General features: G+C 42.3%; 3 protein-coding genes across 11 annotated transcripts; 2 read left to right on the forward strand and 1 right to left on the reverse strand.

Moving 5' to 3' along the window:
* The first annotated feature begins 210 nt into the window (after positions 1–210).
* Positions 211–42,771, forward strand: PPARA (peroxisome proliferator activated receptor alpha). Of its 6 annotated transcripts, XM_068658121.1 has the most exons (9): positions 211–349; positions 3,558–3,681; positions 20,231–20,308; positions 23,338–23,582; positions 26,178–26,338; positions 27,759–27,897; positions 30,640–30,842; positions 33,892–34,339; positions 34,930–42,771. In XM_068658121.1, the coding sequence occupies exons 4-9, from the start codon at positions 23,375–23,377 to the stop codon at positions 35,175–35,177; spliced, it is 1,407 nt and encodes a 468-aa protein (XP_068514222.1). In that variant the 5' UTR covers positions 211–349; positions 3,558–3,681; positions 20,231–20,308; positions 23,338–23,374; the 3' UTR covers positions 35,178–42,771. The 6 variants fall into 6 exon arrangements, with proteins under 6 accessions (XP_068514222.1, XP_068514203.1, XP_068514213.1 ...); XM_068658102.1 differs by lacking the exon at positions 20,231–20,308; XM_068658112.1 differs by lacking the exons at positions 211–349; positions 20,231–20,308 and adding an exon at positions 725–873.
* Positions 42,772–45,602: 2,831 nt separating this feature from the next.
* On the reverse strand, positions 45,603–65,639 carry CDPF1 (cysteine rich DPF motif domain containing 1). Of its 4 annotated transcripts, none has more exons than XM_068658173.1 (5): positions 65,391–65,622; positions 64,300–64,506; positions 53,676–53,799; positions 51,599–51,710; positions 45,603–46,040 (listed from the first exon to the last, which is right to left on the reverse strand). In XM_068658173.1, exons 3-5 carry the CDS (start codon positions 53,786–53,788, stop codon positions 45,891–45,893), a joined length of 375 nt encoding a protein of 124 aa, XP_068514274.1. In that variant the 5' UTR covers positions 53,789–53,799; positions 64,300–64,506; positions 65,391–65,622; the 3' UTR covers positions 45,603–45,890. The 4 variants fall into 4 exon arrangements, 3 of the variants coding, with proteins under 3 accessions (XP_068514274.1, XP_068514284.1, XP_068514265.1); XR_011089399.1 differs by adding an exon at positions 46,295–46,446 and having other exon boundaries at positions 45,902–46,040; positions 64,300–65,639; XM_068658183.1 differs by lacking the exon at positions 64,300–64,506 and having other exon boundaries at positions 65,391–65,639.
* Positions 65,640–86,696: 21,057 nt separating this feature from the next.
* Positions 86,697–94,405, forward strand: LOC137843270 (polycystin family receptor for egg jelly-like). The gene has a single exon (XM_068658333.1). The coding sequence runs from the start codon at positions 87,542–87,544 to the stop codon at positions 94,403–94,405; it is 6,864 nt and encodes a 2,287-aa protein (XP_068514434.1). The 5' UTR covers positions 86,697–87,541.
* The last annotated feature ends 21,903 nt before the right edge of the window (positions 94,406–116,308 follow it).

Below are 116,308 nucleotides of genomic sequence, written 5' to 3' on the forward strand. Positions count from 1 at the left end.
CCCTCCCCGGCCCCCACACGGCCGCCGGGGGGAGGGGGGGGGCACCCTGAGCCGCCCGCCCGCGCCGCTCTCCCCTCCCCGCGCCCAGCCAATGGCGCGCGGCCGCGGCGGGAGGTGTGTGCCGCGACCTCACTTCCGGTACCTGTCACCTCGCCGCCGCCGCCGCTGTTGGGGCTCAGGACGCGGCGCCGCCGCCCCCCCGCCCTCAGCCCCCCGCCCTCCCCCGGGCAGCGGCCGTTGGGAGGCGCCGCCATCGCGGCCGGGCCCCGCCCCCCGCGCCCATGGGCGCCCGGCGGCCGCGGGCGGTGGCAGCGCCTCCACGGGCGGCTGCGGGCAGGGCCTGAGCACGGTACGGGGCGGCGGGGGGCGCCCGGCCGGGGCCGGAGCCGGAGCCGGAGGGTGGGACTGGGCTGGTGTGAGTTGGGCTGGTTTGGGTTGGTCGGGTTTAAGTTGGCTTGGTTCAGTTCGCTGGGGTTGGTTTAACTTGTGTTGGGTTAGTTTGGGATGGGTTGGGTTGGGCTGGGATGGGTTGGGTTAGTTTGGGATAGTTTTGGTTGGGTTGGTTTGCTTTAGTTTGGGATTGTGTGTTTGGTTTAGTTTGGATTGGTTTGGTTCAATTTGGTTTGTTTTTTTTTTTTTTTGGGGGGGGGAGGATTTGGGTTGGTTTGGTTTACTTTGGCTTGTTTTGGGGGGAGTTGGCTTGGGTTGGTTTGATCAGTTTGCTTTAGTTTGGATTGGTTTAGTGTGGAGATGAGGGGACACCTCTTCACAGTGAGGGTGACAGAGCACAGGCTGCCCAAGGAGGCTGTGCAGTCACCTTCTCTGGAGACATTCAGAACTCACCTGGCTGCCATCCTGCACAGTGTGCTCCAGGTGATCCTGCTTAGTGGGGGGTTGGACTGAGTGATCTCCAGAGGTCCCTTCCAACCCCAGCCATTCTGGGACACAGTGATTTTGTGGATGGGTTGGATTTGGATTGGTTGGGTTTGGTTTAGTTTGGTTTTACTTCATGTTACTGCCATGTTCTGCTGCTGGGCTGTATCCTGGGGGTCCAAGGGCAAGCGGGGGCATCCCTGGTGTTTGAGGCTCGTGTTTCTAGACCAAAAACCAATTCTGGAAACTTGAGGGAGGCATCAGGGTGCTGGGACTCAGGGAATAGAGAGATAGAAGGTGATGTCCTGTCACACAAGGTGCCAGCTTGCTGCTGTCCTGTCGCCTTGATGTGGCCCATTTGAATTGTCTGTCCCGTTTGGGAACCAGATGGAGGATTTGTACTTGGAGGTTGCTGTGGCTTGGCTGGTCAAGGTGTGCTTTTTTCATGATCAGTTGGCTGGATGAGAGCAGGATACCTGTGGAGCAAGGAGTGGGTCTGTGGGAGCTCCCCCTGTATCAACTATTGTTGGTTTGACAAGCAAATTGTGTTTCCTGATGGTCCCTCCCAGGCTGTCTGCTTGTGGTCTGAAAGGCAGGTGGAAAAGATAACGTTCAAACAGAAATGGAAAGAAGTGTTACAAGGTCTCGCCTTGTGTATTCATATTAAGATTAGCACAGTCTCACTGGCATGAGTAGCTGCTCCTAAGCTCTCAGATAAAAGCCATATGAGTACAGGCATCGTCAGCCAGGATTATCTGGACTAACAATGTTTGGCACTACAGTGGCATTGGATGCCTTAGTAGTACTTCACAAATAAAGACGTTGCATAAGTTTTGCTGGGACAGAAAGGTTTAATCAAACTGTACTTGTGTTATAGAACGTGCACTGACTTCCCTAATAGCATTGAACACAGATTGTAGGGTTGTGATTCACGTGGTCTTTGCAGGTAGCAAAACTGAAAAGCGTTTCACTTAAAAGCTCTGAAGTGCTGCCCTAACACTGAGTATACCTAGTCTCATGCTGAAACTGATGGCAGCGGTGGTTCATGTGATGTGGTCACAAGCCTACGCTAAGCTAAACCAGTATCATAACCTTTGTTAGTTGGCATTAGCTGTCCATCCAGCAGCCCTTGGCTCTCAGTTACCTTTTGTGGCAACTTGTTGGATTTTAAGTAGTGCAAGGTATTGTTTCAGAAGGATGAGTGTGTGCCCAGACCTTATCAGAGGTTTGTACAACTGCGTGGCCAGCATGCTCTCTTGCTTTTCCCATGTTTGGAAGGAGCACTTGACATAGTCCAAAAAAAAGTTCTTATCAATCTGCTGATGCCTTGTATTGACTCTCATCCTGTACATTCACATGGCATAGAGAGTCTTGCTTGCCTGTGATAATCTTGTACATCTTGAAAGCCTTTTTCTCTTTTGCAGTTCAGTTTTGTTGTTGTTGCTTTTTTAATGTCTTAATTTTCTGTTCATGCCCTTCAAAATAGTCCTCTCACAGGGAATTATGAAATCTAAAGCAAAGAATAGGGGTTGCACTTCTGTTGAGATTTTTGTGTCATTATGTTTTTAATATTTTGCGTTCAGTGTTACAAAAGCATTAGAGAAGATAGTGTCCTACAGCACAGTAGGATAAGTGGCCTAGGATATTCATCTTGTTCTAGAAATTGGATTACAGTGTTCACTGTTTACCTGAAGTGGTCAAGGAGGGCAAAGAATTTTTTATTTTTATTTTTTTTAATTCTCGGCTTTTAGAAGAAGTGCTTTCTTCAAAATTGCAAATAGGGCTTTTTTCTTGTTTACGTTGCCTTGGCTTACCTGCTGTGATTTCAGTTCCTAGTTGTCTCTCTTGCAACTGGAATATTTATTATGAGACAAGGAAGAGAATGCCTTACTTGTCTGGGAAAATAAACAACGTTGAATTTGTATCTATTATAAATACAAACATGTTCTTACAGCATTCATGAATTTTAACATTTTTAATTTAATCTGTCTGCTCTTGCAAAATCTCCCTAAATTTAACTTGTTTTTTTTTGAGTTGAGTGGACAGGGGAGTCAACTTAATCAAAACAGTATTTATTTTTATATAGCTATGTATGTGCCTTTTTTTCTTTTTTTTCTTTTTTTTTTTTTCAATATGGGCCTTGTAAAGTATGTAACAATAAATCTCTCCCTTTGCAATTGGCCTTTCAAGTACCAACCACACCCCAAAGACATCTTGTGGGACGTGTGTGTACCTCAGGATCCATAACAGTCTGTCTGCATAAAGACTTAGACTTCTGTGAGAACGCTTCTTAGGAGTAAAAGTATTTTGTTTTATAACAGATAATTAAAATACCACAGGGCTTTCACTGAAGTGGTCTTAACTGAGGGATTTTTGTTTTGTTTTGTTTTATTATTTTATTTTATTTTTAGCATGAAGAAAAAAGCTTGGAATGATATTGGCATGATATAGAACCTAGTTAGCTGAATGTCAGTGTAGTTCTTCTGTAAAACTAAGTGTTGTATTTACAACCTCAGCCATTTAAAAAAAAACAAAACAAAACAGGTTTAGCTCAAGTGAAGTGACAGTGTTGTTTTTTCTGAAGAGATGTGAATACAAAAAAGCAGTACGTTATACGATATCAGTATAAAGTCAGATTAGTAAGCTATGGGAAATCTTGTCGACTTCTTTTTTTTATTTTAAAGAAAGAATTTTGGCACTTTTTTATTAATGAAGAGACCCTTGTTATCGCCAATGTGCACGTGAAATGGAAAGGGAACATATGGAAAATGGCTTCTGTTTCAACCTTGCAAGATGCTGCATGAAGTGGTGAGTAAATACATGGACTGAGAATTACCTTGGCAATATTTTTGAACAACTAGAGAAGAAAAAAATCTGCAGTACAGTTTCTGTAGAGTGATTAATGTGTAGCCAACTGACAAGCAAAGAAATCTGAGCAAGATGTACAAACAAATAGTTGACAAACGAAAGGTGGCACAATCAGGAGAACAGTGTAAGTAATATTTCCTTATGTTGTAGTGTCTGTTGCTGTGTTGGACTTTTACATAGAAGGAAGTTGCGTATAGGCGCTACCCAGTAGATTTCTTAATTAGATGAATTCTTAATATTTTATAAGTTTTTAAAAGTGTTTAAGAGTATTCAGCATCTCACAGGACCAGGTCTGTAAAATGCTGAATAGACACTGAGTGAAAAAGTAGTTATCCTGTAAGATAAAGCTCTAAATCATCTCTATGCTCAAAATAAAAGTGATTGTTAGAAACTAAAATCTCTCTCTTAAAAGCATAATATCTGGCATGTTTTGAAAACACTAAATAGGTATTTAGCAGATTGTTGTGTGACCAGATTGTATGTTGCATTGAGATGTTGCCAAATGTGATTCTGCTTCCTCATACCAGTTCTAATGGTTTCTGCTTATGAAACAGTATTTATTTATAAGTGCATTGCATGTGTCTTTTAAATATCTAGGAAGTATAATTTCTGTGTCCAGCAAAGGGCTTCTTCTGCACAGATTAATACAAATTGTAAAATACAATTCACTGGTAATTCTAATCCTGATACAGGTTTAAGTTGTTACGTCACTGGTTTATGTGGTTGCTTGCTGTGTTTTAAAGTGCGGTAAGCATGATTTTTTTTTGTACATTGCAGATTGAAAGATGAGAACAAGCAAACAGGATAGTTTGTTGCAGTATTACATTCATTAAATTTATTGTTTTAGTTCAAGTTCAATGATACATATGGGAACACTAACAATATGAAAAGTATTTGCAAGCATTTGGAAAATTACCTATCCCTCTCTAGAAATGTTGATATACAATCATATGGTTTTATTTATTTATGTATTTATAAACTAAAAAAAATATTCACTTAAAGTTCCCAAATGGTGAAAGAAACACGGTTAAAGATGCATCTGCCCTGAGTAGCAACTCAGTGTTGCTACTTGGCACTTAGCAGCTAATGAAGTTGTAAGGTTTTTTTTCGCATTTGGTTCCAGCCAGCTGACATGCATGTGAAAGCAAGTTAGTCCACTGTTTTCAGGTTTCAGTAGTCCAGTTTGTTGGTAAGTAAGTAAAAGGAAACCAGAGCTGATGTTCAGCGTGCAACTAAATTGCTGGCTGGGTAAATTGTTGTTCATCCAAATATGTATGAAATCCTGGAGCTGAGAGCATTTACTATTGTGAGTAGCTTGGAGTATGATGTATTTTGCATGGAAAAACGTTATCACGGTCTGTCCTAATGTTATTTAGATTTAACCAAAAAAAAAAAAAAAAGAATCAATTCAAACTCTTCTGTCAAGGTTTTGATGCAGGGCTTACTGTCTTAATGGTTATATCTACACATCCAGCACAGTTCTACTGTCTGAAAAATTTCTAATATCTGCATGTAGACTTGTATTGCAGTTTTGGTTTTGTTACATAAATAAGACTGTACATGCCTGTTTCATTTTAATTATTTATTAGAAATTACTGATACAGCAATTCACAGAAGAAACTGTTGAATTTAAACTATAACGAGAGTGTTCACGTGGTAAGAACTTTTGTCTATTAGCAAAATCTCTTTGAAAGTGAAGACTTCAATTACTGTTGATGCTTCCTATTTGCCTGTTAGTGTTGCTGCTTCAGCAAGAATGTTATTAAGTGCATGACATTAGAGTCACAGTACAGGCTCATACAAAAGATAACATAGCCTCCTTGTGTATTTATTCAACATGTACGGAAAATATTCCCTGGAGTAGTTAAATTGAAAAATATAGTATGAAACAACTTAGATTTGAGGGTGGAAAGAGGGAGAAGATGAGAGTTTTGTCAAGAAGGGCTGGTTTCAGGACTCCTGTTTTTATTGCCAGGCAGTGCTTGCTGGTATTCTTTGCAATGGGGCCGAGGAATGCTCTATTACAGCAGTCCACAAATCCACCCACTCTTATGTGTTGCAGTGCACGGGTCATAGTGAATATTGTGGGCTTGTGGGCAGTTTTCAGGGGAAGACAACAGGAGCTACACATTGCCAGCTTAAAAGTGTTTCTCATGGAGGCTAGAATTATATTCACGATGAATGTTAGTAGTCCTACAAAAAAATTGAAAAAATAACCAGCATAGGTATGCACAGAATACCGGACAGTGATGTTTAGTCGGCAAAGTTGGAAATGGTTAAATGTGACTTTTTAAATCTTTTTCTTAGCCAGTAGGTAAACATCCAGTTTGGAGTATGTTTGCTGTATTACTGGGTTTTCCCAGGCAAATTTGTTTTAAATGGAAGATGCTGTATGAATGCAGTTTCACTAGAAAAGAGCTATGTAAACAGGAGAACATTCTGTCTGTGGTAGTTTCTGACATGGTGGTTATTGGAAATTTTGCTCAGTAGCATAAAGTGTAGTTATACTGTTAAGCTGTATGTACCTGAAACTTAAAAATGGTGCAGTGTGTGTACTCATATTGCACGTAGCTGCCCACAGAGAAGAGCATGTAAGAATTTTGAACTGTTTCTTACCTCTGAAAATATTTTTAATATTTTATTTATTATTATTCTTATCCACTGTGGAATAAAAGACTGCTGCGTGGAGTTACACAGGCCAGACTGACTAGAAACAAGTCAGGTAGCAGCTTTCGAAAACATATAGGTAAGGGACAAAAATAGTTTGCAGCTCAGAATACTGCTTTTGAAAAAAAGCAGCAGCTGTACTTTTTGTGTACTGTGCTTCCATAGAGATGTGGCTGTACATAAACAGGCCAATGTTTTCAAGCAGCTGCCAAATTCTCAGCTTTTAAATGTATGTTTTGAGCACCTGATTTTCAGTGTACTGAGCTGCCATAATTCTAACTGTTACAGGGAATTGCATTTTCTCAAGATTATAAATCCTGTTGAAGTTCAATAGTGATTATCCTTGAAGAAGATAGAAGTGTTCAGTTTGCAGCTATCAGTCATTTTATTTCTCTTCTACCTGATATGTGGGTATGAAAAAAACAGAATCAGCTGTCCCCTCGCTGTGTTGTTGCTGATAGCCCTGCAGATACGAAGCTTGTAGTGAGAGGTGTGGTTGCACATCACGGCCTGATCTGATCCAGCAACTGTTGTTAAAGATCAGACATGCTCTCTCTTCATGCTTCTTTCCTTTGCTGCCAGCCACGTGGATGCCAACCTTCCTTCCTTTCTGCTGCCCTTCAGTGAGTCCGTTCAGCTATCTCAACCTATTCACATTTTTCCTGCGTTATGTTTCTACCAGTTTAATGAGCCAGGTTTTTTCACTGAGGCTGTGTCTATGCTAGGTAATAAAATATGTTGGGGATTGTTCTCTGGACCCAGAGCGAAGTGGCAATACCGCACACACCTAACAGCCTTCTTCCCAGAACAGATAGCTGTTTCCTTAACCAGGCCTGGGCATTTGGCTGGGAGAATGCCAAGCTGCTGTGGGCCAAAATGGTGTCAGAGAGAACGCTAACATGTATGGCTCAAGCCTGAGCTCTGACCCTGGTTTATTTACTCTTATAGATGTGACCAGAGAGGTCAGACAGTGCGGGAGCCAGCCCAAAGGTAGGCTGGAGCTACATGGCTGGAAATGAAGAGGGGAGAGTAAAGGCACAAGACTGACAATGTCAGAGCTACGGCAGGGATATCCTTTTGATGTCATGGAGCTATTAGTTACTTAAGCTGGCTGTACCCTTAATGCAACTTTATTTTGCAACCCGAAACTTCTGTGTGGCTCTGCAGAGGGCTGTGAGTGCTGTCCCCCTTGTAACTGCTTTCTCAAAGTTCTATTCTGTCAGCTAAAATGTCTTACAAATTAAATTCAAACTAATATATGAAAGTATATGTGGGATTCTGTAAACAAAATTTATTGTCTTGACTGTTTCGTTGGTCTGTTGGTTGTTTCTGTCTTTTTTTTTTTTCCACCTTGCTGTAATTCAGTTTCTTCCTTGGTTTAAAAAAAAAAAAAGGTGGGGAAGTGAGGTGGAGTAGCAGGCAGGCAGCAGTGGTGATACTATTGTTAATATGGTGCTGTGAAACCAGTAAGTAGATACCCTTTACATCATGTGAAGGATGAGCAGAGAACTTAGATGTCAGGAAAATAATTGGTTATATTTTGATGTTTTTGATCATGCAGGAGTGTGAGGCTTGTGATCTCTATACTGTAGCAAGTGACCTGATTTAGAACTGTGAAGTCATGTGAACCAAGTATATCCTCTGACATGTCAGTAGTTTGGAAGCACAAGTACTTGATGTCCGTTTGCCAAAAGATGTAGATTCATTGCATTCATACCTGTTGCTAGGACTTCAGTCCGCAATGTTAATTCAATGGAAACTTTGTTTCTGGGTGATATATTTGTCATGCAGAAAAGCTTCTTATGGTAGGAATTTGTAAATTATTGGAACAAAACTGAAGACTTCTTTCACTCTTTTTTGTTGTTGTCAAAAAAAAAAAATAAAAAATTTTTGATTCACATTCCACTCTGGGTACTCAGAGTTGTGGCACGCCATTAAATCAAACTTAGTTTATTTTTAGTAGTTTTTTTTTTATTATTTAAATGTAATCACTGAGCAATGGGAGCGTGTAAAAACTACTCTGAAGGAATGAGTAAAATTGTAATACACTGAAGAATAAGTAAACCAAGCAACTCCAGGTGCTGTTTATAGAAGGCATTAGTCTACTGGTAGAAGAGTACAAAAGCTAGCTCATTGGGATTACTCAATTAATTTCCAGAAGAAAGGGCCTTAATCTGTAATATCTTTTCTGAAGGTCAGTCTCTTTTATTGGATGTAAATCTTACTAAGCTGAATTTAGGTTATCAAATATACTTTGCTAGTATGTCTGGGCAGGGGAATGAAGTTTATCAGTGAAATAAAACCACAGAAAATACACAGTAGTGTTCTTCTCCACTAAGAAGGCGAATTCAGGCTTCTTGAATCTCTTCCAGAAACAGATGTAAATTCCACTGTAGCTTTTCAAATAGTGAATAATCATGGTCTGTTACATTTGATGATGAATCACGCAAGGGGTTGCAGATGGTGAGAAGAGTGCAGCTGTGCAGATACTAGAGGAGCTGAGATGGAAGACTAGAGGACCCGAGGGAATGAAGGAGGTGATTTGAGGGTGGGTTGATAGAGCTTATGAAAGAGAAGGATAAGACAGCTGAAAGACTATTGAAGCTGAGCATGCTGGGGTAAAGCCAAAAACTGAAACCTGAGATTTGGGGATGGGGAGAGTGCTGGAAACTGAAAAGGATGTATACTTGAGGTAAAAAAGATTTTTCTTGTTGCTGATCTCTGAATCAGAAGTTGCAGCATTAGATATCAAAGTAACTTTGCTTTTGTCCCAGGCCAAAGTAAGGAGACAACCCTAGATGGAAGTTTAAGCAGTAGATGAAAAGAGGAAACTGAAGGGCTTCATGTACCTTGTAAAGGAATGATGGTTCTAAGTAGGAGAGCTACTGTAGTTATACATACAGATGCAAAGTTGTGTTTTTTTTTTTTTTGTTTTGATTGTTGAGGATGGGGCTTGTGCAATTAAATCAGAATTGCAAAATTTGGGAATTCACCAGGTAGAGAAGTTTTATCTGACTAGGTGCTCCTAAATAAGGGGGATTGCATGTCCCAGGTTGTGGTTGAAGGGCTGTGAAGATTCAAGTGAACCTTTGCGTAATCTCAGTGATAAAAGGAATGATCTTAAACCAACATCCTAGAAAATCCAAACCATCTTTCACCTGTTTGCATTGGGTAATTTTAATTGAATCCATCTTTCTCCCTTGATTAAAAAGTATTGTTCCAAGACAACAGCTCTTTTCTTTATTCAGGAAAGATGTTGCCATTAGAATCTCTGTAAGAACTACTATTTTTGCCTACAGGTCAGAAGTCCGCAGCCAAAGTGAATATTTAACCACTATTTCAAGGACAGCCAATTGTCTTTTTCTTAATAAAGTAAGCAATTAGGAGACAAAGTGAGGGATCCTGGAAAACGAGAAGAATACTTCAAGTACTAACGTAGCTTAAGGCATCCATTTGTGTATTCTACAAACCTTAGTAAGTGCAAAAGAAGAGTTATGCTCATAAACTGCTGTACTGATAACTGTCTTCAGAATTACTTTCTTATCTCTTTTAGTCTTACTACTTCAAAAAGTCAGGTATATGCAGTATGGTCTGCCTTCCTCTTCCAATAACTCTGAACCTGCAAGTCTTGCTAAATTTGACAGAGGAGTGGTGGTTGCAAAGGTATTGGAGTCACATAATTTTTGGGGGAGTTGTAACTGGACAGAAGGAGGGAAAACACATTATTGACCCAGCTGAGGAAATGACGCAATAAGAATTCAACAATTCTCTGTTCTATTTGGCCAGTTAATTGCCAATCAGCAATCAGCACAGGATCACTGGTTGCAACATACAGCTCTGAGCCAGCTTACAGTGTGTGCTCACTGTTTGCCCGGTCAGTTCAGGGACATTGTGTGGGGAGAGGGAAGTATTGTGAAGAAGGGAAAGATCAGGGAGTCATGATAGGATGACATTGGGGTTACAATGGTATGAAAATGTTATGTCTTGGGAAGCAAATCGATAGAAATTGAAGTGTTTTATTTCTTCTAACAGCAGTTACTCCTTTTCCAGTGTTTTAATGTTACTAGCAGTGAATACCAACATGAATTCTACCTTCCACATTTAGTTACTGTCACAACATAATGCTGTCACGTTTTTATCACGTTGCTTAAACTCAATTATATACAACTTCAAAAATGTCTTTATGAGGTAACAAAACTACTTGGTATCCTTAAAGTATTGTAAATTGTGTTGCAGAATTTGAGGCCTAGTGTTTGTGTTCAGTTGAAGTTGTAGGAACATTGCTTTGCTTTGTTGAAGAATAAACAAGGATTAAATCGTACAGGAATAATAAGTATGCTCACAAAACAAATGATAAGTTAACTATTTCTCAGTCTTCATTTTACTATGAATTTATACTTACGGCAGGTATTTCTATTTACAAGACACCAAGAATTCATAGTTTTAAGAGTATGTTATTACCAGTCCTGCCAGGAAGAAGTTATTGACAATACATACCAATTGCTACCACACATAAGGGTCTGAGGAGATAAAACAAATGCAATTCTTTTATCCTAGTTAATAAGGACACATTTTAAGACATCCGTGCATATACATGAACCCTAAAGATTGTTGAAATGTTATTGGAGGTTTAGAAATTGCTTCTCACTAAATCATCTAAGTCTTTGCTTGATTCCATAAGTTAATGGCAATTGATTTTTTTATTTCTTTATATAAATAAATGTAGTCTGTCTAAAGTCTCACATTTGTTAGTAAGAGCTGCTAGACGTCTTTGCTTGTAAAAGTTATGATGTCCTTTTGAATAGGACAGTGTTTTTTTATTTTTTTTATTTTTTTTTTTAATCTAGCAAAGGAACAAGTAAAATTTCTGAGTTAGAGGTTTATGTAACAGCATTATCAATATGTTTAATGGAAAATGACCAAAAAACCTGCCTGGCACTTCTATATGTATCAGATTATAGTTTTAATGGACAGTTTTATTTGCACAGATGTCTTTAATGTTTCACCCTCTGAAGTTTATTTTTACCATATGTAGTAAAAACATACTCTGCAGGAAACTTAGTAATAGACTTATATTTTATTTACTCAAAATTTGATTATATTGGAGATAATCGTTTAGTCACCACATTAAAATGCAATTTGTATTTGCCTTTTACCCTCAGATATCTTTATCCTTCAACAAAGGAAATCTCTGTAGAATGTCAGGGTATGGTTAGAAAATTGTTGAGAAGTCACTTTGCATAATCTGAGATGCATTACTCACACATATAAGGGAACAAATGCAACATTTCAATTTAGTCTCAATGATGTTTCTCAGTGAGCAGCATGTTAAGACAGATGTGTAGGCAGTTTGTAAATGCTGTACACATAGGAACCAACTTTAACTTAACCACTAAAACTTCCTTTTACATAGTATTTTTAGAAAAGAGCATTGATAATGGTTTTATGACATCTAATATGTTCATGCAGTTCATAAGACTTTTTCTTTTTTTTTTAACTTCTCTTAATTTTGCACATACTAGGCAAGTAGGTTTACCCTCAGTTTGAGCACACTGACTTGGGAAGTCCAGGTGTTCCTAGCTGTTAATTGATTCAACATACTGGCTTAGGTAGTTTGCTTGTCAGATGTTTGGACAGTAACGCAAAACTTAAAAAGCCAGATGACTTCCAAAAATGAATAAGGAGTTTGGGGACAGATGGGGAAAGTAAAAGAACTTTGAGTTCATTAACGTGGTAATAAAAATATAGTAAGTACTCAGATGACACATTTGTATGAACGTGACCTTGGTCTTGGATCAAATAGCAAATACATAAATGTCATGTTTGTCTGAATGTGACCTTGCATTGGTTCAGATATCAATCATAAATCTAATCCTAGATTTTAATGTACGTGTACAAAAAATGGCCTCTTAAATGATGCATCGGATCTTTGGTTCTCAGGAGTCACGGTCTTCACATGTAAGTGTTCAGCAAACACAAAAAGCACGTTTGTGCAAAACACTAAATTATTTTAGCTGCATTGCCTACAAGATGCTGTCAATGAATGATTTAGAATCTGTTAAAGCTTGAAGCGCAAATTGCTATGACTGCTATGATTAACATGTATAATCATTTGAATCTTGTTCAAGTATGGAATAATTTGAGTAGAATATAACAGGGACCTGAAGAGCCATGGACACTGAAACAGCATTGAATAAAGAGCAAAGCCGGTGATTGTCTGGAGAGAGGAAAAGAAAAAAAGGTAGTGTGCTGCAAGCATAGATGTATATACATGTACATGTATAACAGTGAATTGGGGGTTTTATTAGAAACTGTGATGAGGTGTAAGAAGTAGTTGTGGGGACTTGAAAGAGAGCATGTATCAGAGAATGCCATGTCCTCTGTAACATAATGATTAGTAAGATGTTGCAGTGGGTTTCTTGAAGCACATTCCTATTGTTTTTTTGATTCTTGTATTAATAAAATATACTTATGTCTGTATTGATGCCTTAAAAATATGGGAAGTTATTAATTCCAATCTGAATAATTACTTTCATGGTAAATTGAATGAACTTCCCACATATTGTTGTCTAGGCTGTTGTTTTTTTTTAATGTCATATTAATTATAGTATGCCTATTCTATAATTTTAAGCATGTAGTCAATTCTCAACTACATGTCAGTGCTCGTTATTTTATGTAAAAGTGGAACCAGAACCAAGATTAATGGAGAAAGGCAAAAAATCACAAATTGCCATTTTTTCAGGATTTCTGTGCATCCCAACAGCAAAAGTCAAAGGAAAACAAAAGATTTTTCCACAAAGATTTTTTCCCCTTATGACTTTGCTGATACTTACCTGTTTTAGAGTCAGGAATCATCTATAGATCAGACTGGATTGTACTGTAATTAAAAACTAAAGCAAAGACCCCATCAAAGCACTTTTTGAAGAAAATAGTAAAGTGAAGGTTAACAGTCTTGCTTACCAATAGTCCTAATATAATCTGTAGTTTGTTGGCTTATACTGAATTCCTGACTAATCAAGTCTTAGAAGAATTTAAAGGATTCAGCAGACATAGACTTAAAAGAGAGATTTAAATGCTTTACTTTGGCATATAGCTACTTCTGATACAAGTTTCTGCTTAGCCTTCACTAGGGATGAAAAGTAAAGTCTGATCTTTCTATTTCTATATGTATCTTTCAGTTACAGAAATGAGTGAGGTATTCACCTTTTGGATATGAAAATTCTCATTTAGAGGAGGAAAAAACAAAGCAAAATCTGTGAATGTCATATTTGTATTCCATATAGAAATACAGATGTAAATCTGTTTGAGCTTTGTGTCAGTTCAAGCAACGCCATCTCCATTCTTTAAAGAAATGAACTAAGAAAAATGGACTTTTGTTTTATCAGAAGGACCTTGGTGCAAATTTGTGTACTATCATATTTGATATATCTGATGTCCATTTATGTGGAAGAAAGCAAGTATGGCTTCAGATAAATGTAAACTTGAGGTGATAGACCTGTAAGTCTTGTCTCTGGTGCCTGAAGACAAGGTTGCACAACCTTTATGTCCTGTTGCTGACAAAGTCAAATCTGGTTCCAGTTGGGTTAGCAGTGGCTAATTTAAAGACAGGCTTCAGATCTCATTATACTGATAACTTGGAGCTGTGGTATTTCTGTACATTAAGTCAAGATGTGTCTGCTAGAGGTTGACTAGGCTAATGTTGTGGATCAAATACAAAATTCAGATGAAATGTATTTCCTGGCCTAATATTTGGGCAGTGTAGATGTCATATGTAAAAGTAAAGTGTTCTTAACTGAGTTCCTATTTCCCCTATTCTGGAGGGGCTTGTTGAATTTAAAATTTCCCACTAGGAAGCCATTTGATAAGGTGTTGTTTTATCTGTTCTTTGAGCTAGATTACATCTTTCAGAGTTTCTAGCACTGGAACTATTCTTTTTTTTTTTTTTTTTTTTTTTTTTCTTCAGGAGTGGGAAGCCTGGAGTGTTGTTGTTTCAGCTCAGAGTAAATGCCTGTATCTTCCATTTACTGGATTTCTAAGAGATTTTTACTGTTGGAAGAATGATGAATAACTGGGATGTGCAAGAGCTTCCCAGCCTATAGGGAAGTCCTGTGGCCATATTAGAAGATGATACTGCTTAGTCCAACACAGAGGCTGTCTGACCTATAGAGCAATTGTATGCTCTCAACAGCCACTGAAGTGGCAGGGCTGCTTTACTTCAGGCAATGCAAAAGCCTAATTTAGAAGCCTAGACTGTTGATACAGTCACTGGATTCTTCTGAGAGGATTCAGTCTGCACATCCACAAATACATTTGTTGGCTGTGCAGCACATCTGTCCCTCTCCCCAACTGCTTTTTCTGCGCCCCGTATGGAGCCAGCAAAAATATTTGTACGGCTTTGCAGTGAACTGGATTGGAGAAGTGATCTGGTTGAAAAATCCTGCTTTGTAATTGTCATTGTGGTCTCAAAGACCAGTCACAGTCGGGAAAGTCCATTGAGTTCTGCATTACCTCAGATGTGTAAGTGAGGTGAGATCCCTGTTTGCTGAAAATTAATTCCTGCTTTGTATTTTTTCTTCGCCCTAATTGCTTCTGTCCTGTGAAAAGGAATTCAATTTGGAAGAAATAGTTTAATTACCTCCTGGACAGTGCTGTTGCTGTTCTGTTACTAGTCACTTCTTGAACAGCAATCTTGACAAAACCAAAAAATTGTTACAACTACTTTATATAAAATGAATGTGTGACATAATTTAAAAAATCTGAGGAAATAATATATAAACATGAAGTTATAGAAAGCTGCTAAATGTTTTTAAAGCAGAAACGTTGCTTTTAAAAGGGGGATGAATTGCCCTGTTCAAAGACATTTATCCTTCTCTAGTATATTCTAGGCAATGAGATTCCACTTCAGAGAGTCAGGACCCATGAAGTAGCTTCTGCACTCTGCCACTAAATGTAGGAAAGAAGCTACAGGGAGATGCCAACAGGGATTGAAGCTGGCTCAGTAAATGCAAAGTTGTGATATAGGGACCACTAGCAATGCATTATTTTTTTTAATCTGCCTTCCCTCCCTGCCTCCCCCCCCCCCCCCCCCCCCCCCGCTGATCAGTCACTTTTTTCTAGTCTCTTTCTGTGTAGGGTATGCCCAAATTTTAATAGCTGAGCAGTGTTAAGGAATTATTTCCATAGGTATTTTAGGCTTTTTGGTCTTCAAAGGTTATGATATTGCTGCAAATGCTAAATTTTGAACAGTGCCTCTGTATATACTGCAGTTATAAGTGATTCAAAGTTCTCTTTTATAAGGATATATGATAGTATTTTATTTAGTGGTGCAGGAGGACTTTGAATGTTTTGCCTTTTACTGAGTTTTTTTATAATCATACAGGTTGAGGTTTTATTATTTTTTTCTTGGGAGGGACATAAATGTTAATCAGAGGGACATAAATGTTAAACAGATGTTCCTAGAGCCTTGAACTTCTATTAATATTCTGCATTGTGGCTCCTATGTACTTGAATATTAAGTAAGGAATCTTTTATGTTTAGTATGGTTACCTGTTTGACAACCCTTGTTAGTTTTCTTTACAGAGTTTGTATCCTGTTATGTTTTACTCTTGGTAATACTCTTTTTGCCAAATATCAGGTGTTGCTTGTTTTAATATCTCCTTAAATATATTCTTATTTTTAAAATTGTTTGTACCAGGAAAAGTGTGGATTTGTAGCACTGTTATGTAAATGATGTTTTATAGTTTTATTAAGACATTTCCTTACTTTTTCAAAGTAAAAATAACTGAATAACAATATGGTTACATATTAAGAACTGAGGATTTTTATTTATTTATTTTTAACTGGTGGGAACCTTCATCTGCATGCGAAATACCATGTATGTTGCATGATAAGAGATTCTGGCAACATTGTTGTACCTTGCTACAGAGCTGGAAAACTTCTGCTCTGCGTATGTCACAAAACAGATTTAATTTTAAAATCTCATCGCTTTCCCTAAATATCATGTTGGCTTTATCAGTAAATTTCTGCCAGTTGTGGTGGGCTAATAGCTAGTGCTGCACCATGGAAGTATTGTGTATTTCTAGTTGAGTACATCTAGTTGAAGAATGCTCCTGCTTAATGTAATGTGCAGTCAGTTGCTCGTGTGGTTTTGTTCACACCTAACCTGTCATTAATCAGCACTGCTCGTGTGCATCTTCTTACTGTTGACTTGCTTGTGCAGCATGTTAATTCATCTGTTTTTGTCCTGTCTTTACAAGTGTTTGCTTTTGGTGTTGGCAAATTACATGTATGGAAAAGTTGATAAAGATTGTTAATTTTCAATAAGAAAGTCTTGCCTTTCCTCTCTCTTTTTGGATCACGTCTTTTAAAATTCAGCAGGACAGAAAATCCTGGGACCAAAGAAACGCTGCTGCCTGGCTCAGTAAGTTCTGCTCAGGTTTGGCTGAGTAATATAAAAACAAACAAATACTCTCATATTGTTTTTACTACTTTTAGTATCAATCAACAAAATATTTGAAGTGTGTCAGAGCTTTAACAACGCTTCCCGTGTAGTTTTAGAAGTGTTATCTCTGCATCTCCTGATGCAATTACAGAAGTGTTTTCAAGGGAGAAAAGTACATGTAAAACTCATCATGCTCCCCACTTCTGTAAGCCAGTAGGCTTGTCTCCGTGGCCTCTACTCCTCCTTCAAGAACTCTCTACTGTTTCTTCAATTCTACAGGTATACTTACGGATCAGAGATATTAAAATCAGAAAAGAGAAAGTGGGAGAAAAGAAAATCCTCTTTTCCTAAGCAAACAATATTTTTCCCTTTTGATTGACCAATAAATAAACATCTTTTCTTTTTTTAATGCTGCAGACTAGTATAGACTGCGTTGTCCTATGAGCTGTGTAGTTACATTTCTGTTTAATACATTGCCACTTGTAAGGGGAATAATTTGGGGAAAGAACACTGCAGTATATAAGTACATTCTGTTATTGTGCCTAAAAAAAAAAAAAAAATGTGGTTGCGTAGACGTTTTTATTTTGTAACTTTTAAGAGTTTAACTTTGCAATTTTAGTATTATTTTTGAAAGTTAAATATGTGAATTTTGGTTTAATTTAAAGGCAAGGATGCTTACAAGTTGTGTATGATATCTTGAAGTACAACTGTATAAAAGGGAAAAAGCAAAGTTTGTGTACACGTGTGTGTGCAACTGGCAGCCATGATGAAGAGGTGGCACATGAAAAAGATTCATTTGTTGTAAATTGTTTTATGTTCTTAATGCTATGGAAAATACAAAATATTACTGGTGTGGATGGTTACAAAGTATCAAAATATTAAATGTCAGAGGATAAAGGAGAAAACATGCATCCTTTCCCAGATAGGAGGTAGGACTTCATACTTTCAGGTGCCAAATTTTATTTTCTCTTGATGATTTTTATGTGTTGAAGCAGGATGTTGGAAATATCCTTCAGCTTATTTATTTGTTGAGGGTCTTCCTATTCACCTAAGTTTTCTAAAAGTATCTGCTGTACTTTCTATTTCTAAATGTTCTGTATTCAGCTACAATATTCTCAGTGACCTGAAGGTAATGATTGTTTCAACTTTAACCTTGATATTTGCAAGCAAGCCCTTTAAACGATCAATTTGTTTATGCAGTAAATCCAGACTTTGTTACTGTTTCTCAGAGACCTTTCAAAGAGATCTCTCTCAGAGATCTCTCAAAGATCTGTCTCCTTACAGGGATTATCCTTAGTGTGGCAAGTATTAAATGTGGAACAGCCAGGGGTTTAGTCTTCCACCAACCCTTTCCAAAATGTAGCAAATTACTGATTGCTACATGAATAGGCATTTTTCTTTGATTATCTGTCTGTGATTTCTTTAAAACCTGCCTCAAGTTTATAGGTAAGTTACTCATTGGTTATTTGCAATGTGGTGGTGGGAGAGGGGGACTTACTCAAAAAGCAGGCATATTGCGGAGATAATAGACTGTGAGAGAGCTCCAGTAAAATCTGTTTATCTTTAAAACAATAATTATATGAAACTGTGTTCTCATTTTTCTATATCAGTCTTGTTATCAGTTTCCTTTGTGTGTTTGCATGTGGGTGTAGGAAAGGTGGCATGGAGACTAGAATATTGTGTGGGACACTGAGAAAATCCTCTGACAGTGTCCCAAGCATAGGATTTTCCTAAAGTCTTCAGAATAAGAAGAAATGTTGATTTATACAGGCATGTGAGTGGATACTGCAGCTACCTCCAACTACTCTTGCAACATGTAAAGCTTTTCTTGTAAAGCAAATTACTCTCTGATAATGTTATTTAAATAAACTTTGTACTGGTTACTCTTTTTACTGCGGAGGTTTTATTTTCATATGACCTGTATCGATGCATATTAAGTGAAAGCTGCCAATGAAAGCATGTGCATGTATAAACATGCACAATTACAGAGAAGACAAAATGCAAGGAGTTCATTGTATGAATACTAGGTGGTTTACATTAATGTTTTGTTTCTGTGCTTCTGAAAAAAAGATAAAAATATATTTTTTTCAGCAATGGAAAGGTTAGTATGTTTTGTCTTCAGAGATGGTTATGTAAGAGCTGTGCTCACTAAAGTAGCTAGTTAACCATTGACATGATCCATAATGATTAAGCAGCTGTAATTTACTGGTAGTGTTTGAAAGTACAAAAGGGTATGTCATTTAATAGTTAAAAACAAAAACTACTTCATTTATATTTCACTAGCTGTTGAGCTGTTACATAAATTTAGCTAAACAGTCTGGTGAATTTTAAATATTTACTGCAAATGTGGAGAAGTATGACTCAATTTGGACAAAACTGTGCTGTTGAAAAAGCTGTTGCCATGTTTAGAGTTCAGCTATCAAGTCTTTTAATTGTTTTCTTGTCAAATAAGGCCTACTTTATTAAAAGTTGAACTTTGGTGTTCACTTAGTCCAGCACAAGTATTTTTAAAAGATTAAGGGGTTGCAGGTACAGAGGCGGGTGTGATTCAGCAGGTAGCTTCAAGTAACACTGGGCTGGCTACCCAGAGCCTGGTGCTTCCTGAAACTTCCCCAGCGATAATGGGATATTCTTGCTACACGTCCACAGGGGAACATCCTGTTTCTGTGCCATGAGCAATGCTGTTACAATCAGCACGCTGGAGGAGCAGTTCTGATCATAATCTCTGCCATTCCTTTCTTCCTTTTTCTGTTGATGGCTCCTTAGGGAGACAAATTTGGTAGTCCACTTGGATTGCCAGAGAACAGTTGATATTATTCTCAGTTACCATTATCAAAATGATATACATCAAGGTTTTTTTTACTCCTTTCCCTCAAAACAATTTACAGCAATAGTAATTTAACTTTGGTTTCACAAATAAATGCATAAGTGATTTCTTGTTTCTCCACTGAAGTCTGACATCTTCCAGTTAAATCTGGGGAGAGTAAGATGTGTAATAAATGCTGGTGGCACCAGATTTGGACAGGGCTAGATAACTAACAGCAAACTGCAGAGTTAGTTCCAGGTTTTATGGAGATGGTTCATGCTGCCTCAAGAGAGAATTTGTACAAATATATTCCCAGTTAAAGGTACTAGCAGAGAATAACAAACAATGTTAACCAGAAATGTTTGCTGTTGCTTCTTTTTCTTACTTTTTCAAAGTAGTGCTTTGTAACAGCCTTTGCAGCAATCTCTGAGATTGGGAGCATTGGTCTGAATCCATGAAGATGGCTTAACAATAAAATCTTTGTCAGATAGCGCACAATCTGTGGCATTTTCTTTTGATGTGTGACTATATGCTTCTAAAACATTAGGCTAATTTGTGTTTTTGTTTTGTTTTAGGTGGAGTGTTTTATTTAGTGCTGTCATTCATACAATTTCTGAGCCTTTTTTTTTTTTTCCAGAAGCAACTATGGCCATGTATGTTGGAGTGATTTTAATTTTAAGTCTTCTGTCAGCCTTATGAGTATCAAATGCAGATATTTGTTAATATTTTGTCATGTCACAAGCCAGTAAGACTTACAAGAGAAACAAAGGTAGTTCTTGAAGACAGGACAACTGTTGAGCTTTAAAAGAAAGTGATATTTTAAACTGATTTTACTAAGTAGTCTCAAATTGTGGAATTTATGTAGTGACTATAATGGATATCAATTACAGTTCAGTACTTTATGTGAAAGGAGTTATTCTGATTCAGTTTTCCAATATAATGTTCTGTTCCAAAATAATCGATTATCATAATCACAGTTTCTTGGATGCTCTTGAGGTTGAGATACAGATGAAAATCCTTGCATTGCTGATAAATATTCTAGTACAGTGCTGGCAATGTCCTACTGAGTACTTAATATATCAAATCGGATAGTTAATTTACCTGTTATTTCTAGATACACTGAGCTGTGTATAGTGATAGAATAACAATGTGGCACATCCGAGTAAAATAAATAGTGACATACAGTGTTGTAACTGGTGTTACAAATCATGGATAAATTCCTATTCTTAGTCTCCTAGATATTCTTGTTTGCTACCTCGTGATACAAAACACATTTGTATTCGCTACTGCTTCTTTGCTCATTGTTTGAATGTTTAAATTAATGTAACTACCAGGCACTGATTTAAAAGGGATGTTTTGTTGTTATTTCAGTATTCCTCTGTAGTTCATCATGCAACCTGATAACACTTTACTGTTTTTGGCAAAATCCACTTTATTTAATTTAAAGAGACAGTTACTGCCAAGAAAATCCTCTTTATAGTCAAATTATTTATTCATTTCTAGTTAAAGCTATCCTGTTTCAAATAATGTTTTTCTTTAGGGAGCCTGAGTATAGTTTACAAATAGGAATTTATATTGCTATAGGTAATATTGGTGATTGGGGGATGGTTGGACCAGATGATCTTGGAGGTCTTTTCTAACTTTAAGGATTCTATGAAAAACAGGTAAAATGGTGCATAGAGCTGTAAGAAGGAATATATAGAACATATTGCTTTGTTTTAATCACCAGAGATTATGATTACAATACAATTTCAATTTCTTCTTGTATCTGAAGGGTTAACATTCACTTGGCTAAAATGAGTGGTGCATAATGGTACATAGGCTGTACTAGTATGACGTTGGGTATAAATATTAAAAAAAAAAAAAAAGAGTAGTCTTAAAATCAGAGGAAAATTTAGAGAAGACTAGTGTATATATTTTAAATAACATCAATTGGCTGGTCAATGCTTTGAAGGATGCAGACTGTGGGATTAAAAGCCTTATGCTATACAGATATATATATGTATATTTTTTGTTTTGCTTTAACTTCATGTAATGAACACATTGGAAAACACTGCAGCAATGATATATATATGAACCATTGGTTTTCCATGAAATAGTGGAAAGAGCATGTTGCTAAGTGCACTTGGAAAATAAATTTCTTTAAAATTGTGTGTACTTTGCAGGTTGTTGCAAGCGTAACTCTTAGTCTTCCGTAGAGCAGATCATTCTGCCCTCAGTTACATCTGTGCAAATATAATTGAAGGCAGACTTTTGCCATCAGTCTAGGGAGAAAAAGCTTGATGGCAGGTATCTTGCTAGTCTAAATCCTTCTAAGTTTTTTATATAACCAAATATAAGTTACAAAGTTACAAATAAGTTACAAATATAAGTTACAAAGTTACAGCTGTCTTTTGTCATTAGTATGTAAAGCAGTAGTTCTTTGTAGCACTCATAGATTTCATCTTTTGGGCAATTATATAGCAAACAAAACAAAACTGTTTAACTAGAACTAATACCCAATTTTCATAGGATTAATCTGTCATTTACAAATTATCAAATACATGGATTGATTTCTTAATATAAAGCATGTAGTGTCGTAGAAGCCAAACTAGTTCTATATAAAACTTTAAATAACATCAAGGAAGGTTGGGTTTTCTGTTTGTTCACTTGTTTTTATCATGACCTAGCACTTTTTATTGAAAAACCAGTATTGGCATATTCCCATATAGCCAGTAATTGGCAAATTCAAGCTCCACGATAAACTGCAGTATACACATGGCTCTTTGTGAAGCTCAGCGTTGAGTAGTAACCACAGTAACAGTCAAAGCTTCCCTGCAAGCCAGCGTGCATTCATTGAATGGTCAATACTGCATTGAGATGTGTCTGTACATGTGTGGAGTACAACACAGCAATTAGTGCAAAAAATTAGTTTCTTTTAGCAGTATGTCCTGGCAGCAGCAGCAGCAACATTCTACAGCATATTTATTAGTTGAAATAACTACTTACTTTTTTTAAGAATCTGTAGTTACTCAAAATTGATAACACTGGTGGCAACTTTGGAAGGCAGCTTTGAAAACATCTTTCACTGTGGGAAATAAATCTAACTGTAGGAATCACAGATATGTTGGATTGCATACGCTGGAGCACTCTTGATGAAGGTGTTAAGTTCATTGACCTAAGCAGGTCAAAACCCATTAGTTTTACCTGCTTCTATAAAGATTATAGTATAAGGCAGTATTTTGTTCTCTGCAGTGTCATAAGACCTATCAAATAAATCTAAGAGATGAGAACAGAGGACCAAATCAACATATCTAAACTTGTTAGATGAGGTGAGAAAAGACTGCTCTCACACAATATTTAATCATATTGATACTTATTTTTCTGTGAAATTTGGTGCAAAGTGCTTAATGCGTGCTATAGAAACATAATTTGTAACCTTCAACAGCAAAGGAGAAAAAACAACAACCTATCCATTGATCTTGTCATATCTTTTCATCATATTGAAATATTTTTTGGACTTTTTTTTCCTGTCCTGTCAATGATTCATGTTGCATAAAGCTTCTGGAGAAACAGAATATTGTATAATATTTCATTATCAGATTAGAGTTCATGTATTCAATATTCTGAGTGTAACAAAATTGAATATAAATCTATGTATTCTGAATTTGTAAGCACAGGACTTTTTTTTTTTTCCCACCAGCGTAAAGAAGTTTAAGTGACAGCTCTACTTGACCAAAATGGTGGACACTGAAAACCAGCTCTATCCACTTACTCCCTTGGAGGAGGATGATATAGGTAGCCCTTTATCTGGAGAGTTTCTACAAGAGATGGAGAATATTCAAGACATTTCTCAGTCTCTAGGTGATGATAGCTCTGGAGCTTTAAGTTTAACAGAGTTTCAGTCACTGGGGAATGGTCCAGGATCTGACGGATCAGTCATAACAGGTAAGAGTTTCTGGTTACCATGAAACTTGCTTTTATAAATACATAATAATAGGAATGAGAAACTTTTTAATGTAATAATTGTTGTTTATGACTAAATGACGCTAAAAATATATAAATTGATAATAGCTTCATCTTAATATATTTAGGGCTAAAATTGCTTAACATAAACTTGCTGCTTTTTAAGATATCATTACTATCAATGTTTTCTTTTTCAAAATAACTCTTAATATCACTATTTCTAGAAAAGATGTTATATATTTTAGTCATATAGGATGTAATGATATTGCACTAAAACAAATACCATTTCTTTAGTTTCTTTAAATCACAAGTATTTAAAATGTACTATGAAATATCAGTCAAAAATATATTTACAATCAAGCTCCTACAAGTGCACCCAGAATTCCAGTATATTTTAATGTATTGGTGTTTTTAACTTGCTGTTTTCTCCCCCTTCTCATGAGTAGCATTATTCAACTAATGGTTTCTACCCTGATAAAATGAACTAATCTGAGAGTGCTATATACTACGTAGTCATTAGTCAAAAGATCTTTCTTTGTGTGAGATTTGTTTTGAGGGTTCACAATGGAAATTGTTGAAATGTTGTGGGACACTGCAATAACATCAATAACATATTCTTTCTGAAATTGTGGTTTTACAAACCTTTTAGCAGTACAACCATTTTAAGATTAAGTTTATGATTAACCTTCTAGTTGTTTTGCATTCTGTTTTGTTTTTGCTTTTGTGTGTTTTTATTTTTTTACTGTAAATTAATTCTTAGGCTGAGATCACTAGATCACTATTTTACTTTACAAAAATTGTGCCAATAAAACTGAGGTGTGCCTCTGTGCTACAGGTGGTTGAATTAATAGTGTAAATTTTGGAAGAAAGGAGAGCTGTCCCTTGGCACTCTTGCCCAAAGAAATGCTTGTTAGAATACGGTTTGGGTCCATTTTGGTTGCAGACTTCCACAGCTTGAGATATGCCTCATACAGGAAAAGTTTATATGTACTGGCTTTATAATACAGTTCATCTGTAGTATGATTTTTTTTAATTATTTGTGTGTGTATATGTGTACAAGTCCTATGATAATTTGGATCAGTTTCTGGTATCAGCTTATTTTCAGTATTCAGTGTTCATTGCAAAAACTCCAAGTTTTGCTGTTACTGAAGATGGAAAACGTAAATGTTTAAGGCTCAAATTCCATAAGACAAGTAAAAAGAAATGAAAATCATACTTTAAAAAAAAATCCTGGGTTTTAGGCTGTTGTTGATGACTCTGCCTGTGGGCTTGGCAGTGCTGGCAATGAAGACTGAATTCTATGCCAAGTTTTTTTTCTAATGTAATACTTGCTGACCTACATTTGTAAGTGTTTCTTAATCTTTCTGTTAAAATAACACACCCATTAATTTGCTGAAGTCTTGTGGTGCAAGTTGCAAGATGGAAGATAAAAGAAATTCTGGCCTCAGAAAATATTTTCTTCAAACAAGGTGGAAATATTAATTGAAATAATTGAAGTTGGAAGGTGTTGGTTCTGTAACGTGTTATCTAGTAGTAAAATTGAGAGTTTGTTTCATTCATTGTACAGCAATCCAGAAATTATTTTCCCATTATACTCAAAAGGTAAAATATTTGAGCAAGACTTTTATTGCCTCGTTATCTTAGAAGTAGACACTCTTCTTACCTTCCTTTTAATATTTGTTTAGCCTTTTTACTGATGTGAAGGAGTATGTTTTCACTTTTTTCTAAAGAAAAGATTTTTATCAATGATGTGTTTAACTGCCTTCTAGTTCTCAGTTTAGATGATCATTTAAAACTATGATAGCTTTTCAGTCAGTGGGACTTCTAAGTGTGTCTTCAAGTGCTGGACTAATTCAGCTTGAGCTACAAATATATCTCTTATCATGCTATAGTAATAGACCTCATTCTGAGCGCTGGCAGAAGAGATGGTAACAGTGAGACGAGCTCTTAATAACCTTTCTGGAAAGAGTGAGTGACAGGTTCAATGGATATTGTGATACAGACTTGAAGCCATGGGGGAGGTCTCTGTTATTGATGTAGATTTTTTTTTTCTTTTTCGTATTTTTTACTATTTGTCTTGAGTAGTAGATACATCTTGAATATTGTTTCTTGGTTTCAAATTAGTTATTCGTGAAGACAGTTATATGTGTATTTTTATATTTATGAAATTTTCCTTGGTTGAAATGAAAAATTCTTTGAATACTTAGTTACTTATTTTAAGTTTTGGGATTAAACAAGTTCATACTCACATCAAACCGAGAACAAATTGAAAAATACAAAGTAAAAAATTAGATGTGGGAAAATCAAAAAAAAAAAAAAATTGATTTTTTCTCTTTCTTTCTCAGTAAGGCTTTTTGTTTGTTGACATTGTATCGCATCAAAATTAGCAAGATATGCCTTGTATTTTGTATGTTTGCATGTTAATATAAATATGAAATACTTTCAAACTCTTAATGCCAAGTTCACTTAATGGCTATGATTATACAATTCTGACTCAAGATTATTTTTTAAAATAATCTCTTTTTTTGTTGTTGTGGGTTTAGTATAGTATTTATGAAGTGTTCCTTTTTCTTTTAGACACCCTTTCACCAGCATCCAGTCCTTCATCCATTAATTTTGCCACAGCTCCAGGTAGCATAGATGAATCACCCAGTGGAGCATTAAACATTGAATGTAGAATTTGTGGGGATAAAGCCTCAGGCTACCATTACGGAGTACATGCTTGTGAAGGTTGTAAGGTACAGTCGTAATTTTCTTTTTAAGAGCCTAAATCATGTTGCTTTATTTGCAGGGTTATATGGAGATAAGCATTTGTTTCATAAATGTTTAATATAATTCTAGCCATTAAAATTATTTCTATGATAAACATATCTGTGATCTTTTTTGAGAAATAATTTGTTCAGATACTGTAACTGGCTACCGTAACTCAATACCACACCTTCATCAAGCAGAGGCAATGCACAATGACAATTTTAATGCTGCTTTTGTGGAACTAGTTAGTTAAACACTAAAACAACTTAAAACACTAAACTGTGACCAAAAATAAAAGCCTACTTGCTCCACTAGTGTTTTATTTGTGTTGGGAGTATAGCTGTGAGAAGCATGCAAGCCTGCTGCATTTCCATTGTAACACTAACAAATCCCAAATATTTCATCTCCACCCCATTCTGCTTAAATCACTTAGTATTGTACCTCTTGTAGTTTTGGACCCAGTGCGTATCTGTGGGGCAAAGTAATGTTATCATTAATGTATAATTTTGGGGATGATATGGCGCAGGAATTAAAAGATTCTTTTATTTTACTTCCAATGTGTTGTTTTTTTCTCCTCTTTTTCGTTTTCTCCTCTTTTTCTTTCTTTATTATGTCTGATAAAAGAATTAATTTTATACATGTATATTTTTCTCTCATGCTCCGTGTCAGAAGGTGATAATTCAAGTATAAATCTTATAAATTAATCCCAGAAACTGTACTTGCCTTTGAAGAGGTGGAGAGCTAGTTCATAATCAGATGTGGCCAGAAAGCCCCAGAGCCTAAATGACATCTGTTACTATGTCATGTGAAGCAAAGTGTTGCAATGACTTTAAAAAGCTTTGCTAACCATTTAATTACTTCTTAGCATGAGACTAGTATTACATTGCAGTATCAAGACATCACGGTAAGGTCTGCTGAGGTATAGCCTTTTCTGTAATGCCTATTTTTGTGTCCTTGGCTCTTTCTACACACTGTGCTGCATTGTAATACCCCTCACGTTTGCTGAATAGAGAAGAGATGTGTTAAATCTCTGCATTTGTGTAACTTACGCATATGAAAGATTAAAGTTGTTTCTGTCAGAGGACACAGAAAATGTATGCAAAAGCAGGATGTGACTGTGTTACTTAGTCCTTAAAAGAAAATTTATTCTGGTACTCTGGGGTCTTGATTCTCTTCCAAGAACAAGAGCTGAAAGCTGCTTCCTCCTTTCTTGTTTTCCATTCTGTATATGCCTTCATACACACCACCTCACCATGTAGAGTGGGAGATTCTTACCTTCGGACAGATTGTGCTTTGCGTATTGTTTTTCTACTGATATCACTAAACAATTAAAAAATCACATGTATGATAAAGTTCAGTAGTCATGACTATTTAACATTACATATTGTCTTCTCAAACTTCTTATAGGGTTTTTTTAGGAGAACAATCCGATTAAAACTCATCTATGATAAATGTGATCGCAACTGCAAAATTCAGAAAAAAAATCGTAATAAGTGCCAATACTGTCGTTTTCAAAAGTGCCTTTCAGTTGGAATGTCACATAATGGTAGGTAAGAGTGCCATTGATAATTTGCTTGTTCCTACCCAGGGTCTGCTTCTGGAAGCAGACACTTGGATAACTTGTATGCTTATTTGTATGAGTTGAATCTCAGATTTTTACGGTATAGATTGGAGGGGGTGGGGGGACAACACCAATTTCCCTAAAGTCTAGTAGAAGTAATTGATAAACAGCTGCTAAACCTACTCTTGTGAATTTTACACAGTTGTGTTGAATGTTCATTTGTCCATATTATTGTATATTTAGTTGCTTGTTTGTTGTTTGTTTTTTGTTTTTTTTTTTTTTTTCACCCAGAACTTTGACACCATTGGTGCCATTGAAACAAGTTCCAGTACTGGAAGAATTTTGGCCGGGGGAGTTTTAGAGGAGCAGGAGGAGAACTAGCTTATTGTGGGAGGGCATGACACAGGGAAGAAATCTGTAGGAAACCAGACTTAATTATTTTGCAGATTACAGTGCAACAGCTCTTGGGCAGGTGGTTCAGGGAGTGTTGGGGGGAGGGCTGACTGTGGGGCAGGAGTTAGAAGTACGTTGCCTGTTAAATGGAATGGTAAAAATTCAGAGTGTTTAGATACACAGTTTAAGAATTATATTATTGTTTGTGTTAATGGCTTAACTCTGGCTTACACGCTAATATTACCCCCACAAGGCAGTTCTATGCACAGTATGTAGCTTGCTAAGCAACTTTGGTAAAGAGGGGAGAAGAAAGAAGATAAAGCAGGGAGAGGCCAATCCACGAGAAAGCATATTGTAGTTGGCCAGATGACAGCAGTTTGTTTTCCCTACGTTAAGTCTTACGGTGTCAAGGCTGAACTTGGGAGCAGGTGCAATTTGGGAGTAGGTTGCTGGGCTACATGAAAAGCTGTGGGCTGAGAGACGAACTTCCTGAGGAAACAATGCAGTCGAGATAGTTGGGGTGGGGACCCAGTTGGGAAAGCCACCTTTGGCAGCATAGTCTGGAGTCCAAGCAACAGACATTGGGAAAGCTGACTTTCTGGTTCTGGGGGAAGCCTGGTTCCTGTGTATAATGCCTTGACTGAGATTAAAGTGCATTTGGAGAGTCGCGTTTAGGACTGGTAATAACCTTATTGAAGCAACAGACTTGGGAAGAGTGTGCCAGCTAACAAAGTAACATCTCAGGGACAGGAACTGAGTAGGGAGCTGTGTTGGATGGCAGGGATTAGCGCTCAGTTGAAGCGGTTTCATGCTATTAAAGCACTGTGGGCACCTGTGCTGAAGGAAGCAGCAGTTTCACTGGAGAAAATGTATAGGAGGCTGAAGGGGATGAGAAGACTGCTAACTTGCAGACAGTGCTTCTCAGGAAAATAACCTTAACTAGATTTACAGCTATGACCTCTATCCTGTAAGTTTCAGCTTAGGGAAGATATTCTTACACTCTTCTGATAGACCCATGGCCGGATTCAGAGCAGGACATCCATGGAAGGACTTGCATTGAAGTCCAAAACTGCATTGCAGATCATGCTTCAAATCACCTTCTTGTGTCATAAGAAGATTCCTCAGGCATGTTGAAGCACTAATTCTGCACGGGCTTGGTGTTGCTCGGTTAAAGCAGTGCAGTTTTGTCCTCCCAGTGGTTAGCTGCTGAAATAGGCAAGAAAGAGCAACCAGATTTATTAGCCTTCTCAAAACCTTGCTTACTGTCAGAGGGTAGGCCCCTGTATAAAATTGAGTTATTTTAGTTTTAAGATGAAACTGAAGAAGCATGTGGACATGCCTATTTTAGTGCTAAATGGCAAGAGCACTGGCCCAAGAAATGGGAAGACCACCATGTCCAATGGGGTTTCAAACTCATATCTCCTGCCTTTCAAAAGGATGTACTAATGACTGGATTGCGTATTCAAACTCTATTCTCATCCTCTCTAGTTTTGAAGGGTTAATGTATTGATTCTGGGCCTGGGAGGAGATTGTGTTGACTATAACCTTTGTGCGTTAATGAGAGTTTCTGGTCTGTTTTGTTCTCACCAGTCAGTACAGATACATTGAACTGAACATCCAGTGCCTAAAGAACTGAATGCCCTAGCCATTTCAAAATCAGCACTGGAATTTGGGGCTACCTCCCTGCAGAGTTCCCCCAGGCATCTTTTGACAGAACACTGGAACAGGCTGCCCAGGAAGGTTGTGGAGTCTCCTTCTCTGGAGATATTCAAGGCCTGTCTGGGCGCCTACCTGGGCAGCCTGCTTTAGGGAATTTGCTTTGGCAGGGGGGTTGGACCCGATGATCTTTCAAGGTCCCTTCCAACCCCTACAATTCTGTGATTCCGTGATCTCTCCAGTCGGTGTGTGTTTCCTCTGCCAAGCTACTGACATGACTTTCCTCACTTAGCTTTTTAGAATTCCCATGGTGGACCTTTGAGTTCCATGTTGGACACTGCAGGACACAAAGAGGAGAGAAAAAGATAAAACTACTTAGGTAGTGTAGAAGGAAAAACGCATGTATTCTGCATCATCGCAGATACCAGATTGTGTTTTGAGATGTCTGATTACTTTCAGTGTAGTACGCTAACCTGATGTGTCAGGTCTTGTTAGCTGGGTCTCAGTCACTGTCTGTTGGAAAGGATAAGACTACTTCACTCATGAATTTATCATAGTAAGTCTGATACTTCTACCTCAGTTTTTCTAGATGAAAAATCTTACTGCTCTATTCAGCAATTGAAAAAGGGGTAGGTTTTTGTATAACATGTTTGTTTTACAATTATATCTTCCTATCAGCAATACGTTTTGGACGAATGCCAAGGTCTGAGAAGGCCAAGTTGAAGGCAGAAATTCTAACAGGTGAAAGTTATATTGAAGATTCAGAAATGGCAGATCTTAAATCACTTGCTAAAAGAATTCATGATGCTTACCTGAAAAACTTCAATATGAACAAGGTTAAAGCCAGAGTCATCCTTGCAGGGAAAACTAATAACAATCCAGTAAGTACTTTTGCTGTAACTTTAAAGTAAAGCTGGAAAGCACATAAGGTGGTACAATGATTTGTTAAACTCATAAGCAAATCTTTCAGAAAATAAATAACATGCTAATATGGAAATGAAATATACACACACCAAAAAAAAAAAAAAAAGAAAAAAGAATACCTATAGTAAATGTAATTGCTTTTAGCCACTATAAGAACATAAAAAGTTTTAGGAACCTTAAATTATAGTAGAGAGATAAGGGAAATAAAATTAGTTCTTAATCAAGAAACAGAATGTGAATACTTCTTGCTATGGGTGGGGGAAAATGGTTCAGATTTAATTTCCTAGTGTGAAAGTTGGGGAAAAAAATAATTCAAATGCTTTTCAGCCACAGATACCAGGATAAATACTGTTATGTTTTAGGGTGTACAGAAGCTCTGCATGACTCTTGTTCTAATCACAGAAGTATAAATGGTAGGAAAGAGAACATGAGTTTGTAATTCTTTGTTAACAGTTCTTTCTACTTCCTCATGCAGCCTTCCTGGTTTTAAATGTATGGTTATTTTGAAAAGGAGAAGCATACAAGTTTCTGATGACATGTATGCTATACTGTTTATTTTTCTTACAGGATAAGTTATCCAAGATTTTATAATGAACTGTTATATGTTACATGTTCTCTATGCATTTTTACTTATAGTACTTTGGTCATTACTAATTAGTATGTATTGTGCAATATTTACTCACCAGTTGCACAACATATTTGAGATTTAACTGTGAGCCATACTGTCTTGATAATGTGCATAACTTTCCTAGAAATGGCTGAATACAGCAAGGAAATCAACATTGGACAACGAAGAGCTTGGTCTAGGTTCTGCTATCGACTGCTTTTTGTTCTGTAGCACACAAGATTGTAAGGACTGACTTGTTTCACTTCAGCTACAATTTCTATAATTCTATTGTAATTTATCATATAGAAAAGATAAAATCAGTGGTAAAATAGGAGTCTTATTTTCAGGATGAATCGCGGGGGGGGGAGATGGGGAGATATTTTCCCCCAGTAGTGTAGTCTAGCCAAGCATACAAGCTTCTATATTAAAAGAGAAATGTATGAATAATGCCAGTCTTTTTCTCTGGGTTGATGAGGTGCTTAAAAATTAAGAACAACCATAAGCCATAAACCTTTTTGGGGTACAAGCTGACACGAGCCTACAGTAAATACCATGCTTTAACACCTTACCAAGTAGCTCTCTCCGTATAGTCCTTTTCAAGCTTGCTACTACATCAGAATCATAAATTGCAATATGTAATGTACATGCAGGGATCCTAGATCTCTACATCTTATTTTTTGTGTTTGTATTTATGGGATGAAGTTGATGTAATGGCTCTCAGATTATAGTCATCTGATTAACCAAGTAATACAGGCTCGCATGTATCCTAGTGAATTTACAAATAAAAATTGATGAGGAATCAGAGCTAATATATTGCAAACAGGCTGTTCCTTTATTCTTCAATATTCAGGAAAAAGGAGAGTTTTTCAGCTATTTCATGATCTCTGCTTGGGAAAAAAATCTTTTAACAAAAACTTTTTTTCTTTGGGGGGGGGGTTGTTGTTGGTAATTAATAATCCACCTGTTTCTGAACTATGCATTAAAATTTCACTTCAGAGAATCCTAATTCTTGGCATCACTATAACACATTCCAGAACAAACTAGCATTTTTCGTGATGGCAAGATGTCCTTTTTAAATTTGGATCCTAAGACCTTGGCATTATCTGTTTTCTGCATAGTGAAATGATGATAAATTCCAGAAGAATTTACATGACAGATTACATCTAACAAAGTTCAAAAAGTGGTGTTTGATTGTTCTGCTGCTTTTCTCTCATATCCACCTGCACATAAAAATTTCTGTACTAAGTACAGAAATCCAATGGAATTGTTCTAAGCACTTGAAAAAGTGTACAACATTCAAAGTGGTTCAGTGGACTGTAGGGAAAAATTAATGTTTTACAGTTTCCTAAGTAAAATAGATGAATCCTATTTATAAAGAAATAACAAAAAATTATCCATGATGTTTAATCTGAGACAAGCAAAACAGCACGGGGATGGTACTCTGCTTAGCATTTAAGGAAATAACATTTATGTTCAAGGCCAATTGCTATGACTTTGATAGACTGGGAAGCACAGTTGTTGTTGTTTTTTTGTTTGTTTTTCTTTCATAAATAGTCCTTTGTTTTGTTTTGATTACTGCTCTTCAAATATATAATAAAATATTTTAGAGTTCTGTTTGATTGTTAAGAAAGTGGGAACGCTTTTTTATGTGATGTTTTTAAGAGACCAGCTCATCAGATTGTAATGCACGGACCTTTTTAAATAGAGGGGTTTTTATTTATGGAAAAGACGGTGATCAAGACTGAAATTTAGTGTTGTCTGACATTCTAGTGGGATCTGGGTTTAGAGATGAGTTAGCACTAACAGGAGCTAGAAAGGTGAGCTAAATTTATGTGGAAGAACAGCTGAGACCTAGTCTATGAAAATCTGATAATAAACGCAAGAGTAATAGATGAGTCACATTCTTGTGTAAACATGCTGTCCTGTATTTGAATGATTGTCTGTATTCCCCTTAGGATACTTCAGGAAAGCATCACGATGTGCATCAAGTGTAGTTAGTTTAGGAATTGATAGGAAAGTAGGAAGAATAACCTGGACTTCTGGAGAAGGTAATACACGTCTTTTAAGAACCTTCTGGGTCTAACTCTAAGATGGATATATATATGTATATATACTACACACAGTACTTCTGGATATTGACTGTGAATATGTCATGCGTATTTACATTTTGTTTTTTGCTGAGTCGTTTGCAGGACAGACTTGCTCTAAGACATTGCATTTTGTAGTTCAGTAATGTGTGGTTTCTCTTTATGCAGAAATATGAAAGAACTCAAGATTTATTGATAGATGAAAACTGATTAGTATGAAACTTAAAAGGTTCATCAAAATTCGTTTGTTTAGGAAACCAATGATTAATAGCTTTGATTTTGTCAATGAATTAATTACTGTTTTCTCTGTAGCCATTTGTTATACACGATATGGATACCTTGTGCATGGCAGAGAAGACTCTTGTGGCAAAATTGGTAGCCAATGGAATTCAGAATAAGGAAGCAGAAGTTCGAATCTTCCACTGCTGCCAGTGTACTTCTGTAGAGACTGTCACAGAACTTACTGAATTTGCCAAATCTATCCCTGGCTTCTCCAATCTTGACTTGAACGATCAAGTGACACTGTTGAAATACGGAGTTTATGAAGCCATCTTTGCTATGTTAGCATCAGTAATGAACAAGGATGGGATGCTGGTAGCCTATGGAAATGGTTTTATAACACGGGAGTTCCTGAAAAGTCTGAGAAAGCCATTCTGTGATATAATGGAGCCAAAATTTGATTTTGCAATGAAATTCAATGCACTGGAATTGGATGATAGCGATATATCCCTTTTTGTCGCTGCCATCATTTGCTGTGGAGGTAAGCACTACTTATTTGTTCTTCAAGGCAGCAAATTTTCAAGGTAAAGAAGGGTCTATTTACTCTGCATTTTTTAAAATGGAACGTGAAGTGTGATGGTGTGTTTTTGTTTGGGGCTTGGCAGATTTTTTATGAGTTTAGGACTGGGTAGAAAACTCTTTATCTACAAAATGGGCAGAAGAGCAATTTGTAAAGAGATTGGAGACAGATGCAGGTTATAGCTTTGTTCATCTTTTGACTCTTGCTGATTGTTCATTTTCAGGGTGGGAGGGTGTTTTATGTTTCTTTTCCTTGCTTTTGTAGCATGGGTTGTATTTAGTACTATGAACTCTCTCCTCAAGTAACTGTGGGCATTGAAAACAATCTGTCCTGAGGGGTAATGGAAATATTATCTATTACTATTATTACTGAATAAAGATTTACTTTGAGCCTGTTTCAAACCTGTTGAAATTGATGAGAATATTTTCATTGCCTTCAGTGTATAATGTAAATTTACACTGTAGCCTACAACATAGAATCTTTGAAGTAGCATATGATGAATAGTATTTTTAAAATTATGACATGTATTTTTCTGTTTGTTTCGAGAATAGATCGTCCTGGTCTTGTAAATGTAGGACACATTGAAAAAATGCAAGAGAGCATTGTGCACGTACTGAAACTTCACTTGCAAACCAACCATCCTGATGATACCTTCCTCTTCCCAAAACTTCTTCAAAAAATGGCTGACCTCCGACAACTTGTCACAGAACATGCTCAACTTGTTCAGATAATCAAGAAGACTGAATCTGATGCACATTTACACCCTTTACTACAGGAAATCTACAGGGATATGTATTAAGGATTTTTAGTATTTTTTCCACAATATTTAAAGACAACAGCAATATTAATAATAGATGGGAGCAAAACAACTCAGTTATCAGCTGATCACTCAGTTCAGTACATGAACAGTTTAAAAGCTAGGTAACGGGAGTGCTACACTTCTTTTGGTTTGGGTTCTTTTCTTTTTTGAAAGAGTTCTGCAGAAAAACACTGCTTATAATGCTCATGAAGTGTCTTACAGCGGTTCTTTTATTTGGAAATCTGAAGATTGGTAAGGAATTCATATTTGTATAATAAATCAGAATGCTAAGTAACAGAAATGAAAAAAAAAAAAAAAACAAAAAACAACATATATTTCTTCTTGGCTTAGTCATTTAAAGTTAAAATAACAAATTCAGCAAATTCTTCCCAGATATATATATGTATGAAGATTACACATTCTTGGCTAACGGTAATTACTGAGAACCAACTAATGATTTTTCTTAAAGGCAGTCAGTCTAGGTGTATCAAATGGTTTGATATTATTGCATATACACTACTAAAAAATTTGAAAGACTTTGATGTGCCACTGCTTGAATTTCATGAAGTGCAGTACAGATTCATATAGTATGACATTGGTGTACTTTAGGATTAGAATGTTGAAAGGAAGTACTTTTGAGAAATTGAATAAAATCCTAAGTGGTATTGAAAGTACAATAGATATGCTTCATTCAGAAGTTTCTTGAAGAGTAAATGTGATAAGCAAAGAAACCCTTGTCTGGAAAGGGTTTTAAGGAAATATAAAAATGTCCTTGGGGAAAAATATTTTATACTATGTGTATTTTGGAGAACTTGTAGTAGCTCAAGATGCGGTTTTGGTGTAAAGTTGCAATTTTGAATTAATCTGAGTTTTGGAGAGACTGAAAAATCTGATCCTAGTACAGAAATAATTTTAACTGCACAGTATTCCAGTGCAGTGATAGCTTTTCAGTGATCATTTCTAAAGATAAGATTATATAAGAAAAGCACTTTCTTTCTTGTCCTGTATTTTGGCAGTATAGAATCTTTGGAGCTTGTTTACTTTTCTGATGAGTACACTATTATGTTTTTTTCTTTTTTCAGTTATCCACTCAGATATATTTGTATTCTTCCATAGGCCTTGTCCATACAGGTAACAGCTAGATTATATCACCAAGTTTTTTCTTGTCCTTACAACCATAGTGGATAAGGTGACAGTATTACCAAGAGTGGAGTTTAATTATGTAACATGAAAGAGAGTACAGTCGAGAGTATCTGAAGGCATATGGTGGTTTTACAAGAGTACTTATTCTTGATGCAAAATAAGCCAAAATGAAAGTGCTTGACTTCGGTATTTTACAGGGTTCTTTATCAGAGATTAATGCACAAAATGTGAAAGCAAATGCTAGTTGCATGCAAAGCACTGTACTGTTCCTTTTTCTTGAAAATTTTTAATTTCCTTTTTATTGGTAATTTCCTGGTATTTCTACATAAATTCCTACATAATACTGTTAATTTCCTTTTATTATTCCCTTATTTTATTATCAGTTTCATAACACAAAGAAATCAGAAGCCAATCCTAGTATTTTCACAATAGTTAAGCTTTCAGTTGCACGGGAGAACACATCGTGCTTGTTTTATTGTAGCATGTTCAAAGACTTCAGAATCTTAAATCTTTACTGAAAAAATTAAGTTAGTTGCATAAAGTGAGAGCATCATAAAATGAGGCTTATTTTTGTCACAACATTTGTTTTTTAAAAGCGCACTGGCATGGCTAAACATTGACCAGTCACATTACAGATTTGAAAATAATTTGGTCTTTATCTCAGTGATGGCCATTCATACAGGTCCTAGTGTGAAATACTAAAGCATTGATCTTAAATTTGGTGATGATCTAAGGCAAGATAGGAGCTATAGATGCATATGCACAAAACTCCCTCACATTCCCTGTCAACTACCTTCTCTTCTCCCCAGCTGGGTCTTAGAAGCATTATGTTACAACTACTTCTAACACTTAATTAAGAGAAGTTTGTTTGCCTTCCCAGGAAACAGTGGATGAGAAATGTGTTGTTGTCTGTGTCTTGCAGCAATATACAGTATGCCCTCAGAAATAAGAGGATTTTAGCAATGATGCTGCTTGATTCTTCAATTCAGCCTTGCCTTACTATGGGCTGTGGGCTTTAGGCAATGGATATGCTCTACTGCTTAATCCAATTTAAAAAAGTGTCAAAATGTCATGATGACATACTAAGGATCTGTACGTGTGGCATGGCATCCATACACAGGAATTGTGTAGTGCAGTGCTTACCACACTCAGTGCAGCTGATGACAGTCTAAATTCTAAGTTTGGAGACTCTAATAGCAAACTATCTTAAGCTGAGTCTTAAATGCAAGCTGCATTTTTCTTTTTCCCAAAGCTCGTATGTGTGCAAAATGCAAATTTGAAAGTGCTGTCCCATTGTTTGCATGTACTGAAGTTTCTCATTAAAAACAAACAAACAGACATAATCACTGCAGACAAAATGCATTTTCCCTGTTCTTATTTTCAAAATTGACTAAAACACTTTACTGAAACTTTTCAAAAACATGGAAAATTTAATAATGAATACTTAACTTTGGCAAAATTATGAAGAATTGAAAACAGCATTGTTCAGTGGAAAGCGTAATGCAGCTACTTTGTAAAAGGATCCCACAATACGCATTAGGAAAGTAATATGCGTTTTTTCTATTCTGGATGCATTTTCTTTTTTTATTTAAAAAAACATGCATTTTTTAATAATTTTTTGGACAATGGCATATGATTTCTGTTTTAAATTAAATCATGGACCTTTAAACATATGGAAAGAACACATTGTGAATTACAGAAATATGAATGAGATGTTAACGTAGCCTAAAATTCTGGATAAATTCCAATGTCTGCAGGGTTGCAGGGTGCACATATCCACAATATCTTCAAAGAATGACGCAGAGCAGACAATTCACTTCCCACGTGTTAATGTACAAAAGAAGTTCTTAATTTCAGCATTACACATCTAATAAAGTGTGCTAACAAAGTACACGTTGGCTACTTCTGTAGATGATTGCAGTAGGCATTTGCCAACCAGATGTCAACAAATGACTCCATTTGTGTTCATTTTCTGGAATTTTGGAGTCTGCCAAATTTTAGATGTATTACTGAGGAGCCTTCAGCATCTCCACCTTTTAGAGATCGTCTAATATTTTAATCTTTGGAGGGAAAATGTTCAGATGTTAGGATAAAGATTTGTTAAAGGCTTACTGGCTCGTTATGTAGAGTTCTGATCTGATTCATACCTACGCTGAGTTATTTTAATATCGTAGCACTGAAGAGCCCTGGTTAGGCACCAGGTACCCACAAGCAGCTTAGAACAAGAGACCACAAGTGAATAGAGAAAAATCCTAGGGAGCAATAGTACAACTTAATGTTTTCAACAAACCTACAGCCTATTCAATTTTTAGGGTTGTTTGTTTTTTTGCTTTAGTGGGATCCAAGAGGTACTTTGATAGAGGGGAAAACAAACAAAAAAATCAAAAACAAACAAAAAATCATTAGGGAAATCTGATACTCATTTTTACCTCTCTAATATTTTGTTTAAAGGTGTACTATTCTCTGTGCACAGCTTTCCTTTAAAAAAAAAAAAAAAGTTACATTGTACCTGTTAAATTTCAGATGTCCACTTTAATTTTAAAAAACAAATTGTCTGGCAATAGACAGGAATGCTTTCCACTTACAGAAATTGAATCTTTCTTGGCATTTATAGATTTTTTTTTTTTATTTAATTTCCATTTCCATGTGCCTTTGTCCTTTGGTTCTAGCCAGCTGCTAGAAAGCTGAAGTGTTGCCAAAGAGCATATTTTAGCTTTATTTCTGGCCTGCACAGATTTAGGAAATACCGGCAGTTGCACTAAGTCCGTTCTCATGAGAGAGCTAGCACAAGTTTGCAAATCAAAGAGCTTATAATAAGCATCTAAACATTTGTTTGTTTATTCAAACTGCTAAAGCTTTGGAGATTTACTCATCACGAGAGCTGGGTCACATAATATTAAATTTGAATTTCCTCCTTATTTCTAATGGAAAGCATGGACAAATTAACATCTCAGACAGAGAAACTGAAGGTTACACCATAGCTGCCTGTACTCTGTCTGAAGAGGAACAATTTCAGCTCTGTCTCTCCTTAAAAGCAACCATGTTACTTAGTTGAAAATCTGCAACTGTATTTAACAAATGCATTTGCAGCTGTTGGGATATTACTTAAGCATAAGTTCTTATAAATAATGGTCCTTCACTGAAAACCCTAATCCTTTAGTAAGTGTTGAAATGTAAGGTGTAGTATGGTATCTGGTACTTGCTTATATCTCAAGTGCTTTCTTGATAATAAGTTGCCTTTTTTTTTTTTTAATCTAGATTGAATCAGTTTTGCTATCCTCTTACTAGAGATTTAAATTATATGTGGGTTTGATCTAAGAGTATTGATAATATTATGTACTGTGGGATATTTTAATTTAATGTAATACCGTTTATTCATGTTTCAATTTGTAAAATACCAGAATATAATTGCAAGGTATAAACTTTCACTAAATTATATTACAGAGGTGCTTTAAGAAAAATATGTAAATTATTTAATTTAAATATGTGTTTAATACTTTATCTTGTGAACCCTTTTGTACAGTGAGGAAAGATTTACTTTTATAGGTAAGGATGGTGGGCCTGAAGTCAAAGACAAACAGCTATTTATTCCCGTGTAGCCTTTATTCCTGTCATTTGTGAAGTATCAGAAATTCTGCAACTTATCAAATATTGGTATTGATAATTGTAACCAAATTTCAAAATGTAATTTCACATAGAACATAGACTTCCTTTTATTTCATCTTAATAGAAGTAAGTCTAGGTTAGGAAGAGCTGTAATTTCAAAACAGAGTTAATATTATCAATGTTTTTAACTCAAGTTCACCAACAGGAAAGATAAATAAATTCATCTTTGCTTTACAGCACAGTAGTAGTTCATTTTCCTCAAAAGACTGAAAAGAACTAAAAAGAGGTAGATTCTCTAAGTACTGCATTATTGTTATTTTCTGAGAAACTGATGCGTGGTTTACTAGAAATAACAATGTATATTGATAATTATTTCCTTTTATCTGCATGGAGGTTGATCTGCAGTTCTTCTAATGTGTTTTTAAACAGTAGTTTGGTAGTGCAAAACAAAACACAGAAGAGCCAATAACAGTATTTCAATAGGAGTGTTCCCTTTACAGTTTTAAGTAGAGATGAATTCAGAGCCTTTTCGTGGGTATTCTGTGTCCTGTGATTCAGGTGTGACAATCTGTGCCTCCAGTGCTCCTGCTAATGAATCCTGGTGTAGGAGCAAAATGTACCAGGAATGTTCCTGCAATGATTTATACTTACTGTATCTTATTTGTAATAGATAAAATTGTATTTCCCAAATTGCTGCAGCTTGAAATTTTTACTTGGTCAGTGTTGTCATGCAGGTATGTTGTTTATTACGATGTTTTTGTCAAATTTTTTAAAGCTTTACTGAACTTTCTTGTACCCTACAGCTACTTTTCCAAATTTCTTAAGCAGCAATGAAAAAAACACAACCTGTAAAAGGTACCATCAGATATATCACTTTACATTGCAAATATGTGATCTAAATTCACTGTTAACTAAGCCCATCCTGGGCAAGGGTATTCCTCTTCTGTTTTCCGTAAAGTGCTTACAGGTTTTTAAAGCTTTTTCAGCTTCTGAAGCTGTTTTTTTGTTGTTGTTTTTGTTTGTTTGTTTGTTTTCTTTCCATCTTTCCCTTGATCTTCTTGATTGTATTAGTGCTATCTTGTCAGATTCCACTGCAAGGATATTTGAAAACAGAATTTCTACTGCAGGGACCTCAATTTCAGATGAGCTGAAATTTGGGGGATAGGCTACGTGCACAAAAGAGATTAAGCTCATTACAGGCTTGGCTTTAAATAAGGACCGGACTGCAAGATCAAGAGTAAGGTACTTAAAGCCATTTTTAAGTATTTTGGTGTATTTTCTCAGGTTGGGTATGCATGTACAGTAATTCCCGTTATGGAAGAAAAGAGCATAATCAATGCAAAAAGTTTTATGGCATTCTTTACCCCTGGAAGAAAAAAAAAATGGTGGTGGAAAGTATTAACCAACCAAAATATTGGCGACATGTAAATAGTATATTCTCCTCCCACTGTGTAGGAGTGAAAACATTCAACATTGATGTGCAGCAGGAATGGTAAGATTAGCAAAACTGCTTGATGATTCATATGCAAATAACCATGCCGAGTGCTGTTCACATCCAGACTTATTACCTCTGGCACATTCACATACTACAGGTATGTTTTGCCACATGGTAGCCAGCTAGCATAGGGATTGCCTTCACGAAAACACAGTGCCTTTGCCCTTGTTCTCTGATTCCATGCCCTCCTTCTAGTTAGTACTGCTGCACCACTGAGGGCTGTTAGCGATGCTGTGTGCAGGTGCTCACCGCTAGCTCCCTTGGGCAGCTCCTCACTAAGCAGACTGCTGATGTTCATCTGCTTCTGTCCTGTGGTGCAGAGAAGAGGAGGAAGCTGCTTCTGAGTCATTCACCCTGCTCCCTTGACAAATGAATCCCGTGGGATGGCGGGATGTGTGAAGCCATGTATCCACAAATATTTTCCTCTGGTTTCAGAAGTGGACAAACATTTATGGCTTTAGTTATTTCTTTAGTAATAACACTCAACTTTGATTAGCTTTGTTACAGCTTTTAACAAGAACACCCCTTTTTTACTGTTTGACGTCTGGTTTATCAGCTTCTCAGATGAGCTGCATTTCATATTACTCCTGCTATTTCACAATTTTTACAATTGCTCTTTCTTTAGGAATATAACAACAGTTTAATTACATCACGATGTTAAAACACTTCATGATGTCTTAAATCGTCTGTTATCTGATATGACACAAAAAAGCACATTTTGGTTAGTGTTGCCGAACTCTGATAAGTAGAACTAACAAGTGTTTAATTATATCAATCAAGATATCAATATTAAAGGAAAAAAAATCATTGTTTCCAGCCACCTTTTTTATTTTTATAGGAGTTTTTGGGTGTGTTGTGTTTTAAAGAGCAGACAGTTCTTGCAGGGAGTAGTCAAACCTAATTCTCATGGAATGTATGTTTCCAGTAAAATACCACTAATTCAAGCGGAGTTCCCAAGTTTCTTTCTGTCAGAGCAATGCAAATGACATTTTCAAGAAAGAATGGAAACACTGGTCCCACAGGGATTTGTAGGAAAGACAGTCACTCACACTTGTGTATGTAAAAATTACGTATAGCTAAATACGATAATGGATTCTCAAATGTTACCAGCCTACTGATTGAGAATGAAAAAACTTGAACTAAACATTTTTCTTTTTTTACATTCTGATTTTTTTTCACTTCTCCGTTAAAAAATAAGAGGTTGGATTCAGTGTTTGTATAGAGACTGGTAGGAACCTATGTGCTTTAAAAAGAAAAATGTCATTCTGTAAGACTGAATGTAAACACAGTTAATTTGAAATATGTTTTTGCCTTAATGGTTTAAAAAAATAAAGTATTTTTAAAATGAAATTAATGACCCATGCCAATGTTTTATTTCCAGGAAAATAACTCATGGTGGTGGTGTGGTTTTGAGACAAACATTGTTACCCTCTGCTGACTGCCTCTTGTACTTTATCCAAAGCTGTGGCAATGTCTTAACTAAATCTCTCTTTTGATGAACGTGCACACATGAATAGCTTTTACGAACAAGAATGTAGCTCTGTTCTGAACTCATGTACAACCACTTAGGTTCTCAACTGATAGCTTGTATAAATATTTGCAGAATCAGAACCTGGGGAGTGCAGGGTGGTGGCACACCTGGAGAATCCTCCCAGGTTCTCTATTCCCGACCATCTTTCTTGTGAGAATACCGGTGGCATGAATGGGTGTTTTGTGTGCTTCCAGTGTAATTAAGAATTCTAATGATTTTGCCTTAATTTGATATACAAGGCCCTCCTTCAGAAAACACTTAACTGCTTAACTTTATACCAGGGAGTAATTTTACAATTTTAGTAGTGAGCAAGAGCGGATAAATCAAGCTTTGGTGGGCACAGTGCCAAATTCTGGGGGGTTAGCATCAAGTATTTAAAAAATGAAAAAGTATTATATACATTTGCTATAAAATAAGATGTGGGTATTACAGGGGTCTTTAAAGATGTTTCAAATATCATTCTGTTTTTAAAGCATTGATGTTTGCAAATTAACTGTTAAACATTCCTTTAAGTTAGGAACATGCATGTAATATATATGCATTGTTTCCTTCAAGGGGATTTACCCCTTTCTGGGGATTTACTGAATTGGTAAGAAAAATTACAGTAGAGTGTAAAGAATCACTTTTTTTTTTTCTTCCATCAGCTGTGTATTGGAGCATTGAAGGTCTGGTTTTCAGCAGCAGAAAGTACCTGGGGAACCCAATAAAACCAAGTTATAAAGGCTCTGTATATCTTGAAAAGAGGGCCTCATAGCTGATAAGTGAATGCCTGCGTTCAGTAGGGATATTAGAATGCAGAATACACAAATATTAATAGTTGGGCACAGATAATAACCCTTTACTGAATTACATGTAGGTCAGCCTCCTTTCCCTAATGCATGGACCACAGATGACAATGTATCTGACAAATCTGGGCTACTGCACCACTTTGTGGTACTTGCTTTGAAGTAAGTTTTTCTTCACCTAAAAGGTGCGTGTAACCAGATAACTGTGAAGCAGAGGTATCCTTAACTTAGCATTTTCTGTTGTACTGTACTTAAACTAGGTGTACAGGGCCAAATCAAAGATTGTGTAGTTTCAGATTTTGCCCCCGTTTAATACCAATTCCACTCCCCCCTCCAGCTGAACTTAAGTACTGAAAGGTAAAGTCATTTCTGAGGGACTTAAATGATTCTTAGATTGTGATTGCAAAGATAATAATTATGAATAAATGAGTTAACTGTGCTTTTCTTAGAAGGCACAGAAAAAGTTGAATGGGAGGGAATACAGCTCAGAGACCAGAGAGAGCCTTCCCAGCACACAGTGGGTACACCTTCCATGGCTGTGGCATGCCTACACGTCATGCTACCCAAAGGCACATTCTTACTGAGGTGTGAACTGCTCTAGCCACGCTTTTAAAACCTCCTTTCAGGCTAAGAGTTTAAATACAACCTGCTGCAAACGTTGTGAAATAAAGGAAATAAACACTTGGATAATGTTTGAGAAAGACATTTGTCGGTACAAACACATGATATGATTTCACATAAGTATGTTGGTTTTTGTCAGCTTATGCCTACAGTTTTAAGATGGAAAGGCAATATGATTCCATTTATAGCACCTCACTCTTCAGAATTCTGATTTGAGAATGAAACTGAATTGAAACAAACTAAACTGAAATTTAATGCTATTCATTTTAAGTAAGTTTTATATCACTTTCATTGAAAGAATAATACAGAAGGACTCTAAAATATTAAATTCTCACATGTAACTTTTTTAGGCAATTAATGATGCGCATGTTTTTTATGTCTTAAAGCAACCAGAGCTTGAAAAATATACTAATAGGTCCACTGTTGCTACTCCTGGTAACTGCAAGAAATTCCAATCTCCAACAGGGAAAACCAATATCCTGGGCTCAGTAAAAACAGAATGAAGGATTTTAGGACATTAGAAAGTCTTAATGAACTTAAAATATCTCACTATGTTGATTGCTTTTTAACAGATACACAGTTTTAAATTTAAATTTTCCCTGTAATTAAGTCAATGTCAACACAGTTAATCATGAAATTAGTATTTAAACTAAACAAATTGCTTTTTCCCTAACAATTTTTTCATGCTTTTTTCTTTTCTTTTTTGACTGAAACTGTTCCTCAGATTCCTACTGTAGCTGTTCAATTGCCCAGTTTAGGAAGGAATTGAGCTTGGGAGCTAAACCTTTCTATTTCCAGATTAAGCTAGACATAATAAGGGTCCTTAACACCTCCTATTGCTGTGCACACATGGGCTGGAAGATTGAATAGAAAGTGACTGCAGACTTGCATCACATTTCATTTTTTTTTATTACATTATAAATGCTCTTACCTTCAGAAGTCTTAATGCTGTGATATTACTGAGATTAGGATCTTGAATCCAGGTATTTCTGTGGGTATCTATGACATTTTCTCCCAACAGTTTTATTTTACGCTTAAAAATAAAGCTTTGAATTTCTTTCCTACTGTAATCTTACCAAGCTAGCACTGTCAGGTTAACACTTGGTATATATCAACTTTCTTGGACATATACCGAATTATATATACCAAATGGATAAATCTCTCTGATTTTTCATAACACCGTGGGAGTGTCAAGAACAATACAAAACAGTGAAATAACAAATGAGAAATTTGGACATACTTCCTATACTTTAACACTGTTTATTTTTTTTACTATATGCATTTGGCATGTGACAACAGGCTTGTCTGCCTTTCTTTCTAACTTTTCAACACCTTAAGGTGTTATTGCTGGTGCTGCAACTGCTGCATGATGATGCTTGAAGCCAAGCCAGTTGTAAGGAAATATGTCACTGTTTTCTGTAGTAGTGAGCTGATAAAGGTCACTTCTTTAAAAGGAGCAACATGATAGTCTTAAAAAGGAGAGAGCAGAAAGTGAAGCCAAAGAACTCTCTCTCTGTCTTGTCCTTCAGTATTTATGTTCTTGTATCCATCTTTTTACCAGGGAAGGATTTTTTCTGGGGCTTTCTTTTATCCATATCTTCTTGTATTTCCAAAGGAAAAGCCTGTAGGTTTTCATTCACGCAGGGGAGACAGAACCTTTTGGAATAGAACAGACTACATTCCTGTTTAAAAAAAATAAAAATGTTAGTGGTACACAAAATGGAACTGCTTAAATTCCAATCTCATTAAACCACATTCGTATTTAGAATTCTTCTTATGAATTAAATTATTCTTCTAGTTTATAGAACAAAGCAATTTTGCTCCTTCCTTTTCAGTAATTCTAACATCTGGTTAGAGCTAACTGAAAAATAAAAAACTGGACTGTAACAATTGCTAACCAAATGAACTATCACGTTGTTCACTTTAAAGAACTGACCTTCATCAGCTTACTACTACAGAGAACAGTTACTCATTTCCTTTCAACTGGCTTTTCCTTCAGCCACCATCCATGATTCTCCTGGAGTTATCACTAAATTCTGAGCAGGAGTTAATGGGTTAGCGAGAGCTGCTGTTGCTGATGGATTATCCCTGGAGAGTTAAACAAGAATAAAGACATCAGTTCAGATGGATCAGAACATCTTTCTGGGAGTAAGAGATTCTTCTAAAGCTAAATCTTCATTTAGCTGTTTGAGATTTCTCCTTACTGTGAGGATCTTTTGACTTTTTGCACTGGCATTTGAGACTTACAGGCTCAGAAAGCTCTTCCTCACCAATTTCCACAAAATGGCCTGAGGGCAAACACTATGACACTGTGATCTGGCATAGTTAATGTTCGATTTGGTTAGCAAGTGTTACAGACCCTGAATTTATTTTTCATGCAGTTAGCTCTAACCAGGTGCTACAGTTATGGAACAGGAAGAAGCAAAATTGCTGGAATATTTTGATCCATTTGCAGTGCAGAGTTTGGACAACTGAAGGAGAAGTTTATTACGGTGTTATTTCTTTGCCATGCACGGGGTTCTGTTGTGCCAATCACTAAATTCCAAACAGGATTTAACAGGTAAGCTAGGGCTGGTGATGCTGATGGATTTATTCATGGGGTTTTAAGCATAAAGACATCAGATGGATCAGGACATCTTTTCAGGAGTAATGGATTCCATGGGTTTTACCTAAATAGCAAAGTTTTCCTCTTGCCATGGTCATTTGTGGCTGGTCTTTCTCTGGGGGCTTGGCTTGGATCTTTCCACATTCCTGGTCTCACTTTTGTTTCCCATGCCTCTGTCTGTACTTCAGCAGCAGGCAACATATGATTACAACAAAATCGCAATCACCCTGTCTCTGTGTGACTTTCAGTCCTGAGGAACAACTTCTCTTCACCTATTGTCCTTTTCTGCACTGGCTGCCAGGCTCCTTCATATTCACAGCAGTGTGAGACCTCAGTCTCCAAAAAAGCACTCTGAATGGTCTGAGGCTGGATTTCAGTTGCCCAGACTCCACAGCCTATTGTTTTTTGTCTCTTGATATCCTTAATACTTTAAGCTTCTGATTAAAAAGGGAAGATTAGACTTTAAGTTGGTCCTACTATTGTTGTTTGTGTTACAATACGGCATTTGGCTCCCCCGCCCCCAAGTTAAGTTCATGGCTCCATAGTGATGGACTCTGCACCACAGGCTCTTGCTCAGCAATGGCACAGGAGAGGAGAGGCTTTTCCCCCTCTCTGCAGATGGGAAACTGATATGTTAAGACCCAGCGACTCACGGATATACAGGCACTCAGCTTGCAGCCTTTTAGCTGAAATGAGTTGCCAACTTCTGCTGATTTCCACCTATGGAATTCATGCAAAAACTATCTCTATGAACCATGCACTTCTGGATGCTGGGTCCACACACCTTTTATCCTCCCCTCCTCTCTCAGTAATGGGATAATTCAGCCTCTCTGTTGTTTTAACAGAGAGGCTGAATTGTTGAATTACACTTAATGTGTATATTCAAGCCTTTCTTTGATCATAATCCTGATAGGACTCTGCCCTTAGTTGGATAGCTGTTTAATTCTTTAATGTGTTTTACACCTTCTGCAACCAAGGGATCATTTTCATTACAAACTAAATAATCCAGTGCAGGCAAAACTGAGCTGCCAAAGCTGACTGACAGTTTATTTCTGCTTTCACATGGATCATGTCTCAAAGTTATATATAAAGGGGTATTATCTTAACCACACTTGTAAAGGAAACTCTAATGTAAAGGAAAGGTTGTGCCTAACCTTGTCCAGGACTGACCTTACTGGCCTGACCTGAAAGTTGAGTGGAAAGTAGTTGTAGTGTTACATTTATCATTTAATACCTACAACCATGTCTAGGATCAGTGTTTACTCAGCTTCTGCTGTGGTGAGCAATAAGGGATGAAATTTGTATTTCTTCTCTAAAAGCCACTTCTTTTAGGTGTTTAAAACCTCTGTTTAGTAAGTTTTGCAAGAAAAAGAAAAAGCTGTTTGAAATGACTAATATGGTCAGCTTTTATTATTTCCTCTCCCCTTTTCTGAAACAGGAAAAGGGCACTTGACCTTCCTAAGGACTTTTACGAGTAGTTTTATTATCCTCCTTTTTATATTTTTTGGCATGTTTTAAGACATTACAGATAATCAGTAGAATTATTCCACTTGGACCAAATGCACTTAATAATACATTATGCTAAAGATTGGTTCAGCACAGTGATGTGTGCTGCAAGCTGATTGAAGTAAGTGAACTTGGTGAAACTTCAGAGAACATTTGAAAAAGTGAGCTTATGACCATTATGCAGAACAGCTGCTAAGTCTTGACTTAGTTTGACATGGAAACTGTAAGGAAAGACCCTTCAGATAGCACAGGATGTCTCAAGAAAAGCCTAAAATTTGATCAGCCTCCTTGGATATAAAAGCTAGCAAATTTAATCCAAGCCCTTTGCCAAATCTAAGGTCAGAAAAGTCTTACTCTTACCACATGTTAGCCTACTAATATTTTGAATTAACATAAAAATGACAGCAATCTGTCACTGAAAGCTTTCCATCATACTGGTCCAGCTTCTTCGCAACAGTGGCCCAAGAAAGGAATTGAAGTTAACGAAAATCGTTCTATGTTAAAACATTATGGAAACGCTCAGTGTAAGGCTGAGTTGATGTACTTAGGTCAAGCATAAAAAGGAGCCAAAACAACCCACAGAGATATTAATCTGACTTTGGCTCTTTCTACTGCCTTGGAAAGTTTTTACTTCCCTGCACTCTAATCTTCCCTAAATGAAAGAGGAATAGTATGTGTTTACCTACTTTGGTGTGGGTGTTTAAAGCATTAATTATCATTTATGCAGATCTCTTTCAATGTTACCTAAGCAGCATTGCTAAATAGATTTTGAAACCATGGTTGTATGCATGATTCACTATCTAGCCTGGCCAGTTTGGTAAGGAATTTATTTTCAATAATTTACAAGCAAGGTTTTGCCTTGAGTGATACCAACAGGGGAGTCTTGAAGACTCAGATAACAACAAATAAATGACCGACATATTTTTCCAATAACTAAAATAGGCAAGAATGCCAAAAATACTAAAAGACACTTTTACTGGCTCACTGCTAATGTCCTCCATGCTGTCATGCCCTAGATAAAATTTTCAGTTAAATAAATCTTTTAAAAGACAAAGGCCCGCCTTCATACAGAAAAGGCACACCGTGTGGAAAGATACTGAGGCTGAAACTCAGACCTTCTGACAGATTTACTTGTCAGATTTGAAAATATCTGTTAAATCCTTCATAAAGTCAAACACTCCTTAATTTGGGAATGCAAATAGTGAAATGAGCTCAAGTTTGCCCCAAATGTGCCTGAGATACTAATTCCGTGCTGCTAAAAAGGAGGGATAAGCCTGACTTGTTATGGCAGGAATCAAGCTCACAAGCCCAAACTATCTGGCTATCTGTACTTGCCTGTATGTTTGCTCCTCCTCTGGCTGTGTGTGGGAGTGAGGCAGCTACCAGCCAAGACATGGACTTTGTCACTAGGAAGATCTTGCTCACATGTCAGCTTTGCCTCCACACAGTGCACACACACACAACTGCCCTAAGCTTGTTGGCTCTGGAAACTTGACCCAGCTATTGAAAACATAACCAGAGAGCACTGAGGCTTCATCTGATTCCCATAGGAATCCTCAGGTAGTTCCAGAAAGAAAAACAAGTCTCAGTTACAAATTCTAATCTGACCTTTTGGTGATTTTCATTCATTTAAATGACAAAAGTGACTTCAGAAAAGGGAAACAAACCTGATCAGGAGAAATGTGTTATTGCACACCCTCCTTAGTGCAGTGGGCCAAATCTATCCTTAGTACTACCTCCCTGCGAGTTAGGTTAACACCTAAACTTATCCAAGAGTGCCAGTTTTCTTCAGCTGTGTCTGTATAACCCTCTAAATTTTGTCATTGTAATTTGACCTTTTGTTTTTTGCTCAAGAGAATTTCATATGCATTGGCATATGAACTGTCTCAGTTGTCCATACCATCTCACCTCCGGCTCTGATCAAGTCAGAGGTGTTCTTCATCCTACCTTAATCCAATTATAACTGGCCATCAGAAACCACAAAAAAATTCCACACCTTTACAAAGTGCACATCTGTTTTTTGTTGCTTTGTTTGTTTTAAACTCATGCTGCCAGCTACTTTCATCAAGTATCACGTCACTGAAGCTGGCCCCTAGCAACTGCAGCCAAAGAATGGGCTGAAAAGGTTGTATTTGAAAATTGCTAAAGATGACACATTAGCTGACACCAAGGCACATGTGATTTAAGCACATTGCTCCAGGTGAAGAACAGCCACATTGATAGAGAAGGCCAGGATATGGCTGCTCTCTGTGCTGACACAGTGGTGTCTGGTTGAACAAACACATGCTGTTGTCCAAATAAACAATCTGATGACATGTCCTCATGGGTTGAATCACCCATGCATCTGACTATTACATGAGTCCTAAGTCTCTTTCAGCCACAGAACTGGCTTGATGGGGGAAAAGAGTAGAACCTTGAGTTTTCCCAATTCATTCTGCTGTCTCAAGGAAGCACAGTACAGCCGCCAGACACTGATAACTGTGTAATAACTTGTCTTCATTTTTGCTTTGAACTCACAGCAAACAAAGGGACCAGTTTGGCACTGAAGAGAACTTATTAAGACAACTGTAATTTTGCACCACCTTTCTGGACCGCACTCAGATTCCATAGCTTAAGGTTGCCTACCAGCTGCTATTCAAATTCATTCTTCTTTGGAGAGCTATCCTAGCATTGCACAACTATCCTCCCTGCTCACTTTCTACATCCAAGCTTTTGCAAACTGGATGGCAACCCTGTGTTGTGGATGCAAACCTAATAATCCATGGGCGTTCATAACCCCTTTAAGGAAGAAAAATCTACCATTGGTATAGTACAATATACTCTGAGAAGGAACCTTAAGGTCTTGAAGTAATATGTGAACTCCCCTTCATTTTCATGTGCTAATAAAGAAGAAAGAGCATGAACTGCTTTTGTGAAGCTAGACTGTGCTCTTCTGTAAATGACACACTTAAATTTGCTGATCATTTCTATTTTATACAAAGAGCTTTATCTGGGAGAATCAACAAGAACATACAATTAGCCCGCCTTAAAAATAGTCTCTTCGGGTTTTTGTTGCTTGCTCTTTCTCTGATAGATCACCAGGGCTGGAACAAAAAGTGATTGAAAAAGCTTGTTTTGATTGCCACTTACTGCACCAACGCACACTGATAGGCCACACAAACTGCACAGAGACCCAAGGATGAGGATTTTTTCCTTGTCAGGTGTGAAAGGATCCTTCATGACATAGCAGTCTTCCAAAAGCCTATAAGAGAAGAATGTCATGCTTTCAAAGGTAGATCTTGCAGTATGGGAAGAGTTGAAAGGAGGCAGTTGCACAACTTTAAGTAGGATTTCTGTTCTGAAGCTGTCTGCATCTGAGTATAAAATAAAAAGAGCTTTCACTGCTCTTAATTATTTTGGTGCTGTAAAGCTATGGTTCCTACCTCTTGCTAGCAGGACCTACTAGCAGAGAACATTACAATGATATGAAATATTCTTACTTTATGTCAGAGACTGTACTGTTTGCTTCAGGGTAACAAGGGAAAGCATTTATTGATAATTTGGCAACCTGCTTGGGAAAGACTAAGGCATTATGCTTTCCGGGAGCTCCAGGCAAAACAGTGCAGAAGTCTGTTGGGTGTCTGTCTGCACAGGGCACCCTGCAAGGCTGGCTTATTCTTGCATCAGGCTTGGATTCTGTAGTAATACGGAGTACAATATATATTTAAAAGGTATTCTGTTAACTCATACTACCTTTTAATTGCCTACGTACACACACACATGTATTTACACATGCATCTGTAAGTGCATTCCTTTCTCCTTTCTCCTTTTCCCTCCACTCAATGAAAAAGTGGCAGGGCTTAAGCTTTCCACTGGTAGGAAGGATCAGGGATCTTTAAATGGCAGATCACCTTCTCAACAAGTCTTCTAGTGTACAAAGACTGGATTACCTTTACAAAGCTCCCCTTGCAAGATTGAGTCTTAATGTAGTTATCACCAGTGCAGAGTCCAGGCCATTTTACAAACCTTCAGGTTTGGCATGTTTCCTGCAGTACTGCAATTAGACCCCATGAGTGGACCAGAAAATAAGTCAATAAAGATAGAATGCAAAGCTTTTTCTTCTATGCACATACAAAAATGTTATGCTTCTGCACTATTCTTTTCCTTTTTGAATCCCAGCAATTCAAATAAAGCTGAGATGCTAAAACCGAGCTTGGATAACCTAAAGTTAAGGTTCATGTTCAGCTTTGATTCACACTCTTTATGAAAGGACCTGATCAAAGGGGGTCCATTTCTCTTCTGAGTGGAAGAGGGGAAAAACAGTAGCACTATGGGATTTGGAATGATAAAAATACCTTTGCTTAAGGATAACACATCAGATCTCAGCCCAGCTAACTAGGTGGTGACTAACAGCTGTTTCTGTTTTGTAAGAAAGCGAGCAGTCTTAGTGGGATGAAACATTGAGTACATGCCTGACTTCCAGTTCTAGTGAGTTCCTGGCCATGTTTGCCTGATGGGTTTGTTGAGTGGGATGGCCTCAACAGAGCTGCTCACGTATTTAAAGCTGTTTTGTTCTGTGGAGAGTTTGATGTCTACAGACAAAGTAGTAACTGCATTTTTTCTGGTCAACCTATCCCTACTTGGCAGAGAAGAAAAAGGCTTGAATCTCCTAAAACGTAGGTATGTACTAAATTGCCACGCTTTAATGTCATACAATCAGACAAAGAATTTTCTAAGAAGTCATGCAAGAAAGCATCGCTGTTCAAAACTCCACATGCCAAACAGCTCTTAAAAACTGTATTTACCATACATATTTAATTCATACAGTGTTTATGTTTTGCCCACATGACGTGGCCGCAAGGAAATGCTGTGCTGACACAGTCAGTGGTATTCTAGTAAGTAAATTATGGCACAGGTAAGTTGTAGGGTGGCCAGCAGGGCTGGAAATACATTAAATAAAAAACTTTGCATGGCACTGAAGCGGGATCATAAAGTTATCAGCAAGGTATCAGCAAGGTATCAGCAAGGTATCTGTCCTTGCTATCAATGCTGTACAATTTATTTTATTTTTTTCCGTTGGAAAAAAAGAGGTCACTAAGTACCAAACCTCCTATTCAGGGCCAATATTGCGTATTACTGGGTTCACACATTGCACATCACTCCGCAGCACAAGGCTTCTGATGCCCATAGCAATACTGAAATCTGTAATGTGAAAGACTGTACTTACTCGATAGAGCGTGTGTTTGGTGGTTTCTGCCCATAGTACGTGTATGGAGCTGTTAAGCCACATAGCTGACATTTGAACTCTCCTGTAGGCTGAGGTTCTTTGGGAGAATCCATCTTTAAGTCACCTACAAGAAAAGCAAAAATCTTAGAGCTCCAAAATGCAGTACATGCCTGCAACTAAACAGAAAATTGACTATTGTAAACCCTCGTTAATACATCTTTTCTCCCAAACCAAGTTGGTTTCTTATGTCCCAGTTAAATTTCCAAATTCCTCAGGTGATAGGCTTAGAAATTACAGAGTAGGAGTCTAAATATAAAAGTTCACCTATTCACTTAGAACTTGAATCTGGTAAAAGGCCTGGAGCACAAGTCCTGTGAAGAGTGGCTTTGGGTTGTTCAGTATGGAGAAGAGGAGGCTCAGGGCAGACCTTATTGCTCTTTACAGCTGCCTGAAAGGAGGGTGTGGAGAGCTGGGGGTCGGCCTCTTCTCACAGGTAACCAGTGATAGGACCAGAGGGAATGGCCTCAGGTTTTGCATGGGAAGGTTCAGGTTGGAAATGAGGAGACATTTCTACTCAGAAAGAGCAGTCAGGCACTGGGACGGGTTGCCCAGGGAGGTGGTGGAGTCGCCGTCCCAGGGGGTGTTCAGGGAAAGGTTGGACGTGGTGCTTGGGGACATGGTTTAGTGGGTGATAGTGGTGGTAGGGGGATGGTCGGACCAGATGATCTTGGATATCTTTCCAACCCTACTGATTCTCTGTGTAATCACCCGGTATCTAGGTAGAATATTGGCCCATTCAAACCCCACAGGACGGAGAAGGTACTCTCAAAAATGTTTGGGTCTTTTACCTTTTATGAAAATAGGCAGAAGAAGGAGACTCTGCTTTACCTTCATTGAAGATACCCGTATATTTCTATAAATGAGAGACTGAAATGAGATGACTGAAAGATTTCGGTCACCCACTACAAAAGTGTAGTTATCAACACAAGGCAGAAAACATCAGAAGCTGTGCTTTGTCAGCTTTGGTGTCTGTGATACTACTTGTTTAAAATCTTGGCCACGGATTTCCATTTGGGAGCTTAGCCTTCACTGATTCCACTATCTGAGAGTCACACTGTGCAGTTTTCAAAAAGTGTGGTGTAGCACGTATTCTTTTAGGACCGACTTTTTTGTGTATCCATGATCAGATCAAACACAGCTAACCATGTCCATGCCCAAAACTTGCACCTATCCATGAATGAAACGTGTTTACTTGTTTGCAAATCAGGTATCTTTGCTCACCTGCACCATTTTCTTGAATGGACACTTTCCCCCTGCAGCTAGTAAGAAATGTCAAGTTTTAGCTAATGCCCTCATGCCTTGCACAGCATGCAGCTTTCAGCTATAAACCTCTCATCTTTTTTTAAGTGACCAGCGCCAGCATCAAGATGTTCAAAAGATGGATGCTAGGAAGTCAGATTTGGACAACATCTGAGCAGTTACACTGTCCATGCTCACAGCTGAGCTGACATCCAGCTCCCTGCTGCCTAAGGACAGAAGGTCATTCCCCCTCTTCTTGGCTTTCCATACATACCCTTCCCCTGCAGAGCTGATTCAGTTCACAAAGGCTGTGTCTCTATTTATGTTTCAGCTTAGGTCAGGGGTGTTCTTTGGGAATTAATTGCCTGACTGTCCCCACTTGGTCTGCATCATGAAGCAGTCTTAAAGCACACAAACTGGACAGTTTCAGATAGAGCTCACATGAAATACATGTATGTGCTCCAAAAGCACACCTAATACACCCCGACCTGAACACCCAACTAACGGGCATTCCCTCTACAGGATAGGACTTGAAATACCCTGAAACATATAGAGTGGGCAGCGGATACCTGGCATCAAATACTTCAGTCTATGGTTTTACTTACTGTAACACACCAGTTACTAATGTAGTCAAAAATAAAAGAGCTACCTTTTTTTTTTTTTTTTTTTTAACCTCAATGCCTTTTTTTTTTTCCTGTTGTGGGATAAATTGGCTTGCAGAGGAATCCAGTAACTTATAACAGTAGCAGAAGATAAGAAGCACAACTACACAGCCAGATGGGGAGGGCTGAGATGAGGGACCTGTATTTCCCTCTTTCAATGACAGTAAGCTGCTATTTCTGCTCACCCTATGTGGTGAAACTGAATCCTTAGAGACATATGCTGCTAAGGTGAATTGGGGGCAAGGTGAAGTAGAGCTGTGACTACTTGTCATGTAATATTCCAGAAGAACAGGGAGCCCCAAGATCCTCAGAGGTTACAGAGGCTTCATAACAGACACTTACTTCATAAAGTCCTACCCAGTTAAATCCTGAAACTTAACTTTGTGAATAATCTCCCTTACCTTGTCATTCTTTGACCACCAGCCTTTCCACTGCCATTCCTGGCATTTCTGTAATACAGGGAGTTCTTCAAATATAACACACGGGGCTGGGTACTAGTTTCATAAATAAACACGACTCTTGAATACCTAAGGCATTTTTTGCAAAGTGATGTAAACCTTGGATATTATGTATTTTACCTACCTCATAGGGATGTGGAGAAAATTTAACAAAGTGCTTTCAGATTTTTCAGTTAACGTGTAAACATAATAACATATTTCTCCCTGTATAATACAACTGGGATTCTTCAAACTATACAAATTCAAATAGGAAGCCTGCTTTTTGACCCTTACATTTTAGGTTTAAAACATAAGCCCCACAAACATACCTAAAGTTACTTTTTTTGTTGGCAGTCAGTAGCAATACTGAGACATTCACCTGTCTGAATGAAATTCAGTCTAGCACACTATGCAATTTTTGGACTTTTTTTTAAGAGGAAATAATTAACCCTATAGAGGTAGAATATGGAAATCTGAATTAAATAGAGAACACCATCACAGTGATCGTTTTGTTAAAATAAAGCAAAATGCTAAGAAAAACAAAAACAAAAAAGGACATTTATGGCAGTTGGTATCACAGACTTTGGAATGAATGTGTCCTTATTCCAAGTCAAAAGAACAGCCCTGGCTTCAGAGCTGAAGTGTGTTGGATATAGAAACACCTGCTCTCATATAGACCACTGGAATGTAGAAGAGAATCTGTTCAGTGACTACCACTGGGAAGGAATGATATCTATGTACAAACAGATATTTGGCTATGCCAATTGAAAAGCATATGATCCTGCCTGCAAGGCACAGATGAATTTATGACGCTTTCCATTTTACTCCAAGCCTGTAAGTCACTAGTATCAGCTGTACCAAGTTTTATTTCATTGGGAACGGCATTTGTCCTGAGAGCTTGTCTACACAGCAGCGCTTAGGAAAGTTAAGGTCACTAACTTAAGGTGTGAAATTGACACAAACACAGATTTCAGGCTGAATGTTCCCACTTGGAAGAAAAGTTTGCTATATAACAAAGTAAAGCCATTCTCCTTCTGAAGAAAGAATTTTAATGACATGTAATAAACTTTTTGTTTATGCATGTGCTTCACAGCTTTAGTCTAAACCAGCAAGCAGAAAAATCCTACTCAAAAAACTTCTGGTACTTCCAAAAACCTCATCTGCAATTAAAGAAACATATTTTTATGTCAGACAACAAATGCACGAAAGCAATTCTGGGATAAAACCACAGTCAAGATAGACAGACACTGACAGACACCAAGTATATACCAATTACAGGATGAAGGATCTCTTGAGGAGGTAAAAGTCAAAGACGCTAATCCTATTATAATCATGACAGGTAAATTTGTGACCTCAAGTGACTTGAGTCATTGCTAGTAATGGCACCAAATGTTTCTGTTTTCTTTGGGAATTTCTGAAGAAGCATGTTGTCCCAGTAATGTGTACCAAAAAAAATCTTCAAGAACAGCTTGTTTAGAACCAAATTCTGCCAAGGGCTTGACATTTTGGCTGTAAGCCGCAAGGTGCTTAAACACATACTTACTTGAAACACACGCACAGCTCTTCTGAAAACAACACAGCTACCCACACACGCTTGATTACGAAGCGAACACTGAACTAGCACGCTCAGCAGAAACCTGCCAAGTCAAGCCCAGATTGCTGCAGGACGCATGAGGTTGGCCCAGGTGTCATGGCAAGAGGTAAAGCACACCGATCTGAATGCCTTGCTGAGGAAATAGTTACAGTAAAAGAAAGGCCCAGGTTAGACAGCAGTGCTGTAACAGTGTTGCTTCATGCTGACTGATATATGATATCCTATGGATGGAGGAAATGGCTCCCAGTGTGGTTCTCTAGGGACTCCTAAAAACTTCAGGCCAGTTCTGCTTGGAGCATTCTGCTAACAGGCCTGGAAGGCAGGCCAGAAGTAATAAATCACCACCAAATTGTCAGGGTCAGTGGCAAAGTAGCGGCACTGATAAGTAATCTGATTTTCTTTGCTTGAAACCTTGTTAGTGCAAGTCTTTACAATGCAAAGGTTAAAGCCTCTCTTAATACTCCATGGGAGACTTGTGTATTTCTGAATCACCAGTAAACTAGAGCAATTATGCAAGAAACAAACTGCTTACAAACACAGACTTTGATCGGAAGGGATGTCAGCTAAAACCAACACTGACACACCTTTAATCCTCTCCAATTAAACCCATTTCTTCTTCCTGCCAAGATTTTCCTGCCATATCCAGTGCTGATGATGGTGACCTATTAAAATATTCACAGCTTGACCCTCAGTGGGAAGGAGTGCTCTCTGCTGGAAGGCTAGGAGCCACTGAATTCATAGCCTGGTCGATGTCAAGCTACTCTGAAGCATTTGTCATGACATAAATTTAAATCCACTTCAGCACCAAGAATGCACTTACCTCCTTCAGAAAAATCATCCATTGCTCAACTGCCCAGCTAACGATGAAGCAGCAGAACCTTCTTACTGCTAGTTAATCCCCGCCTGAACAGCTCTCTCCCTCCAGTTCTTTCATGTTATTGCCCTGAAGGCGTGTTTAGGGCACCTGTTGGCTGCCTCCCTGCTCTTCCTGAGTTGACTTACCTTGGGCTCGGGGTAAGGAATTAGCCCGGGAATGCAATTTCACCAAGCGCAGCCATTTGGAACTTCTACTCTTATTACCTCTCCCAAAGATCACTTGACTGAATTAAGCCTTGACTTGTTGCAGCAACTTCTCCCTTCAGGCCAGGTGGCTGGTGCTGGTCCTGCTGTGCTCCCTCTGCTCTGAAAGAACTGATGTCTCAGCAGACACAGGCTTACCTCTGGCAGGCCCCAAGCCCTACTTTTTAATGACGGCTAGCCTGGGTCCCTGTGGCATCAGGATAAGCAGCCCTGCCAGGGACTACGTTATAGGGCTCGCCCTGGAGGTGGCCAGAGATATGAAAGCATGTTTTCTGAACACTTGGAGAGAAGTGTTTGAACAGGGGAAAGAAAGGAATAATATAGGCAAGCAAATCAAAAATATTCCTAATGTAAAGAGGTTTTAGGAACATAAGATTCATCTCAGAAAGGCACCTATTGATAAAATGCATGGTTTAACAAAGCTGAGAAACTATCACTTAAACAAAAAAAAAAAAACAAAAAACAAACACAACACAAATAGCCCAACCGCTCCTTACTGGAACATGGCAGCAAGCCAGCTCTGAATTAGACAGCATTTAATAAAGAATTTCAAATTAGGTGAGAATTTAACAGCTTCACACAGGAATGCTGCAACAGGGCACCAGCTCCCGGGTACATAGCACTGTCCTCTAGTGGACACACCGGAACTGTACAGCCCTGCTGCTTGGCCCTAGTGCTGACAGTAGCTGCTGGGGATTCCTTTTCCAGCAAACCAGCTGTTATGAGTGGCTCAGGTGTAAAAGCCCCACTGAGTGGATGATGCAGTGAGGGTGAATTAGAGTAAAATAAAGGCAAGTTGCCCAAGCACACATGGCAGAAGCCATCTCTCCATGTCTGTCTGCAGAAGCACAGTGAGTGGTGGACCTCTGTTGTGTGACAGAACAACCCTGCAGAGGGAGAAGTGCAGGGTCATTAGTTCTTCCTTTCCTTCCCCTCCTTGGGCCCTGAAATTATCTACGGTCTTTTTTGTTCTTTTGCTCAATTCCCCTCACTACTCTTTCTTCTGCTCTCCCAACTGGCTTTCCTAAGCAGAGTGCAAATCTTATCACACAATGCTAACCGTTCTATATATATAATGGCCTAGAAATTAATTAATTAAAATAAGGACAAGAAAATTTGTTTCTCTTCTCACAGCAGTTACAGGGACTTGGTGAAGATGCGGTAACATAGGACACCCAAACAATGAAGTGAAAACAATTAATACAACACCACTGGATCACAGCTATTCCTTGCCAAAAGAGGGAAAGCAGACCTGAGGTCTGATTTCATTAAATCTCCCTTCTGGTGTAACCAGATTAAGTAAGCATGCTACAACCATAGGCTACCCAGTCCTGAACTGATTTTGTTCTCCTTCCAAACTGCTACTCCCTATTATAGCTTTGTTAGATTAATATCCATAGTGGGGAAGAAGAAGAAGGTAGTAAGGCTCTATTAATATATGTGATGATGCTTCCCTTTAAGTTGTCCTTTAAGAAAAGTTATGGTGGGCCACACATGTACCAGTGAAAGTACCAGCATGGTTAAGCATAATCTAAACTTAGTGCAACAGTTTCCTACGTAGCCTAAAATAGGAACACTAAGATTTGGTGGAAATGCAGAAGGGAAATATGGGAAATAAGACACTGCAACTTGACATAATCCTGAAAGAATTAAATATAGCTTCAGTGATTTATCTCTCTGCAGAAAGCCACGTTGGTACTGGAAGGAAATATCCCCTACTACGTGGGGTTGCATGCTGCAGTGTCCTTATTGTGACAGCCAGCGCCAGCTTTCCTGTGACCAGCAAAATGTTCTTATTAACATACCAAGGGAAGAGAATTCTTTCTAGTAAAATGTGGCTGATGCTCTCAGTTTGTTATGACTGATCAGCAAGTGAGGACTTCATAACAGAGAAAAGCAAAACCTTTAAAAAGAAAACACAGAACCATTGGGGTGGGGTGGTATGGGGTGCATACTGCCTGCTTCAAGGAAGTTTGAGAATACAGAACAAAGTCCTGACCCCACTATATGCGTAACACTCTCATGCACATAGCCCCCCACACCTTCTTGCAGGCACATCCTCTTCCCCCGAAAGGCGCATTCCTCAAGTTTTGTTGTCCCAGCTATTGTAAACAGCAAGCATGAGAAAAAACAACAAAGTGAGAGATGTTCCCTATGAAGCCCCCTCCCACTTAACCCTTAGAAACCCTTTTCTTTTCCAGAGTACTTGTTGGGAGCTCTAAAACTTCCTTTTTTTTTTCCCAATTATGGTGCAAATCAGAGCTTCACAAATGAGCTGGCAGCTTCAAGCCTTCCTCACTTATGCATGTAGTAAATTATTTTCCTGACATGTAGCAATACGAAATAACATGAAATCAGCCAGGCACTACCACCATGAATTTTTACCATGTTTTCCAGTTAGTCCCTTCGCTCTTCTCTGAAAGACTTTGCTTTCAACCATTACTTGGATTACTTTGTCTAAAAGCACGTACAGAAGCTAAGGCTGAACTTGCTTCTCTCAATACCTGATACTCTCACTAAATATCAAGGCTCACTTCCATGATTTTCTGTAGACACAGAGAAATGATATTCATTATTAGACAGTGTGAGACATCTTTTACCATAGACAGACAGTCTATTGTTTTTTTTTTTTTTTTGTGTGTGTGTGTTCTGTATTTTGAACAGCCTGTCAGCCAAGCATGTGTGCTTATGCTCTTCTTCCCCTCCAGAAGTTCTTTTGAACAAATTTCCTGCTCTGTTCATCACAGGTGAAACAGGAAGGAGGCAGGTTTTTCACACTGACAAATCTCACGATGGATGAAGGTGCACGGATCTTAGAATTCACCCCAACAGAATGGTCTGCTCCTACTGGGTCATATACAAGGAGAACAGGTGTGCAAAATCAGGGTAGTTGTGTCTTGCTGCCCTAGAATCTCAATAATCCAGTGACAATCAACATCAACCTCAATGAATCATAAATATTTAAGTAGCTTTTCTTTGCCTTAAGATCTCTTTGTTCAGCAAGTGTAAACGGGGCTAAGACCTCACTGAGGACCAAGAGAAGAGTTTGAACTGCAGAGTAGAGCTAGTTAAGTAGCAAAGTTGATGGGGTCTTGACAGAAATTTTATAGGCTGTATGTTTAGGTCAAGAGTTTGTAAAACTATCAGATACAGCTACAGATAGCACTTAAGCATACTGTGAAGTTTATGTTACAAATTTAAATGCACATTTCTTTTTTGCACATATGCATACACCTGTGTTTAATTAGTAATAACTGAGCAATGGAAAAATTATGACAAAATTAACAGGAGGGGAAAGAAGGCTTAGCAGGGAATTATCGGGTAGTTAGAAGACAACCTTATTGGAGGCAACATGTTTCATGGGTCAGCTGTCCAGTAAAAAGGAAAAAACAGAAAGAGCCGGTAAAAAGGGTTCAACAGGCACCGAGGAAGGAACACTACAGAACAATCATTGGCCCACTTGTGATTTATACTGGTTGAACGGGTTAAAAAAAAAAAAAAAAGTTTAAGCTTTTTTGGTTCATTGATTTTTGTGCCAACAAACACTCTCCTTTAGCAAAAAAGGCCAGCGCAAAGGTAATGTACGCACTATTTCTGTTTAGTGCCTCAACAAGTCTGAGGAGCAAGTTTCCATTCCAAGTCGGGTTGATAACGGCATCCAAATCTTTTCTTACTGTTGCCAACAAATAAAAACCTCCTTCAGTCAGAAAACCTCCAAGCAAGTATGCTCTATGGTTGCTCTATGTCTGCAGAGTAAATGTTTCAGGGGATTCTCCAGTGCTCTTGATGATGCAACTTTGCCTTATTTGTAGAGATGTACATCCTTATGGTATTTGATTTGAGATATAAAGTAATCCTGCTGTTACAACAGCTATGTTGCCCAGCAAATTTCTCCCTTTACTTCACAAATCAATACATGAGGAAAACAATGTCTTTGACGTTCCATCTTGGAGCATGAAGGACTTAAGTTTTGTCTATGTATCTTTAATTTCTTATCACTTTAATTATAAGGAGATAGCTAAAGTAGTGTAATACCTTCATGTAGCATTAGTTCTGGTTACAAAATTGTGTCCGTATGAGTACACCTTGCCAACTAGACCAGTTAAGGAAAATTAATCAACATATGGTATCTTTGCATTAGCATAGGTCTACCAGTCCCTCCAAGGTGTTATATTGGTAAAATCAGAGCAGGGAAAAGTACTAATGGAAAAATCTTAACTAATGCACAAACATGTGAGTGCTGAGGAGTGGTCTCTTCTCCCAAGCATCATGTGGTAAGATGAGGAAATGGCCTCAAGTTGCGCCAAGGGAGGTTTAGGCTGGATATTTGGAAAAATTTCTTCACTGAAAGGGTTGTGGAGCGTTAGAACAGGCTGCCAGGTTAGCTGTTGAGTCACCATCCCTGGAGGTCTTCAAAAACGACACAGATGTAGTGCTTTGGGACATGGTTTAGTGGTGGGCTTGGCAGTGCTAGGTTAAAGGTTGGACTAGATAATCTCAGAGGTCTTTTGGAAACCTAAATGATTACAAGAGTCATGCCCAGTGTGTTTTCTAGGAGTCACACTGGTATTACAAACTACTAGGACACATCCAATTCTCTGATTCACAGATGCCTAGAGATGGAAGACAGCTTAAGGGACTATTCAGTCCATCACACTGAAGACACAGCTGGCTTTATGTTGATGTCACTTTGCAGTGTTCACAGACTCTCCTTCCAGCTCAGGTGCCTCAGAGACATTGTTATAAATGAAGTCTCAACTCAATCTGAATTTAGTAATATTTATAAAAGAAATATTCATAAGAAGTATAACAGCTATAAAAGGTATAAAAGGCAAGTAAAAAGCACTGGGTGTGCGGGGAGTCTACGCTCCACCAACACGCACACACAAACATCAAACATTCTAAATATACAGAACATTGCTTTACATACTAAATGCAAGTATGCCTATACATTTGTACAATCAGAAAAGGTAACAAACAATCCTTTAAGTTCCATGACTTAACAGTCTCCATTTTCCATTCCTTTTCTTGATTACTAACAAGCCTCCATTTTCCATTCCTTTTGAACAATATGTCTCACTTTAAGTTGTTAAGCAACTCGGTCTTCAGGCCTTATGTATCCCGTTCTTCCCAGATTGAAGAAAAACATATCCATCTCCTTTTCAAGGCCAATGTGGCCTGGGTCAAAAGGCACGTTCAGGTCAACAGAGAGCGTAACAGCAAAAGCCTTTGATGGCTGTAGCAGCAGAGGGGCCGATGGCGTAGCAGTCGGATCAGTAAAGGAGCCCGCAGCTCCCTCACTATCTGGCAAGCCACACGTTTCTGACTGTGGTCCCACATGGCTCTTTAAGGCCTCAGAGATTGCTCATCAGGTGCCAAGCAATCCCACTGCAACCTTGTCATTTTTAGTTGCAGAGTCCCACACCTTGACCTCAGTTTGGTCCCATATTTCAGGCTCATAAACTGTCCAATAAGGAAAATTATCTGTAAGTTTACCAGGACAGTCTTTGTTCCTAAGGACATATGATTCCCCATAACGCGCAACTGCTTACCAGCGAGAGGCAGTTGTGTGCACAGGTCCGCTTCTCTCAGCTCGAGGTTCTCTCCAGCTCCAGTGCACCTATTTCCAGTGACTTTCTGTACGAGCTTCTCTGAGAGGTTTGCTAACTCTGGCCGAAGCTATCTTCATGAGGCGATCAATGTGCCTGCTCCCGTCCTGGTCTCTGTTCTGCCAGCCTGTTCCTCTTCACTTCTTTTTCCTGCTTGTTTATTGATGTAACTTCATCGTGTTGCCTTTTTTATCTTGAGGGCAGGCTCCCCTCTTGTACCCTTCTCCCCACAGCAGTTCTTTTCAAAACAACTTTTCATTGGTCAAACAACTTTGAATACAACAACAGCAAACACCCAGAAATTTCCATGCCTTAACAGCTGGAGAACAAGAAACCCTAGACTGCATGGAGTCTCCTGAATCACCCTTCTTTGTTCCCTCTAAGCTCTTTTACATTCCTGATGGCCTCATCATTAGGAGTCTAATGTTATCTCAACCACGGGGCTTTCCAACCCCCATGGCCACACTCTCAAATCTCCCCCTTCTTTATTAGTATCAACCATTTTCTCGACGCGAATTACCACTCCATATATAACACATGACTAACCTCTCTTCTTAGGAGAGGACCCTCAGCACCTGTGAGACACGGAGGGATTCCCTGGGGTTCTCAGAGCAAATTCAGAAACTGTGCTGCCACCTCTCGTACATATTGCAAACTTCGCATTTTTAAAAAGCAGCTAAGTACCCGAGGGGCCATTTGTACTCCCAATGAGACGCTCTGGCCTCCCTCTTCCCGTAGAGACGGCCCTCCCAGCCCAAAGCTGCGATCCCCAAACCACCAAGGTCAGCTGCACGCAACCTCGTACCAGCAACGCCAGAGCCCCACTGGACACAGGCTTTCCCCCAAGCCCTTAAAGCCCATTCCCCGCGGCCCTACGCAGGGCTGCACCCCACCGCTCCCCGCTCGGCTCAAAGACCCTGGCAAATAAACCGTGCGCCCCGTGCCCGCGGGGCTGCAACGCAGAGCCCGCGGCGCACGCACAACCACCGGGCCCCGGCGCCGGGCCGCGGCCGGGCCGGGCCGCGCTGTCCCACCTCTGTCTCGGCCGAGGGGAGGGGAGGGCCGGGCCGGGCAGGGCCGGGCGAGGAGCGGCCACGGGGCCCCTGGCTCAATGGCTTCGCAGCGCCGCTTCCGCCTCCGCCTTCCGGCTCCCCGCCAGGCCCGATCCCGCCCCGCTCAGTGGAAACAATGGGTAGACGGCAATTAATCGCGGCTAATAACAAGCTGTGAGCGGTGATACGGTGCCTGGCTGTACGTAGTGTCCGTCAGGCCAGCCGGGAGCACCACGCTCCCTGCAAGCGGCGCTCGCAGCCGGAAATTTCAGGAGCGAAGGTGACGACGGTGCCTGGCACCTTCTGTGCCTTTACCAGAGAAGGTACAAAATAACGCCATTTAACCCGTGCGGTGTGCTCTGTGACACTGCTGAACTACTCCAAGATCTGAAGAAAGGCTCATGCCCAAAACAATATCTTTTTTTTTTTTTTTTTTTTTTTTTTGGAAAAAACAAACAAAACTACATCTTTGGTCTTGAAAAAAGGTACTACCTCTCTTCACAAACTTCATCTAACACCTTTCTGAAGGAATATAATTCTCTTCCCACCAGCAGCTCACCCCTCTGCAAATGGCTGCAAATCCTGCCATGGCAGCCCTGTCCGCAAACCATGTGCCTTGTGTGGGAATAGAAATGTTGTTTTTGCAGAGTTACATTGTTTAGAAGGAGGGAATGTGGTACTGAGATATGCTTACAGTGATAAGAAAGTTTAGCAGGCGACCTAGTAAAATGCAGACAACCAGACTCCTTAGGACAATTAGGTGAAAATCACGGTATCAAGTCAAGTCAGATAAGTGAAGAAACATTACCACTTCAAACAGTAAAAATGTCAAAAAAAATTTGAAATTTAACAGGCCGGCAACTGAAGGCCATGCATTGTTTGTGAAGCATCAGATAGATTGTGAACCTGGATTACCCACTCAGTGGGGAAACAGGGGAGGGTCCTGCCATCAAAAGGTATATAAACTGTGTTTTGGAACTAGTAGATGCGCTCTCTCCTGCTTGTGGGGCGCCCGCCATTGCAATCGCGAATAAATTACTACTTCACTGAGATCCTCGCCTGAGCCTAAGTTATTGGCTACGGAGTGTTTCTCACAATTTGGGGGCTCGTCCGGGATCCAGTCACCTACTGGGGAGCTCCACCGCCGCAGCAGCAGGAAGGCATGCCCCGCTGATTTCAGCGGTCCTGTGCATCGACGGTGGCGGTTCTGCGGAAAGCTGACAGAGGGCCCGAGACTGGTTAAAGAGGCAGGATCCGTGAAGTAGTGGGGAAAGGAAGAAGGTAGGCACTCCGGGTTTTTAAGAATCGATCCGGTAACTCTGTGCACAGACCAAGGTAAGAAATATTAAGTATTGCCTTGGGGGTCGGGTATCTGGTGTATGGTAAGCCCTTGCACGGGGAAGTGCTGGCACTACACCAGGGGAATCTGGTGTACGGTAATCCTTGCACGGGGAAGTGCTTGGAAGTACACCAGGGAATCTGGTAAACTCAGGTGTGCGGTAACGCTGGCACGGGGAAGTGCTTGGCGGTACACCCCCATCTTTCAGTACGTTGGTGTGTGGTACACTGCAGAAGGGAAAATTCTGTAGCACATACTGGCGAGGGTTAGGAAAGATGGGAAGTACGAGTTCCAGGGAATCTGGTAAACTCATAGGTGTGCGGTAACGCTGGCACGGGGAAGTGCTCGGCGGTACACCCCCATTTTTCAGTACGTTGGTGTGTGGTACACTGCAGAAGGGAAATTTCTGTAGCACATACTGGCGAGGGTTAGGAAAAATGGGAAAATATGAGTTCCAGGGGACAGGGAGATATCCCTGGGGGAGTGCCTACTAATAGTTCTTCCTGAAGAATGATAAGAAATTGGAAACATAATCCCAAAATTAGAGGGATTGTAAAAGAAAAATAATTTTAAAAAGGTTAAATATTGTGTATCAGTCTGGACAAAAGAACCAATTAAGGAAACAGCAGTATTTTGGCCAAAATACGGGTCTGATGAAAATTCAGGCTTTAAATTTATGTGTAAACAAGAAGATTCCTTTTTCAGAGAAGGAGCCAAGTTATGCTCCCTATAATCTTAATATTGAACTGGTGGCAGCAGCAGTCACTCCAGGAAGGGAGACAGGGACTGTAATTAACACTGTCCCTAAAAAAGTATCGTACCCTAGGCTCCGGCAAGAATTCGAACAAGGTAGAAGAGATATTGAGAATTTTGCCTTCCCTGATACTAACAGTACTAACACTAACTGTGTATCCTCTAAGGTGAACTACCCCCTCCTCCTCCTTACCAGCAGAGAGGTTAGGACTTTTAAGAGGAGAGGAAGTCTTTATTTGAGGACCCCAACAGCCTAGTTGAACAATTAGACCAGTTCCTACGACCTGATTTATACTCTTGGGGGAGGGAATTATGTCTATAAGTATGTTGTTTACAGGGAAAGAAATGGGAATGATCAGGAGGAGAGCTGCTATACAAGAATGGGAAAGAGCTCATCCTCCAGGACTAGGGGTAATACCGGCAGGGCAGAAATACCCACTTGCCAATCCTGGCTGGAATAATAATAGTGTGCAACACAGAAATCATATGAGAGACTTGGGGTCAGAATGAGAAAGTACTTGGGGATGAGACCTGAGGACCCAGTATCCCAAGGGCTCCTGAAAGGTCATTGTGTGATTAAAGCCTGGCAAAATATGCAGAAAATGCTTCGGAAGGTGGGGGGATGTAGTGAACTGACTGGGGGACCCTCCTGCGGGAGGCCCTGGAGGTGTGTGTCCGGAGGGGAGATAAGAAGGAAAAAAAAAAAAAAAAAAAAAGAGAGAGCGAAACTAATGGTATTGACAGTGCAGTGGGTAGTGAGACAGAGGGTTGGAGAAAGAGGAAGAAAATCTTCAGGGGGAGTCAGGGCCAGGATGGAAAGGAGAGGAAGAGAGATGAAGGAATGGCAGGCAAAGAAGGCTGCCTGTGTTGTGGCCTGAGTCCTAGCAGGGACAGGCTTTGATAAGATGTTTTAAGTGTGGCCAGGTTGGCCACTTCGAATAGGAATATCTGGAGTGGAAGAAGGAGGAAAGAAGGAAAATGGGACGAAATATGCTATGTTGATATGTTGTTTCGGTATCTTGGAGGGAAAAGGTATGGAATTAAGTTGGACCCTGACTGAGCCTTTGGTGCTGGTATTAGAAAAGTACAGGCTGGAGAAAGATAAAAGAAGTGTTAAAAGGGTTGCTGAAGGGGTTAAAGGTGTGGCATGTAATATTTAACAGAGCTGTTTGAAGTTGAATGAGCAGGGAAAGGTGATGTAGGCATTATCTAAGTAACAGTCTAGAAGTTTTAGTATATTTGTATATTTGCTGTGGTGTTTGTTCAGTTTCCCAAGCATCGGGGAGGGGGGAACAGCCTGCTCCACCAGGGGCCTCTCCAGCGGCCGCAGGGGGGCTTCGGCTCCAGCGCCTGGAGCGCCTCCTCCCCCTCCTTCTGCACTGACTTTGGTGTCTGCGGGGGGGTTTCTCGCTCTCCCAACTGCTGTTGAGCAGCAGGTTTTTGTTTGTTTCTTTGTTTGTTTGTTTTCGTGGATGTGCTCTCACAGAGGCACGGACTGTATTGCTCATGGCTTGGCTCTGGGCGGCAGTGAGCCCCTTAGGGGCCGGATGAAATTGTCTCTTACCTGCCACGGGGAGGCTTCTGGGTTTTTCTCACGGGGGCTGCCACTGCAGTTTCCCACGCCCCCCACTCACAGCCCCCGAACCTTGCCATCAAACCCAATACACTGGGGAACAGCTAGGTCATTACTGACTTGTGAAGTATCAGGGATTAAATTAACTAACGAAACCCTAAAAAGTGATGGGGGCAGAAGGGGCTGGGATAACAGTGCCACTTTTGGGGGATACCAAGCTGAGACCAGGGGATAAAATGATCACTGGGTAATTATTGTATGTACCCAAGGCAGGGACTAACTTGTTGAGAAGGGATTTGATGATTAAATTGAGCATTCAAACAGTAAATTGTTAGACTGGAATAACAGTGTTATTAATGGAGTGCTCTCAGGCCCTGAGAGCAAACATACATGTATATTCACCTCTGACTGGAAAGGCCCTGAAATGGGGGCGGAAGCAACAATATAGGTGGACAATTTTAGCTCAGGGGTTTACAGGGCCACCTATCTATTTGGGTAAATTCTAAAAAAAAAAAATAATAGAAAAATAAAAAATTTTGGAGCAATTACAACCTCCCAAGGAGGTATTAATGTTAACAAATATGTGGATCATTTTCTATTGTCAGGACAGGAGAAAAGAGTTGTGAAGAAAGCTACTAACAAGCTATTCAACTTTCTGGGAAAGCAGGGCTTGGGAGTATTGAAAAATAAATTACAATATGGAGAAAGAGAAGTCAGGTATTTAAGGCATTTAATGTCTGAAGGAAAACAGAATAAATACAGAAAGGATTCAGGGAATTGTTGAAAATTAAGAAAGAACTAAAAAGTTTTAAAAGAAAGATTTTTTAAGGAATCAGGAGCTATGAAGTCTGAAGGAAAATGGATACTCCCTGATGGGAGAGAAATGCTGAATAAAGGGATAATGAGGCAAATATTAATTGTTTTACATCAGAAGAGTCATTGGGAGGTGCAAGCAATGTGTGATGTTGTGCTACGAAAGTATGTCTGTATAGGAATATACACTTTAGCGAAGCACATATGCAGAGGATGTATTATATGTCAAAAGGTAAATAAAAAGGTCTTCTGTAACCCATCTAGAAGAGGACGGGAGCCAGGGGTTTGACCTTTCCAAAGTATACAGGTAAATTTTACTGAGTTACTTGTTTGTCCTAATTGACCACGTGACTGGATGGGTGTAAAGCTTTACTGCAAGGGTTAAAGCAGGCCTTAGAGATTGAGTGGGATTTTCACAGCCCCTGGCACCCCTTCTCTTCTGGGAAGGTGGAACGAATGAATCAGACATTAAAGAAGCAATTAACTAAACTAGTGTTAGAAACCCAACTTCCTTGGGTAAAATGCTTACTCCTACAGGTTTAAACAGCACCAAGAAAGGATATAGGAATTTTACCATATGAGATGCTGTTCAGATTGCCCTATCTGGGCAGAAAGGATGAGATACCACAATTCAAAACAAGAGAGTTTTCTTAAGAACTGTATTCTGGGGTTGTCCTCTTCTTTGTCATTTCTCAGGACCTGTGGGTTGTTGGCTCAAACCCCACCTTTGGAATTCCCCATTCACCACCATCACCCAGGAAACCGGGTCCTGATTTGGACCTGGAAAGAGTCAACTCCGGCCTGAATGGGAAGGACAATTACTAACCACTGAAACAGCCATAAGAACTGCGGAAAAAGGTTGGACTCACTATACTCGAGTGAAGGCATCCGTCGACGCTAGTACCTGGGAAGCTGTTCCTACAAAAGACTTGTTGGAAGTTGAAATTGAATAGAAAAATCTCATAGTGGACTCTGAGCAGGATAAGAGCTTACAATTGTAAACTAACCTTTATTTTCACAGGTAACTAACGACTGCGACTTGTGATTGAAAGAAAGAACAGACCTATAGCGAAATGCAGTGCTCCCAAGGGGGGGGTTGTTATAGTAGTAGTGTACATCTTTTTTGTATCGATAATTATTTGGAAACCTAAGGTTTAAAAATAATGACAGGGAAAAATTGATTACTAATTTTGTTTTTAGTGATTCTAGGCCTCAGAGAAGGCCTTGGTCAATTGGCAACTTGCAAAAGGCATGACCAGATAATAGCAAAAACGGGATACCCCATCAAAATATGGGTGACTGTGACAGAGGGTTATGTACCACATTCTGTCACGTTTGATGTTTGTGAGGTGTTAGCTTGTGGAGATCTAAATGCCCAACGACAATTGAGCAGAGAGAACAAATAACTGGGAGAGACCCAACAGCCAGATTGAGAATAGCTGTATGGAAACAATCCTCTATTGCCATCAGAGAAAGGGAGAAACTCAAGGAGAAAACAGGAGAGAAAACAGGAAGCCCTCTGAAATGTGTCAGTTCAAACAAGGTATGGGGATGTGAATGCCTGGATAGAATGGGTCAAATATACCGTCCAGAGTCTCAACCGTAGCTACTGCTATGCTTGTGCCTCGGGATGACCGATTGCCCAGATAGTGCCTTTCCCATGGGGGTGGACCAAAGACTCCCAAGGGATGCGATGTATGATTGCATTGTACCAAGAAAAGACTGCCTGGGGAAATGAGGCCTGTAAGTCTCTCTTTGCTGTTCCTTGCATGATAACAGTATCACGGTTCCCCCTGCATTCTCTACAGCTATAGGTAACCATACAGCTTGCCTCTCACGGCAGGGTGTGAGTGCTACCTGGCATCTACGAGAATTTGCCTTGTGCTACCAAGGACTTGATGGGAAACTGCTCAAGACTAGAGATCCCCAGGGCAGATCTCTGGTGGTACGGTGGAGGGAAGATCTTACGGTCCACCCTACCATCTAATTGGGAAGGCACTTGTGCACTTGTTCAATTAGCTATACCCTTCACCCTGGCATTTGAAAGAGAAACATCACAAATACCCAGAGGAAGTAAAAGAGGCTTAGGAATATCATTTGATGATAGAGTATACATAGATTCTATTGGGGTACCTAGAGGAGTTGCAGATGAACATAAAGCCAGAAATCAAATTGCTGCAGGGTTTGAGTCACTGTTCTGGTGGGTAACAATCAATAAAAATGTGGATTGGATTAATTATTTCTATTATAATCAGCGGAGATTCATCAATTATACCAAGGATGCGATGAGAGGAATCGCTGAACAACTAGATGCCATCAGCAAAATGGCTTGGGAAAACAGGATAGCATTAGATATGATGCTCGCAGAGGAAGGAGGTGTGTTTGTGTGTGTAATACTGAGCAACCATTGTTGCAATCTTATACCCAACAATAGTGTCCCAGATGGCTCGGTAACAAGAGCATTGCAAGGGCTTACCACCCTTGCCAGTGAATTGGCAGAAAAAAAAAAAATAATAAAATAAAAAAAAAATAGGCATATTTGCAACATTGATCGTAGTTGTAGGAGTTTTGACAGCCATTGGTTGCTGCATTATCCTCTGTGTAAGAGGACTAGTACAGTGGTTAACTGAAACTGCACTATTGAAACAAATGACCATGGAGCTACCACCTTACTCAGATAAGGAGATAATGAGGAGATGGAAAGCAAAGAAAGCAAAAAAGAAGAAGTCTATCAAATTACACCTTAGAGAAAGGTTTTGCAAAAATCAACAGTTTATAAAAAAAAGAAAAGGGGGGAATTGTGGGAATAGAAATGTTGTTTTTGCAGAGTTACATTGTTTAGAAGGAGGGAATGTGGTACTGAGATATGCTTACAGTGATAAGAAAGTTTAGCAGGCGACCTAGTAAAATGCAGACAACCAGACTCCTTAGGACAATTAGGTGAAAATCACGGTATCAAGTCAAGTCAGATAAGTGAAGAAACATTACCACTTCAAACAGTAAAAATGTCAAAAAAAATTTGAAATTTAACAGGCCGGCAACTGAAGGCCATGCATTGTTTGTGAAGCATCAGATAGATTGTGAACCTGGATTACCCACTCAGTGGGGAAACAGGGGAGGGTCCTGCCATCAAAAGGTATATAAACTGTGTTTTGGAACTAGTAGATGCGCTCTCTCCTGCTTGTGGGGCGCCCGCCATTGCAATCGCGAATAAATTACTACTTCACTGAGATCCTCGCCTGAGCCTAAGTTATTGGCTACGGAGTGTTTCTCACACTTGTTACCTCCAGGCTGTCATACATGGTTTTGGTGTGATGGTTGGGAGTGCTCAGGCAAGGAGTGAAGGTAGCGTTTTCTGGCGCCAGCTGTTGTGCAACCTGGATGAGATGCGGAAGGAAAAGAGGACTTAGAGATGACTGTTGCAGACAGGAGCTGACCATGCTGAGTGATAAAACAGACCTCATTTCTGAAAATCTGTGACGGGCAACTATCAGTTTTCCCAAATTTCAAGAGAAACGCAGGGCCCTTTATTCCAGTAACTCTCTCTTGAGCACTCCTGGCCAGGTGAGGCTGCCTTCTCTGAGGTTATTTGCAGCATAAAAAATACTGTCATGGCATTCCAGTGCATCTATTGCACTTCGAGTTCCCCAGGAAAGCAGCAGCAGCAGAATGTAACAGGTGTTGTTCACAATTTTGGTATTGTTTCACAAACTTTGTGGATGGAGGTCCGCAAGCTTGGTAGGAGAGGCAGCTGAAGGAGGGAGCCTTGTGTTCGCAGGACAGCCCTGTTTTGGTGGCAGAACAGAGTCTTGAGGTCCACTGGACCCGAGTGAAACTTTTTGCTTCTTTATGTGTAAAATAAATATTAAAGTTAATACCCATGAGTAGGATAATGAGCTTAATGAAGTACATGCAAAACAGATATGACTCTCGCACTCAACTCTTCACTCAAATCATAGTAAATATACACCCAGGGAAGGAACAGATAAGGTTAGGATTTAAAAGAGTGATAGGAGTTAGTGTGAGAAAAAGAAGGAAAGAAAAAGCTAGCATCAGGGAAGAAAAAAAAAAAAGTGAGGAACAGTAGAGCTAGGGAGAGACAGAAGAAGAAACTGTAAACTTAGCATAGGCAGTTGACTGGCTGTGCTCCTTCTCCTCCACCTAGACAGGGACGCTTTCTTGGTAAGCTCTGCATCTTCACCCTTTGGTGAGGAATACCTGGGAGAGCATTTTGCTAGCACTGGTATCATATCTTAGCGCTGTTGCAGTAAGTGTATTTACCAATGGAAACTTCACATCTGTTATGTCTGTCACCTTATTGCAACTAATTCAACTTGATGAAACTGTCTCAGCAAAAGCCCTTTAGCAGGGCTCCAAAACTGGCAAACATTTGATAACTCACTTTAAAAGCAACAGCTGTTGCACTGGGAGAAGGGGCAGGTTGCATTAAGCACATCTTTTGACAAAGTCATTAGATTGTACATCAGTGACCTGGGTCTTGTGGGATGCTTCACCATAATTTTCAATTTTTATGCAATAAAAATTTCTTGCATCCATTCTGCTTGAGAGCTCTTTTGCCAGGGACTGCGTGTTATTAATGGGTTTGCTTTTTGGGCTCTATTTATTTTTTTCTCTCCACACGTTGAAATTCCTATGTGGGACTATGGGATTGCTTGCACAAAGATGCCCCACAGTTTCCCCATGCCTGAGTGACACAGCCACCTCCTCATTTCCTTATACATGGTCTGTTTTGAAAGTAGTAGGACTGGCTTTTTCCTGGGTGAATGGGCGGACGAGAGGCGGTCTGCGCGCGCAGGATTGGTGGAGGGGGATATTGGGAACACTGGGAAAAATTGGCAGTCAGCTGTCGGCCGTTGAAGAGAGCAGGTCGCTTGTACTGTGAACACCTGTCGAAACGCCTCATTACGGAGAATCATGGAGCGTTTACTGGAGCAGCGATACGCAATCAAATTTTGTGTAAAGCTTGGTAACAAGGGCAAAGAGACTCACGACATGATTAAGGAGGCCTACGGTGATGCTGCCATGCGTAGATCGGGTGTTTTTGAGTGGCACAAGCTGTTCTGAGAAGGTAGGGAAAGAGTGGAAGACGACGACCGCTCCGGATGCCCTTCGACAAGCAAGACCAACGAAAATGTGTCGCAAGTGAAAAATTTACTGAACCGTGATTGCAGGATGAGTATCAGAATGATTGCTGATGACTTGAGCATTCCTCAAACCCAAGTTTTTGAGATGGTGAAAGAAAACTTAGCCATGAGGAAAGTGTGCGCAAAGTTTGTGCCGCGAGTGTTGTCAGAGGATCAAAAGGCCAACCTGAAATTTATGCTGTAAAATCCTGCTACACAAGCTCCCGATGTTATCGGCCTGATGGGCAGTGAGGTGATCGAAAACTGCCTGAATGGACAGGCCCAGAGCAGGGTGATCAGTGTCACAAAGTCCAGCTGGAGATCAGTAACTAACGAGGTACCCCAGGGGTTACTACTGGGCCCAATCCCGCTTAATACCTTCATTAATGATCTGGATCATGCAGAAGAGGGTGCCCCCAGCAAGTTTGTGGATGACCTGGGACTGCTAGGAGTGGCTGATTAACCACAGGGTCATGCTGCCATCTGGAGGAAGGATGAGGGATCTGAAGAAACAGTCTGACAGGAAGTTCTTGTTCTCTTGTATTGGTTGCACTACTCATGAAGTTCAACGAGGAGAAGCATGAAGCCTTGCATCTGGGGAGAAACAACCTCATGTATCACTATATGCTGGGGGCTGCCCAGCTGGAAAGCAGTGTGGCAGAAAAGGACCTGGGCATCCTGGTGGAAACCAAGTAGAACATGAGCAGGCAGTGTGTATTTGTCACAAAGAAGGCCAGTGCTATACTGGGTTGCACTAGGTTAAGTATTACCAGCAGGTCAAGGGAGGTGATCCTTTTCCTCTGCTCAGCACTGGTGAGGCTGTTGTCGAAGGAAGGAAGACACAGACGCTCAATATGAGTGAACAGTGAACTTCAACTTTAATGGTTAGCTCAGTTGCCTTTTATCTAGTTCGAACATAATCAACTCATACATATTGCAGAAACGAAGCTCAGGATTGGCTAACACTTCCCGGGCTTTTCAGTCAGTTCCTCCTTCTTTTAGCTACCGTCCTGCCTTAGGGACTTCCCCCCCCCCCCCCCCCCCCCCCCCCCCCCCCCGATCGCCCAAGGGCATCGTGTCCTTGAGTCTGATTGGCTCTCAGCCAGCTGCGTACCGTGCCCAGGCTCATATGAGTTGAGTACGGTACTTCACTAGGCCATTGCCTCCTAACTGCTCAACATCCACATGTCCTACTTCACTTAACCATTCCTCCACATGAGGCCACACCTAGAGCACTATGTCCAGTTCTGGGCCCCCCAGTAATTATTATCCAATAATGAGGATATGCTGGAGCAAGTCCAACAAAGGGACATGAGGCTGATGAAGGGACTAGAGCACCCCTCCTGTGAAGAGAGGCTGAGAGGGCCGGGACTCTGCAGAGTCTCAGAGAGATCTCATCAATGTCTATAAGTACCTGAAGGATATTTATACCTGGAGGGTGCAAAGAAGATGGAGTCAGGCTCTTCCCAGCAATGCGCAGTACCAGGGGACAAGAGGCAGTGTGCACAAACTGGCAGACAGGAGGTTCCCTCTGAACATCAGGAACCCTTCTGTGCTGTGCAGGTGACAGAGCACTGGCACAAGTAGCCCAGAGAGGTTGTGTAGTCTACTCATCAGAGATCACTAAAACCACCTCCTCATTGGATATCACCAAGGGCATATCCTGGACTAATACAGGTTTTAACATCAAGGCTCCTTACGTTATCTGTCTCCCAGAGTCACTGCTGAAAGCCGCAGCTCAAGGAAGTGGTGCCGACAGAACATCTCCATTGTCTTGCTGATGCCCTACCTTACAAGGTATCCAACCACGGGGCTGGTGAGCGTCAACATTTTCAGTGACCAGTGCTTGTTTCTGGGTGGAGTTCAAAGTCAGTGGAGGGAAGACCTGTGCAGGCTTGGCCCCTTGACTGACTGGCAGAGGGTACACTGCATCTGCAAGATGAAGCAGAGTCACAGAAGCCTGTCAGTCCGTGTGGCCTCAAATACGTCCACATTTGACATCAGGTTCCTGGCAGCCAAAGTAATAGTTACCCCCAACACGGTGGACCTGGAGAAAACGCTCATAGCAGACATCCCTAAAAACCCTGTGACACTTTTAACGGTGCTCTTCATTTTTACAGTCTACTTGCTCTTGTCCCTCTGGGCCATACAAAAAGACAGGGCTGACAGGGCCAGCAAAGACAAGATTATAGTTCTGCCTGACAACGACCCCTTGGACAAAGAGAGCTTTTTGGTCACCTTGTACACAGGCAGTCGCTGGGGAGCTGGAACCAAAGCTGACGTTTTTCTCCAGCTCATTGGTCAGAACGGCACAAGCGATGTCCACTGCTTACGGCACCCCCAGGTTCCTTCTTTCCGTCGAGGAAGCACTGACCGCTTTCTCTTGACAAGTAGGGAGGACTTAGGAGACATCTGCGCGTTCAGGGTCTGGCACAATAACAGGGGCCCATCTCCTGGATGGTTCTTAAGCAGAGCCAAAGTTGAAAACACGTCCACTCGGAAGACCTGGCTATTTATGTGCAGGAAGTGGCTTTCTCTCGACAAGGGAGATGGCTTACTGGAAAGGACATTCTTTGTCACAAACCCCAATGATCTCCTACCCAGAAAGGACTACTTTTTGATCCGTCTCTCCAGTCATCTGAGAGAGATTATCCTCTTGCTTTACAAAATGCATCAACAACAAAACACATTACTCACTGATTAATGACATACATGATTCATGAAGTTACATTCTACTCCTACTATCAAGAAAAACCAGGCTTCTCCTCTGATAGAAAAAGTGAGGGGCTTACTATAAAATAACACTAACACCCCTACATACTCGTGCAACTGTATTGGGTTTACATGGCAAGGGCTTGGGAGCAGGGGTGGGTACAGGAGTGGCCTCCATGAGCAAAGCCCAGCTGCTGCCCCATGTCAGATCAGAGCCAGTTGCACACAGCTCCAAAGGGACCTGCCCCTGGCCAGAGCTGATCCAGTGAGGGATGTTGGTTGTGCATCTGTGGGAGCAGATTTATTAAAGGGAAACAACTGCTGCAAAACAGCAGCTGGGAGAGAGGAGTGAGAATCAGCCCTGCAGACCCCAAGGCCAGTGCAGCAGGAGGGCAGGAGGTGCTCCAGGTATGGAGCAGCAGTTCCCCTGTGGCCTGTGGAGAGGCCCCTGGTGGAGCAGGCTGTCCCCCTGCAGCCCATGGGTCCCACATGGAGCAGATCTCCACGCTGCAGCCCGTGGAGGAGTCCCCAGTGGAGCAGGTGGATGTGGCCTGGAGGAGGCTGCAGCCCATGGAGAGCCCCTGCAGGAGTAGGCCCCGGGCTGGAGCTGCAGCCTGTGGAGAGCCCACGCAGGAGCAAGGGGTTTGGGGGGAGCTGCCGCCTACCCGTGGGGGGCCCGTGCTGGAGTAGTTTGCTCCTGGGGGATGGACCCTGTGGTACGGAGCTGTGTGGGAGCAGTTCTTGGAGAGCTGCTGCCTGTGGGAAGTCCCGCAGGAGCATTTCAGGAAGGACGGCATCCCATGGGAGGGACCCCACGGGGAGCATGGGCACGAGTGACCATGAAGGAGCAGTGGAGACAAAGCGTTGGGGACTGTCCGCAGCCCCCACTATGTTTCAGCTCGACACTCAGATTCCCTCCACCCTCCTCAGCTGCCTATTTTCAGAACACAGGGGAGAGCATAACATCTCTGAGACCACATCTCACCTGACAGACTTGAAAACCAGTAGCTAACCAACACACATGCTGTCGGAAAGAACCAATGCACATACCTGAACACACACAGTGATTGCTTACACGTGCCTTCCTCATGAAACAAAACTCAGTACAGCTTTTGTCTAATCCTTCAGCTGGTAAGGAATGTAACAGTCAGCAACACCAAAGACTGGTTTATCCACAAGTCCCTTCAGACCTCATTTTTCGTCATACCTGGGTCAGCGCAGCATCAAGCAGTTGAGAGGATTCGGTGTTGGCACTGGACGAGCTAAGTCCTGCATCCCACCAGGCCTCCACAACAAACAGATAAGAAACAGAGGATTTCACACACTGAGGTGACAGACTTCAAAAAGTGGCGATGTTCTGATGTTTTTCAGCTATGGCCTTTGCTTTTTGTGTGTGTTTATTTATCTTTGTTTTGTTTTCTTCTGTTTCAAAGAAGAGAAGAGCTGCAAAGACAAAGTGAGCTGCTACACAAATCTCTTGTGCAGCTGTATGTACATCTGAAGACTCAATTTGTTGGGTTAGCAGTGGGGATAAAGAACCAAAAATTATAAATTGTAGAATTTGAAAGGCTATATACCTTACAAGGTGAGGACCACACTTCACTCCCTGCACACAAATTTGAGCTGGTTCCTCTGCTGAAGATACACCTCATATGAAACAGTGACATGGGAAAGGAAGACCCCAGGTTTCTATATACAGAAGCAATACTGCCTTTTCCTAAATAGGATAGCCACACAACCACCACATTTGTCACCTCACTACCTCAGGGGCTTTCCTTCCCAATTTACTCACCTAACTAATGCCGTAGTTGTCAAAACTTTTAGGGAGCCTCGCAAAGACATCTTTTCCAACAGTGCTCGAAACTGCTTTCTTTTCTCTCACTGATTGGCTTAAAGGCTCACATCCCAACACTTCTAGTACTCGAGTGTTCACTTTACAAGCCTGGGAGATGAGACCAGAATAGAACGTTATAAGTTTGCTTTACAACTCACACTACATTCAGAAACAGCATCAAGGAAAATGACAAGAAGGCCTTAAAGTCAGGCCTGCCAGTTACAGGCTACCTTGCAAGGACCCCCACAAATAGGTCATGGACCACTCTTCTCACCAGGCTTCAAAAACAATTTCTGCTTGAAGCAGTTCTCCATGCCACCGCCTGTTTGGCACATCAGCCCCAGTCAGCCCAAGGAGAAAAGGTGATCCCATTTGGAGGAGTTCTGTTGATGCCAAGGCTCATAGGAACGAAAACATTTGGGCGTGAGCATCAGCTAGGGCTGAAAGAAGGCCGGCATTCATCCCTAAGGACACGGCTCCCAGCTCATCTGGTTCAGGTACGTGCAGTTTCCATCCAGCCTGGAAAGCCTCTGCCCTCACAAGGCTGCAGCACAGCTCACTCCTCACCAGAAGACTCTCACACTGACAACAGCAGGATAGCAGCAAGGCTGCATCGTTTCACCTCGGCTCCTGTTAGACTCCTGTTAGCTCACCAGGACAACAGGCTGGACAAACCACCCACTACACAGCAGAATTTCATGGAACAGACCCTTCTGGAAGCAATGTCAAGGCACACGCAGGACAAGCATATGATCCGAGACAGCCAGCACAGCGTCACCAAGGGCAAATTGTGCCTGACAGGTCTGGTGGCCTTCTGGTGGTGATGGAGTGACTGCAGCAGTTGACAAGGGAAGACCCACCCACGTCATCTACCTGGACTTCCCTGAGGCCTTTCACACAGGCCCACATGACATCCTGATCTCTGGGTTGCAGAGAGATGGATGTAAAGGGTGGACCATTTAGTGGGCAAGGAATTGGCTTAAAGGCTGCACCCAGAGAGTGGTGGTAAATGGCTCTAAGTCAAGGCAGAGGCTGGTGATGAGTGGTGTCCCTCAAGGGTCTGTCTTGGGACTGGTACTGTTGAATATCTTTATCAGTGACATAGACAGTGGGATTGAGTCACCTCAGCAAGTTTCCAGGTGACACCAAGGTGAGGGGTGCAGTCAATACAAGAGAAGGAAGGGATGCCATCCAAAGGGACCTGGACAAGCTTGAGAAATGGCCCACATTAACCTAGTGTGGTTCAGCAAGGCCAAGTGCTGCACCTGGGTCGGTACAATCCCAGACATGAGGACAGACTGGGAGAAGAACTCACTGAGAGCAGCCCTGTGGAGAAGGACTTGGGGGTTCTGATGGACCAAAAGCTCATCATGAGCCAGCAGTATGTGCTTACACAGCCCAGAAGGCCAACTGCATCCTGGGCTGCAGCAGCAGAAGGGCAGCCAGCAGCAGGTGGGGAATGTCCCCTTCTGCTCTGCCTTGTGAGGCCCCACTTGGAGTGCCACAGCCGGCTCTGGGGCCCCCAGCACCATAAGGATGTGGGGCTGTTGGAGCGGGTTCAGAGGAGGGCCACAAGGATGCACAGAGGGCTGGAACACCTCTCCTGTGAAGAAAGGCTGAGAGATCTGGGGCTGTTCAGCCTAAAAAGAAAAGGCTCCAGGGAGATTTCCTTATAGCTTTTCAGTACTTTAAAGGGGGCTTGTAAAAAGATGGAGAGCAATTTTTTACTCGGGCAGATAGTAACAGGACAAGGGGGAATCGTTTTAAACTAAAAGAAGGGAGAGTTAGATGTTAGGAGGGAATTCTTCACTCAGAGGGTGCTGAGGCACAGACAACAGGTTGCCCAGAGGGGTTTTGGATGCCCCATCCTGGAAGGTGTTCAAGACCAAGACTGGATGAGGCTGGGCAACCTCAGCTACTGGGTGGCATTCCTGCTCATGGCAGGGGGTTGGAACCACATGATCTTTAAGGTCCATTCCAAGCCAAGCCGTTCTTTAATTCTATGATTAACAGCTGAGAACATCTAAAAAATAGAAAAGACTTGCCCAAACCTTGTCCGTTGCTGCCAATGAAGAACCTAAGAGCCAATGGGTGCACATGAGAGCAGCACCCATTGTCCCCTGGGTCATAAACAAGTGATCCTGCCCAGACTGCTGGGGACATTCAGGTCTTGGGGCTTGTGTGCACTGGCATGTGAATCTGTGACTGAAGGAAACCCAGGAGAGCCGAGTAGGTACAAGGCAGACGAAGAGCTTGTAAAGCAGCCATCACCTTCCCTTTTCACACACGCTGGCTCTGCTGCTTCTTGCGCTCATTTCCCCTCATCCTTCTCCCTAAACCCAGAACAGACTGCCCGCTGCCAGGCTTCCTGGAGGAGAGTGCCATTGCCTCCACTCCTTTTCCTGCTTTGCCTTTTCTCTTTTGGGCCAGACCAAAGCCTTGCCCTTGCTGCAGCTTTCCTGCTGACTCTTCCCTTCTAGTGGTGTCCCTGCTGCCATGACAACCCTGCAGCTCCTTGCACTAGGACCCACTTGCTGCTGCGGGACTGGGCCCAGGCACGGTGGCCACAGCATGGTAGGGGCCAGGCAGGCCAGCTCTGAGAGCAGGGCTGCAGGGCTGAGGGCCAAGGGGAGTCAGCAAAGCCTAAGGCTCACCCCTGTCATCTGGAGACTCCACGCTGACAGCATGGCTGCTCACCTTGCCCCTTGCTGCTCCCAGCCTGGCCTTCTTTCTGCGCTGTCTGTTCTGCAACAGCAATGAGCATTCTGCTTCAAAGGCTTTGTGTGGGGCTCAGGCTGGGCAGACATGTCTGCAGGTGCACTGTGAGAAGTCATGCTCAAACATATTAGGGGATATTCTGGGTGGTGGGGAAGGACAGATAGCGTGAGAGTGAAGAAAAAACATCTGGCTGCTGAGGAGAAGATGGGAACTCCAGCTCACAGGGAATGGCAGCCACGTCTGCTGGCAGGCAGCTGTCCTGCCTGCCCCAGCACATCAGGGCCAAGGCAGCCCAGGACTGGGCAGTTGCCGCCCAAGGGAGAAGGATGGCACCTGCACCAGGCCCCCGCACCAGGCCCCCTTGCCAGCTGTGCCAGGGAAGAGGGGGGTAGGTCCTGGTCTCCATGGAGCACATTCTGATCTCCAAGGACACCCACTAACTGTTGGGACTCCTCAGCTGGCTCCCACTTGCAAATAGCACTGTAATGCCAGAGCTCCCTCAGGTCCTTCTGGTCATTGCTGACATGCCTCCGTGCCCTCTTCTCCTCCTTCCACTGCTCGGCTTGATCCACCAAGCCCTGCAAGCTTCCTCTCTCCACCTGCAGCCACCACCCCTGCTACTCACCTTCCTGGAAACTCCTGGAAATGTCTCACAACAGTACAATACCCAGGGCTGCGTCACGTGCCGGGGGAGCAGCACCAGGATGATGCACTACCATCTGGGCCCAGGAGCAAGACCAGAGGCTGAGAGGAAAGAAATGCAGCCACCAGCTGCACCACGCTGCACCTGGTACCTGAACTCAGCTTGGGTGAAGAGCACCTCAAGCTGGGTAGGGCAGGGCATGCTGCAGACAGACCTCTCACCAACAAGCACTCCTCTGCCCCAGAGAACTAGTCTGGTGGCAAATATCGCCAGAGACGTCTGCAGGCTTGGCTCTGAGAGCGACTGGCAAAGGGAACAGTGCATCTGCAAGATGACAGAGAGTTGTGGAAGCCCATCAGTCCACGTGGCCTCAAAGAAATCCACATTCAACATCTGGTTCCTGGCAGCCAAAGTAATAATTACCCCCAACATGGTGGACCTGGAGAAAACGCTCATAGCAGACATCCCTAAAAACCCTGAGACACTTTTAACGGTGCTCTTCATTTTTACAGCCTACTTGCTCTTGTCCCTCTGGGCCATACAAAAAGACAGGGCTGACAGGGCCAGCAAAGACAAGATTATAGTTCTGCCTGACAACGACCCCTTGGACAAAGAGAGCTTTTTGGTCACCTTGTACACAGGCAGTCGCTGGGGAGCTGGAACCAAAGCTGACGTTTTTCTCCAGCTCATTGGTCAGAACGGCACAAGCGATGTCCACTGCTTACGGCACCCCCAGGTTCCTTCTTTCCGTCGAGGAAGCACTGACCGCTTTCTCTTGACAAGTAGGGAGGACTTAGGAGACATCTGCGCCTTCAGGGTCTGGCACAATAACAGGGGCCCATCTCCTTGATGGTTCTTAAGCAGAGCCAAAGTTGAAAACACGTCCACTCGGAAGACCTGGCTATTTATGTGCACGAAGTGGCTTTCTCTCGACAGGGTAGATGGAGACAGCAGCCCATGGGTCCCACATGGAGCAGATCTCCACACTGCAGCCCGTGGAGGAGCCCCCCGTGAAGCAGGTTTATGTTGCCTGGAGGAGGCTGCAGCCCATGGAGACCTTCTCAGTCTCCAAGATTCAGAAACAATTCTTTTCTCATCTGCAATACAGCCCAAACCAGTCACCATGTACTGTATAGACAGCCTGAGAGGAGATGTCAACATAAATTTAGGCCACAAGACCAGAAAAATCAATACTTTTAGGTTAATAGAATAGTGAAATTTAAAATGTGTATGAAATAGTGAATTTTGCTATAGAATAAAAATAATAGTGAAGCCAATCCAAGCTCAGATAATGTGTTCTCGGAAAAACTGAGCAATTTCCAGTTCTATTATCCAAACACATTTCAGGCTTTCAGCACAGCCACCAACACTGCACATTGATCCCTCACTAGTTGTCTAGCTAGACAGCTAGGCAACACCACTCCCAAGCATCGCCTCTACCTGTGGTAAGTAAAACTCTTCCCAGTCCTTTACATGGGTGGAAAGCGACAACAGAAGAGCAAGTGGGACACAGCAACAGCAAGGAGATTCTGAATGACAAGACCAGCTCCTGCCCCCTTCCCCATAGGGCTAGACACTTACCCGTGGGCAAACATGTCCAGTGCTGCTACGTGAAGCTTCTCCCGCTCACTGAGAGGCTGGGATTTTGACAGTGTCATCATTGTTCTCATCGCACTGTCCATCTCTTTGTTGAGCTGCACTGAAACTCCAGCGCCAAGCAGCTCCAAACTGATAGCAATGACATGTCCCATTGCTAGAGAAACCAGAGCATTACAACTTGACCCATGCAGAACTGCAGGTAATTCATGTCTACAGAAGCATGAAGAGAGTTTTTGTTTTGTTTGCTTTGAAGCGGGACTGATTTGGAGCCACAGGTGCAAGAAAGGCTCATAAGCCTGAATTTTCTAGGCCTTTCGTCGTGGACAGTCAACACCAAACACGTCATCCCAGCCTGCTCTCGACTATAAAGGATCTTTACAGAGTTCTGCAACCCACTGCTTCCCACTTGCCTAAATGAACCATGGTGATCACAAAGAGGCAAGGAATTATCCATCACTTTCCATGCTCGCCGTTAAAGGTTATACTTACTAAAATTTGGATCTGCTGCTTCAGTGTCTCTGAGACCCCCATCACTGACCCAGGTTGCACACTGTAAAAGAGAGAGACAGTGCCAGGGAATCCCCAGTGACATTGGGCATCAGGCATCAGACAGCTTCCTGACACAGGTGGTTCGTGAGCCTTCCTGAGGGGATTCCCCACTAGACCTAATGTCCACAAACAGGGAAGGACTGGTGGGAGATGTTGTGGTCTGGAGCTGTCTTGGGCAGAGTGACCATGAAACGGTAGAGCTCTCTAGTCTTGGTGAAGTCAGGAGAGGCGTTAGTAGTACTGCTACCTTGGACTTCAGGAGGGCAGACTTTGATTTGTTCAAGGCACTGCTAGGGAAGGTCCCTTGGAAGTCAGTCCTGAAGGGCAGAGGGGTTCAGGAAGTCTGAACACTCCTCAAGAATGGAATTTTAAAGGCGCAGGAGCAGGTTGTCCCCGTGTGCCGTAAGATGAGCCGTCGCGGAAGAAGAGTGTTGTGGCTGAACAGGGATCTCTTGCCTGGTGTCTAGGAGAAAAAGAGTTTATGTCCGGTGGAAGAAGGGACAGGCAACTTGAGAAGAGTACAAGGAAGTTGCCAGCATATGCAGGGAAAAAAATCAGGATGGCTAAAGCCCAGCATGAGCTCAACCTGGCCACTGCGGTTAAGAATAACAAACGATGTTTTTATAAATATATTAACAGCAAGAGGAGGGCCAAGGGGAATGTCCACCCTTTAGTGGACGCAGGGGGGAACATGACTGCTGAGGATAAGGAAAAGGCTGAGGTTCTTAATGCCTTCTTTAGGTCTGTCTTTCCTAGCTTATCCTCGGGGTACTCAGTCTCCTGACCTGGAAGTCTGGGACGATGAGCAGAAGAAGCCCCCCCCCCCAAGTTCAGGGGAAAACAGTTAGAGACCTGCTGCTCCACCCAGACTTCACAAGTCCATAGGGCCAGATGGGATCCACCCCAGAATGCTGAGGGAGTTGTTGGATGGGATTGCTGGGCCGCTTTCCATCATCTGTCAACGGTAATGGTCATCTGGAGAGGTCCTGGATGACTGGAGACTTGCTAACGTGACACCCATTTGTAAGAAGTGTCATAAGGAGGACCCAGGGAACTACAAGCCTGCCAGCCTAACCTCGGTGCCAGGAAAGGTAATGGAAGAGGCCATCTCGAATGCAATCAGGCCGCAGATGTGGGACAACCAGGGGATCAGGCCCAGTCAGCATGGGTTCATGAAAGGCAAGTCCTGCCTGACCAACCTCATCTCCTTCTACGACAGGGCGATTCACCTGGTGGATGAGGGAAAGGCTGTTGATGTAGTCTACCTAGACTTCAGCAAGCCCTTTGACACAGCCTCCCATAGTATTCTCCTATTCTCCTGGAGAAGCTGGCAGCCCACGGCTTGGACAGGTACACTCACTCTTTGCTGGGTTAAAACTGGCTGGCCACAGAATGGTGAATGGAGTAAAATGCAGCTGTTGACCCATCACAAGTGGTGTTCCCCAGGGCTATCCTGGCTTGTATCAGAAATAGTGTAGCCAGCAGGACCAGGGAGGTGATTGCCCCCATGTATTCTGCTCTGATGAGCGTGCACCTCGGGTACTGTGTTCATTTTTGGGCCCCTCACTACAAGAAAGACATCGAGGCCCTGGAGTGTATCCAGAGAAGGGCTACGAAGCTGGTGAAGGGCCTGGAGCACAAGTCCTGTGAGGAGCAGCTGAGGGAACTGGGAGTGTTTAGTCAGGGAAGAGGAGGCTCAGGGGAGACCTCATTGCTCTCTGCAGCTACCTGAAGGGAAGGTGTGGAGAGCTGGGGGTCAGCCTCTTCTCACAGATGATAGGACCAGATCTACCAGATCTATCTCACAGGTGATAGGACCAGAGGGAATGGCCTCAAGTTGTGCCAGGGGAGGTTCATGTTGGAAACGAGGAGACATTTCTGCTCAGAAAGAGCAGTCAGGCACTGGGACGGGTTGCCCAGGGAGGTGGTGGCGTCACCGTCCCTGGGGGTGTTCAAGGAAAGGCTGGACGTGGTGCCTGGGGACATGGTTTAGTGGGTGACAGTGGTGGTAGGGGGATGGTCGGACCAGAAACACTTGGAGGTCTTTTCCAGCCCTACTGATTCTCCGATTCTACCTTCAAGAAGCTCATAAAGGAAGAGGGGCCGCGGCAGGGGCGGGCGGGGCCGCCGGCGGCGGGGCCGGGCCGGGGCCGCTCATCCCGCCGGCCGCGCTCGCTGCCGAGCCCCCGGGGCCGCCGCCGGGGCCCGCTGCTGCTGCTGCTGCCGCTGCTGCCGCTGCCGGCCACGCGGGGCCCGGCCGCCCCGGGGCGCCTCGGCAGCCCGGCGGCTTCCCGGCCCTGCCCTGCCGCCGGGGCCGGGGGGCGGGGGCCGGGCTCCGCGGGGCGCGTTCCGAGCCGTGGCCGTTAGTCCCCGCCGGCGGTTGGGGCTCCCCGGCCGGCTGCCGCCCTGCCGCCCGCAGCGCCGGTGCTGCCCGGGGCCCTCGGGGCGCCGCCGCCATGCCCCTGCATCCCGCGCTCCTCCTCCCGCTGCTCGGCTCGTTCCTCCGAGCCCTGCCGGCCCCTGCTCCCCGCCTGCAGCCGCCGCCGCTGCTGCTCAGCTGCCCGGGCCCCCACGGCCGCGTCTCCCGAGGGCACGACGCCCGGGGCTGCGTCGCGTGCCCGGAGAGCGGCACCGTGACGCTGCGCTACCAGCCGGCCCCAGGAGCGGGGCCCGAGGCCGAGAAGGGAGGGACGCGGCCGCCAGCCCCGCCTCGCTGCCTCTGGTACCTCAACTCGGCCCGGGCAAGGAGCACCTCGGGCTGGGCAGGGCGGGTGACGCTGCACACAGGCCTCCCGCGGCCCGGGCACGCTCCTCTGCCCGCAGCCTCTGGCCTCGTCACGGTGCAGTGCTCGTCCAGCCTGTGCGCGGCACCCACGTGTCTGCACCGCAACATCAGCGTCGTGATGCTGCCGAGACGTGCTGTCCTCAACAGCACGGGCATGTGCGGCGATCACGCAGGAGGTGCGCCGAGGCTGGCTCGTCGTGCCGCGCCAGCCTTCCACCCAGAAGAGGCAGGGCTTGTGGCAGAAGGGAGCGGCGCCCCGAGGGGGCTCGTGCCAGGTCTCCTGAGGCTCGCGGTCAGTAACAGCACCCCGGGAACAGTGGAAATGGCAGTGCTTCGGCAGGCAGCAGCCTGTAAGCTACACGGCGTCGTAATTCAAAAGCCTCTTCACACGTCTGTCATCCATCAGAAAAGGGGCATGACTTTCTACCTGTATGCCAGAGTGCTGGTGGACTGCAGCCTCAGCTTGTCTATAAAGCCGGAGTGGATATTCTATGCTGTTCCGGACATGAAAACGAATCCGGACTGGGAGAAACCTTTAAACGTGTCCTTCCTGCACGGCGTGGACACGGTGCAGCTAACTGTCCCCGGCTGTACTCTGAATTACGGCATGTATCAGGTGTATTTTACTGCTCGAGTGGATGTGCTTGGGGCTAAAAGACACTTCAGTCGCACGGACAGAGTTTTCCTTCAGATCGAGAGAAGTGATCTGGTGGCGAATATTGCCGGAGGCACGTACCGGACAGTGGGTTTCTCAGATCGCTGGACTCTTGATGGCTCCGCGTCCTACGACCCTGATTCGCAGGAGCCACTCGAGGGAATCGCGTTTACTTGGTACTGCACTAAAAAGGTGTCGGACTATGAGACCATGCAAGTCAGTGCAGGACAGAAATGTCACCGCTCCCAGAGGGACTTGAAATGGCCAACACCTACGGGTTCCGTTCAGGCAGTGCCACCAGAATTCCTCCCGGGAAACGCTGCATACCACTTCCGTCTGGTCATCCAGAAGGACAGTAGAAAGAGCTATGCCAAGCAGACTGTAGACGTGAGGCCTGGCTCCCCTCCTCTTCTGGCCGTGGCGTGCCTGGAGAACTGTGGCGGCACTGTCATTCCGACGGAGAGGTTTACGTTGTCGGGAAAATGCCTGAACTGTCCGACAAAGAGCCAGCCGGTCTACCTCTGGTCCCTTTGTTTGGAAAACTCTACCGAAATCCGCTTTGACTGGTCTTCCAGAACTTCAACAGGCAGGTCTGGTCCTTTCCTCTCTATACATGCTCTGACTTTTACAAACGCTGCGCATCAGTCATACGTGCTGCTCTTAAAAGTGACCACTCGGGGCGGTGGGTCAGCACTCTACAGATACACGTTCAGAGTGAATTCTCCTCCCAGGGCCGGGACGTGCAGCATCAGCCCACACCGGGGTACAGCCTTTCAGACTAAATTTGTTGTCCAGTGCAATGGATTTTCCGACAGCAACTTACCTCTGACATACAAAGTAATAGTAGCTTCCGATGTATCCCAGACCGCCAAAATAAGCTCGGTGGAGGAAAACACTTTTGGCATCATTCTGTACGTTGGCTATCAGCCTAGAACTCCTCCGTCTTTCCTGCCGGTTGGCATGCCCTCTCGGAAGTCTACTTTGACCCTGTATGTTCAGGTCAGTGATTCTCTCGGGGCATTTACCCAGGTGAGCTTATATATCCGAGTGGAGAACCCTGTGAAGAGTCGACCACTAGCTGTCATCTTCCATGAAATGCTTGCCTCAGTGAGCGGTTTAAGCGCGCCCATGACAGCTTATCTGCAGACCGGAGACTATTTTAATGCTGGTTACTTGGCTTATCTTGCAGCCTCGGTCCTCAACTATATTAAAGCTGCACCAACAATCCAGATACCCAAGGCTCAGTTTCGGGAAAGCCTGATTAAAACAGCTATAAATATTTCGGTGGAGAGCACGATGGAAATCAACCAAGTAGTTGCCTCCCTTTCTCAAGTCACAGAGGAACCGGAGGAAGTGAACATTCGTTCACAGGAGATTGCCATTACAAAACTGACCGAAGTAACGAGAGTGCTGAAAGTACAGAGGAATGAGAGCCACTGGTCTGAACAAACAGAAATTCAGACCAGCGGAATACTAAGGTGCTTGTCCAATATCCTGAGGGCTGCTCTTCTGCCTCGCAGGAATGTCAATGTTGGTGGAGTCACGCAAGTCTTCTCCATCATGGAAAACTTAACAGAGATAGTTTTCCAGGGCAAAGTCCCCGGAGAGACAGACACTGTGATGGAAACAAAAAACTGGAACATCACTTTGAAGAAGGATGAAAACTGGAATGTCACCAATGCGTTCTCAGCCACAGAAACCTGCAGGAATTGTTTCTATCCAACACTGCAGAAAGGACAGAATTCAAGTCTGCCCCGCAATGCTGTCATTTCCACTGCGGTTTTTGAGTTTGATGAGAATCCTTTCCCATGGCTAGGTTACACATCGGAAATCGCAACAACCGTCTTGGGCTTCAAGATGGCAGAGACCAAGGCTAACGGGGATCTGCAAGGGATCCTGCCTGAAGAAGCGGACATTCTTATCGCAAGGAAGGATACTGAATCAGCAACTTTTCGATTAGCAATGGGACCCGATAGAACAGAAACCTACACTACTGGAGGATTTAGTCTTGAAGTGAACAGAAATACCAAGATCATCTACATCCAGATCCTGACAAAATTAAAAGTGACCTTCCAGGTGGTAGTGTTTACAGGCACAAACGTCACTCAGGCTTTTCCCATAGCCTCTTTTGATGCTTTTCCTGATATGCCGACGGTTGCAAGCAAAACCAAGACGGCTAATGCGGACTGTAACATCAAGGCTCCTTACGTTATCTGTCTCCCAGAGTCACTGCTGAAAGCCGCAGCTCAAGGAAGTGGTGCCGACAGTCAGAACATCTCCATTGTCTTGCTGACGCCCTACCTTACAAGGTATCCAACCACGGGGCTGGTGAGCATCAACATTTTCAGTGACCAGTGCTTGTTTCTGGGTGGAGTTCAAAGTCAGTGGAGGGAAGACCTGTGCAGGCTTGGCCCCTTGACTGACTGGCAGAGGGTACACTGCATCTGCAAGATGAAGCAGAGTCACAGAAGCCTGTCAGTCCGTGTGGCCTCAAATACGTCCACATTTGACATCAGGTTCCTGGCAGCCAAAGTAATAGTTACCCCCAACACGGTGGACCTGGAGAAAACGCTCATAGCAGACATCCCTAAAAACCCTGTGACACTTTTAACGGTGCTCTTCATTTTTGCAGTCTACTTGCTCTTGTCCCTCTGGGCTATACAAAAAGACAGGGCTGACAGGGCCAGCAAAGACAAGATTATAGTTCTGCCTGACAACGACCCCTTGGACAAAGAGAGCTTTTTGGTCACCTTGTACACAGGCAGTCGCTGGGGAGCTGGAACCAAAGCTGACGTTTTTCTCCAGCTCATTGGTCAGAACGGCACAAGCGATGTCCACTGCTTACGGCACCCCCAGGTTCCTTCTTTCCGTCGAGGAAGCACTGACCGCTTTCTCTTGACAAGTAGGGAGGACTTTGGAGACATCTGCGCCTTCAGGGTCTGGCACAATAACAGGGGCCCATCTCCTGGATGGTTCTTAAGCAGAGCCAAAGTTGAAAACACGTCCACTCGGAAGACCTGGCTATTTATGTGCAGGAAGTGGCTTTCTCTCGACAAGGGAGATGGCTTACTGGAAAGGACATTCTTTGTCACAAACCCCAATGATCCCCTACCCAGAAAGGACTACTTTTTGATCCGTCTCTCCAATGGTCTGACAGAGGGCCATCTGTGGCTCTCGATTTTTGCCCATGTTCTTAATGGCACTTTCACCAGGCTCCAAAGGTTATCTTCATGTTTAACAATCTTATTATTAAACCTGCTCGTTAACATTATGTTCTTTAATGCTGACAAGGAAGAGCAATCTCCAATACACTTGAGGTACTTGAGATCAATAATAATAGGGATTGAATGTGCTTTGGTTACGATACCTGTGGAGATGCTTATCATTGCCTTATTTAAGTATTCCCAGAAGGACCCAACCGGCAGTCCACCCCTCCTTCCTGGAAGGCTTGAAAACGGGAAAGAACCTTTGCAAAAACGGTACCTCCCAGAAACTTCAGCACAATCCGGGAATAATAATCCCCTGGAGAACTTTCCTGGCCTCAGCAATGCACAGGGCCCACTGCCTCACCGAAGGATGAGCAATCGAGGAGCTCCCCAGAACTGGAGCCACTCCCCCATTTCTGAAAGAGATGCCAATGCAACTGGAGCTGAGGAGCAGACTGCCAAAAAGAATTCCCCTCCAAAGGCTCAGGCCTTGCAGAGAGGGCTACCACCCAATTCCAGTTTCAATAAAAACTCTGCAGAAGAAGGGGGCAACTTTCTGAAAGAAAACAAGCCGCTAAGTGTCACCTCCAGGCCTTTTCGCAAGATGCCACAGGTGGTTTTTTGTTGGTGGTGCGTCTACCTCTCGTGGGCATTGGTTATAGCTGTAACTGGTGTATCGTCATTTTTCATTGTACTGTATGGTTTGTCGTACGGCTACCAGACTTCCATGGAGTGGCTTTTAGCATCGGCAGCCTCCTTTATTCAGAATGTGTTTTTCCTTTCTGTCCTAAAAATCGTTTGTTACTCAGCTTTGAATACAGTTCGTCCTAAATACTGTGCAAACATTCCATGGTTAACTCAGGAAAATTATTCTGAGATAAAGCTGGACAAGGAAACACTGAGTGAAGATGAGATGAGGGAGAAGCACTTTAAACTTGCCCAAATCAGAGGCACCAAGCAGTATAAGCCTTTAGAAGCTGATGAAATTGCAAAGATGCTGAAAAGGGCAAAAATTAAAGCCAAGGCTTTTGTTTTCATACGAGATTTCATGATCCACCTTGTTTTTTTAGCTCTGGTATTACATTTTGCCTATTCCAGTGAGAACGACAACATTTTTCACAACAACCAATTTATTCAGAACCAGTTCTCTCCCAGACTCTCCCCTGTGGACAAGATAGAAGATATTTACATGTGGATGAATGATGTCTTCTTGCCCTTGATCCACAACAACGTTCAGCCTTCCTTCCTTCCTGAGAGCTGGTCCAAAATCATTGGTTTGCCTAGGATGAGGCAAATACGGGCTAAACAGACTGAGAAAAAATGTTTCCATGCTCATAGCTTTGTAAATAACTTTGTGATCAGTGAAAGCCACTGTCTTCACAAATACGGCAGGGACACTGAAGAGAAAGGTGACTACGCTGGCAGTTGGTCAAAGATTTCCAACCAGTCTGTTTCCAAGGATGCCAGCAGTTGGCTTGGGTTTACTTACCAGCCAAACAAAACTCCGTGGAGTTATTACTCATTTGGCAATTTGCACACATACAGATCCGGAGGTTACACCTTTTACTTTTTCCCCGAAGAAGGAAGACATAATTCCACAGCAAGGCTGGATTTGCTGCAGAAGAGCCATTGGATCGATGAAAATACATGGGCTCTGATCATTGAATTAACTACATTTAACTCTGATGTGCAGCTCTTCTGCAGTATCTCAGTCATATTTGAACTTTCTCACCTGGGAATCATAAAACCAAGTTTGTCAGTACACTCTTTTGCACTCCCCATTTTTCATCAGCAAACAAAAGGTCAACAATTACTCTTTGTTGTTTTTGTTGCCTTTCTGTTCATTTACATCGCAGATGGCCTTTACATCATTGTGCAAGGGAAAAAATATACGAACAGCCCTTCCAACTTAATTAATTTTGGCTTTGTATCAACATTCTTCCTTTTTGTTCTTTTAAAGGTCCTAAAGTTCAAGATGGGAGCTGATATAGTGAAGTTCTACTTACTTCACCCAAATGATTTCATTCCTTTTCATGCAGTTTCTCATGTAGATCAGATTTTAAGGATTACTACGGGTTTCTTGGCATTTCTTGTAGTTTTGAGAACTCTAAAATATTCTCAATTCTTTTATGATGTGCGTCTGGCACAGCGATCAATCATGGCAGCACTTCCCGGAATATTTTCTCTGGCTTTTGTGGTGGTGGTGTACCTCTTTGTATTTATGGCTTTCGGCTACCTTGTGTTTGGCCAGCACGATGACAATTACAATAGTATGATTCGCTCAGCTCAGTCTGTGTTCTCTTATTGTGTTTTAGCTTTCAGAGATACTGACTTTCGTTCCAACAGGTTCCTGGGTGGTCTCTTCCTAGCCTCTTTCATGTTTGTGATGATCTGTCTTTTGATCAATCTCTTCCAAGCTGTTATTATGTCTGCCTACAGAGATAGGAGACAACCCATGTATGAAGAACCATCTGATGAAGCCCAAGCAGTTGATTTTTTATTACAAAGGCTTAGAAAGATACTGTGTTATCTGCTCTGTAGAACAGCCAAAACAGGTGAACCCAATCTTTCTCACAGCATGCTCTATGGCCAGCCTCAGAAGAGACATCAGCAGCATTTAGGCCTCAAGAACAGAAAAATAAATGGAAAAAAAATGGCTTATCTTGTCATATGAACAATGCAAGATTTCATATTCCAGGTCAACTGTACTCTGTAATGCTTACGTTTAATGTAATATTTAGGTTTCCATTATATGTTCATAAACATTTTGTTTTATTTTTAAGAATATTTTAACATTGAACCCCTTGCTACTGATTGTGCTTAGAGTTTCTCAACTGAAAGAAATTGTGCTGAGACTATTTTGCATTGGTGTCATTGCTACTTTGCTGCCATAATGCAATGGGTCAACCGCATTTGGATGGTGAGCCCCCAGCCAGTCACTTGCTCGCTCCCCATCCATTACGATAGGGAGAGAATTGGAAGGGCAAAGAAAGGAAATAGATAAATAAATAAGTGGGTTGACCAATAAGATTATTGGTCAAAAGCACTCAGACAAACAACTACAAGAAAACAACCCCACCTGCAAGAAAACAACCCCCTTGTGATTAGCAGTCACATAGACCTTGTCCTTGAAGCCAGCTACTGGTAACAATATTTTTCTGAATTCCTCAGTTGGGTGATTTGGGAACACTGTCATGGGAACTTCTCATAGTTGCCCTGGTAGCTTGGTTTGCTCAGCTTCAGCAAGCCATGGGATTTTTGCTGTTTCAAAAAATCCCTCAACACAGAGGAGGGCTACAAAGATGCTGAAGGGCCTAGCGGGGAAGATGTATGAGGAGAGGCTGAGGTTACTTGGCCTGTTCAGCCTGGAAAAGAGGAGGCTGAGGGGAGACCTCATCGCAGTCTACAGCTTCCTCACAAGGGAAGTGGAGGGGCAGGCGCCAATCTGTTCTCTTCAGTGACCAGTGATAGGACCCATGGGAATGGTGTCAAGCTGTGACAGGGGAGGTTTAGGCTGGATATCAGGAAGAGGTTCTTCACTGAGAGGGTTGTCGTGCACTGGCACAAGCTCCCCAGGGAAGCAGTCATGGCACCAAGCCTGGTGGAGTTTAAGAAGCGTTTGGACTGTGCACTTAGTCACATGGTCTGAATTTTTGGGTAGACCTGTGTGGTGCCAGGAGTTGGACTCCATGATCCTTATGGGTCCCTTCCAACTTGGTATATTCTATGATTCAGTGATTCTAAGTCATACAAAAGCAGTCACTTGCCACCAGCAGACCAATTCCCAGCAAGTCTCTGCAGAGGGCTTGCTTTTAAAAAGTGCCATTCTGCTTTTCCTGCTAAGTATTGCCCCATCTGGCACAGCATTATTAACCCCATATGAGCCAGACCCTGCACACATAGGAACCGCTCTTTATTTATCTAGATGATGAATAAAGAATTAGATCAGTAGTCTGAGCGGGACTCTTGCCTCTGTCTGAGCACATGATAATGTAAGAGCCAAGATGGCCAGAGACCTGAAAAAAACCTTTACTGCTCAAAGCATAAATAATAAAAAAGTAAGGGTCATTTAGCATGGTATCTCCTGACAACTAAAAATAGTTCACAACACTGCATTTATATTTGCAGGAGATGGCTTTGTTAACATCTAACTTCTGGGCATTAGCAATAGACTGCAGAATACTATTTTATAGAGCCTCAGATTTATTTATTTTTTTCTCCATAGAATTCTGTATTTTAAAACTTTATTTAAAACTCTATCCCCATACTAGTCAGTATATTATAATCTGTAGGTGAAGACTAACCAAGGTACTGAAGAGTAACCAAGATAAACTGCTACAGGCAAGACAGAGAACTTGCTTTGCTCTCATCAAGAACAAAACTCACAAGGAAGGAATGGAAAACTACCAGTCAGGCACTCTTTATATCCACTCTTTATATCCACAGAAGTAACTTTACAAAACGCAACCGCAATGACACACTTCACCCTCTGCTGGTGATACAGGTGATCCCTGTGGGACCACCTCTAACAAAGATTCCCTTTCTCCTTATTTTAAGTGCTATTATCCAAACGTAGGCCTGTATTTTGTTAGAAAAAGTGGCAAACATGACAGAACTACCTACTCATGCAGCTTCCTCAGTACTGCCCTTTGGGTTTTTACAAACTATTGGTACACTATCAAACTGAGAAAACACAAGTAATTTTAAAAATGGATCTTGCCATATGCAAGCAGGAAAAAAAAAAAAAAAAAAAAAAAAAGAGAGAAAAAAAAAAAGAACCTTGATGGTACACTCAGAAAAAAAAATCTTATTCATAAGAGGTGGGAATTTTCCACACAGCTACACAGCTTACTTTGAATACAGAAGGATTGCAGCATAGATAACCAGGCTTGTTCTATGGCCAGTAATGCACCACCTTGACTTCTTCACGGAGGCAGGTGACCACATGAGAGAAATCACAAGATCTGTGAACGCACCTTCATGATTGGGGAGAGCAGCCAGACTTGTCAGCATCACTGACAAGCACCAGCCTTAGGCAAAGGGGAGTTTTGCAGCTTGTTCTTGTCTATCTCTTTCACAAACTTGGTGGATGGAGGTCCGCAAGTTTGGTAGGAGAGGCAGCTGAAGGAGGGAGCCTTGTGTTGGCAGGACAGCCCTGTTTTGGTGGCAGAACAGAGTCTTGAGGTCCACTGGGCCCGAGTGAAACCTTTTGCTTCTTTATGTGTAAAATAAATATTAAAGGTAATACCCATGAGTAGGATAATGAGCTTAATGAAGTACATGAAAAACAGATATGACTCTCACACTCAACTCTTCACCGAAATCATAGTAAACATACCCCCAGGGAAGGAACAAATAAAGTTAGGATATAAAAGAGTGATAGGAGTTAGTGTAAAAAAAAAATAGTGTTAGGAAAAAAATAGTGTGAGGAAATCAGTAGAGCTAGGCAGGGGAGAAAGAAGAAATTGGAAACCTGGAAGAGGCTGTGCTTCTTCTCCTCTGCCTAGACAGGGACGCCTTCTTGGCAAGCTCTGTGCTTTCACCCACTGATGAGGAATACCCAGGAGAGCATTTTGCTAGCATTGGTATCGTATCTTAGTGCTGTTGCAGTAAGTGTATTTACCAATGGCAACTCCACATTTGGTATGTCTGTTACCTTATTACATACATTCAGTTTGGTGAAACTGTCTCAGTGAAAGCAGGGCTCTGAAACAGGCAAATGTCAGACTCTGATCAGACTCTGATGTGTCCCCCCTTTAACATAACAGTAAAATTGGTGTAGTCAGCAGGATTGCCATGGATAAACAGATGCAAAACTATAAGCGTGCACCATCCAAAGCAGGAATAGAATGGGCCCCAAGATCTTGGAAAGCCAAGTGGAAAGTAATAGGGTGGATAGAACAATGTAGGAGTGAGCAAAAATTTTGGAAACATAAAGGCAAATGAATTGCCTTTGCACTACTGTGGGTTTGCTTGTCTTGCGCACAAAAGGAAATAAGTAATCCCCCCCACACACTGAAAGAACTACAGGGGTAGAATATGCTGCATTAAAATCAGAAAACAGAGTGCTAAAAACATCACGGGACTTCAAAAAGAAAAGTCAAGAGAAATTAGGAAAATAAATTGGAGAATTTAAAATGCTATTGGCCTCAGCTGAAAGGTAAGAAAAACAACTACAGGAAAAATTACATCTCTTACTAAATCAGATGCCATCCTCCATCTCAGCTAAACAAATCCACAAATTAATACACAATACAAGTCCTAAGATATGGGATGGAGACATCTGGTATAGTAACGATAATTATGAACTGGTGGGAGATTTGGATTATGATCTTACTCCAGAGCCTGCACCTTACAACCATTAATTAACACTAAACTTGAAAATAATGGAGATGATGATGTTTGTACTCCAGTACAAACCATCCCATGTTCTCTGGTTGAATTAGCAATGCTGAAAAGTATTCTAGGTGCCTGGAGGAATCTGAGACAGAATATGTGTGGTGAGCCTCCCTCGAAAGGAAGTGGATCTTTTCGCATTTGTGAAAAAAGCAGCCTGCATACAAGTGATGTACAAGAGGGTTGTGATAAGGGAGTACTCTCTGCTAGCAGCTGCGCATTCAGGCATTCACGGGGTGCTATCAGCCTTGGAAAAAAGAGAGCTGTTATCATTCACACACATTCCCCTTACAATTCTCCTGTTTGGCCGATAAGAAAGCCAAATGGACAGAGGGGCTTGCAATTGATTATAGCTGATCAAATGCCAATACCACACCTTTAACTGCAACTGTGCCAAATACTGCAGCCTCGATTACCCAGATTCAGGGAGCATCACACCCATGGATGGCAGTTCTAGATGTTAAAGATATGGTTTAGAAAAAAAAAAATAATCTTTTTCCTTAGAAAGGGGAAATCATGGGACCAGACTAAGCAGCACAAGGATGGATTGGAATTATTAATAAAAGAACTGAGATTGCTTCAACGTCTAGCTCCTTGACATCTGACCAGATTTGTTCTTGTTCCTTGAAAATGGCATGTGCAGATAGTTCCTTGAAAATGGCATGTGCAGATACTTGAACTTGGCCTCCAATACTTGCTGTATCCACATATTTCATGTAAAACAAGACCTTAATGAACAGGAGGACAGCATGAGTTGTGTCGCAAAAGAGAATAGAGACCTTATGGGTTCCTAAAGAAGGGAGTCTTCTGTTGGCTAGACACTTTTTGGTGGCTTGAAGGCCATGGTGTCTGAGATAAACCCTTTGCTTCTTTATAGGTAAAATAGAAATGTATACATATCTATATAGATGCATATACAAAATGCATCTACAATGAAGCACTTCACGCACTGGACAGTGACACACATGATCCTTCAGGGTACATTCTACTCCTACTACCCCAAAAATGTCAGGCTTCTCTTTTAATTGAAAAAGTGAGGGGCTTACTATAAAATAACACTAACACCCCTACATACTCGTGCAACTGTATTGGGTTTACATGGCAAGGGCTTGGGAGCAGGGGTGGGTACAGGAGTGGCCTCCATGAGCAAAGCCCAGCTGCTGCCCCATGTCAGATCAGAGCCAGTTGCACACAGCTCCAAAGGGACCCGCCCCTGGCCAGAGCTGATCCAGTGAGGGATGTTGGTTGTGCATCTGTGGGAGCAGATTTATTAAAGGGAAACAACTGCTGCAAAACAGCAGCTGGGAGAGAGGAGTGAGAATCAGCCCTGCAGACCCCAAGGCCAGTGCAGCAGGAGGGCAGGAGGTGCTCCAGGCATGGAGCAGCAGTTCCCCTGCGGCCTGTGGAGAGGCCCCTGGTGGAGCAGGCTGTCCCCCTGCAGCCCATGGGTCCCACGTGGAGCAGATCTCCACGCTGCAGCCCGTGGAGGAGTCCCCAGTGGAGCAGGTGGATGTGGCCTGGAGGAGGCTGCAGCCCATGGAGACCTTCTCAGTCTCCAAGATTCAGAAACAATTCTTTTCTCATCTGCAATACAGCCCAAACCAGTCACCATGTACTGTATAGACAGCCTGAGAGGAGATGTCATCAATGTTTAGGCCACAAGACCAGAAAAATCAATACTTTTAGGTTAATAGAATAGTGAAATTTAAAATGTTTGTTCCCTCACGGTTATCATGTTCCTTCTGATTCAGATACATGTTTTCTTGCAAAAACTCTGGGTTCTTTTAAGTTCGATTAACACACGTGATCCTTGCGCATACATTCTACTCCTACTAAGAACTCAGGCTTCTAGTTTTTTAGAAAAAGGGAGAGGCTTGCTGTAAAATAACACTGGCATCACTACCTACTTGTGGAACATTCCCAAGATGACTCTTCCCATACATTAAACAAACTAGAACAGTATCTCTTTCTATTCCAGGATTGGAATACAAAAAAGACAGGGATCTCCTGGAAAGAGTCCAGCGGAGGGCCACAAAGATGGTACAGGCGATACAAAGATGATACAAAAATGCCTAGAGCATCTCCTGTTGAGGGATTTTTGAAACAGCAAGGAGGCCATCACTTGCTGCAGCTGAGCAAACCAAGCTACCAGGACGACTATGAGGAGTTGCCATAATGATGTTCCCTTATCGTCCAATTGAGGAATTAAAAATATTGTTGTCAGCAGCTGGCTTCAAGGACAAGATCTACATGACTGCTAGTCACAAAGGGGTTGTTTTCTTGCAGTTGTTTCATCTAAGTGCTTTCAACCAATAATCTTGTGTGAGACATCTGCCCCTACTAAATTTGCTATAAAAGTCAGGCTATTTGGGAAATAAAGAGAGAGCATGATCTGACCATATATGTTTATGTCATGTCTTCGGCCGTTCTTCCTGCAACAAATGGCACCCAAACAGGGACCCAGGACATCAGTGATCGAACCAGACCTCAAAACTTCTACGGAAGAGCGGAAGAGTTGGTGAAGATAGGGGACGAGCAGAGCTGTGAGCCCAGAAGAGTGGTGGGAGGTAGGAGATGGAGATTGCTTATGGGATAAAGCCATCTCAAGTGGAAAGCTGGATAAAGAAGTAAGTGGGACGTGGTGGACAGCAATTGATGCGCTGTGTGGTATGAAAGCCAAGCAGCAGGAGGTGATGGCGGTGGAACAAGCTCTTGCAGTCCTGCTTGGGACTGACAGATCGCCTGCTGCAAAGTGCTGCCAGCCCCGCTGCCAGCTGCTACATTTCTCCGGTTTGAGCACCCGCACGGACACATTGGGCTGCATCATGTTCCACCTGCTGCTGCACCCGGGCCTGCCGCACCCTGGGCCCCTGCAAGCTGCTGCTACCCCCCACCCTTGGGTCGGTCCCCCCTCAGCCCACCAGCCCTGCTGCTGGTGCTGTGGGCCACCTCTGGCAGCTCGGCCGAGGATGTGGGTGGATCCCTCTGAAAAGGCAGCCACAGATCTCAGCAGTGAAAAAAAGAAACTCAATAAATCCCAGCAGCTGAACAAAGTTTTCAAAGACTGTGGTGCTGTAAGGGTTTCATTCCACGTTGGAATTTCATTAGTATTTCTAGGAATCTTCTACCTGACTGTAGCAAGTGGTGTGGGAATGACTGTAGTGTATTGCTGTTAGGACAATCAAGTGCAACTTTGACTGGATTGTTTGTTTTGCCATGGATAATTGATGCTGATTATAATGGAGAAAAAAAAGAAAAGAAAAGAAAAGAAAAGAAAAGAAAAGAAAAGAAAAGAAAAGAAAAGAAAAGAAAAGAAAAGAAAAGAAAAGAAAAGAAAAGAAAAGAAAAGAAAAGAAAAGAAAAGAAAAGAAAAGAAAAGAAAAAAGACAAGAGAAAAGAAAAGAAAAGAAAAGAAAAGAAAAGAAAAGAAAAGAAAAGAAAAGAAAAGAAAAGAAAAGAAAAGAAAAGAAAAGAAAAGAAAAGAAAAGAAAAGAAAAGAAAAGAAAAGAAAGAGAAGAAAAAGAGAAGAAAAAGAAAAGAAAAGAAAAGAAAAGAAAAGAAAAGAAAAGAAAAGAAAAGAAAAGAAAAGAAAAGAAAAGAAAAGAAAAGAAAAGAAAAGAAAAGAAAAGAAAAGAAAAGAAAAGAAAAGAAAAGAAAGAAAAGAAATCTTCAGTTTGATTTTTGTTGATAGAAGCCAGAGATTATGCTTAAAATTTACTTGGATATTGTTTGAGGCAGGCCTGTAAGACTTCACTGAAATTTCTCTACTGTTGTTACTCTGTCTGCATATTAGAGACTGAATTTCATTTCTACTCCTTTTGATGTTGTATCAGTTCTGAATATTCCTTGTACAATCCGGGCAGGTCTCCTGTGGCACTACTGTTTATTTCAACAAGTGGCATGCATTTTACTTTTTTTTCCTGGGCTCAAACCATATTCATATGTAAGAAGAAAAAAAAAAAGAGAGAGGGATGCAGAGAGATGCAGAACAGAGAGGCAGGACACGGAGAGATGCAGAACAGAGATGCAGTAAGATACGGGACGTGCTGAGATGTGGAGAGGTGCGGTGAGAAGCAGAACAGAGACGCACAGAGATGCAGGACGCGGAAAGACGCGGGACGCGGAGAGACGCGGAACAGAGACGTGGTGAGACGTGGAGAGACGCGAAAAGACGCAGGACGCAGTGAGACATGGACAGACATGGTGAGACGCTGGATGCAGTGAGACTCAGAACAGAGACGCAGAGAGATGCAGAGAGACACAGAGAGATGCGGGATGCGGAGAGATGTGGAACAGAGACGCAGAGAGATGCAGGGCGTGGAGAAATGCGGAACAGAGACATGGGACGCAGAGAGATGCGGGACACAATATTGTACCAGGCTCGCAGTATGCTGAGCAGGACCAGTTTGGGTGCCAAACCGAGTTGTGGAGGCTGCCCAAGATGTCTCAAGGGACAGGGAAGTTGCTGATGGTGATTCTAATGCTGGCAGCAGGGATTGCACTTCTGGCCAAGATTAAACCATGACAAAATCTGTGGGTAACATGAGTGTGAGGACTTTGTGGGAATGTGCTGTATGAACCTCTCTGATCACAGTGAGTCAATTGCTGATCACCACTTGCTGAGGCGATCGGCCCCAGGGCAGACACGTTCTGCAGCGGAGCAGGGGATCGGGACAGGCAGGGCTTTTTTTCCAGCACCGAGGCCACTTGAGAGAGCCGCCAGGGCCCGGCAGCCCGCTCGAGGGAGGCTGATGTGGTGTAGGTGGAGCTGGCAGCGTCCCCTCCCGGCAAGAGGTGCTCCTCACCCAGGCTGAGTTCAGGTACCAGAGGCTGCATGGTGTGGTTGGTTTCTGCATCTCTTTCTTCTCTGGCTGGTAGCGCAGCGTCACAGTGCTGCTCCCCAGGCATGAGACACAGTCGTGGGTGTTGCACTTTTGACAGATGTGTCCTGTTCATTGCTGTTGCAGAACAGACAGCGCAGAAAGAAGGCCAGGCTGGGAGCAGCAAGGGGCAAGGTGAGCAGCCATGCTGTCAGCGTGGAGTCTCCAGATGACAGGGGTGAGCCTTGGGCTTTGCTGACTCCCCTTGGCCCTCAGCCCTGCAGCCCTGCTCTCAGAGCTGGCCTGCCTGGCCCCTACCATGCTGTGGCCACCGTGCCTGGGCCCAGTCCCGCAGCAGCAAGTGGGTCCTAGTGCAAGGAGCTGCAGGGTTGTCATGGCAGCAGGGACACCACTAGAAGGGAAGAGTCAGCAGGAAAGCTGCAGCAAGGGCAAGGCTTTGGTCTGGCCCAAAAGAGAAAAGGCAAAGCAGGAAAAGGAGTGGAGGCAATGGCACTCTCCTCCAGGAAGCCTGGCAGCGGGCAGTCTGTTCTGGGTTTAGGGAGAAGGATGAGGGGAAATGAGCGCAAGAAGCAGCAGAGCCAGCGTGTGTGAAAAGGGAAGGTGATGGCTGCTTTACAAGCTCTTCGTCTGCCTTGTACCTACTCGGCTCTCCTGGGTTTCCTTCAGTCACAGATTCATATGCCAGTGCACACAAGCCCCAAGACCTGAATGTCTGTGGTGGTTTTACCACGCTAGGCAGCTGAACACCACAACCACTCTCACACTCCCCCTCCTTAGATGAGGAGGGGAAGAAGTAAAGGAAAGAACAACTCATGAGTTGAGGTAAGGATAATTTAATTTAAGGAAATAATACTAATGATTATTAAGGAAAGATTATTATGAATCAAACAATATAACTAAAGGGAAAAAAGGGAAAGGGGAAAGGGAGGGGGAAAGGAAAAATAAAACAAATAAAGGCTATGTGGAAGTGCAGAGGAAAGAAATTACTCTCTTCTTCCCACAAATGAGCAATGCTTGACCATGTCCTTGAAGCAGGGCCTCAACGCATGTAGCCGGTGTTTGGGAGGACGGATGTTTTCACAACGAGAGCCCAGCCCTTCCCTCTTCTTCCTGTTTCCACCTTTTATTGGTGAGTGTGACACCACATGGTATGGAATATCCCTTCGGTTGGTTTAAGTCAGCTGCCCTGGTGATGTTTCTTTCTCGCGTTTTTGCCCACCCCCTAGGAGGGTTAGAGAGAGTCTTGATGCTGTGCCAGCACTGCTCAGCAGCAGACACAAAACTGGTGTGGTAACACTGCTGTTCTAGCTACAAGTGCACAGCACTGTATGGGCTGCTGCAGGGAAAGTTAACATCCCAGCCAGAGCCAGTACAACCTCCACCCCTTATTCTGTAACATTTGTGTCACTCTCAGGTCCCCCATACTTTAGCATATAGGTATTCTCACCACCATTGTTCCTTGTTCTTTAACAGATTGATAGGTAGGTATATCTTTTAATTCTATAGGTCTTTCTTGGAAAATGTTCATAAGAACTGTTGACGATTTAGTCTTCATCTGCCAAAGTGGTCACTCAGGGCAGGCAGAGTTGGATGTCTGGACACCAGCACCAGCTTTGCTCAAGTCCTTGTTGCACTTGCCCAGTTCCTTGCAAAGTTGACCTGTCGTTGATCCTGCAGCATCTTCCTACAACATATAACTTAGATTATAGATTAGTTTTCTCTCAAGGTTAAATTTCTTCAAGGCACGCACTTGATATCCCCATTCTTTTGCAATACCCACCAGGTATACCCCAGTCCTTGGGCAAAGACAATCCCATGAGTGGGTTTGCCTTTTCCCGAGGCAGGAGCAACCCACACTGCCTTCCCCATCCACTTTCCTACATGCACTGCGGGGACTTTAGCTCCTTTCACCATGTGTAGGGGTTTTGTTTCGGCAGGACCAGCATGGCTGTCAGACCCGCTGTTGTTAACTAGCCAAGTGGCTTCTGGTAGATTTATGTCCCATTGTTTCCATGTCCCAGCACCCAGTGCTCGTAACATAGTCTTTAACAGTCCATTGTACCTCTCAGCCTTCCCAGAGGCTCGTGAGTGATAAGGGATGTGATACACCCACTCAATACCATGCCTCTTGGCCCAGGAGGTGACAAGATTGTTTTGGAAATGACTCCCATTGCCAGACTCGATTCTCTCTGGTGTACCATGACACCACAGCACTTGCCTTTCTAGGCCCAAGATAGTGTTTCAGGCTGTGGCATGGTTTACAGGGTATGTTTCCAGCCACCCAGTAGTTGCTTCTACCATGGTGAGTATGTACCGTTTGCCTTGGCAGGTTTGTGGGAGTGGTCCAATATAGTCAATTTGCCAGGCCTCACCATATTGAAACCCTAGCCACCTTCCCCTGTTCCAGGGAGATTTTACCTTCATGGCTCTCTTGATTGCAGCACAGGTCTCACACTAATGGGTAACCTGTGTAATGGTCTCAATGGTCAGGTCCACCCCTTGATCACGAGCCCATCTGTATGTGGCATCCTTCCCTAGATGTCCTGATGTTTCATGGGCCCATCGAGCTACAAACAGCTCACCCTTACGTCCTCAGTCCAGGTCCACCTGAGACACTTCAATTTTTGAAGCTCGATCTACTTTGTTGTTCTGATGTTCTTCAGTAGCGCGACTCTTGGGCATGTAGGCATCTACACGACGTACTTTCACATCCAGGTTTTCTACCCAGGCAGCAATATCTTGCCAAAGGGTAGCAGCCCAGATAGGTTTACCTCTGCGCTGCCAGTTGCTCTGTTTCCATTGCTGCAGACACCCCCAGAGTACATTTGCCACCATCCATGAGTCAGTGTAGTGGGGATTTTCCCTTTGAACATCCAATGTAACACAGGTAGCCGTGGTGCCAAGAAGAGCTCTGCCTCTGTACCCACAACTTCTGAAGCAGCTCAAACACCCTCATACGCTGTTAGCATCTCTTTTTCAGTTGGGGTGTACTTGATAGCCCCGGCTCCAGATACCCAGAGGTTGACCCCGAGTTTCTTCTGAGGTTTTCTGCCAGAGTCTCCAGGTGAGGCCATGCTCCCCAGCTGCAGTATAAAATATTTTTGCACAGCTGGTCTTGTACTGACAGGCCCAAGGGCTACTGTATGAGTGATTTCTTGTTTGATTTGTTCAAAGGCCTGTTGTTGCTCAGGGCCCCACTTGAAATAGTTTCTCTTTCGAGTCAATTGATATAGAAGACTCACAAGCTGACTATAGCCTGGCACATGCATTCTCCAGAATCCTGCAAGGCCTAGGAAAGCTTGCATTTCTTTTTTGCTAGTTGGCGGAGACATAGCCATTATTTTGTTGATCACATCCATCGGAATATGGCGAAGTCCGTCCTGACATTTTATCCCCAAGAACTGGATTTCCTGTGCAGGTTCCTTGACCTTACTCTGTTTAATGGCAAAACCAGCTTTCAGAAGGATTTGGACTATTTTCTTTCCTTTCTCGAAAACTTCCTCTGCTGTGTCACCCCACACAATAATGTCATCAATGGACTGCAGGTGTTCAGGAGCTTCCCCTTGCTCCAGTGCAGACTGGACCAGTCCATGGCAAATGGTAGGACTGTGTTTCCACCCCTGGGGCAGCCGATTCCAGGTGTATTGGATGCCCCTCCAAGTGAAATCAAACTGTGGCCTGCACTCTGCTGCTAGAGGGATGGAGAAAAATGCATTAGCGATATCAATTGTGGCGTACCACTTGGCTGTCTTCGATTCCAGTTCGTACTGGAGTTCCAGCATGTCTGGCACTGCAGCACTCAGCGGTGGTGTGACTTCATTCAGGCCACGATAGTCCACCGTTAGCCTCCACTCGCCATTAGACTTTCACACTGGCCATATGGGACTATTAAACGGTGAGCGAGTCTTGCTGATTGCTCCTTGACTCTCCAGCTGATGAACTAACTCATGGATGGGAATCAGAGAGTCTCGGTTGGTGCGATATTGCCGTCGGTGCACCATTGTGGTAGTGATTGGTGCTTGCTGTTCTCCAACCTTCAGCAATCCTACAACAAAAGGGTCTTCTGAAAGGCTAGGCAGGGTAGACAGCTGCCTAATCTTCTCTGTGCTCAAAGCAGCTATGCCAAAAGCCCACCAGTACCCTTTTGGATCCTTGAAGTACCCTCTCTTGAGGTAGTCTATGCCAAGGATGTATGGAGCCTCAGGGCCAGTCACAATGGGATGCTTTTGCCACTCATTCTCAGTTAGACTCACTTCAGCTTCCAGTACAGATAGTTGTTGGGATCCCCCTGTCCCTCCAGAGATACAGATGAGTTCTGTCCCTTGGTAGCCTGATGGCATTAAGGTACATTATGCACCAGTGTTCACTAGAGCTTTGTATTCTTGTGGTTCCAATGTGCCAGGCCATCAGATCCACACAGTCCAATAAATCCAGTTATCCCTCTCCTCTACCTGGCCAGAGGCAGGGCCCCTCTAGTCCTGGTTGGAATGTCTGCCACTTAATTCTTGCAAATGAGAAACAGAGGTCCCTTCATCAGGATCAAGAATAACAGCAGCTCTTCTACTACCTCTGGGGAAGTGCCCAACAGAAACTGGAGCAGCATTTTTCTTAGGAGCCCCTCTTCTTGCTGCTGTATTTCCTTTCAGTTCATGTACCTGAGCAGCTAGGGTTGAATTAGGTACACCATCCCATTTCTTCATATCTTCCCCGTGGTCACACAGATAAAACCACAAGGTGCCACGTGGTGTGCGTCTTGGGTACTCTCTCTCTTGAGCAGGAAAATACTGATTCTTAGTGGCTGAAGTTGCTAATCTAGCTACAAGTGCAGAGCACAGCACTGTATGGGCTGCTGCAGGGAAAGTTAACTTCCCATCCAGAGCCTGTACAGTGTCCCCAGCAGTCTGGGCAGGATCACTTGTTTATGACCCAGGGGACAATGGGTGCTCTCGTGTGTCCCCAGTGGCTCTTAGGTTCTTCATTGGCAGCAACGGACGAGGTTTGGGCAAGTCTTTTCTATCTTTTAGATGTGCTCATCTGTTAATCATAGAATTAAAGAACGGCTTGGCTTGGAATGGACCTTAAAGATCATGTGGTTCCAACCCCCTGCCATGAGCAGGAATGCCACCCAGTAGCTGAGGTTGCCCAGCCTCATCCAGTCTTGGTCTTGAACACCTTCCAGGATGGGGCATCCAAAACCTCTCTGGGCAACCCATTTTCTGTGACTCAGCATCCTCTGAGTGAAGAATTTCCTCCTAACATCTAACTCTCCCTTCTTTTAGTTTAAAACTATTCCCCCTTGTCCTGCTATTATCTGCCCAAGTAAAAAATTGCTCTCCTTCTTCTTTATAAGCCCCCTTTAAAGTACTGAAAAGCCATAAGGAAATCTCCCTGGAGCCTTTTCTTTTTAGGCTGACCATCCGCAGGTCTCTCAGCCTTTCTTCACAGGAGAGGTGCTCCAGCCCTCTGTGCATCCTTGTGGCCCTCCTCTGAACCCGCTCTAAGAAGTCTACATGCTTCTGGTGCTGTGGGACCAGAACATTTTTTGTATAGTAGGAGTAAAATGTAGCGGCAAGTATCGTGTGTGTCACTATCCAATGAGTGAAGTGCTTCATTGTAGATGCATTTTATAAAGAAAATGGATTGTGTGGACAGAAAGAGAAGTGTACCAATATTTTCCCAATAAAACATTATTTATTTGACCTAGGATTGGTTTCACTTACTAAAAGGAACAGAAGGGAGATAACATTTTAAAATTCCTTATTCTATCAAAATAAAAGTGTTTTTCTACTGTTGAGACGGTTCTTCACTAACAGAAGTTTCTATAGGCAGGTAGGATAGTAGCTTGGATGCCACTGCTGTACTTGAGAAGCTAGCAGCTTTTACTGGCCACAGAATTATTTACAAAGCTGTGAGGATGGAAAGATATTTTCTCTGTGCCTTCAAGCTGTTCTTGCCAACTCGTCCTAGACAAACCAGTGATTTTGGTGCAGCTCGTGGTAAGAAAGGCTGGCTGAATGGCTTTGTGGATGAAAGGCAAGAAGATGAGATTTGCCCACAGGTGAGGATGTTTTAGCTTGTCCAGAGGGGAAAGTCTGGGAGCGAACTGGTTCAGAATACGTGAGTTGTAGTGAAAACTGTTGGTGTTCTCAATGGAACAGGCAAAGATTAATAGCAGAGCTAAAAAGACAAGATGGCTGATGAAATTTCTTTTGAAAATAAAAGCCCTGACTTTCATTTTTGCCCTTCCCAGCATCTTTGCAATTTCACCAGCTTCTCAAGGCTTACGCTCTTCATGCTCCCTGATTTGGGCAAGTTTAAAGTGCTTCTGCTTCATCTCATCTTCATTCAGCATTTCCTTACCCAGCTTAATCTCAGAATACTTTTCCTGACTTAACCATGGAATGTTTGCACAATATTTTGGGAGAATAGCTGTCATAGCTAAGACAAAAAGGATTTTTAGGATTGGGAAGAAGAACTCTCTCAGAGTAAAGGAGGATGCCAATTTAAACAGCCACTCAACTCAAGTCTGGTAGCCATAAGATAAACTGTATAGGACAATGAAAAATGATGATACCCCAACTACGGCTAGAACTAATGCCCACGAGAGGTAGACGTACCACCAACTAAGATCTATGTGCAGTCTCTTGTGAAAGAGCCTGGAGGTGAGACCTACTGGCTTGCTTGTAGGGCATCTTGCAGATGCAGTGTACCCTCTGCCAGTCAGTCAAGGGGCCAAGCCTGCACAGGTCTTCCTTCCACTGACTTCAAACTCCACCCAGAAACAAGCACTGGTCCCTGATTTTGACGCTCACCAGCCCCGTGGTTGAATATCTTGTAAGGTAGGGCGTCAGCAAGACAATGGAGATGTTCTGACTGTTGGCACCACTTCCTTGAGCTGCGGCTTTCAGCAGTGACTCTGGGAGACAGATAATGTAAGAAGCCTTGATGCTACAGTCTCACAGTAGTCCAGGACAGTCCAATTAGTCCAGGATATGCCTTTGGTGATATTTCTCTGTAGATCAGTTCTCCAGGGAAGAGGAGCACTTGTTGTTGGGGGCCTGTCTGCAGCATGGCCTGCCCTACCCAGCAAGAGGTTCTCCTCACCCAGGCTGAGTTCAGGTACCAGAGGCTGCGTGGTGTGGTTGGTTTCTGCATCTCTTTCTTCTCTGGCTGGTAGTGCAGCATCACAGTGCTGCTCCCCAGGCATGAGACACAGTCGTGGGTGTTGCGCCATTGACAGATGTGTCTGTGAGAGCCCAGGCAGGTGAGGAGTAAGGGTGATGGCTGCAGGTGGGGAGAGGAGGCTCGCAGAGCTTGGAGGAACAAGCCGAGCAGCGGAAGAAGCAGAAAAGTGCACAGAGGCATGTCAATAATGACCTGAGGGTCACGAGGGAGCTCTGGCATTGAAGTGCTGCCTGCAAGTGGGAACCAGACAAGAAGTCCCAGCTGTTAGTGGGTGCCCTTGGAGAACAGAACATGCTCCATGGAGACCAGGACCTGTCCCTCTCTCCCTGTGTCCTGGTTTCAGTTAGGACAGAGTTAATTTTCTCCCTAGTAGCTGGTAGGGTCCTTAGGATGTTTTGGCTTAGGATGAGAAGAGTGTTGATAACACCCTGATGTTTTAATTGTTGCAGACCAGTGCTTACACCAAGCCAAGGACATTTCAGCTTCTCACTCTGTCCTGCCAGTGTGAGGGTGCAGCAAGAGCTGGGAGGTTAGGGGTGCAGCAAGAGCTGGGAGGGGACAGACCCAGGACAGCTGACCCGAACTGGCCAAAGGGGTATTCCATACCATCTGACATCATGCTAAACAATATATATATATCTAGGGGTGGCTAACCGGGGGGAGGAGGGCCGTACTGCTCGGGGTTAGGCTGGACATCGGTCAGTGGGTGGTGAGCAATTGCATTGTGCATCGCTTGTTTTGTACACATTATTATTAGTAGTACTATTATCATCATTATTGTTATTATTGTTAATGTTATTATTACTGTTGTTATTATTATTTTCCTGTCTTAAAAAACTGTCTTTATCTCAACTCACAGGCTCCACTTTCCCATTTCTCTCCCCCGTCCCAGAAAGGGAGGGGGGAGGGTGAGTGAATGGCTGTGTGGTGTTTAGCTGCCAGCCAGGTTAAATCATAACAGTCCTTTTGGCACCCAATGTGGGGCACGAAGGGTTGAGATAACGACAGATCTAACCAGAGTGTGTTAAACTAAAATTGGTATAAGTATTAGACCTGCTTAATAGTTGCTAGTCATAATGCTGATTGCTTTTATCTCAAGTCTGCTGTGCCTGTTTTCCAAATTGAGTATTATAGCACCTTACTTTCCATATGTGCTCTCTGTCATGTTGTTTATTCTCTCCAGGCCCTGGTTTAAAATCATTATGGTACTGTGTATTGTAACAGTGGCTTATGAGATGATGAAATTTCTGGTCATTACTCTAACTTGGTGTTTGTACTCAGCAATGTCATCGACTATACTTTGGAAACCATATCTTGGAAACTATTAACAATTACACCTATTGTCTTTTTTCATCAGGGAGCCAATCTGTGGAGGGGAAAGGGGAAGATACTTTTTCTTACTTGTTCACTCTCCCTTTCTCCTTCACCACCCTCTTATCCTCTGAGCTTGTTACAATAGTTCTGCAAGATGTTGAATATCCATGGGACACTCAGACCAGCATGTTCTTGTTATGCCTCCTGAATGCACTTCAGGTTTTGTTTAAAGTTAAACAACTACTTATGAATCTCATCCAGAGATCTGTCCTGAGGCAGGATAGTTGTGAGTAGCAGGGAGTATGGGAGGATATGGGCAGGTTTCTAGAGCAATGGGCACTTCCAGTGTTTTGGAAATTCACCCCTGAACAACTGCAAAATCCTAAAAAACTGGGAGAATACTTGAAAAAAGGGTGTAATGACTCTGGCAGTTCCAAAGTGACACAAATCACTGGAACGTGCTGGGGTCTGGCCCATGCCTATTGAGCTGCAATTGATGCTACTATCAACTTAATGACAGACTTTGCGGCCACTCCAAGTCCTGTGACAGACCCAACAGCCACTCCAACCCCTATGATGGACTCTGCATCCATTCCAGCTCCTGCAGCCACTCCAGCTCCTGCAGCTGTTCCAGCTCCAGCTCCTGCAGCCGCTCCAGCTCCTGTGGCTGGGTCAGAGAAACAAGCTGTAGCAGTGCAAGTTGCCCCTGTAGAGAAGGTGAAAAAATGGTATAGAGATTCAGGTCATTTAGAACACAGAGAGTCTTCTGCTAGGTTTAGGTATAGAGAAGATGATGCTGGGCCATCAGGGATTCAGGAGGAGGAAGATGAGGATGCTGAAAAATCAACAGTAACTACCCGAAACCTATACCAGCATGAGCTATGAGATGTGCGAAAAGATTTTGGTCGCTGCATAGGTGAGCAGCTTGTCATCTGGCTGCTCCGGTGCTGAGACATGGGACCAGTTGTGTGAAATTAGAGGGCAGGGAAGCCAGACAGCTGGGATCCCTTGCTAGAGACACAGGCATTGACAAAGCAATTGCAGATGGAGCATGATCTCACAGCCTCTGGAGGTGTCTCCTGTCAGCTGCGAGGGAAAGATATCCCTTTGAGGAAGAATTTGTATGTCTACCAGGCAAGTGGACCGCTATGGAGAAAGGAATCCCGTACCTGAGGGAATTAGCCCTATGGGAGGTGATTTATGAGGACCCAGACCTCGGACAAACATCCACAGATCCAGATGAAGTCAGGTGTACACGACCCATGTGGCGGAAGTTTGTACGGAGTGCACCATCATCATATGCCAGCTCATTGGCAATTATGGCCTGAAAAGAGGATGAGGAACCCACAGTGGATGAAGTGGCTAAACAACTCCGGCAGTACGAAGAAAGTATCTCCTCTTCCTTACAGGCCTGCATCTCAGCTGTGGAGAAACTTTCTGAAGAGTTCCACCAACTTAAAGAGAATTTATCTTCCTCCCCACCTGAACAAACCAGTGTCCACCAACTAAAAGAGAATACTTTGGAGAAATTCTCTGGAAAGTTCCACCAACTTGAAGAGAGATTATTTTCGTCCCCACCTGTACAAAGCAGTGTCCCAGCTATCAGGGGTAAGTGTTCATCCACGCAAAGAAGACAATATGGTGGGTACACACCTCGTGCCACCCTGTGGTTTTACCTATGTGACCATGGAGAGGACATGAGAGAATGGCATGGAAAATCTACCATGACCCTAGAGGCATGGGTACGTGAGTTGCAAAACAAAACGATAAGGAAAAAGGGATTCTCTGAAAAGTTTGCTGCTCCAACGTCCAGCAGGCAGTCCTTCAAACACAGAAACAAAGAAGATTCTGACCAGGATTAGAGGGGCCCTGCCACCAGCCAGGGGGAGGAAAGGGACAATCGAGTTTATTGGACTGTGTGGATTCGATGGCCTGGCACATCACGCGCACAGAAGTATAAGGCTTTAGTAGACACCGGTGCACAATGTACTATAATGCCATCGAGCTATAAAGGACCAGAGCCCATCTATATTTGTGGAGTGACAGGGGGATCTCAGCAGTTGACTGTATTGGAGGCTGAAGTGAGTCTGACTGGGAATGAGTGGGAAAAGCACCGCATTGTGACTGGCCCGGATGCTCCGTGCGTCCTTGGCATAGACGGTCTCAGAAGAGGATATTTCAAGGACCCAAAAGGATTCCAGTGGGCTTTTGGCATAGCTGCTTTGAGCACAGAGAAGATTAGGCAGCTGTCTACCCTGCCTAGCCTTTCAGAAGACCCTTTTGTTGTAGGATTGCTGAAGGTTGGAGAACAGCAAGCACCAATCACTACCACAATGGTGCACCGACGGCAATATCGCACCAACCGAGACTCTCTGATTCCCATCCATGAGTTAGTTCATCAGCTGGAGAGTCAAGGAGCAATCAGCAAGACTCGCTCACCGTTTAATAGTCCCATATGGCCAGTGTGAAAGTCTAATGGCGAGTGGAGGCTAACGGTGGACTATCGTGGCCTGAATGAAGTCACACCACTGCTGAGTGCTGCAGTGCCGGACATGCTGGAACTCCAGTACGAACTGGAATCGAAGACAGCCAAGTGGTACGCCACAATTGATATCGCTAATGCATTTTTCTCCATCCCTCTAGCAGCAGAGTGCAGGCCACAGCTTGATTTCACTTGGAGGGGCATCCAATACACCTGGAATCGGCTGCCCCAGGGGTGGAAACACAGTCCTACCATTTGCCATGGACTGATCCAGTCTGCGCTAGAGCAGGGGGAAGCTCCTGAACACCTGCAGTCCATTGATGACATTATTGTGTGGGGTGACACAGCAGAGGAAGTTTTCGAGAAAGGAATGGAAATAGTCCAAATCCTTCTGAAAGCTGGTTTTGCCATAAAACAAAATAATGTCAAGGGCAGATCCAGTTTTTAGGAATAAAATGGCAAGATGGATGCCGTCAAATCCCAATGGATGTGATCAGCAAAGTAACAGCTATGTCTTCACCAACTAGCAAAAAAACCCACAAACTTTCCTAGGTGTTGTGGGGTTTTGGAGAATGCATATCCCACAAAATAACCCACAAACTTTCCTAGGTGTTGTGGGGTTTTGGAGAATGCATATCCCAAATTACAGTCTGATTGTAAACCTGCTCTACCAAGTAACCCGTAAGAAGAATGATTTTGAATGGGGCTCTGAGCAATGACAAGCCTTTGAACAAATTACACAGGAAATAGTTCATACAGTAGGCCTTGGGCCAGTCCGAACAGGACCAGTTGTAAAGAATGTGCTCTACACCACAGCAGGGGAGAATGGCCCCACCTGGAGCCTCTGGCAGATAGAGCCTGGGGAAACTCGAGGTTGACCCCTGGGGTTTTGGAGTTGGGGATACAGAGGATCTGAGGCCTGCTACACTCCAACCAAAAAGGAGATATTGGCAGCATATGAAGGAGTTCAATCTGCTTCAGAAGTGGTCGGTACTGAAGTGCAGCTCCTCCTGGCACCCCAACTGCTGGTACTAGGCTGGATGTTCAAAGGAAGGGTCTCCTCTACGCATCATACAACTGATGCTACATGGAGCAAGTGGGTTGCACTGATTACTCAGCAGGCTCGAATAGGAAACCCCAGTTGCCCAGGAATCTTGGAAGTGATTATGGACTGGCCAGAAGGCAAATACTGTGGGATATCATAAGAGGAGGAGGTGGTCCGTGCTGAAGAACCCCCACTGTACAACAAGCTACCAGAAAATGAGAAGAAATATGCCCTGTTCACTGATGGGTCCTGTCGTATTGTGGGAGACGGAAGGCTGCTGTATGGAGTCCTACACAACGAGTTGCAGAAGCTGCTGAGGGAGAAGGTGAATTGAGAGTTTGCAGAAGTAAAGGCCATTCAGCTGGCTTTAGATATTGCTGAACAAGTAAAGTGGCCAGTTCTCTATCTCTACACTGATTCATGGATGGTAGCAAATGCCCTGTGGGGCATTTGAGCATCTACGTGTACGCCACGTAGATGCTCATGTGCCCAAGACTCGGGCTACCGAAGAACATAACATCAGAACAACCAGCAGGTGGATCAGGCTGCTAAGATTGAAGTGGCTCAGGTGGACCTGGACTGGCAACATAAAGGTGGATTATTTATAGCCTGATGGGCCCATGACACCTTGGGCCATCAAGGTAGAGATGCAACATACAGGTGGGCTCGTGATCGAGGGGTGGACCTGACCATGGACACTATAGCACAGGTTATTCATGACTGTGAAACATGTGCTGCAATCAAGCAAGCCAAATGGTCAAAGCCTCTTTGGTATAGAGGACAATGGCTGAAATATAAATATGGAGGGGCCTGGCAGATTGATTACATCACACTCCCTCAACCCCGCAATGGCAAGCGCTATGTATTTACAATGGTGGAAGCAACCACCGGATGGCTGGAAACATATCCTGTGCCCCATGCCACCACCTGGAACACTATCCTGGGCCTTGAAAAGCAAGTCCCTGTGGCAACATGGCACCCCAGAAAGAATAGAGTCAGACAATGGGACTCATTTCCCATCTCCTCCTCAGCAGCCAGATGGTTTTCTTTTTCATTCTCACTCTATCTGTCCTTTCCCCCCACTCCGAATATCCCCTAATATTTTTGAGCATGACTTCTTAAATTGCATGTGCAGATGTCTGCCCAGCCTGAACCGCACACCAAGTCCTTGGCGCTGATTGCTCATTGCTGTTGCAGAACAGACAGAACAGAAAGAAGGCCAGGCTGGGAGCAACAAGAGGCAAGGTGAGCAGCCATACTGTTGATGCAGTGTCCCCAGATGCCAGGGTTCGACCCCTTGGCTTTGCTGACTCC

This window comes from Anas acuta, chromosome 1 (genome assembly GCF_963932015.1).
Source record: "Anas acuta chromosome 1, bAnaAcu1.1, whole genome shotgun sequence".
In the NCBI taxonomy this organism is placed as follows: domain Eukaryota; kingdom Metazoa; phylum Chordata; class Aves; order Anseriformes; family Anatidae; genus Anas; species Anas acuta.

Excerpts from the sequence above, each read along its gene's own strand:
- PPARA (XM_068658121.1), top strand. The coding sequence starts at position 23,375 with ATGGTGGACACTGAAAACCAGCTCTATCCACTTACTCCCTTGGAGGAG. Across the intron at positions 27,898-30,639 it reads AGTTGGAATGTCACATAATG|CAATACGTTTTGGACGAATG; the intron begins GTAGGTAAGAGT and ends TCTTCCTATCAG. Across the intron at positions 34,340-34,929 it reads TGCCATCATTTGCTGTGGAG|ATCGTCCTGGTCTTGTAAAT; the intron begins GTAAGCACTACT and ends TTTCGAGAATAG.
- CDPF1 (XM_068658183.1), bottom strand. The coding sequence starts at position 53,788 with ATGGATTCTCCCAAAGAACCTCAGCCTACAGGAGAGTTCAAATGTCAG. Across the intron at positions 51,711-53,675 it reads CCAAACACACGCTCTATCGA|GCTTTTGGAAGACTGCTATG; the intron begins GTAAGTACAGTC and ends CTTCTCTTATAG. Across the intron at positions 46,041-51,598 it reads TATCAGTGTGCGTTGGTGCA|GAATGTAGTCTGTTCTATTC; the intron begins GTAAGTGGCAAT and ends TTTTTTAAACAG.
- LOC137843270 (XM_068658333.1), top strand. The coding sequence starts at position 87,542 with ATGCCCCTGCATCCCGCGCTCCTCCTCCCGCTGCTCGGCTCGTTCCTC.